At 45.6% G+C, this 141,490-nt stretch overlaps 2 protein-coding genes across 4 annotated transcripts in view; both read right to left on the reverse strand.

Moving 5' to 3' along the window:
* Window positions 1–7,838, reverse strand: part of LOC135989241 (serine/arginine-rich splicing factor 5-like) — a 15,848-nt gene extending 8,010 nt beyond the window's left edge. The window contains exons 1-4 of the mRNA XM_065635941.1: window positions 7,754–7,838; window positions 5,287–5,425; window positions 2,178–2,248; window positions 1,322–1,408 (exon numbers count right to left, since the gene is read on the reverse strand). Of these exons, the coding sequence (XP_065492013.1) occupies window positions 1,322–1,408; window positions 2,178–2,248; window positions 5,287–5,412 (284 nt within the window). The 5' untranslated portion in view covers window positions 5,413–5,425; window positions 7,754–7,838. The remainder of the gene's footprint in view (window positions 1–1,321; window positions 1,409–2,177; window positions 2,249–5,286; window positions 5,426–7,753) is intronic.
* A 9,631-nt stretch (window positions 7,839–17,469) lies between these two features.
* ACTN1 (actinin alpha 1) lies at window positions 17,470–109,003 on the reverse strand. 3 transcript variants are annotated; one of them, XM_065635070.1, is made up of 22 exons: window positions 108,754–109,003; window positions 64,864–64,978; window positions 59,521–59,640; window positions 52,085–52,171; window positions 51,466–51,553; window positions 50,456–50,534; window positions 44,282–44,363; window positions 42,562–42,647; window positions 35,890–35,982; window positions 34,545–34,775; window positions 33,863–34,010; window positions 33,115–33,265; window positions 30,591–30,699; window positions 29,972–30,112; window positions 27,930–28,112; window positions 27,044–27,178; window positions 26,014–26,193; window positions 24,952–25,098; window positions 23,008–23,088; window positions 22,400–22,465; window positions 20,760–20,918; window positions 17,470–18,327 (listed from the first exon to the last, which is right to left on the reverse strand). In XM_065635070.1, exons 1-22 carry the CDS (start codon window positions 108,853–108,855, stop codon window positions 18,169–18,171), a joined length of 2,742 nt encoding a protein of 913 aa, XP_065491142.1. In that variant the 5' UTR covers window positions 108,856–109,003; the 3' UTR covers window positions 17,470–18,168. The 3 variants fall into 3 exon arrangements, with proteins under 3 accessions (XP_065491142.1, XP_065491141.1, XP_065491140.1); XM_065635069.1 differs by lacking the exon at window positions 23,008–23,088; XM_065635068.1 differs by lacking the exon at window positions 22,400–22,465.
* Window positions 109,004–141,490: the final 32,487 nt, after the last annotated feature.

Genomic DNA, 141,490 nt, shown 5'->3' on the forward strand with positions numbered 1-141,490 from the left:
CTCAAAGTGTCCCAATTTTTTTCAGAACATCCAGATCTTCCGGGCATTTAAACAGAGGTCCCAGAGTCCCAAAACTGGCAGGCTGAGTCTCATTTTTCCATTATTGCAAACCGCAGTCTCTTCCTGTCTGGCATCGGCAGTCTGACGTCATGAACATGACTACAACGTCAGATGCCCACGACCTTCAATCACACTTCCTACTTTAAAAGTCCACTTTTAGCCTGGACCTCGGACCAATTATACCGCATCAAGGTTACTGCCACTAAAGAAAAAATAATCTAATTAGCATACTTGCATATGCAAATTAGATGTTCCAGACACTGGTTTGTAAATGGCAGCAGTTCTGACTTTGATACAAACACAGAGGTTTATGTCAGTTAAAGTCTTCATCTTTCTTCCAAACTCTACTCTGCATAGGCCACAGCTACAAATATTTCTAGAGAGTAATTTATTCCATGCATATTTACTTCACACAGGTAGATATAAAGTACAAAGGTGTGGCGTGTAGTTGTTTGGTGGAATATATGCAAGTCTGCAGAGCTTTCACAAACTCCACTGCGAGTTGGCACAGTGTTCACCACTGGCTTAAATTACTGAAAGTGAACAACTCCACAAACACTCAATGTCCACTACAGGTATTCTAGATATGAGCTATGTCGTGTTTTTCAAATTCCATCGTTGGACAGAGGCTCTCCTTCAGCAAGGCACCCACTCCATCAGCAGACTTAGTCAATTGGTATTTACAGACTTTTGTGTACGCTAGTAACTTCTGCCCTAGCACTGTTTCTCAAATACGGTTCCTTTTGTATGCTGTGCTGAAGTAAGCATTTTGACAACCATACAACCGGAAATGTGAAAACTTGGCTAGATGGTAAATACCCTGAAGTATTGTTCTACAGTAATTCTACTTAGCCTGTAAGCTCAGTTTAATGACAAAAGCCTCAGTAGAGCAGCTCTGGCATTTTTCTTGATTTAGTGTTAAAACCAGCCAATCCAACTGCAGCATTACTCCTTCACATCATTTACACAACAGTAGGAAGCAAGACCAATGTAGTGCGTACAACATGGAGAGGGAGCATTTCACAGCAGGTTTGTGAACCTCCGCGAGCCAGTTAAACTGCTTTAAAATCCATCTTCTCCTCAGCCAGAGAAGGTAAATAATAGTAATGGACCTGCAAGGTTTGAGAACATAAAACTTATTTTGTGAAACTATACAAGGAAACAGAGCTGGAGCCCTAACTCCGACCACTAGAAGAAAACAGTATTTCAGTACAGTTCTTCAGTTACTGTGTTTGTAGGAAACAGAGTCCAGACCACTCACCTAGATCCACTCTGCGATGGGTAATAACTGAACCGTTGTGAGAATCTGCCCCTTCCTCTTCGGGCTCGAGCATGCTCTATCGTAACCCTTAAGACAGGAACAAAACAAGCAAACAAAACATAAAACACAAACTTTAAGTATTTGACACTGACTTAGATCTTTCACAACTGTAAACACATGTGCATGAAAAAGAATTATCTTGCCCTTGCAAGGATTGATTTATAACAGAGTTGCTGGCATTTCTTAAAGAGCCAGAACCATGGCATTATCTTGTCTCACTTGTCTCCCTCAGACTTGGATGAAAATTGTCATAGGTCTGTAATTCAGACTGAAACAATTAAATTGGCTCAACCAGAGCCCAAGAATAATCACAGAGGGAAAGAGAGTACCAAAATAAGTAACAACCACCTAATGACCTAAACCCAGCTTCCACAATCAAAATAAAAATTACTGTAACAATTACTATAGTCCACATTGTTGCAAACTGAAGGGCAACACTCTAAACGATGAGAGGTTATCATCAACTTATTTTCTGAAGTTGACAGATAAATAACAAAAAAATAAGTTTAATTAATTTCTACTAATATTTCTAGTGACAAGACCTTGAATTAGCTTTGAAGGAGAAATAAGTGCAAGTGGAGAAAACAGTCAGCCCTGCTCCAAACCACCCCCAAACTATCTCTGCCTTTTATATAAGATCGTAGCTAGGTTCCCAATGAATCTCTTTAGATAAAGTTATGGAAAGGGTAAGCCACCAGAGCCACAAGAAACAAATGTCAGAGCACAAACTAATGCACTGTATTTGGATACAAAGAACTTTTGCTGTTCTTAAGGGAAATTATGGTATCACGCTTACCTTTCATCACACAACTCTTTACCATTTAGTTCATAAATTGCATCATCAGCATCCCTGTGGTCTTCAAATTCCTAGAAATAACATAGGAATAAAAAAAGTATTTTCCCTCATAGTATATTCAAATGCTAGAAAACATATTTTCTTTATAAATGTTAGATTTCTGCAGCAAGTATCAGCCAGAACTTTGAACAGGGAAGTGGATTCCTAGTACAGAGTGTTTCAAAAAGGTGGACCCAATTTGAAATGTATACTGTTTTGAAACTGGATCCATCTTTTTGAAACACTCTGTACATTTATGACTGAAAAGCCAAGATATTCCTATTCATGAGCATTTCTTCTCCCTCCATCCTGCAAACTCCCTTTGCCCCCCTCAGTCATTTCAGTATAATTATTAGCAGGACCTACATAAAACAAATTAATTAAATGACCTCAGTTTTTACAGAAATACCTAATATGCTTTTTAAAAAAGAGCTGGGGGGATTACTTCAAGGCATTTGGTTTAAAACACAGCCCTACATACAGGGAAAACCTATATAACAGCACGAGCTGATCAACTGCAACCAAAAGCAGAAGAACTGTGCACTCCCAAAACCCTTTTAAGAGGGATGCCAATTAAATTCTTACTGAATTGGGAAGGAAAGTGTAAACCAGAAAAAAAGCACTTCTGATTTGTTTCTGAGCAAATTAAATTCTGTGATTCTGTGACTACTCTGGCAAAAAAGGTGCCTGTATAAGAAGAGTAAGAAACATAAGCCCTTCTTCAGCACTGGCCACCTGTGGGCCTGGGTCAGCTATAATATGCAATTTAATATACTTTTGCAATGGAATCTGTCACTTCACTTTGGCAGCAATGCTGCTTTAGTCAGTCTGATTAGCCTCTGCCCGCTATCCAGCGCACTGGTTCTTGGCAAAGCTGTTTATACAGCTTTGCAGGAAACTAGGTCAAGAAACCCATCCAACTGAAAAACAGCACACTTTGTTCAGGAGTTGTCGTGAAAAAGACTGTTATTTTTCAACTAGATCAGCTTCCCAGGTAGGTTCATTATGTGGCTGAACAACTGTGGTAACACCAAGTGAGACAAGGGGAGAAAGGAAAGAAAAAAAGCAGTGAGAACAAGCACCTGGGTAGGGCCTGCTTGAACCAACACTGCGGACGGAGAAAAAAAAAATCGTGGAACCGCAGCTTGCGAGCAATGAACAGAGAAGAAACTTCTCAAATTGAAGAAAGTGTCTGCATAAACAGTTTTTCAGAAGCAATACTGGCTTAAGTAATCTTCCCCTTTTGTACTGAAATCTGTTTCGCTAGCAAGTAAAACATGACACATCCTTGCATGATGATGCAAAGACTGAGAAAATTCATTTATGCCCAGTATTTAAGAGTATCAATAGTTGACACCTACAAATGCCATGATTTCAGTTAGATTCTAACAAACTGAATGTTTGCAAGTCTACCTAGCTTTATAGTCGGAAGTTTGAAAACATTTTGCGCTGAAATCTACAAAATTTAAGCAAATATTATTAGTTTCAAAGATCAAGCAATGATTTCAATCAAGCGCAATGAAGCATGCTTTTAACATTACAACAATGATCAATCAAAATCACTTGGTTTTGTAGCAGGTTTACAAATACAGATTTTAAATAACAAAAACCAAAGATGAACTGACAGCCCACGACAAGTGAGGTACTGCAAAGGATAATTCTATTAAATGTATTGACAAATGATCTGGATGACAGGACTGAGTGCACCCTCACCAGTTTTGTGGCTTACACCAAAGTGAGAGGAGAAATAGATATACCAGAAGGAAAAACCACCACACAGATAGACCTTGACAGGCTGAAAGATTAGGCCAACAAGAATCACAGGCTTTAACAAAAGATAAATGTGAAGTCCTGCACCTGGGCTAGAATAATCCTAAGCAGCAGAACAGGCTGGGGTCTGACTGGCTGGAGTGTAGCTCTGCTGAGAAGAACACGGAAATCCTTGGGGAGAGTCAGCCAAGTATGAGTCAGCAGTGTGGCCTTGCTGCAACAAAAGCGAACTGCGTCCTGGGCTGTAAGAGTAGAGCCAGCAGACCAAGGGATGTGACTATTCCACTCTCCTTGTCATTTGTTAGGCCACATCTGGAACACCATGTTCAGCTCTGGCCCCTCCAGCTCAAGAAAACCATTGAAAAATTGGAGAGGGACCAGCAAAGGGCCACCAGAAGTTATCAGAAGGCTGGAGAACAAGGAAAGGTTGAGAGTGCCATGTTTGTTCTGCCTGAAGAAAAGGCAGCTCGAGGGGGATCCAGTCGGAGTCTTCCAAAACCTACAACACAGTTACAGAGATGCTGGAAGTGCTTTCCTCATGTGGGTGCACAGAAATGGGATGACGAGGTAAAAGAGGGCAAAGTTTTGTTCAGATGTGAGGAAAAAAATTTTCATCATGAGAACAATCAAATTTTTTAGACAGAGTTACGGGACAATTATTTAAGCATATTAGTGAGCTTTGAAAAGAAAATGCTTCTGCTTAGGAACTGGAGAAGAGAGAAAAGGAGGGTTGGCTGACTCATGTACAGGTGTTGAACAGAAGTTGTTACTGAATGAATCAACAGCCCTTCCCAAGAAGAGAAGAGGAACACTCAGGGAAAGGTGATTGAGAAACAGCAGCAATTAGAAAAGACATACTGAGTAAACTCAAGCTCACATCTAGATCGGCCATTTACCTCCAGACTTTAAGAGGCAGGTATTTAGCTGCTGGCGGTCAACAAGACATAGCTCACACTGCAGGGCAATCAGGAACCAACAGATATAGGAGCCTAGAAGTAATACTCATATGAAACTACAGTAAGCAAAGCCTGTTTTTTGTTCTTTTCTCATAACTTCATTTAAGGGATTGATCTTGGCAGAACGAATGGCATGTAAGCCTGCCATAGTGCGAGGGCAGCATCTTGACCTGTCCAGTTTGAACTCAGTGCTCCAGAACAGCTAATTCTTAGTTGAAATTAGATTAGATTGAAATTTTCCATTTCCCATTTGAACTATTATAGTCTTAAACATCTTCCCTTCCTTGACATCAGCATAGCAAGGCTAGTACCTACAAGAGAAAGGAAAACAAGGTATTACTTACCACAAATCCAAATCCATTTTTTAGATGGATTTCTCGTATGCGTCCATATCCTTTGAAGAATTTCTCTACATCCCGTTCCCGAGCGCGTGAGCTTAGGTGTCCAACAAAGACCCGGCAGCCACTCATCTTAAGGTTAATGCTGAGAAAGAAAACAGCACTGTTTATCAGATTAACAAACTTAAAATAGGGTGATTAAGATCACTTTTACCTCATAACTCTTGGTTAAATAGGATTTGATTTTATTGACCTTCAGGTGTATATGTTAAAAACCCAATTCTCTATAGCCAGAGAAGTGAGAAAATCCTGTCTTACTGACTTTTAGCAGACCCTACACAGAACTCCCAGTTTTGTCCTTTTTAGTCTTATCACTAAAAAGACTTCTTGTATCAGAAATAGTTTTTGTTTGCTGTTAGACTAATAAGGCTTTTGTATCACAGATAAAGAAAAAAACCCAATAAGCTCAAAGATCAATTTACTGGGCTAACAGCAGTCAAAAAAAGAACAAAACTGTTATGCTAATCATTGGAATAACAACATAATACATTGTAAAACTTTTACTTTCATCTAAAATAATTGCTGCAATAAAAGTTATATTAGCACCCCAAAGATAAACAGTAGTCATCAAATTATTTCAATTTGCACTAACCATAAATTACCGTCTTTTAACAGTCTATCAAGTTATAAAGAAGAAATATTCTGTTATTATGAGATTTCAACAATGGCAAAAATAAATGTTATTTTGGATACTCAGATTTTCAAAACTATCTACTGATGCAGGATACATAATATGGGATATTTTATGGAAACTCCATTGTTTACTTTGAGTATGCCACTTTTTCATTTTATGTTATTTAAAAATTTTTAAGTTCTTGTAACTGGAAAGTTTTAATTATTTGGCTCTCTCGGTGATCTTGTTGTCAATCAAAAAGCAAAGAATCCAAGCCCTATAAGAGTGGCAATACAATGTGATCTTATATTACAACACTGGGCTGTAAAGCAGACAGAGTAAACAGACAACATATCACGTTAGCTGTGAAAGTAGTTCAAGACCATTTGGATGCAGTATTTTGAATTAGTGTGATCTACCTTCTGTGTTAACACCCATTAGGTTTCTATTGATTAGCTCCATTACTTGGGCTCACCGTGCCACCAGAGGAGTGCCAGAACTTTGGAAGACAGAGTACAGGGCTTCTTATGGGGCAAGGGGTAGAAGTGTGACAGCACTTACCTAGATCAGCCTAAACTGTCTGTGAACCATGACCTGAGATGATACCTATTTAATCGCTTTCACGTGAAAAGTTTTGTGCTTCCCCTACAAGAGCCTAAGCTGCCCTTTGTAACCATTCCCTCCGTGGTGCTACACTTGCATTTTCATGTCCCCGTGGAAATTCAGTTCAGAGGACTGATTCAGGTCCATCGCAGAGTAGCGAGTCTTCTGACAGATTGTTTTCTCTGATGCATTCTTACCACACAAACACTGGCAAGGCCAGCAGCGGATATTAAGGGAAAGACAGGCCTTTGCAGAGGAAGGTCAGACTTACATAACTTTGTGCTTTAAAATATGGCTGAACAGTCGCTTTGGCAACAGCACTCATTTTGGGAACAACACAGATGGACAGGTCAAAACTACTGCATAATCGCCGTTCAATCCTTTTTAGTTCATAGTTCCAGAAAAACAAGGTGGGGAAGAGAGAAGAATCACAGAAGGAAATGAACACGAGATGGATGGCGTGGCCTGAGAAACTGTCACAGATACAGCATAAGACGTGCAAACTATCTGTCCGTGCGTTATTTACTCAAGCACCAGGGAGCACAATGGCTGCGACATCTGTTCCAACACCTGCAAGTCGCAGAGCTTCACACGTTGTCCCTAGCACAATGCAACCGCCTTTGCTCACAAGATACCACACGCCGGCGAAAACCACTCGGGAAACACGGGCCCGCAGCGAAACGCCATCTGCTCGTTCGTCTTTCTGAGAAGTGGGGCCGGAACGGGGCTGCTTCCCCAAGGCAAGGGGAGCCTCTCCTTGGGTTCACCGCCACCGAGGCGTCGGCCCAGCCCGAGGCGATCGCCCCTCCGGCTCTCCCGGCGGGCGCGAAAGCTTTACACTCACGTCCAAGCCCCGACGGCTCCCAGCCGTCCCCCTGAGCACACCAGCCGGGACCAGCCCTTCCCACGCAGAGCCGCGGGGCAGCGATGAAGCACGGCGGCCCCCGCGGCCTGCTGCCGGCGCGCCCCGCTTACCCAGCGGCCTCCGCCGAGCGCCCGGCCCAGCGGCCTGCGCGGCGCCAGCGAGGCCTCCGAGAGCAGCTTCCCTCCCCTCGGCGCGGGGCCGCCACAAGAAAGGCCGGGCCCGTCCCCGCGCCGCGGCAGGGCCCGGCTGCCAGAAACCTGCCCGCAACTCGACGCCCGACCCTCCCTCGGCCCTCCCGCCGCCGAGCGAGCCAAGGAGGCGCAGACACTCACCGTCGCCGAGCGCTGAGTCCTGCGGGCCGCGAGGAAACCGCTGCTCCCGGCCGCGGCGGCAATGGCTGCCGTGCTCCTGCGAGAGACCAGCACCGCCGCGCGCCCCCAACGGATGCTGCGCAACCGCCAACGCCCGACTCCAACTCCCAGCGTGCCCCGCGGCGGGCTCGGCCGCGCTCCGCCCCGGGGCGGCCCCGTTGCACGCTGGGAGATGTAGGCGCTGGGGCCCATCAGCCGCTGGGCCCGGGCGGCTCGTTTGAACAGGCGCTGTGGGGGAGTTTTGTGGGGATGAGGGTTCCCGAGGCGGGCGGCTTGTGGCCGGGAGGAGAGGGGTGCCGGGGGGGGTGGTGCAGCGGGCGGGGGCAGGCTGCAGCCTTGTCAGATTGAGCTGCGAGGTCGGGTCGTTGGGCCAGGGAGAGGCCGAGGGGCTTCTGGTGCGACCAGGCCCGGGCTGCGCTTGCCTGGAGCACCCTGAAATAAACCGCACTGCGTTCCCGATGGGGTGATGCTGTGCGTGTGCATCCCTGCCCACCTCCTGCCATCCCCTGGCCGCTCTGCTTCCAGCTGAACTGCCTGTGACTGTCGACCAAGACACGGAAAAAAAGATGGGTATGTGTACTGGTTAATGAGTGGAGCAGCAAAGGCACACATCCAGAGAGCTACACGTTAGCTCAGCAACCACAGTTCTGCCAACAACAGTTCACGGAATCACAGAATGTTAGGGATTGGAAGGGACCTCAAAAGATCATCTAGTCCAATCCCCCTGCCGGAGCAGGAACACCTAGGTGAGGTTACACAGGAAGGCGTCCAGGCGGGTTTTGAACGTCTCCAGAGAAGAAGAATCCACAACCTCCCTGGGCAGCCTGTTCCAGTGTTCCGTCACCCTCACTGAGAAGAAGTTTCTTCGCAAATTTAAGTGGAACCTCTTGTGTTCCAGCTTGAACCCATTACCCCTTGTCTTACTGTTGGATGTCACCAAGAAGAGCCTGGCTCCATCCTCGTGACACCCACCCTTTATATATTTATAAACATTGATGAGGTCACCCCTCAGTCTCCTCTTCTCCAAGCTAAAGAGACCCAGCTCCCTCAGCCTTTCCTCATAAGGGAGATGCTCCACTCCCTTAATCAACTTTGTGGCCCTGCGCTGGACTCTCTCCAGCAGTTCCCTGTCCTTCTGGAACTGAGGGGCCCAGAACTGGACACAATATTCCGGATGAGGTCTCACCAGGGCAGAGTAGAGGGGAAGGAGAACCTCTCTCGACCTGCTAACCACCCCCCTTCTAATACACCCCAGGATGCCATTGGTCTTCTTGGCCACAAGGGCACAGTGCTGGCTCATGGTCATCCTGCTGTCCACCAGGACCCCCAGGCCAGCCCCAAACTGCCACCGCCTTCTCTTCAGCACAGAGAATTACGCTGCTTTGGATAAAGCCGCGATACTGTTGCTGTGGCGGACACCAGGAGGAAACCTTGGGTGAGGAAAAGTGGCTGGTGAAGCTACAGGTTTGTGTGGAGGTGCTGGGCAGCAGCGGTTTTCACGTGCATATACATGGAGCACACTACTTTTCTGGTTTAGCTGTGTCTGAGATGTACTTATTTTATGGAATTCTTAGAGTGTAATTCATGACAGCTCACAGGATGATGAGAAAAATATAAATTGTTATCTGTTTCTTCAGTATAGCATAGCTTGTTTAACCTTCACTGTCCAAATGCTTAAAATATAGCTACAGTTTGTTTTGCCTGGTTTTTTTTTCCCTCATCTGATAGCATCGTGTCTGCATTTCCTCATTTAACTCGGAGTGAATCTCTAAGTTACATTTATGACACTACATGTTAGATTCTGGCATCGTTCCAATTTCTTGCCCTCTAATTATTATTTAGGTTGGAAAAACCTATACATTCAACATCCATAATAAACAGAATCATTTAGGTTGGAAGGGACCCCTTGAGACCATCTGGTCCAACCCCCCAAGTTTGCCCAGGACCATGTCCACTCAACTTTTTAATAGCTCCACAGATGGAGGCTCCACAACCTCTCTACACAACCAGATCCAGTGTTTGACCACTCTCACAGTAAAAAACTGTTTTCTTCTGTTCAGATGAAATTTCATGGTTTTTAATTGTCAGTGGATGCTACTGAGAAGAATCTGGCTCCCTCCTCTTTGTACCCTCCCATCAGGTAGTTACACACATTCAGCCTCTCCAGGCGGAGCAGTCCCGGCTCCCTCAGGCTCTCTTTATATGAGAGATGCTCCAGTCCTGCAGTCGTGTTTGTGGCCCTGTGCTGGGCTTGCTCGAGTAAGCCCATGTCTCTTTTGTACTGGGGAGCCCAGCAGAGGACACCACGCTCCAGGTGTGGACTCACCAGTGCTGAGTAGAGGGAAAGGATCATCGCCCTTGACCTTCCAGCCATGCTCTGCCTAGTGCAGCCCAGGATGCTGTTGGTGTTTGCCACAAAGCAATTACTGTGAACTCTTTTTGTTAAGAAAATGGAGTAACATGACAGCTTAACAAAGCTAACTGTGGTAAAAAAAAAAAAAAAAGTGGGTAGCTGTAGCTTACATATGTCTTAAAATTTTCAATACAATGTTCAGTTGTAAGGCTGTTTTACTTTATTTGATAAGACCGTCCAGGACACTCAAAATGGCAGCCCTGTGACGCCTCCTATGCAAATTCTGCATAGGTAGCAGAGCTGGGCTGTTACAGGAGTAGCAGCAGAGTCTCTGTGCCTGTGTGCTCAAATTGCTGTGTAAGAAGCTCAGAAGCAGAAAAAAGCTCCTTAGGTGGCAGTCTTGGAATGGTATGGGAATAATAGGGATTTGAGCTACTGGCAATAATGAAGACAGATCATACCAGAAGCCAAATTAAAGCTTTTTTGGTTTTATCCTGCATCTCTGCAGCCTCTAGGATCGTGTCAGTGGGGAAGAATGCTGCTGTGTGCCTGGAACGCAGCTCTGGCTGCTCTGGTGCTGCCTGAGCCAGGCTGGAGTCCCACTTTCCCTTTCTTGGTTGTGGACACTCTGCACGGGTTGTAAAAGGCGTGAAATATATCATTAGAAGAATCTGCAGCGTTACCCCTAGTGTGTGGGTAGCGTTTCTGGAAGCTATCATGAGCAAAATCAACTTTCGTAATAGAGCTGTATTTTAGTTTCCTTGTTATTTTGCTTGCACAAAAGGATTGGTCTCTCGGAAGACCATCTGAAAGCCCTCTGGGAACTATTAGCATCCTGACTGCACACCTACAAATGTAGACAAATACTCAGCTGGAATCAGGATACTTAAAAAACACGATCTGTTTATTGCTGGAGTAAATGAACTGCTTTCTTGTTTCCCTGAAGAAGACATTTTATTTTCTCTGTGGTAGAAAGCAGGATGCTGTGGTTCAGTACCACAGATTAGATATTATGACTTTATTCAATTAAGAAGTAGCAGGAGAGAAATTCTTCTTTAAAGTGTGGTGGTGTTTGAATGTGCTTAATAATAAAGAAGGTATAAAATGCTTTCTCAACTCTGCTGTTTAAATTAGTCCTTCATTTTAGGCAAATCTGTACAACGAAAGCCACAGGGTTCATACAGAAAGCAATGACAGCAATTAAGGAACGGGGGGAATGGTCTGGGAAAAGGTTTGAAATAGTTGTAGGAGGACTGCAGCGCTTAGACTGGAATGCGACAGAGTTGGGCTCAGTTTATGCTCTGCCACAGACCTCCCTGAGGACTACAGGCAAATCGCTTCTGGCTGGAGACAATAACCACTCAGCTGCCTTCACTGCAGCACCTAAAGCAGAGGTACCAGCTGCCAAGAGGGAATCCAACACCCAGAGCCAGGTCTTGCACAGAGACTTTACACCTGGGGACCAAAAATGTCCGCATGCTAGTGAGTGAGTGAGGGAGGAGCTGCTAGGAAGCAGTGGTGAGAGATGTAGGTCTTAATGTCCTGCCCCTGCGCAGCATGTACACACCTGCCTGCAGCTGGGAAACCAAAGCCTTGTTCCACTTGGGATACACAGCTCAGAGTTGTCTCAAGTGAAAGTGCCAACATCTGTTTCTAGTGAGGACTAACTAGGACTTGTTCTTTTCTTTACCTGCCAAAAGACATGCTGAGACCAACAGCTACCTTTTGTAAAATGGCCTATTGTTTGAAATATCCGTCACTCTGGAGGCTTGGGTCCGCTGTCTTCCTCCAACTGAAGATTCAGGCTCCCACAGAGTGCCCTGACCACAGGCTGAGCCCGCGGTGGTGGAGGAGGGAGGCTCCTCTCATTCAAGTGGCACCACTGTGGAGCAGGTATCTGAGGGAGAGCAAGTGTCAGAGCAGACGTAGTGGCTGGGATGCTGGGAGAGGTGTCCTAGGCTCTGTTTCCCACCATGAGGCTTTGTTCTGTATTTTATCCTTTGCCTGTTTAACTGAAAATACTTTAAAAATGTCTCTGTCAGGGAATGAAACACAGCATTCCTCCTGCAAACCGATCGCCCAAACCACGAGGATATGACACCATGCTTTCCCTCCTATTGCTTGAGTGCTTATTCTTTATTTCACAGATGAGTGAGGCTGGGGAGATGCTGGTTAGGGTGTAGTGCTGGGAGGTGGGGATTCCCTGAGGAGGGATGAAGCCTTGAACTTTTATTACTCTCCTTATGTGAAGATCTTTCAGGCAATTAGGCTCTTAGGGAGCAAATGAGTGGCAAACCCACCTTGTGGCTTTGAAAATAAGGCAGCCAGTCTGGCTGGTTTGTACTGCTCTTTGTACACGGGGTGAGGTTTGTGGCCCCAGGTGACGTAGGGTGTTTGTCAGGGGAACGCTCCAGCCCTGATGGGGACTGTCACAGGGGCCCACGTGTCCAGTTGTTTCAATGGCCCGTTCCAGGCCTACCCCAAAATGGAAATGTGAGCATGCAGAGATGGCTTAGGTGCAACAGGGAAAAGCCTAGTGAGCAACACCTCCAGATTCGGGCAGCAGCTGAGCAGAGACTGCTTGGATTGCAATTTTAAATACAGGCTTCATATTTCTACCTTCTAGTGAGACCTAGCTCCTTTTCCCCGTGTGCTTCTTCATCTGCACAGTGAGAATAAGACTAGATGTTGCCCACAGCAGTGGTGAGAGATCATGTTTTTCCAGACAGTATGAGGATCAGGGTCACTGAGGTATTGCAATAGCTAGAGGTCCTTCTTGGTATTTTGCCTGAATGGTTGCTAGGTCACTGGGATGTGAACTATTGACAAAGAGCAAGAAGGTGTAAACAAACTTGCAGAGAAAAGACACCAATGGGATGTAGTGTAGTTTCTACCAACGTATTTTCATGCATGTATGTCCCAGAAATCAAAGCAGAGAACAAAACTGAGAAACTATTTCCTGACTCTTGTGTGGTGTCCGGAGACAGGGGAGGAATCCGTTTTCATATTTTATTGGTGAGGTGTATAGTCTATAGCGGCTGCAAGTCCTCAGCATATAGAAAACATTAATTTTCTTCTTACATTTTCAGTGGGCTTAATTGCTGAGATTTAAATCTACCTAAAACAGCCTTATAGAGCATCTTTCCCTGTACAAGAGCTAATCCATCTTTATTCCTCGCAATGACTGACTTCTCTACTGACTGCAGAACGCATTTTCTCAGTGCATGCTGGGGAATGCTCTGGTTACCTGTTTGTCTCAGGATATGCCCTATACTTTCTTAATCTAGGTTATTTATTATGCTAAGACTTTCCCAGCAGCTTAGAGCTAATGCAATGGATTTTAAGGGTTTACACAGTGGCAACTCTTTCAGTAGCCAGAGTCACCTCGGCAGTTTGATTAACTCAACAGGATTAAGCTTTCTTAGTACTTGGCTACTACGGGGGTGGGGGGAATCTGTCCTGCCACAGCATCTGTAGTGCAAGTAATGTTGTAAAAATAATTTTCTTGTTACGATCTGAAAATCATAGCTACCTTCTCATTTCCTGACAAAGTAATTTTAGTTCAAGCTGTTCCTTTCCCAGGCATTACACTCACCTTCTTTATTCCTCTCCCTCTCAATTATTGGCCTGATAAACCCAGTCAGACTGATTCAGCTGGATGGATCCTCTGTAGATGTATGAATACTTCTTTGAAACCAAGTTCATTCAAGGTTGCAGACCAGTTTCCTTTTGTTGTCTTCTGAGACTCCTGGCTCTGCGCCTCTGCTCCCAAACCAGATGCTGGCAGCACTGAAGACATGCAACAGTCACAAGATGGACTTGAGAGGCTTTGGGAAATGTGATTGACATTCTGGCAGGCAACACAGAATCACAGAATGGCAGACCCATATTGTCTAAGACAGATCCATATTGTCTAAGCACTGATATGTTTTTTGCCCCTGTACTGTGAGACAGTCATACAGGGGCAGGTACTGGGATGTCAGCAGCCAAAGCAGCCATGAAAGGAAAATGGTTAATTTCTTGGGAAAGCATTATTTCAATTTCCATGCCTGAAAATAGTGAGTACGGCAGACTGATGAAAACAGCTTATCCCTGAATGTGTAGCGGATTGTCCGCTTCTGTTTTTGGCAGGGGAAGGGGCAGTCAGTGAGCTCCAAACAGCTGCTTCCAGAGACAAATTTCATCAGGGCTGATGTCAGGACTTGGCTAAAGAACGGCATGTTAGCTGCAAAACCATGAGCCTAAACCAAAAAACTGGTTTCAAATTTCAGCATACCAACTGCTGGAGACTGTTAGGCCACACGATTGCAAGATACGTCTTGTGCTGTGTACGAGCGAGGTGAACGTGTTGCAGTGTCTGAGTGCTCCTCCTCGGGTTGGGGGGAATGGGAAGGCTTTATCTATAGCCTAGAGGGAGAGAGCAGGTCACATAAGATCTAGCCATTCGTCAAAGGCTGTGCCACCTAAGCAGATGAAATACCAGTACGTGTGCCTAAAATTTCAAACACACAAACTGCCAATATTTTGAACTCTATTGAACTACTCAGAAGCACAGGCAAGGCCTTTCTGGTGCTGTTAACATCTCAACTTCAACAAAGGATGCAGCGCTGTGGTGCCAGTGGAGCAACCTTAGCATGGCTGGAGCCCACACACTGCCACCAATTTGTGGTGTGAGCAGGGAAAAGCCTCATAAACTCAGCAATACTCACACTCAGCTGGGGCTCTGTGTGAAACCTCGTCACAGAGTGCAACACTGCCACAGCTCAGTTGTCGTGGTTCAACCCGAGCTAGCAATACAACCACGATAGCTGCTCGGTCACCCCCTTTCCTACCCTCCCAACAGGGGAGAGAATCAAAAGGGAAGGGAGAAACTTGGATTGAGATAAACACAGTTTAATAAAATAACAAAATACTAATACGCTACTAGTAAATATATATATAAAATAGAAATAAAAGATACTCAGGGCAATTCCTCACGAACATGCTGAGCGGCCAGTCCCAGGAAAGCAGCACCTGGTCCCAAAGCTGATCCCAGAGAGAGAAAAGAGGGAAAAACGGCAGAAAAGCCCAGAGGCCTCTGCAAAATGGCAAAAGGCCGGGCTAAACATCCCAGTCGAAACTCCCCTGGCTGTGCCCCAGAGAGAGAGAGAAAGCAGAAGAGCAAACCAGAAGGTCCCAACTCTCCTTAAATAGGAAGCGTGATGCTAATGGGATGGAATACTTTTATCAATCCGTCTGGGTGTCAGTAAAGCTCTGCCCCCCTTCCTCAATTCCTCACACCTGTGAGCAGAACGCTCAGAGTGTCCTTGGCTCTCAGATCAGAGCAATTAAAAACATTAAGTCCAAATAATAAGAGTGCTAGCTATGGAAAAGAAAGGTTTCTAACTGCATGAAGAAAATTAACCCATTTTCAGTCAAACCAGCACATCAGTACAAAGTTTTTGTAAAGACTTAGGGAATCTCCAATGAGCTTTCAGAGCACTGTCACTGGGATCATTCCAAATAATTTGGCTCCATTCTCACAGCAGTAGCAGACCCAGGCCCCAGGTGCACCTATTCTCTTTTTCCAGCTCTATTTCAAAATAACACGGGTGTTTTTGCCAGACAGCAGTCATTCAATACCCCAACAGATACTTCCCCCCACCCCAGTATTACTGTTTCAATTTTAAAAAGTGCACAAAAAAAAGTGTATCATTACAACCCACAGAGAACCTCAATTGGTTTGACAGTGCAAATGTCCTTTTCCAGGTGCAGCAAATCAAGGACAGGGCAGCTACTGTGGAAGGGGAAACAGGGTTATCAAGGCAAGGGGAATGGATGCTCTGAGGCAAACTTCTTTATAGATTATCTGCTCAGGCCTGTAGTCATCCCCTCTGCTGTATTAGTTCTAAAACAAATAACCTATGTTACATACGTTAAAATGGTAATGGAATCAGCACGCCATATCTTTGAAGAGGCCAGTGCCATTTATAGCAACATAGTAGTGATCTAGCTGAAAATGGGCCTACAGAGGAGCTTACAAGTGGATTAAATCCTGCTGCAGCTGCAAGTCCTACACTACTCACAGTTCATATTGGCTCCTCCAGGGTTCTCTGTATCACGGGCTGCGACACAGAAAACTGCTTCAGCTCAACTCCAGCACTCGTTAACACAGCAATTACAGGTAAATTACTTGAACTGTCTCTGCTTCAACCTTCGAAAAAAAAACCTACAGCAAGTACAGTCTGGCCTTGTCTATGTATGAAGCTAAATGGTGCTCACTTGTGTATCGTCTGCAAACAGGTTACCCGCCTAACAGGGGAACACAGATCTTGGTGTCTCCTGGAAGAAGCGTGGTGGCAGACATTAGCATCCCTTCTCCCAGACACAGTATGCAGATACTGTCAGCTTGGGAGACATCACAACACACTGCTGTGATTTTTATTGTGTCCTACTCACAGTCAGGAATAAACCATGTACAATGCCTTCCTCAGGACTTAGCTCTGCCCTGGAGAACAGAGGACAACGCTATGAAGAGCTGTAGGACCCTCTTGTGAATCTGTGTGTGAATTGCCTGCTCCTGCACTTGTTAATTCAAAACAAAAACTGCCTTTGGGGCTGGAGGCAGCAGTATGTGGCTATACCTAAAAACCACTCACTCGAAACAGATCATGAAGCACTAATGAGTATTTTTGCTACTAACTCTGTTTCCCAAGAAAATTGTGGGATGGCAGGAAATACACCTGTGACAGGAGATGGCTGGGACAGGTTAGCTGGTTCCCTTTGAATTTCAGGCACATGCATGCATGTTTACTTTCTGATTCATTGAAGGTCCCAAAGGAGTTGTTCTGAAGACTGGTGTCTTTTCAGTGTCCAATATAAAGATGATCTTGATGTGTCTGGAATAATTTATAATGTCAGAAGATGTGATATCAAAAGCAGTGAGGCTGAGCATGGAACAGTGGAGGAATTTTTCATAGATGGTTCAAGACACGGTGGTTGGTTGTTTGCACAGATCTAGTAACTAATTCTGTGGGGTTTTTTAAGGAATAACAAGAATATTGTTTATAGAGATGTGGGTGTATCAGACATGGTTAAAAATTACATAAGTCGTTAATTTAAAGTGGTCATATAAAGCTGTGAAAATTCCAACATCACTTGAAAATAATTACAAGGTTAAGGGGGGAAGTTTACCTTTAAAGTATTGTAATTTCAATTAAAAACCCATTAATTTTTGATTCTCTTCATCATGTTTGTTGTTTTAACTAAATAGGATTAAACAATTTTACTATACAAATGAATAAAGTCTAGAGTTGTTATCACAAGAAATTTTTAATATGGTTTGTGACAAGCAATATCAAAGTTATCAGCTCTCAAGCTTCATGTTCTGAAACCAGACAACTCTCAGCAACAAAAAAAGTTGTGCACTGATAAACATAGGAGGCATATTGTATTTTTAATTAAATATGAAAACATGAGCTGTGTACATTATTTTTTCCCTAGAAAACACAGCAATTTCAAAAGTTTATCATAAAATATTTTCATGAAATGAGTGAACCAGCAAACACATGCACTTGTGTGCCTTCCCCCCTCCCAAGATAACTGTGATAAGAGACATACACAAATGTAAAAGTTAACAGAACAAGTGGCATTTCATTGTTGTTTGGTTCTTTTGGAAAGGATGGAATGTAACATTGTGCTTGACTTTTTATGTCACAACAAAAAATATTTGGTGCAATATTTTAACATTTTCCTTTTAAGTTTCAATCTGGTGGAGAAAAATACCTTTTTCTATAATAAAATATGTCTGTTCTTTTTAAAACGTAACTTTTTTGCACAAAATAATTTTGTAAACTGTCATTTCAAGGGCAAGGTAGGTGGTGCCATGTCAATGTCCTCCCCCCCACTTAAAAAATGTGATCTGTTATCTGAAGCAAAACAGGGAAACACAAAAAAGAGCGGAGCAGAGGCTGCTTTGCAAAGAGAAAGAAGGGTGTGTTGGACGGGGGAGAGGGGAGGGAGCGTGTGGTGGGACAGAAAAAAATTAAAGGTCACTTTCGCCGTAGAGCGCCGTGGAGAAGGACATGTAGTCCAGGGCACCGGGTACAGCGTCACGGCCATGGTAGGGTGCCATTCTAGCAATGCAATATTCAGCCTGGTCAGGAGGCAGTTCCCGCCGTAATTCATCCACAGTGATGTAGTTCTGCAATGAGAACAAGCGATAAGGTGATTGTTACTTTCAGAAAACTGACCTTCCATAGAGCGACAACAACCCCCTGCCCCTCCAGTGCAGCAGACAGTCAGGGACAGGACCCCAACAACTAGACTAGCACTGCACACCCACACGTGGAGGTCTCTGCACATACACCCTGGGAGGAAATGCAGTCACTCCCCACCATTTGTCCAAGAAAATGGTTTTTACAACAGAGAGAAAGATGGTTTTCGCAGGAGATATGCTGGCACGCCTGAAGAAAAGACCTGGAGGTAAGTAAGGTGTTGGTGTAAGACTGTGGAGCTCCTGCTGATAGCAAATGGGAGGAAGCAGAAATGTCATTTCAATCCTGTCCCTCACCGGCAAGAGGTAACAGCTGCTTGTGCTGCTTGGGAGTTAGAATCATAGAATGGTTTGGGTTGGAAGAGACCATCAAAAGCCATCTAGTTCAACTCCCTGCAATGAGCAGGGACATCTTCAATTAGATCAGGTTGCTCAGAGCCCCATCCAGCCTGGTCTTGAATGTCTCCAGGGATGGGGCATCTACCACCTCTCTGGGCAACCTGGGCCAGTGTTTCACCACCCTCATTGTAAAAAATTGCTTCCTCACATCTAGCCTGAATCTCCTCTCTTTTAGTTTAAAACCATTACCCCTTGTCCTGTCGCTACAGGCCCTGCTAAAAAGTCTGTCCCCATCCTTCTTATAGGCCCCTTTTAAGTACTGAAATGCTGCAGTAAGGTTTCCCCGGAGCCTTCTGTTCTCCAGGCTGAACAGCCCCAACTCTCTCAGCCTGTCCTCATAAGAAAAGTGTTCCAGCCCTCTGATCATTTTCCTGGCCCCCTCTGGCCCCTGTCCAACAGGTCCATGTCTTTCCTGTACTGAGGGCTCCAGAGCTGGACACAGGGCTCCAGGTGGGGTCTCACCAGAGCAGAGCAGAGGGGCACAATCACCTCGACCTGCTGGCCACGCTCCCTTTGATGCAGCCCAGGGCACGGTTGGCCTTGGGTTCCCTCTATTCAGAGCAAGGACAGCAGCCATCCCCACTAGCTCTGGATGGTGGCACCAATGCGGGCAGCAGATAAACAAACACTTTGTATTGCTTCCACAGTTCTCCCAACAATCCTTGCCTTTCACACAGACATTTTTAATAAGCAAACAAAACTTGTGTAAATTGGGCTTCTGAAGGCTCACTGAGCTGAGGTGGGGTAGCTTGGCTTCACTCCATGAAGTAGGTAACAGTAGCTGCCTGTTTGCTAACCAGCATGTTGTCTTTAGCTGACTGACTCATGGCCATTTGCAGTTGCCTGAATAATGGTTCAGGTTTCACACCATCTCTCTCTCTTTCCTGTGACTTTTTATTCCTTCCCCACTCCCTGCCTTTCAGTATAATGATTGGAGTGAGTAAGAGGCATTTTTCTTCATAATGAAATACTGTCTGATTCATGTGATAGTCACTAGAGTGCATTAAACACTGACAAGTATATTTAATGTACTGTACAGAGTAAACAAGTTAATAAATAATACTGTATCCAAAAGTACCTATTTATACAGCGATTAGCTTATCTGAATAACGTGGAATTTTCAGGCCTTGAAAGACAATAGGACTGGCTTCAGTCTGGCAGATGCTTAAAGGATGGATATCATGTATTTCTACATCACAGATTATGAAAAGTTTATTAGTGAAACATGGAAATCAGTACTGAATTTTAAGGGTAACTCATTACTACCTGAGAAATGATATCCCACATTTCAAGTGAGATCAATAAAATCATTAGCAAACAGAGATACATTAATATTACATGTACATATTATTTTTTCAATTACATAAAAATTAGTGGGGCTTGTTACATAAGAAAAATAAGATTACATAATTTTTTATCAGCTGGTTCCATTGATGATGCAAATTCAGAAAATGAATACTTTTAGTATCATCCTATGAGTTTTCCTACTTTCAACCAATTTCCATGATTAAAAGATGCTCTTCTTGGAGATACAGCATATCCTCAATGAAAATCTACTATTGATTGTATAACAACTGCTAGTGACACATGTATATCTGACAAAGATCATCTCCAGTTTACAGCTGTCAGCAATTAATAGTTTGTCAAGACTAATCAAGAACCATCTGTTGAATTTGTTAGTACATTTTAAAACAACAAATCGCAATGAAGCTCTTAATTAAATATTTAAAGCATGAGTGGGCAGCATAGTTCTGACTGACTGCTGAACAGGACTTTCAAGTGCCTTGGCAGGCTGCTCATTAACCCACACTTTAGCCTTGCACTCCCCAGCACTGCACAGTGTTCCTGTCAAAATCCCCTCCACACTAGAGTGCTTCCCTCAACACTTTCTCCTGGCAACAAGAGAGCAAAAGGAAAGCAGGAGCAATGCAGATGCAGGAAAGGAAGGTGTGGAGCCTCACCTTATCTCCAGCCAGGATCTTGAAGGAAGCCATAACCTGGTCAGCGGTATCTGTATCTGCTGTTTCCCGGGACATGAAGTCGAGGAAGGCCTGGAACGTCACTACACCCAAGCGGTTAGGGTCAACGATGCTCATGATGCGGGCAAACTCGGCCTCTCCCTGGAGGACAAGAGCATCATGTAAGCCTGGACATTTGGGCAGCAGTGCTATGAAAGTGGGGAGAAACTGTTCAGCAGCTTATCTCACAGCTAGAAAAACAAAGCCAAATAGAAACCACTTCTGTTGTTTTTATCAGGATATTCTTTTTCAGCTTGCTGTTGTGTGCAAACACTTCCCACTTATTTGTCCTTTGGAACAAAATATTCTCAGCTGTGCCCTAGGACAGCATCCAGCTCTATCTAGCTCTAGGACAATGCTCCTACCAGGGAACAATATCACACAGACTTCAAGGGAAGACACAAATTTCTCTGTAATACATGTTGTGCTAGATGTCCGTAGCAATATTTGAAGATCTGCATTCCTCAAATACTTTTACTTTCATTAACTAAAAGAGAACTTTTACAGTTCTCTTCAGCTGCCAGAACAGAAACCACCAGAAGAAATGCCTCTGGGTTCTTAAATAGTATCTGGTTCATCTTAACAAGACAGGCTTTGGGAAGAAGGACTTACATATCTAGAGTGAGCCAGGGAAGAAGCATTTACAGGGAAGATCCTGCAGCAAAGTTTGCTACAGAAGCCAAAACCCTGAAGTGTAGTTTTCTGCTTTTTTTTCCCCATATAAACAGAAGATCATCTATTCTCCTCTCTGGAACTCCTTCCTCCCCAGGTAAGGAGGACAGCAGAGCTGAGTCTTCTCCCAGGAACAGGCTCTTCTAACACACCTAGAACAGTCTACCTTCAAGAATAATTAAGGTATCAATTGTTACTGTGGCTTGGCACGCTACAATAACGAGTCTGTATTTATGCTGGGCTGATAAGCAAGATGAATAAACACTGCTTTGCCTGCCATCAGGAGCAAAGATACTGAGAGCACAGCTGAATGTTCTTGCACTATGCTCTTCTGCCCTTTGATGACCATCAGTCTTTGGTGAAGCTCTTCCTATTAGTTATCGTGCCTCTCAAGGTGCCACATGTTCCTGTTCTGAAAGTGCAGGCAGTCTGGTATGAGAAAAGCTACAGGGAGGATGACTGGAACTTGAACTTACATGTACAGGAAGAGAGATGTGAAATAAGTGGTAGGAATGAGAGAAACAGTGTTTGAGTGTATTCAGAAATCAGGTTGTGTCCCCTTCCAGATGAGCTCCACTGATAGGGCTGGGAGGTTGTGTGCTATGCCAAGTGCAGGTACCAACACAAGGAAGTTCATTGTTTCTTCCACTCGTAGCTACACAGTTTGATAAATGTAATTCTTATTTGAAATAAATAGGAATTAGACAATTATTTCCTTTTTTTTTACCTTCAGCTACTGCTGCGAGACATTAATTTTACATGTACAACTAATACTAGATTTAACATCCATTGATGATAAATTCTGGAAAATACGGCTGTATTTACCTTGATTCATGACACATTCTCTCTTTATTTTTGAAGGTGCCTACAAGAATCACTTTGAACAGGAGTGACAGAGCGCTCTACATTACCATAGTGTAACCCATGGAGATAAGGCAGGCTCGGAAATCTTCAGAATCCATCATACCAGTCTTCTTCTACAGGGAATGATGCAAAGATGGAAAAAGCCAAGAAAGAAAAGGAAGACCAGTCCAGGGAGAAATGAACCCACAGGAGACATTACAAAAAATGAGTTTCAGCAGGGAGGAGATGGAAGGAAGGATTTACAGGACAATGAAGAACAACAGAGGAAAGGTAGTTTGTGAAACCATGAAGAAGCAAAGGTGGTTTTGTACATGGAACAGTTTACACACAAGGAATATATTGATGATGAAAAAAAAGGAATGAAGATATCAAATGAGACAGATTGAGGAATGAACAAGAAAAGCAGCATTGACACAGAAGTAAATAGAATAGTTTGAAGACATAAAAGAAATTCTCCCAAGACAAACAATTAGGGAATTAAGAAGGGATACCAAAGCACATTTAGAGAGGAAGTAGTATAGGAAAGTGATGTATATATAGTCAAACACAAGAACAGCAATGACAGATGGATTAAGACAAACAAGAAAAGAAAGGAAAAAACTGTTATTTTTTCACAGTTTAACATCTGTCTGTGTTCACCATTAGCATTCAGTACCTGTGCATCGTTTCCAATATCGTAACCCAAGCTGATGAGACAGGCTTTGAATTCCTCAGGGCCAAGTGTGCCGGAGTGGTCCTGGTTATGCGGTGTGCGAGGCAGCAGGACATGCAGTGCCAGTGGGGTGACGGTGTGGGGCAGAGGGAAGGGAGACACAGAGGAGATCAAAGGGAGGTGGAAGGACAACAGGTGCACCATGCAGTGGGTGAGGAGAGAGGGAGAGGAAGAATGACATGCAGATAGAAAGACAGGGAAGAAAAATAAAAAGTGCACAACATTAGATATCACAATGACATTTCAGGATGTGCTAAAAATGCTCTTGGAACAGTTCCTTCTCAGAGCGCTCATCACATCTTGAGAGCATTTGAATGACAAAAACAGTCGATGCTCAGAAGCCTCAAGATTTCCATCTCCCAAGTGAATTACTTGCATCACTGCTTGTTATCCATAGTGCCAGAAGCCCTGTGCTTTACTAGTAACCTGGAGTGCAGGTAAGCAGGCAGAGGCAGTGGGAAGCATTGCCTTAATCTTCTAGTCAAACATCCCACTAAAGGAGTAGGTGAGGGCACATATGTTTGGCAACACACCCAAGGAAGCTTAGCTGTCAGGGCATCCCAGGAACAGACTAGGAAAACCAGCTGAAGCTCAGGGGAGCAGTGTTATAGCTGTATTTGAGACCTGCGCATGAGGTGGAGCTTTGACTGGTAAGCCTATTTCAAGTGCTCAGCTCTGCAAACAGCACTGCTGTAAAGCGCAGCTCAACACAGCTTGGCAGGTGCTCTTCCCTTTGCTCGCTCCCCCGGTGTTTGGATGTACCCATCAAGCTGTACACAAGCTACCACAGGAACTGAGAATCCCCATCCACGCTGCAGAATTTTACCTCAGGACAACCCCCAAGCACCAAAGAGCCCCTGCCTGCTGCCACCATCTCTGGCCAGATCAAGGAAGCTACAGACAGGATGGTGGGGCCAACTCCAAGTGACTTTCCTCAAAAACACAGCTTTTAAAGTCAGCATTAAGCCTTCGTAAATCAAATACACAGTTGAAGATGGGAAACTCACATTCTCTCTGCATTATCATTCAGAGTGCTAAGAAAAGAAGTAATGGGTTTTGTTTCTCTCAGGCAGATAGACAAGGGCTGAAATAGCCAGCGTTCAGCAACCTCAAAGTGTTGCCGATCTCTGAGGGCAGGCCGCAGCCCTTTTCTCTGCAGACCTTTCAAACAGTCTGGCTGCTGCAGCAAGCGGTGGAGAGCCACCAGCATTTGCATCACTGACTTAAGTGTCTCTGCAGGCTGCTCATGGGTTTCCAGACAACATTGAAGGGGTTGATAATGGAGCTGCTTTCAGGCTTGGGCTGCTGTCTCTGCTTCCCTGCATGACACCTTTGTGATATGGGTTGTAGAAGGAAGAGCTGCAGACAGGCTGGCAAATTGAGGGGAGGAGAATTTCCTTTAAGGAATTCCTTTCTTATTGCACCCATTAGTGCCTTGGCATGTATACCCACAGTAAGGCAAGGCAGGCTTTACGTCAGGGTTTGTCAGGGTTTAGTGCAATGCCGTGGTGTGTATAGATCCTTCTGTTTGCTCCATATAAGAGCAATACTGGTTTCTTCAATTCAAGTTTATGTGAGGGTATATCAGAGTGGAGGATGGCCACTCCAAAGAATTTTATAAATCAAGATAATTTGCTCTCCGGAGGAGATGGGGTAAAAGTCTGATTTCCTAAACAAGCCTTCAAATTTTTCCATACTTCAGCTTTATCAAGAAATTTAGCAGTTTCCTGTGAAGGCGTATTTCTCCTCCCAGTCTAATGATCACTTAGCAGTCTTCACAGGAATGACTGCTCCACAGGAGTGGTGTTTTTAAGAATGAAATGTCTTCTGTTGATCTAGTTTTATTGTAGTGACTGCTTGTTTTTGCTGCAGCCAGCACTGACTTACCCTGTCAAAATGGTTGAAAGAAGCCCGGAACTCATTCATCTGTTCCTGGCTGATTCCTTTGGCATCACGAGTCAGAATCTGATTTTCCACTTCGTTGATGGTTCTAGCAATTGTTGTTAGTAACTGCTCCCACCCTACTCGGATATGCTGAAAAAAGAGGACAGGACAATTTTTAAATTAAAAAGTAGCTCTTCTGCCTCTGAAGCCAGTGGGCTGAATGAGCTACTTGTTACAAATTAAATGATCCTGGTGGCCAAGGCATTAGAAGTCCATTTGTTCAGAAAAACTTCCTTCTCATCTACAGTATAGGCAAATCAGATATTTAAAATCTGAATTTTGACTGAAAAAAAATATTGAGGAGGCCAATTCCTGATTTAAGAAAATCTTGACCCTGTTGCAAAGTTCCTTTGTCTTGTCAGGGCAAAATATTGGGGGCCTTTAACACAAATGAGAATCAAATCCAGTGCTTCTAGGACTTAGTTGGGCAGAAAACTCTCCTTACCAAGAAAATAAACCACAGTCCTTGGAAGACACTGGTGCTCCACAGACTCTGCTATTGCTTAATGGAGAGCTGGCCAGAAACCAAAAGACAAGTTTCAAAGCCTGTCTGTGTTCTGCTGGACCCATGTCGAACTCAGATTGCTTCCAAGAAACCTCATGTCAACAGAAAGCCAGACTGATTTTAAAAAGCTTTTGTTGGACTCTTCTTCTACGAGGCTGTGGCAGCTCAAAATCACCAGCGCTCCTCTGGTCTTTCTAATCCCAGCTAATAGGCTGCCACAATCCAATGGCAGGAGAAATGAAACCAGCCAATTTTTCAAGCAATACTGTTGATCTCATTCAGGTTCTATCTACTGTCTATATTTGGAAGTACATTGGAATGGGTTGGCATGAGGTACAGCAAGGCAAAAAAGAATTTCAGTGACATGTTGTTGCATGCTTGGCCACATTGTCGAGCTCTGCATTTTCCTGAGAACCACAACATGTTGCCAGAGTTAGATGTGGTTGACGTTAACCAGCCACAGCAGATGAGGCTATCTGATCTGCTGCCAAAACTTTTACCTCCATGGTGTAGTTGGTGTGCTTGTTGTCAAAGATAAGTGCTTCCTGGATCTGTTGGTGGTCTCCTTCCAACTGGTCAATCTTTGGTTTGTAATTCACAATGCTCTTCTCATACTGCCGCAAGTGGTTGAGCTGGTCCTCCAGGGTCCCATGCATCTCTATTGAAATGCGGCCAATCTCCTGTATTAGCAAAACCAAAGGAGTTAGACCTCATTGGAAGGACAAGTCTCAACATGCTTGACATTTATTGCAGCTATTTCATGCTCATGCAGGATGATGATTCAAAAAAAAAAAAAACCACCTCATAGAGCAGTTACTTTAAACGAGCTGAGACAGCATCAGCAAAAATTTCAGCAGAGCCCTGAACATTTTCCAAGTGAGGTGAATCAGGAGATGTGTCTAATACAAGGATACAAAAAAAAAAAGGAAACTATAGTCCATAAGCTAGTAATGTACCAAGCTGGATCTTTTTCTGATGTACTGTCTACTACTGTCTTAGTCCCTTCATACAGACATATTTCTGTAATTGCTCACTTCTTTACAGCTCCTGCCATCAGCAATAGCTTCACACTTTTCCATTTCACCAACTCCAATTACTTTAACTCAAATATTACCTAAAGAAAGAAGGTTTTCCTTAAAAATATGTCTCCTCTGCTGATGTTTGATACACTAATTGTATTTATTTTGTCATGCATATCAAGACCATTGCTGTGAAAGCAGTTACATAAACTGTTTCTGATGCAGGGTCTTTAGCTTGCTGCATATAAATACAACTCTATGAAAATACCAGTACTGCCCATTTTAAGCTATGTTTTTTATCTCTGTACTAAAGCATTAGGGAAGAAAAGTACAAGCACTTTGGTAACCAATATCAGTCTTGGGATTCTCCAATATTCACCATATTTTCTATGAAAGTTTCTCTTGCTGAAGGAAGAATGACCATGACCAGTGGTCAAAAAAGACCAAGGATAACAAGATCAGTGAAGATCACAGAAGAAAACAGACTGTTTCAAAATGCGCAAAGCCCTACCTCCATCTTGGTCTGGATCCAGGGTCCAATGACATTGGCCTGTGCACCAAACTGTTTACGAAGCCGTTCATTTTGCTGCTGGCGAGCATGTTCTTCCATCAGGGCTTGATCCCTTCTGGGAACCAGTTGCCGCACCTGCAGCAAAGAGTGACAAAGTGTGCAGTTTATATGTGGAAAGACACATGTAGAGTGAATGTAGAAATCGCCGCAAAGAAGGAGGGAGTGGGTGTTTGCACTGAAAACAAGCAGTCATATGGTTTAGGACACAGTGGGAAGGCTCATGGAACGTGAATCCTATCTGCTATAGGATGCATGCTGCAAACTCATCTCAGGCCAGGGAAGACCAGAAGCAGCTTCCATTCACTACGTGGATTTTTGGTGGCTCCTGTTAACTGAATTGCAGGACCCTGTTCAGATCTCACTTTGGTGATCTCGTTTGGTAGTAAGAATCATCAGCACAGCTGGTATGAAGAGTAGCTGCTCTTTTAGGATTACAGCAAGGGAAGGCTACTTGGCTGTGGAGATAAAACATCTGAAGGGTTGATCAGTGAAAAAGGATACTGACTCCCATGCCATACTTACTTGCTTAACAGGTCAACTGAGGACTGAAAACCTCAAAGCTTTTAGTTTAGCATTCTTGCTTTATAAAAATAGCAAATAAAAGGGATTTGACACCCGTTAGGCATTTATGTGAAAGATCTCTTCACTTTCCAAGCACATGACAATTGAGCCAAAAAACAAATGACCAAAAAAAAAAAAACAACCCACCAATCTCAACAGTAAGCATGAGACAGTAACTGAAAAGTAAATAATCCACTTCCTGGGGCCCCAGTGATTGAGCAGCAGCATCTTCCTGCACTAACTGGCAAGGTCGTAAAGAACTCACATGTTCCCATTTGCCATTGATCTCGTGTGGGGTGATTGTAGTGTAAGGATTTGTTCCTGCCATGTTGACATGGTATGTCTGGACAATCTTTGAGACTTCATTGTGGATTCCTAGGATGGCCTGTCGCTCCTTGTCGGCATCTGGCAAAGTGGCTTTGAACTGTTCATGGGCTGTGGTCAATCCCTGCAGAAGAAGGCAGCAGCAAAGAGCGAGTAAGAGCATTAGTCACTGAACAGCCACTTCAGCAAATGTATCCCTGCAGAAATGACTGTAAATCTTACATATTCCTAGGATACAAAACAGGCTACTCTAATACAGGTTCTCTGAGCATCACTGAACAGGCTGTTTTAAGTAGTTAAATGATGTGAAGTCTTGTTTTCCCTCTGTTTTTGTTCCATGTTGACCAGTGACAGAGATCACATCCCAAAAAATGGTGGAATAATTCTGGTTCATAATTGAGGGGGAACTATTTCTCCAGCACTGCTCAGTGACTGCCTGCCAGCCCCTTTGCGAAGAAGATCTGACTACTAGCATTACCTTAAAGCAGTCACGTCTTACTAGTGTAAATGCACTATGTTTTTCCTCTCCCACTAGGTACATACTAGTTTGACACCCAAGATAACTCCAGATGAATATTAAGAATTAGATTCAGTCTGATCAGAGTCAGTGAGAAGTAGGTGAAGGTCTTCTAGCCAAGAGCAAACTGGCACAGGCAACATATGCTCCTGCTGCTCAAATACAGCTCCTTCTCCCTGAACACAACAGGCCCTTTCTGTTCCATGTCTTGCTGCGGTGCCCAGACTGAGCTCCAAGGACTGACGTTGGGGCACACTCACTGGTAGTTTGTGGACAGCTGACAAGCCAGTTGGTCCTGGCTCATCTCCCACTGCTTCTACAGGCCTTTAAGGTACTTCATCCCAGAAGCCTGGAAGATCAAGACTAGGGAAGCAAACGCAGGGAAAGATGCAGCAAAATGAATGGGGGACAGAGTGCTATGTGCAGGGACAATCGAGGGAACAGTGTAGACAGAAGAGGGAATGAAAGTAAACCACATGACTGACCACTCTCTTACAACACACACACTGTAATTACTTTTTGTAAAATTGCTTCCTTACGTGGTGACTCACTACTTTGCAGCTGCTGCAGTGGCCATAGAGATGTAATGCAAGTCTGAGGGGCTGGGAAAAATACTGCAAACAGTCACAAAGAGATGATGGAAGTGTTTAAATGCTGTTCAGATTTGTTCTGCTTTATAAAGACTTAATGAACCCCTTTGTTCAGGAAGGAACAGTGCAAAAAACAAGCAGCAGCTCAGTAACAGAGCTGATATCAAGCTAGGGCTATTTCACCCCCACTTCTGTCCCCCTGCCTGCATAGTGTCCCCTGCTGGTCTCCCATTCCCTGCCTCACTGATGGCCACGTTGCTGTCAGACATTCCTGAAAAGAGCTGACTTGGATTCTTTCAATAAGACCATCAAGCAGGAGGAATAGAAGTCCCCACTGCAATCCAGGGAAGGGTAATTCCTGCTCTCAAAGGTCTGAAAATTACTTGTAGATACCTCAAGTTGCTTTCATAATACCCTTTCGAAAGGGGGAAAATTGAGAAACTGTCTCTCTTGTCTTGCAGGAGGCAAGAAGACTTTAACTTCAAATTGTAATCCACCACCAAAGTGGAGAGTTCTCATTTTTATTGTGCTCAGCACTGAAAGCCATCTGGCATTCACCAACTGCCCTCACAGCACATCCTGTCACATAGGACCAAATGACCTGGACACGACATTACATGGGACAACAGACCTGCACACCCTGTGAGCAGCACTAAGCTTTGCTCATGTGGATTAAAAAAACCCCAAAAAACCAAAAAAAACACAAGCCCCTGAAATCAAGGGAAAACATACTCCTTTTTGTTTTTCTTGCTAAGGCTCACTCACTAGAGCAGAAGTGCCAAAACATGTCCTACAAATTCAGCACCACTAAAAATCCAGGAGACCCCTTGACTTCACTCTATCCCAGCCTGACTGGTGTAAATGACTGCTCTGTACCTGGATCTCCTCAATGGTGTGAACAATGAACGTGTCCTGCAGGTCCTCCATGGCCCCTTCCATCCAGTTATTGAAAGGGGCAGCTCGTTTGGCATATTCCAGGTACAGCTGGTCAATTGTTTCCAGTAGCTTCTCTGTCCTCTGGACATGCACAAAAAAATAAAGAAAATCAGGAAAGATGGTTAGAGAAGAATAATCACATAGGTAAGCGGGCTGTCTGAGCTACTCCCTCCTTTCAGACCTCCTTGGTGTTCCCAGGATGGCACTACAGTAAAAGTCTCTCTGTTGTTAAGAGATTGCACACAGGATGGATTTTTTGCTCTGAAGGAAAATCTGAGGTCCTTTGAGATACAAGGAGGACAGTTTTTTCAAGCAGAATGAGATTACAAAACAAAGAAAAGTAGTAATAAATCAGTAGCCCAAGCAAATGAATGGCACCATAATTGGGCTGGAAGGGGAAAAGCAGGCTAAATACACTGAAACGTAACCCTCATTTACAGTCCAGGACATTCAAGGAGTGCACAGAAGAGCTGCAATTGGTTGCTCGTGCCCACTACAGCTTGCTTCCCACAAATGACCGGCCCATGTAATCCCAAATGTCCAATTTGTAATGTCTCACCTCCAAGGCTTCTCTACGTTTCTGGGTTAGGGCACCCAGATTATCCCACTGATCACAGATCTTCTGGCACCTGGCATTGACACTGGGAGAGTCATAATAGTCCAGCTCACTATAAGGGGTGGGAAAAAAAAAAAAGAAAAAAAAAAGAGAACAAGAAGTCAAATAAAGAGCTTTTGGAGAAGAAAGAGAAGTCCATTCAAAATCTTCATTGGCCTTGAGGACAGATTCAGACAAAGAGCTCATGGTCTCTGCAAGTAAAGCGAGCCAGGAAGGCAGCATTATCTAGCTTTGGAGACACTGTATGTTATGGTACATCAAACAGCACAGAACAGGAGGAATAATAACCACCACCCCAGGCCTCAACAAACACTGGTGCTGGCAGCCTGATGGGAATGGCTTGGCACTGGGGGAAGGGAGTACAGACTTTTGCTCAAACTGGGAATAAGCAGATTATGAGCAGAGCAATATGCCCCTGTATTCTGCTTAAGAACATAATGCGGGCTAGCTACCTGCATCTTGTACATCAGGATGGGCAGCAAACATTTTATTATGAACGCAAATGAACTGCTTAAGATTGTTCTAAGAGTTGCATTGCAGGCAGCAAGCAATAGCTAAATGACACAATCCATTCATTTATTTAGGACAATCCTAGAATCACAGTGTAGGTTTATCTCCTATATGCCTGACAAGGAGCGCTCTGCTGAGATGTCTATAGGCTAGCACTCATGGAATATGGGCTAGTAAGAATATGGCTGGGGAAAGGAGACCACAGGGCCAAGCTGAAGCTTGTGGTCTCGGTTCTGCACATGGTCAAAGAGAGAGGAACCTGCAGGCAGAGGGAGACCAGACAAGCTGGGAAGTGTCAGCCTCAAAACAGAGAGAAGAATTACTCACTGGGCTACTGAGTGACCTTGGGCCATCTGATGAGCATTTATTTAAGGAGTAATGCAGGTGTCAACTGTTTTCTCTTGACTTCTAGCCTTTGTTTCTTCCCACCATTTTATTGCCCCTCTGAGGTGTGTGGGCACAACTCTTGGTGGAATCTTGTGGTAAACTAGTCGAGAAACTGATTTGGGCTAAAAATAACTTTTTCTTTGCTGGGTTTTTAATCCAGATCAGCTCCTTGATCTGCTTTGCTGCAGAGCCAACACTGCAGATGAAAGAACTGCTTCTGAAAGCCTGGCTTGTAACTATGGTGGAGTAGTGGAATGTGCCATGTCCCCAAACATGCCTGGCAGTGGCTTCCTCCAGACCCTCTCTAGCTCCCTGGCAGTGTATCTCTGGGGGAGAAAATAGCTCAGCCATGGTTTTTCAGGGCACGGCCTCTTTGCTGAGATGGATGATGGCTTTTGGAAGGATGGCAGAGCCTTCTGTTCTCACACTTTGGAAGAAATCACCTGTCCTCCAGTTTAGGGCCCAGCCTTCTCTGTTGCTCTTAGAGCTGCAGCTGCTTTGGTGGGCATGTAGAATGTGCTTTGGAAGTGGCAGGTCAGCTAATGCTTGCCAACTAGCCAGCCTTGGTTTTAATCTTACTGACATGGAGAATTGCCTTGAACTCTCCTCCTGTTCCAAGGTCAATCCTCCAACGGACAAGGGAGCAATTCTGTAAATCTGTATCATTAAAGGAAAGCTTGATCTTGATCTGATAATCCTGATTTTTTAGAGAAAAACAGTCCTTCAGCCCAAAAGTACTGGTCTTAGCCCAGACACTAACTTGATAGACCAATGTCATATATAAAAATAGGAAACAAAGTCAAAGACAAGTTGTTCAGACTGGTTTTGCCAAGAAACATGCAGGGTTTCAAAATCTCTCTCCCTGTGCTGCAGAAGCCAGCTCTTTACCTGCCAGCTAGCCCTAGCAATCAACCTCCCACTCTGAGGAGACCCCTGGTAACCTGTGCCACTCATCACTCCAGCAAAAGGAGTGGATGTAAAGGTTCCCAAAGGGAAAGCAGGGAGGGAGCAGAGCTACTGTGAGGATGCTCTGGAGCAAGTGCAGACCAGAGTGCACAAGGCACAGTACTCGTGGGGCAAAGGGCCCAGGGTGGCAGCAGAGGCCATGATGGGCTCAAGCACCAGCAGATTTTTTTCTTGCCAGAATAAGGAGGATTTTTTTGACCAAAAAAAAAAAAGCAAACCGAGAGCCTGCTATCTTCTGCTGCTTCTTTCTGTTCCTGGAAAAGTGTAACAGCATTATAACTCTGAAACCTAGCAGGCACCAGCGGCAGGTCAGACTCTGTGGGAAGGGGTTCACAGCAGCATAACGAGCTGGAAGAGGATGGAAACTTGGCTTGGGAATATAATTCTGCCGCCCCCTCATCAGCACCCACGACTCATCAGTTTTCTGGCCTACTCCTCTGGTGCATCCGGATACTGCAGAGTAGTATCCTAGATACTGTTTGGAAACACTGGGACTTCCCAACATTTTTGTGTGGAGATTGATTTATCGCTCTCCAGAGGGCAGAGGGCAAAGCTGATTTCTCTCTCTGGCCCCAAGGATGGGACTTGTGCTGGAATGCCATACTTCAGCTCTTGTGCAATAGCAGCAATCTGTTCCACACGGTCCTGGTGTGCAGCCAGGTCGCTCTCAAAGGCCTCGTGTTTCTTCAGCAGGGCCTTTATCTCCGAGAGGGTGGCAGTTTCGTAATCCTTCTGCTGCAGCATTGCTTCCTTACCTGGGGAGGGAGCCAAAGGACAGGAGAATGAAAGGCAGGATGCAATGCCCCCAAAGCCAGCTCCCTGACACCGAGGCAGCCCCAGGGGCTCTCAAAAGGGCATCTGCCCCACTTCAGACACTCTCCTCTAAGCTTGCCCTCATAAGTGCTGGCCCAGAGCTGCACAATCCTCACTTTCAAACTACAGAATACGAGTTTGCCATTAACAACAGAGAATGGCACATAGTGCAGCTCAAGCCAGTGCTGTCACAGTTTATACTGGACCCGTCTCAGTATGTGCAAACTGGGCTATGTTGGTCCTGTAAATGTCAGAAGTAGCATTTACTGTACAGTAACTTTTCCTCTGCTCTGTAACTCTTTTATATCCAAAGTTCTCACTTCGTAACAATTAGGGAATGAATGCCAATGTGGCCACGTGATGTAGCAGAACAGAGATCAAGCTGATTTTCATGCGTTATTTTCTAATAAAATAAGAAATGAGCCTAGCTTTCTCGAGAGGACAATCTCATGGAAGGATCTATGGATGATCCATCTCATCCTCCCTACATAAAGGACAGCACTATTTCAGGCAATAGGAAGCATGTAGGTCGGCATTACCATCTGTCCAGGACTCATGAATGGATGCCTTCTGCCGGAACTTCTCTGCCAGGTGATCCAGCCTCTCTAGCCTCCGGATCTCATTCAACAACCATTCCTCATAGCCCTTCTCAGCCTGCTCTAGGCCACCCCAGGCATTGTTTATATCCTAGAGACAGAAGCATGAGAAGAAAAGGCAGGTTAGAAGATGGGGGGGAAGATGTATGACAGCATCAGTCTCCATGAGCTACATGGCTCCAATGGGTTGGAGGGAGTGCATGTAGGCTTTCAATCTCACAGGGTTGGGCAGACAGATCAGGAAGATGAGGTGCCAGACTTAAGATAAACAGGACTAGCAGTGTCAGGATATACCTGTCTGCATGACAGTTCCCCTTGAAACATTTCCCTACATGAAACTTCAACAAAACCCAACCATCTTGCAATTGGAAAAAACAAGAGGCGCCCAGACATCTCCTCATAAAGGTGTGCAACTTGGGAATAGCCTCAGTCTGGTTCAGATAAAAGGAAGCAATTATCATTTGACCCTCTCTCATTATGGCCTCACTGAACTATATTCTGTAGGGTTTCCACCACAGAGCAGCTCACTCTGAATGTGGGGCATGCTCTGCCCACCCATGGGGAGAAAAGGGGTCCCATTTTTTAGGCATGGTTGGATTATACATGAGCAGTTACCCCCACTCACCAAGACCATTTTCCCTTCTGAAGGCATGAAGGCCGGCCTGTTGCTGAGCCGCAGCTTGGTCTGCAAGGTGTTGAAATTGATCTCGAGTTGGCACTTCTCTTGGACCTTGGGGGGCTTGTGCAGGCGGCGGTAGTCCCGGAAGTCCTCCAGTTTCTGCTGCATGGCTTGCATGGTGTTCTCTGGGGCCCGGTTCTCTAGCCAGGGGATGGTGCGACGGATCCACTCCAGCAACTGGAAAGAGCAATGACAAGAAGGCTTGAACTGAAAAACATGTTAAAACTACTAGTGTTGCTCTGATCTCATTAGAGACCATTTACTTTTATGCTTGTTGTCAGAAAGATTCTGCCACCAGCAGGGCTTGTAAATGCAAGTTTGCTAGCTTTTATGGAAGTACTTTTTTTTAACTGACCAGCCTAGTCCCTACCACACTAAGTAGAGCTGCCTGTTGCAGCACTGCCAATCCAACATGCTTAAGGAACAAACTATGTCCTCAGATTACACTAAAGCCTTAGGGTTTTGCTGGACTGTTGTATAAACAAAGGATGCTGTAAATCATATTATGTCCAGAAGGGTCTAACACGAGAAATTAACTTCTGGCCTCCAGGTACACTTTTTCCACTCTAGCTTCCTTGAAGTCAGTGTTGATCTTTGAATATCCCTCTTCAGCAAACCTATCTGGGGACCTGGCAAAATGCTAATGCAACGGGCAGTCTAGAGTGTAAGTGGAGTAGTGTCATTTGCTCTTCAGACCAGGCTGAAACCAGGCTCACAGACTACATTTGCCCTTCTGTTTTCCATCTTCCCCTCCCTATTTATCTTCCATAAACACACTCCAGTCCACATTTGGTCACTTCTGTAGTCTCACAGCTGTCAGTCTGTCAGCCTTCTCAGTTAACCAAAGCAGCCTCCAGCTTGTATCTTACACAGATTCTTTCCAACTATCAGCAAATGCATATTTCTTTCCTCAATTATCTCTTATTTCCATTCTTTCTGATCCAATTCCTAGCTTCTGCAGTATATCGGCATACAATTTGTATGAAAGATGTTATGAAGTTGTATAGTCCTGATGGAGGAAAGTTAAACCAGCTTGATTTCTCTTTTAATTTTAGCATTTCTGTCACTACTCTTAAGAAACCTGCTCTATAGAAGGTTTCTGTTTTAAAGTAGATTGCTTTTGGCTTTAAGGTAAGTTTGATCTTTAATTTTTCTCAAGCTAGAAGATGAAAAAATAGAATTTTCCAAGGCAACATGGGCCAATAGCATTCCCCAAAATTAGTTATCAGCATTAAATGCAATTCCTTTCCACATTCACCATCCAGAAACCAAGAGCACCACGGACACGTACATCACTGGCCAGTTTTTCATAGTCTTCCATTAGCTGTTCGTTTTCTTGGTTGACTGCCAGCACCTTGCAGATACGATTTGCTGCTGTCTCCGCCTGGTGAAGAGAAGAAAAACAGAAGAGAAAAGTGTGAAAAAAAAAAAAAACCAACACAACAAAAAACCAAAGCTTGCAGCTTATCTTCCTGCTATGTACCTGTGGGTAAAGTCTCCTATCCTTGGCTCTAGCAACCTGTTTGCACTTTGAAATGTCTGCCCTGACCTTTTTGCTTTCCATCTGACCTTCTATAATAATTTATTTTTCCCTTCTCATGTGAATACATTCCTTCAGAGATTCTCAGCTCTACTGATCCCACCCTATGTGTTGTGAGACAAACACATTTCTGTGCCTTTTCTGAAGCTGCTCCTACAAGAGGGCCCAGTTATTTCCTCCCTTCCAGAGGGAGCCTGGCTGTCTCTTCACAAAGACGGGGTTACTGCCACCACCTCCACTCCGCTCACCAGCATTCAGAGCTGCAACACCAGTAACTGAGTGGTATCAAGTTGATGAATACTTCTCCAGCATCCTGCTCCATGACACCTACCATATATTCAGGGTCTCATGATGCACCTGAGGATTTTTTTTTTTCCCCTTTCTGGGTAATCTTTATACTTACTCTCTCAAAACAAGTCTCACAAAAAAAGAGCCACTTATCACTATTTAGTTTGCTTGTTTTTCCATTGTAAGACCAAAACCTTGTTCTCTGCAGGGAGCTTAACATGCTAAAATGTGAATCAGGAACAAAATAAGGATCAGAAAAATCCCAGCTATGAACTCAGGAGCAGTCAGTCTGCCCTGAAGTGCCACGCATGTGTTTGGCACAGGGAACACATGAGTAGGCTGATCCTTGCGCAACACGTATTTGTGGCTATCAGCTCCCTTTGACATCATCATGGTAGGTGCATTGCCATGAAGCCTAGGAAAATGTGTACCTGTGCTGGGTGTTAGAAGATTGTTCTGCACCCTCTCACCACAGCGCAGCTATTGCCCTGGTGCCTGGGGAAGGTGCTGGAGCTGCCCACAGACCCCTGTGGATCAGTCCTCCTCCTCATAAAGGCAAGTGGAGATGGAGAGAGTACCTGCCAACACTACCACATACCAATTGCAAATGCTGTGTCCTGCCTTAAAACTATGTGTGGGACTGATGCCAAAAGAAGCTTTGCTGAGCTTATAGCTGGCAAGTTTCAGCCTTTTTCTATTTTTAAAAGGCCTTATATTATCTGTTTATTCAATCTCCAAGGCCATTTGAGAAAAACCCTCTAATATCTGCAGCTGATGCGGGGCAGCAAGAATAGCAGTAAAGTCATAGGCTATCCAGTGATGTATGAATTGCTAAAGTCCCAGAGGATCTGGCAATATTATTAATTTGTAAGAAGTTGTAAAAAACATATATTCAGTCATCTGTCCCTTCACTAAATTGGGCCGGCTTGCAGATACACAGATATTAACTAATTTAAAACATATCAGAGGGACCTGTACAGAAGAAAGAGCAATTTCCCTTAAAAAAAAAAAAATCTGTAAAAAGTGCAAACGATGGTTACATTTAAGAAAGCTTATACTTTGATCTATTTTTAATTGAAGTTTGTACTTTCATGGAGTGCTTTTTGATATCCAGAGAAAACTTTATATACATGGGACCAAATAGTATGTCAAAAAGACATTGCCAAAGCCCTACCATGATGTTGGCAGCAACTGCAGGGAACTGGTGGTACCAAATGTTTATCTCGATCATCCCAGGAAGGGAGCTCCCTGCACACTCTTAACTTTCTTCTTTTTACACCCCAGGAGCTCACTGCAGCAGCAACCAGCTGTGCAGGAGGGACCCCATTTCGCAGAGGCATATTTGTGTATCTGATGATAGATTTCCTCCAGCTGCCCAAGTTTTTAAACATGTGTGTATATACATGTTGAACATCTGTCCAAACACAAAGGCCCTCTGAATGTCAGCAATTACGAAATTATTTGTATTACTTTAACAGCTGAAGTGTAGAGGCTTCCTCTCCCCTACCAGTACTTGCTTCCCAATGGTTCTTCCCTGCTCCAGACTGGTCTATGCAACAGTGAGCTGCCGCTGCTGCTGCAGGAAAGGCTCTATGGCCACTGTCACCCCTGATGTCACGAGCAATGCATTACACTGACTTGCTCTGGGCAAGGTAGGACTAAAGGATCCCAGTGCTTTCAGGTAACCTCCATAAATACTTCCCACAGTGCTGCTAATGAGCTGATCTGTGGTGATGGCGACCTCAGTGAAACACCTTCAGGTAAAAGAAGAGTGGCACGCTAAGATATTTACATGAAGCCAAGGCAGCTCCCTCAACACCTTCATAAGTGGACTGAAGTGGAAAACGCCACTTCAGTTTCCCCACACTGCTAAAGGCAATGATGCAATTAGGGTGCTCACGCTGGCTTCAGGCAAGCCAGGATGTCCACAAGGCATGGAGCAGCACTGAGAAGATGTACCACCCTGGGGTCTGGAAGCTGTGTACTCGCATTCTCAGAGAGCCTGTGTGAGCTGACCAGCTTCAGGGCAGCATCATTGTTTGCACTCGGAGACTGTGGTGAGGGCAAGCCCAGGCCACTCTGCTGAATGCCACACTGCTGTGTGGTATGCATGTGCTGTTTGGTGGACTCAAAATGGAAATCTGAATAGCCAAAGTAGCAGTAATTTCTCTGCCTTTTGTCTTTTCTGCACTTCTCAACCCCGACTTGGGCTGCTTAGGATGGATGTGGAGTTAGCTGTCTCTCTAGCTCACAGATCCAGGTCTCATTGCTGAGTACAATAACAAAAGAAGGTATTCTCACAGTGTGCTACGTAGGGAAAATGCCTGTTGCTGTCCTCTGGCCTCAGAGGACCACTCCAGAATACTGTATGCCAAACACAATCTCTTAATAAAATGGTAAAACATGAGTTAGAAATTTTCACCCCAGAAATCAAGTTTACAAAATATTAAGCCAACCAGTAGCTGCATGCATTTAGTGTGAAAGTCAGAAGCGGTTAGAAAACAAGCAAACCAACCAAAGCAAGTAAACCTACAAATATATATATATAAAACGGCATAAAGAAAAAGCAGCCATCTACACACACATCAGGCGGGGGACCCTGTACCTTCAAAGGCTCAGTATAAGAGAGTGAAAGAAGCAGAAAGCGGCTCATGAGGCTTCCCCTTCAGGACTGGTGGCAGTAATGAAAAATCTGAATGAAAAATGGAGCGATATCACAGTAAGTCACCTAACCGTGCACGAGGCGGCAACACATTACAACCTGGGCTGGGGCTTGCACTCAGTATTCACTTTGCATTTGCCTGGGGATTTAAATCTGTCACTCAGCAGCTGGCTAACATACAGCTAGGGCAGCTTCAAAAAGGAGCTGTGCCCCTCCTGCCAGGGCACAGTTGAGTTGCTGGGCCATCAGGACGGCTGAAAAATAAATTACTATATCTTTAATCTTCCCTATAAGCCAGTTGGACTACATGGGATTGAAGCTCTAATAACTAAGAAGCTCCATCTCTAGCTCTTGCCCTAGCTACATGGTTCAGGTCCTGAGGCAGTAAAAGATTGTTTTCAGTTATCCCTGGAGACCTAGCATCCACCTGAATTGCTGATGAGAGCAACATGCTGAGCAGGTTTCCAAATTGTGGAATGGGCGCAGAGAGAAGTGGAAGGGATTGGCGAGGGGCATGGCTGCTCCTGCAGCAGGTCACAACCCTCTTCATATTGTGGTTTGCCGTTTCCTCAATCTGAAGTTCTTTGGGTTAAGCAGACAGCATGGAGCAGTCGCTCAGGGCACCTGGCAAACAAGCAGGCCTTATCACCAGGCTGGCACAAGTTCTGAGACTACCTTTTTCCCGGGCAAGTATCAGCTGGCCAGAGCTTCCAGCCTGGTTTTAAGGGTTTTGAACTATTCACAAAGCACGATGCTAGTGAAAAAGTCACGACTACACAAATTATGCCAAAGGGGCAAGCCTACCACACTGCTGTAGGACATATTCCCACTTTCTTGGAAACAAGACAACTATCATGTAATTTATATGAAACAAGGCAGAGAACAAAAAGTTTGAACTAAAGAGCTGCTCCCTGGAACCTACTGCCTGTGTGTGCCCTCTGAAAGACAGCATCAGCATGATAGCTGCATCAACGCTGTGACCACCAGCACTGCTTTGCACAAAACAGATGGACTCTTCTGGAGTCAAGTTGGGCAACACATGGACTGCACCTCAAATAGAAAAGGCCTACTGAGAGAAAGCAGTTGTGGCTATGGGAAACGGGGAGATTTTACATCTCTTCGTAACATGAAGAATGCAGTCTTGAACTTCAGATTTTATTGTTCCAAAGCCTACAATCTGAAATTAGCAGTGATCCTGCAGCCCAGTCAGGTTATAGCATGGGAGGAAAGGATGGACCTTTTCCTTCTGTTCACAGGATTGCAGGGAAATTACCATTTTGGAAGAAGTTTGCCCAAAGGCAAACTGTGACTCTTTAGTTCTTCTAAGGACAAACACCCAGATGCCAGGCAAAGAGACTTCGGAGTTAAGAAGCAGCAGAGGAAGAAGGACTGAAGTTATGGAAACGGGCAAAGCAGAAGAAAGATAAACAAAACATAGAGGTGGTTTGGGAAACAGAGAATGACCAGAGAGAAGCAAGGAATGAAGAACTGTGTGAGTTTGGGAAAGCTCAAGGCCTGGTAGGAAATGGACTTTGTGGCTGGAGTGCTACATAACCAGCTCACAGATGATTCAGCCTAGAAAGAGACCACTGACCTAGCTGGGGCTGAGTGTGGAAGGCAGGTCGGCAGGTCAAGAAGGACAGGCTGTGATTTCCTGGAGGAGGCTGATTTGATTGCGGTACTTCTGGAGGCGCATTGCCTGGCCAGGATGATGCCCACTAGTCACTGAAAGGACGCTGACTCTGTCAGAGCATCTATTCATTCATCTTTATATGCCAGCTTTACCAAATGCTTTCTCCACCACTGAGGTGTGAAACTGAAGGGAAGGAGCAGGTCTGTCTGAAAGGACATTGACATCACTTCTCCAGCAAGACTACAGATGGCACATCCAAGCACATTGCTGGATGCATTGGGCTTCCCTGCAAACGGCCTGGGGTGGACGGGGGTCTGGCACGTTCCTCGGTGGAGAGGAGCGGTGGGCAGGGCAGGGAGCAGGGAGTGGGTTGTTAGTGGTAAAGTCTCACCTTCTGCGCCCCTGAGAAGGCGTGGTAGTAACATGAGACATAGGTCATTATGGCCTTCGCATCCGGCCTTAGCGTGCCTAAAATATCTGTGCAGAGAAGGAAAAGAGGTTGAAAGGATAAAGTAAGAAGCAGCACATAGAATAAAACAAAACAGTCATGGGTGGCGTGAGAGAGGGGAGAAACTTCCCATCATGCATTGCAGGACAGGCCAAACAGATTTCCATGCGGAGAGCTGGGAATTCGGATCAGAAGGTGGCTAGCAGTGTTGGCTTGTGGCTCAAAGAGGCACCCCTCCCTCCCACCCCCCAACCCAGGGAGATCCCGAGCTGAGGATCTGGGCTCTGCACCTTCACAGCTGCGGTCCAGAAGCTTGGCCCAAGGATGCTAATAGTCTGTTTGGAGGTCTGAATGCCTGTGCTCAAGGCTCTTCTGTACATCGAGGAGCTAGCGATCAGAGCCCTCCTATGCAGTGCACTTCCTACACAGTATCTGCTCTGCTGCAACACGCACTGTCTGTTCCTGTGGCACTGAAGTACAGGCGGCTGCTTGGTTTTGGCAAGACATGTTTACAAGGTTTCACCCACAAAATATTTTCCTTAAGTGACTCCATTACCAACAGGAAAATGGCTAAAACAGACACAGCAAGGACTCAGCTGCCTGATTTCCAGCATGGTGGGTGAGAAAAGAGGAAAAAAAAAAAAGAACCAAATGAACAGAAACAGGCATCTCAGTCACGATAAACAATGCACTGTCTGAAAAATCACCATGGATGTGTTCATTAGACATGCTTTGTAAGCCCCAGGTGAACTGGGACTGAATTTGCGGCACAACTTGAGAAAGCAGCAGGTTCAGATCTTGAAGCAAGGGTGTAGGAACCTGCACCATTTCTAAGGTAAAAGATAAAGCTTTGGGTATTCATTGAACCCTTCATAAAACCACTAAGTCAGCTCTGTTCCTCCACCTTTGAAAAAAGAAAAAAGAAAAAAAAAGTGAATAGATGTCAGCATCGTTTTGAGTGCGGGCAGGCTGCAGTGTCCTGCTGAGCAGAGCGTCTATGCGGTGGTCTCCCCGCCTCTGTGAGACCAAGCATCCTAGCTCAGCCTTCCCAGGAACACAAGGTGCAGGTCCTCAGCTGTCAGGGCAGCAGTTTGGAAAACAAATGGAGAAGGCAGAGCTCCCCACTCCCTTGGATTTATGTGTGTGCCAAAGTGCTGGCAAGTGCCAAGTGCCACTGGAAGTACCACTGACTATAGGAAAATGGGACTCCTGCCTCCCTTGCCCCACATATTAATTCTGGGGCACCACTTTGAACCAACAGCCAACTCTACCAAGAACATAATAATAAAGATGCCCGTAGCTAGAGAGGAGAGAGAGAAAGAAAAAAAATGTTTGGACATTAGCAACGGCACCAGGTGTGCTCTGTGGAGGGAGCTTGGGATCCTGTGATACCTTCTGGGCTCCTGAGAAGGCGTGGTAGAAGCTAGAAACATAGGTCATGATGGCTTTCTCGTCAGGACGGGCAGTTCCAACAATGTCTGTCAAAAAAAACCTCACGTTAAGAGCATAATCAACTGACGGGAGGAAAGCAAAGGAAAGGGAGAACCACAACTGTCCAGGAGGCCTGCTGGGGTATATGCTTGTCATAGCAACTCTGCAGGGCTTCCCAGAATTCCCCAGATGATGTGTCTCTCTTAGAGGCCAGGGTCACCCTCCTGGTTCCCCTCCCTCATGATAAAATTGCTTCCAGGGTCTGCTCAGGCTAATGCAGTCATATATCAACGTGTCTTGTATCATAGCATTTCCCCATCCTGAGAACACTGTTGTGAATGGTGGGTTGAACCAATCCAAACTGGCAGCAGGTTGACATGGCTTTTATAGACGTATTATACTGCAATTCCTCCATGCAGTTCTTCAGGTAAAATGCTTTCTCCCTTCCTTTCCATGCCCTTGTCCTCCATTTCAACACAATGATAGCTTGAATTTCAAGAGTCCCTTTCACTAGTTTCAGGGTAAACTCAACACCTCCAGAGATCAGAATTAATGGTGTGGAGGAATGCACATTAGCTTCACTCCATGAGGGAGGAGAGTGATCAGGGAAGAGCAATGGGAGCTCATTCAAGGGCCCCTCTTCATCACTGCTAGCTTTGCTGAGATCTGACGCTAGATCCAGTTACTTCAGAGGAGGCTTTATTTCCTACAGAATGGCAGGAAGCACTTGAATCTGCTCCAGAAACCTCATGATTTTTTGTGACCTCAGCGTGATGAATGCGGGGAAAGCAAGACTCATCCCTGGGCATGGGAAATACTACCTAAGAATATGAGCATCCTCGTTACCCAAATACAGGTTCTCTGGGTTCAGATGCCCTATCTCCACCTTTCCCCTTTGTTCCTTACACTCCCTTATTTAACAAAAGCCTTTAGCTGCTTCTCCTGTCCAAACCAAGCCTGAAATGAAGCTTTAACACTGAAACGAGCTGTCTTCAGGCAAACAGCCAACAGCCAGTGAACTATTTCAGGTTGTTGTTCATACTTCAGGGTTACAGTTTTCAAAGTCTACTGCCGAGCTGGTCCTGACAAGGCTCTGAAAAGTAATCCTTGCTGGCCCAGTGGCCTCAGGGAAGCAGTCACAGTCAGTAGCAAAAGCACCTCTGAACAACATGGATCTCTGCCTTGGTCTCCAGATGCAGTCAGTGAGAGATCTTCATGCCCAACACTTCTGAGTAGTTGAGAAGCAGCAGTTTCTAATATCAATATCATGCCCCCAAAAGGAAGATCACCAGCAATGTGAGAAAGAGCCCAGAAAAGAAAAATTCTGGAGCAAAAGGAACGCAGTCGTACACCATATGTTAACTCAGTATTAAGCCTGGTTCTTGAAAGGGAACGCTTTAGTCAGGAGTGGATATAGCCAGGCGCTACTCATCTCCGCCTGGTGTGTCAGCCCCGGGTTAAGATCTCCACACCAGACTCGGAAGACTGAGTGGGCACAGGAGGAAGAGGGAAGCAGAACATATGATTCATTATTCCATTTTAACTTTTTCCCTATACATTTAAAACACAGTGAAGGAGGGAGCATTCAGAGGTTGCTGAATTCTTGTAAAATACCAGTCCACCTAGAAGTAGGAAATTTCTTGAGAAAAAGCAAGTTAAAAGCCACTGGGTTCTACTTTACCTTCTGCATCCAGCATCTTGGGAATATCCAGATATTTCTCAGCCACATCAAAAGCTGTGTTTAGATTTGTGAGAGGATCATCCTGGGAAAGAAACAGAGCCAGAGCATCAGCATCAACTTGTAACAAGGTCCGCAGCATTTCTCTCAAAACAGAGCTATTGTGCTTGGTTTCCTTCAGGTAACCATGCTGTCCAGACAAAATTTATGTGTGAATCTTCATGTAGCAAGATGAAATAATTAGCTTCTTTTTGAAAGCGGAGCCTGGAGACTCATGATATGATAATTAACACATAATCTATGCACTTGCAACAAGAAGGAATAATATATTTTTTCTTGAACCTAGCTTAAAGTAAAATTAGCTTCACATCATACTGATAGTAAACGGCCATATTTCACATTTACATCTCATGCTTATATTAAGTTTGCAACTTCCCTTTGAAAGAACTGCAGAACAGTGTATCTGTTAGAACATCTAAGCAATACTAAAATAGTAACAACATCTGCAACGGCTGCTGTCCTCAACTAGTGTACAGTTTGTTGAACACCAGTTGAGTGGGAGGAAGAGAAATGTTTTAAGAAATCTCTACAAAATAAATACATATAAAAGTACCCATTTTGTCTGAGTATTGTTTTTCCTTTTAGGCGCTGCACAGGACTTGTCATTTCTATTCATCTATATATTATATAAACCTTCTGCTGTGACAGGATGCACTTCAGATACAGACATCAATACACAGTAATCAAATCCTAAACAAAGCTAAATGTGACTTATCACATCATGAGTCATATCACAAAGGTAACTAGATTTTAAAGAGCCACACACGAGAATATGAAACACAGATGTCACTGGAAATGAAAGACCTCTGCAAACTGTTTCCAGCATTCAAACATAACGATCAGCAACAGGACACCTACCAACATGTATGAGACCCTCACATAAGCCTGATTTATATATTCCTGTATAGCTATGATACTTTGTTACTCTGAAGGATCAATCACTTCATGGATGACAAATCACATTTGGACTATCAGTTTCTAACATTGAGACAGGTGGCTTCTGCTGGAGGAAAGGTGGTGCATAAACTGTTAGTGTTTAGTCACCATGTTTGCTAAGTGTCTTTCAGGAAAGAGGAAGGATGGGGTGGTACTCTCCATATTGTCATTTGTGCCACTCACACTTGAGACGCACCTTAAAAATTAGGAAATAAGGCATACAATTATTTCATCTTCTTTGTAGAGTGGCATCCATGTCTCTGGTTCTCTTCTGTTTGAGATCATGTGCCTTTGCTTATTACATCAACTTGGAAGATTAAGCTGTGCCTGAACTCTAATCAACAGGCAATTTCCTTCGAACCCACCCAGCATGAAAGATGAAGCTAGGCAGGCAGGGTATGGGCATGCAGAAAAGTTCCTTTATGGCACTGGTCATTATGTAGCCCTCAGATTACTGCCTTCATGAAACCAGGAAAGTGAGCTATTCTGAAAAACAGTTTCCTACAGTATATCAGCATCATATTCCTTTGGGTGAATGTCTCCAGTAGACAGCAACGTTTGACCTACCAAAGTAAATCGCCACCAAAACAGACATGACCACTGATCCATATTTAGTCCACTGTGACAAGTCAATATTAAGTGAGGAAATGTTGCACAGGCATGCTGCAATGAAACCAGCAGCTGTCACATGTAGTAACAGGTCCCCACCTCAGTATCAAATAGTACTTTATCCTTATATTATACACATTTATTGGTGACTACATCAGATATATTATATCCACCTCTTCAGAACTTAGCAATGGTGCAGGCAGGGGATTTTTACTATCCTGCAGCCACAAGGAACCATCCTGTGCCATGGAATTAGAGGCTGGTACTATTTCAACCTCAGCCTACTTGTCTCCTGTTCCTGCTGTGGAGAAACCTCTATAAGCCCAAAGTGTAACCAAAAGCCTTATTTGAGGAGGTGAGACTAGCTGGTATATTACATACCTTGTTCACTATGTGTAGACAGAGCTTTAGCTCCATTTAGGAAGGAATAGTAACAGTCTTTCTTTCACTCAAGCACAGGAGCATCCAGAAATGCCACGTGGCAGCTCTCCTGCCAGTTTTCCCTTAGTCCATGAGCCATTTTCTACTTTTGTAGAAATGTCACCACCATTTTTCAGCCTATGCTGACCATAACCACCATGGCATTGCTAATGCCCTGACAGAGTGTTTAGTGTGTGAATACAGACCCTTCCTTAGCACAGACCCATTTAAATGAGCTGCCTGAAGATCTGTCAGCCCCTCCTGGAGGAAAGGGAGGAGGCAAAAATCACTGCAGATAGCTTTCCTATCAGTTTGCTATTAACAACACTAGCAGCAATGTTGCCAAAGGTTAAAAAGAAATTTTAAGCTGGAAGTTGGGAGAGGTTTCCTGATGGGAAAACTTACTGAGCTTGGGCACTCCCAAAGGAAGGGCTGGAAGTCTTAACATGTGGGAAACTGGAGACTCATCTAGATGAAGCTATCAGATTCCATATGTAAGAAAGATGTGTGATCACATAACCTCTTGGGGAATGAAGCTAAAGATAGTGCTACTGAAAGCAAGGTACCTAAATCCAAGACTAGGTCTGAGATAAGCAGGGAGCTAAACCTGAACAAGATCCTGTTCCCTGTGGGATAAACTTCATCCCTCATGGAGAGTAGAGCTGCTCATCACAAAGGTGTTGCTTCTTTGTGTAAGAGATAGGGTTTCCCTGAGGGCTTGTCCAAGACTACAACAGGGTCTCGAGCCCTATGAAATTCCTCCAAATTCTACCACTTTCAGTTCTATCCCATCGTACACAAGCTAATTATTATTTCAAAACCCCTGTTTCAGCTGACTCCCATGAAAAGGGATAAGATAGTAAAGACTGGCCTGGCAGCCCCAAGCCTCGCAGTGCAGCACTGCAGCACCACAGCTACAGGCATGCTTTAGGGACTCAAAGGCAGCAAACAAAAGCCAAGCCACCTGTCCCCTGATTTGTTCCACAGCTGAAACACACACCCCAGAGGAGCACTGACCTAGATAAGGTTCTGCAAAGGTGCCTCAGGTCCCACTCTGCTTATGTGAACACATAATAGAACAGCAGAGACATGAAGAGGAGCCGTAACTTCCTAGGCTCTAGCTGGGCCAAGCACAAGGAAAGCTATAGCTTTACCATGGAAGAACTACGTTGTTTTAACGGTGGCAGACAGCAAACCTGCCCTAAACAGATGCCCACCTGGCACATTCTCTGCTTTTGCTGACTAATGACTACCATGGCTCCTTCTCTTTCACCACAACCCTAACTCACATGGGGAGTTTTCTCCGCTTCTCCAGCTATTTCCAAGTCCTTGCAGCACACAAGGTTGCCACAGCAATTATTGCAGTGTGACATTAAAAACAAACAAACAAACAACTTCTATTAACTAGCAATCAGGAAAGGAGATGGAGGGGGAGGAAATTCAAGAGAGAGCAAGCACTTACTATATCTGCCAGAGCTGAAGACACTAGGAAAGAAATTCAATTGGTACAACTCACATTTTCAGGAATATCTGTAATAAATGCAACTAACACAGCAGTACACAGACTACATTTCTATGTGGACTACGGTATATGAAGGAGTGTCTGGGCCATCAGTCAACCATGGTACTTGATAAAAAGATGTGGCTCACAGTTGAGCTACGGTCAGGGGTAAAAGGAAGAAAGGAAACCCCATTTTCTGCACATGCTTCAGATGCAGACCAGGAGCTGAATCTCAAGATCTTATCTACAGTAAGCTGAGCAATAGCAGACATACATAGCTGAGGTGTCAGGGAATCACTGACACCAACCTGGGTGGACTTGCATCTTTTATTTTGGGGCCTGGACTATGCAAGCAACTTCAGCTAAGCAGTGCATGTAGGCAGAAAAGAATTGTGCTTGCTCCACTAATACAGCTAGACTGTGCTGATAAAAGAAGTTGCAAACTTTTGGGAAGAAGACATGCAGCCACACTGACTACTTTTTGCTAGCAAACACTGCCAATACAGGCTCTGTAGCATAGACACAGCCCCTGCAAAAGGAGCAGAAAACACTTAAACTGCACAATAACATTGCCCAAGTGGTAGGTATGATGCAGACCTCTTGGCAGCTTGGACTGATGTTCACTTCTTTATCTTACACATTTGTGTGTGTGTGCACACAGAAACACACGCAACATCAAAGGTGTAACTGAGATTGCATTAATCACTCCCTAGAGTTGGAAGAGACCTGCAGGTGGACCTCTAATCTACTATCCGCTGCTTCTCAGCAGCCTTTCTCATGTCCTTCTCTGCAAGATAAGTCCTCTGCAGGGCCAGAGATGATTCAAAATGTTGAGGTGGTTTTGTTTGTTTGCTTGGTTTTGAGAGGAAGGGGAGAGGGGAAGTGGGCTTTGAGGAGAAGGGCAAGAATTGGTTGAATTGAGCCAAACGGAGGAGAAAGAAGCAATAAAGGAAGAAACGAGTGACAGAAGCACTCCAGGCAAACACCATGTTTAGGAAGGTCAAAGACCTAGGCAAAAGGCAACTTCCCATCAGCACACATCAACTGCCAGAGCTAAAGGCTAGGTTATGAGCTAAGTTCTTCCAGCTATTTGCTCAAGATTTCAGCTGTGGTAGAGTTCTCAAACATGCATTTTATCTCATACCTTTAGAGTAATTGAGGCAAATCAACAATCAAAATGATACAGAAGGAGTCAGAAGACTGCAGGGGGGCAGAGGGAACTTGATGAAGGCAAGTGGAGAACAAAAGATGCTGGTTCCCTTTAACCTTACTCTAAGGAGGACAAATCCCTTCCCATCTAAATTGATTTTGGCTACTGCGACCACTCTCTCACCTTAAAAAGCCTGCAGGCAATATGACCAAATAACTTTCTTTTCCTCACTCTTTTTTCACTTGGGTTTGGCTTAGGGCTTTGTTGGTAACAGAGACTGCTGTAGCATTTACGCAGCTGGGTTTGTCAGACTCACATTACTTAGCTGCTTTTATTTTCTCAAGATCAGGCTCTGAAAATGTAGCTCTAATAATTCCTTTTTTATTGCTGCTGTTTAGGTAAACAGGTACAGTCTCTCCTCACTGTTTATTCATCACGTGCTGACTCCAGACACTAAGACTGATCAGATAATATAACTGACTGTTCTGCAAGACAGTAATGATCTAAAAGGTTACTTAAAGCAGATCAGGCATTGTACAATTCATTGCTTCAAGGATGCAGCTAATATGATTAACTCATTTACATATTGTCTGTTTGCACAGTGATCCAAGAGCCCAGGTCTATTAGTGACAGGCTCCTATGTTTATTTCCCTAGCTAACATCAAGCACGTATGCACTTCATAACACCCAGCCCGTGAGATGAGATGGTCAAACGTTTTGTGTATTAGCCTCAGTAATGACACGGAAATTATGCTCCACATGTGCCCAGATACAGTGAGACAGGATCTCAGCAGACTGCAGGAACGCCAGTAGGATGAGAACCCAGTTTGGTCTTCCATTGCCATGTTACGTCAGGATACTGCTGGCAGCACAAACAACTGAATACTCATTCTCATCATCGACTGAGAAATCTTGTCTCCAAGACACACAGGAAGCAAACTTTGGAGCGGCTAGATATCATGCTACCAATGGCAATTTTTAAAGTAAAATTGAGTGCTATGTCGAATGCTTTTCTGGCACCTGACACCTACATACTTGGAGAAGCCCGGTACTGCAGATAGCTCAGTGCTAAACTGGAAGCATGTGGCAAGTGTCCAGTGAGGGCACACAGACCCCCGCAATGAGCTTTTCATTTGAACACCAGGTAACTGGTTTCTATCCAGCTCTCCACAGAAATGCTAAGTCCGATTTGACTCACTAGTCTGTGACATTAGCACAAAACTAGTCTCACATTTGGTGTTAGTGAATTTGCCAGCTTTTGCTCATCAGCTGGGATTGAGACACGTGGGTCTCATATAAAGCAGTCTGAAAGCAGGAACTCATTAAGTTCATGCTTCACTAAGAAGCCTGAATGTACTGATTCATCCCTCCTTCCTTCCCCCTAATCCTGCAACTGCCAGCTTGTGCTGAAGTTCTTCAATTATGTTTATCAAGCTAATTCTTCTCCTTCTTTATTTCCAAGGAGCCAAGCATCTGGTCTGACAAAGAAGTTGAGTTGTACCTTTCGTAGTTTCCCGTAGTCGATGAGCTCTGGGCGGTGTCTATGAATTAAAGCGCAGAAACCAAGGCCATCCTTCCAACTACAAGAGAGACAGAAGAGAGCACAATGAACAATGCTCAGCCAGAGAGAGACACAGTGACAGGCATGAGCACGAGGGAAGGCACCAAGACAGCAGGATGACTAATTCTGGTTCAGTTTCTAGGTAACAGTGCTTCTCTAAGTGCTGGGAAGGAGGCATGTCTTGTACCTGCATGAGACTGCAATAAAGAGTCCTTTCAAACCCTGCAAAAATTCACTGTGATTAGGACTTGCCCTTTGCATTGCCACCTCCTTTTTGCCAGTTCTTTGTGCTGAACTCTGTGCATGTCCTGCAAGGACAGGTATAGAGCTCAAGCTTGAAAAAGGTGTAGATACAAGCCCTAAAGGAGGAACAAGTGTATTCCTTAGGGAAAAGGCCGATGTTCACAGCTAGCTCCACTACAGTACTGGCTAGCATGGATGGCACTTAAGCTCTAAAGATGTGCTTTAGATTTATATAGTTCATACAGCTCTCCAAGATGTGCTGGAAAAAGCACTATTATGCAGAATCTTCACTGGAACATCTGCCAATTTGGAAATGTTAAGAGCAGAGCAAGAAAACCTCTCATCCCTTCCCAACTCTGCCATACTACAAAGTTTCTGGTGCAGCTCTTATTTCATGTCCCCTAAAGTGTTTTGAGTTTTCACAGAGGAAAAGCTGCCTTGCTTAGCCCATGGCACATATAACTTAATGCTCCAAAGAACTTCATGAAAGCAGCAATTGTAACGAGAATGAGGAATTGGGATATAGGTACTTGGATCCTCTAATAACCTCTGCCTCTAATTTCCTAGGTGCCTGTCTGGACTGTGCTGTTACTGTGCAACATGCATCTGCATTGTCTTGGGAGGTCTGTCAGGAACATTGTTGAATATACCAAGAGACATATGAAAATAACACAGATTGTAAAGCTACGTGCTTGCTTGTAACTCACCTAATATGGAAGTTCTGGATGTTTACATTTTTGTAGGGGGCTGTCTTCCTCTGACACCATAACAAAAGTCCTTCTTTAGCAGATGTCTCTAGAGAAAGCAAGCACACCAACCAACTTATTTTCTTAGAAAGTAGGAGTCTCTGGGGCAAATGCTAGAAAAACATGATCAGTTAATCTTTGGTAGAGACTGCACTGAATTGTGCTTTATTTAATTTCATTTGTCAGAAAATTCCTTGTCTTGAAGACTCTACTGGGATAGTTTTGCTACTGTTATTTTCTTAATGAGGTTCAGTAATAAGGAGATAGCTTTTCAGGATTAGAGTTTTGTAGGACTTGTAAGAGATAGGTCCATTTTCAGTGCTAGTCCCTGAATCAACCTGCAAAAAAATGCAATAGATTCCAACATTGAGATGCTCTTAAAACCTCTTACAAGAAGAGGATGTGAAAAACTCTTCTCAGTACCCGGACAGAAATGTCAGTGAGATGACAGGGCAGCTTGGGAAGCTCCCTTGGATCTTCCAGTGACTCAAGAGCATGATCTGGGCCTCTTAAGTGGCACTGCTATTTAGTTACCCAGTTGTTCATTGTTGAATGGTGGCTGAAAAGAACTGAGATTTACCTTCAACTGAGATATCCTGAATGGCAAAACGAAGGATAATGGTCCAGATCATTCCAAGAGTCATTTTAACATTGCCATCCACAATTTCTATGGAAAAACAAGGCAGAGAGAGAATCAGTTGCAAGTGCAAATCCTAGTAAAACAGGAGCATTGAGCAGCATTTCCTTTTGCAGATGAGAGAACTGGAATTCCAGCTGAAAACTGTACATCCCCACCTCCCCACATGCTCTGCTGGTACAGCACAGTCTTGCCCAGTAATACCCAATAATCAGACTAGCTCTCTTGCAGTATAATACTGAGTATGAAACAGAAACTGATGATCCAGTAGACCAGAAATAAAGACCAATTTAGATCAGCGTAATTCCCCACAGGGGCCTAGAAGCACCTTGTTCAGGTTTAATTCTGATCACTTAGAAGCCATATAAGCCAAACTGGGAAAAACAAAAGCCTTCCTCTCTTACTCTGATATGCCTACTCCAAGTCACCTATATAACTGCCCCAGTGTAATTATACCAAAAGAACCAGTGAGACTTCCCATTGCAGATGAGGTCTGGCAGCTCATTTTGTCATGTGAAGAAGACACTACCAAGAAAATTTAAAAAATAAATAAGAAAAATAATAACAATTAAAAAAAAAAAATCATAATTTTAATTTCAAACAAGCCTAAATACAACAGACTGCCTGTATAGGACTTCTTCTGGTCATATAATTTCCAAAAGACACAACACAGCATTCCTCAAAGTACACACATCCTGCTTGAAGACGAAGCAAGGACTCATGCTGACCGGCCTGAGCAGACCACAATATAAACTAAGATGGTAAGCAGGCTGTGGACTCTGCAATATAAATCAGCAAGGGTCAACAATTTGTAGATTTTAGAAAGCGACTGCTTGCATGTGTGAGATATGATCTATTAGGATGGGGAATCAAGGTTCTGGGGCGAGGTACTGGGGGAATGCTGACCCAGAAATGCGCTTACCACCATGTATAGATTAGCACCAAACAGTCTAAACAGTGAGCAGCTGGGCCTCAAGTGCTGATCCTTAGCATCTACAAAAATTCCACACAGACTATATATAGACATTATAAAATTTACAGCCTTTGCTTTTTGGATAGTGAAACTAGCTGAGCTGCCTTCTCCTACTCATTCTCTGGCAGGATCCTGCACAGCAGAAGGATCTTTCACAAACTGACAAGTTACAAGAGTATCTTCAGTAAGAAAAGGGTTAGAATTAACCTACTGTTTGGAGGTAGAATAATTCAAGTCCTAACAAGGCTGCCAGAAACCATTTTTGTACTACTGTAGACACCTCTGTGCCACTGCTTCAATAAAGCTGCCTGGCAGGAACACATTGTGCTCTGGGGCAAGTAGAAATATGCAGTATAGGCAATTGCCACCTGTCTGGATCCTGTCACAAAAGTAACAATATTTGAAATTTTCCTTTTAAGCTGTTAAAAAAATGCTTTTCATCATATAACTTTCAAAACGTGAACCTCAGTGTATTCAAAACCAAGAGACAAGTAGCACACACCCCAAACATTTTGTTTCAGAAGCTGTGTCCATCTGGTCCAAATTCCTGAAAGCTTGTGACTCCTCAATACATGCAGTGCAACTTCCAGTGTAAATCAGATGGATAATCTCCAGCTGTGTTTTGACATACATCTGCATTATGGATTTACCAGTTTAAAAGACAGACAACAACACATGCCACCTTGTTCTACTGCAGTAAACTCCTGTCTGCTCCTTTCTGCACTTAAAAGTACACACAAATATCTTGGTGGGGCATCGTTTTGCCCAGAATTAAATAGTGAACAACTTCTCCCTGCAGTATAAAAGGACTACAGTTATTGTTGCTGGCATGGAAAAATGATGTTTGCCTGTTTACAGATTAATTTTTTTACAGGTATTTTGGAGTCAGGGGGTTGTCCACTAGGCTGATGTCATGTGATGACAAGTATATTCAGTTCTGTACTTTTTGCATTCTCTACCCCTCCAATAAAGCAATACAATCAACTGAAAGGAAAATCTTTACTGTTGTTACAAATACCTGACATACTACAGCTAAAACACAAAAGAAAGCTTCCATGTTTTCACCTTGTTTGTTTTGTTCATGTGATAGATCTTTGTGGGGATTTGCAAAAAGCAAAAAAACCCAACGCTTGTAAAACCACAGCAGTTGGCAGGAGGACCCTAGGGTATATTTAAGATCTGAAACTCTTTATTTTAATGGACTAGATTAAAATCTGATAGCAATACTTTAATGTTGAAAATGCTTTATGGACACTAATAAATCAATCAGTGAGCTGAAATAGGTAATTAATATTACTGTTCCATTGGTTTTAATTGGAAGTAAAGGTCAAGATACTTACATAAAACCAGATGGCGTTAAGTTGCTAATGTGGCATTAGAACTCAGCCCTATGCTCTGGCCACATTCTCAAATTCCAGTTTTATAAAGTTAGCTGGTGGAGCTAAGGTGGAAAGCATCTCTTCGTCCCCAGTCCTCTTCATTGCATTACTGATTTAAAAAGCAATATCTGTGTTCCCAGCTCCAAGGCAGATTTAACTAAACACACCATTCCCAGTCCTTTTCTTCTCCTCCTTTTTTTTTTGGTTGTTATTGTTGGTTTTATTTTGAAGCAGGCAAGCATTTCTCATTTCTAGAGCTAAAAATCTCCTGGCAACCTGGTTACGAAGTCAGCAAACCTGATAGGAAAGGCCATATCCTCTTTGGCCCTCGCTCACTTGGTTTTCCACCCGTGCATCTCCCAGTGCCAGCCTCCTTTTCCTCTAGAACCCCTTCAGTGCCTTTCAGCTGCTGCCAGCCTCTTTCTAATATAGCAGAATACAGCCAAGAAACAAAATTGAAAAACGTGGTTGCAAAACAGGTTTGCATGAAGCCTTCTGCTTCCTGGTGATGAAGAGAAAGAAACTCCAGGAATTGTTAAAAAGTTGAAGGTAACGCTACAAAACTAGGACAACCTAAGGCTTAATAAAGCTGCTGTGTTTGTTCCCTGCTGATACATGCAAGGCTCAGTAATGTGAGAGCAATTCAGATATTAAAAGGCAAATAATCAGACAGTATCTTCTGCCTCACTATGCTTTCCAAGTGCTCTTCCTAGGCAGGACCTCTGCAAGTGTTGTCTGCATGTCCTCCACCACCAACAGCTGCTGTCTGAACAGCAGCAGCAAGAACACATTATTGTGATTTACATTCAACTTGGGGGTGGATTAGTTGCTAGCTAAAGCTGATGAGGCATCTGCATCCACTGGAAGGAAATTTTTTGCACCAGTGAATATGCTTCCACTGAGCTCCCGTTATTGTACCAAATACCAGGAAAAAAATATGCAAAAAACGACAGTACTCTCATCCATTTGTTTGACAGTCAATTAAGTCTGACAAATATTCAGTCCTTAGGTGCAAGACTGGCTGGCTACATAGATGTGCTTTTTAAAATGCATGAACTTATTTTGAAAAACGCAAAAACAGTTAAGTGTACTTTTCTGCCCTAGCCTGGGTAGTTAGAAGCAGAGTCAATGCAACAGAAACTGTGATTTCCTCTGGCTACTTCTGAGTTGCCCACGAGAGCACAGCTGCTGCTTACTCCATGGAGACAAGGAGTCGCAGGGGATGAACAACTGGCAGGATAGCGTTATGACCTGGGAACTGGAGAGACAGAGCGACAATTGTAACATAAAGGCTGCTCTGCATTTTGTTTATCCTAACAAAAGCCAAATAAAGCAGGATGAGCATCCACACCCCTATCTTCAGGCAGCATGTTACTAACGATGGTCCAGCCAGATTTAGGACAGTTGGCTGGCATTGTTGATGGGGGTGTAGATCTCATCTCCCTAACTGTGAGCAGGCAGGAGACAGGGATAAGTATAATGCTATGTTTCGCCCACTAACATGGAGTTGCTGGCCTTCCTCTTTCCACTGTAAAATGTATGCTTGCGCTGCCTGGTGCTTCACTAGGTGTTTTGCTCAGATGGGACTTCTGCAATTGTTGAAATCTTTAAGCTTTATTTCTCCTTTCACTTGCACAAGTGAGACTAGGGATCAGTTCATCCAAAGCTATCCTTATGCTGAACTGAGCCACATCTGTTTAAGAAAGCAGCAAATTTCTATGCAGATTGGAGGTGCAAATAAAACAGTCTTAGGGTCACATACCTGACCTATTCAGTCTGTTAAATCCCAGGAGCATTTGACACCAGTATGGAATTTATTACAGCAAAAGAAGGCTCCTGAGGTGTCAAATGACAGTGAGGTTTAAAAGCAGATGAAAAACCATTTGGAAGCTGCACTAGGCTAGAGACTTCCTTGATCCAGATTTACACAGATCTGCTATATGCCACAACTGCTTTGATCCCATGGACTCTGGCTAACAAAGATGTTTAGAATCATCTTGAATTGTTAACAGGCAAAGATAGTTGTAAAAAGCAGCTCTTAACCCTCATTTCTTATTCTGTTTGCTTAGTTCATCCTCCATTTAATGTGGACATGGAATATATCCTGTACTTATGCAAGTGTAGGAAATCCTCTTCAACTCTGGTTCTTGTTCACTGGGACATGGCTGCAGAGTTTGGCTTGTAAACAGCAGAGAGGGATCTTTATTTGATGAAATCAGAGACAAATGCTACGAAAACATTTTTGCTGGCTTTAACACAGATTAAGCACGAAGTCTCAACAAGGCTTAAGCCAAACTGAAAGACCCCATGGGATTATTTCTGGAGCTTATTTTTAACCAGAAAAAAATAATAATAAATAAAGCCAGGACATTGATGGCCAATGCAATTTGTCTGATGTATACAGAGAACTACAGCTGCGTTGCAGATCCTTCACACAGGACCCTTCTGCTCAGCAGATACTCACAGATGGAACAAGCAACCTTGAGGTGAGGAGTGTGCTACCCCAGCCAGTACCACCATACTGCTGTGGGATCGTGTTTTTCTCCTCTGGGGGAAAAAACACCTGGAAAACTTCCTAGACCAGTCCAATCTGACTGAGGCATGTACAGCTCATTTTCTTGGTGCAGCGTTATGACTGCCTCATTGGCTTTTATCTTCTACTTTGCTGCTGCACAATGTCGTCTTAAAGTCTGAAAGCCCTTAAAATTCATGCTCCAGGAAGGCTTATAAGCCCTTCAATGGACTGAGTTGCTGTTGTGCCATTCAAAGGAAGGGTCAGTTTTTATAGCTGATACGTAATTTACTGTACACCAAGCACCTGGATGGAATGGGCAGAAGCCCCTGCAGCAGGTTATGTTTCCTGGTGACAACCAGAGTGGCCTGAGCTGGGTCTGTGTGCAGGGCAGGCGCTGGGGTGGGGCAGCCCACACTGTGTGATCACTTACATGGCCTGAGCTGGCATCACAGCACAGGCCCAAGCACTCTGTATAAAAATCGCATCTAACCTTGGTCTAAACTTTAATGCAGTGCTACCTTTGGTAGTATAAAGAAACCTATATGGGTTCACCACGCAGCTGCATGGGCAGGGGAGGTCAGGAGCGGTCAGGAGCACTGTTTACACTGACACAGACCATAGCTTCTGTCACAAAATGGCAACTTACAGCCTATTTCTGAACAAGGTAACTGCCATGAATCCATCCTGAATAACTGGGCCCTGGAGTTCTTTGGTCACAGACCATTTTACTTGCAAATGATTTCTAATTGCTATGAGGGTACAGTCACAGCTGATTCAGGAACAGAGATCAAAAAAGGAAAATTCCAGTGGAAGGAGAGGAAAAGGCAAACTAATGCCAAGGAGAGCAGAAACAGGAAAAAAATAAAAGGGAACATAGTAGGGAAAATAGGTTTTAAGCATGCTCTAGACTCCCAGAAAGATCCAAAAGTCTGTCCAAGATCCAAATGACAGCAGGAGCTGTCTTAAGGCAGAAGACCTCCAGCTCCAGGTCCAGCTTCCAGTTTGAAAAGGGTCCCATACAGATATGGACTACTACATCAGACACTGGATGCATCAGTCTTTTTTGTAAGGGCACAAAATGACCTTAGATATGCATTTGTAGTACATAAACAGTACTCAGGGCCAGCAACACACTCAGGTTGCTCCTGTGGAAAAAGCTGAGAAAACTGAAGAAAAGTTTTACACCCAAAGTATCGCATAATTGAGCCATCCACCTCTTGTATTTTGCTCTTAAATACCAATCACAGTAAAGGAGTGTCTGCAATGTGCCTGGACACTAGTTTCAAATTGTTCCAAGGTCTTCATAAAGTTAAAGCAGTACATTGAGGTAAAGGTGTCAGCAAGGCAAACATAAGCCCCCATAGCAGCTGAGGTATTCTGCCTGATCTGATACAAAACAAGTGGACCAGAGGAGATGTCCCTAAAAGCATGCCTGAAAGGCCAAAACTGGGGATGGCATGCCAATGTGCTCTGACCTCCTGGGCTAAGAACAGGCAGGGCTCAGCTCTGCAGCCCCACAACTGTCCTGGAGGAAGAATGCTCATCCAGAACGGTATCATGGGCTCATTTCCTGGCTCTGTCATGAGTTTCCTTGGAGAAACCACGTATTTCCATCTGTAAGATGGAGATAACAAACCTCTCTCATTTTCTGTGGTCACTGTAAAGACAAACCTAGAAATACCACAAAAGCAGAGTGTCTCCACAGCAACACTGACAACATGAGTCCATAGGCAGGACTTACACACAGGTCCAGAGCAGAGGAAAACAAGTGTCATGAAAACACGATCCAGATGACAAGTTGTTATGGTTTATAAAAGAGCAAACTACCTTAATAACCTGCAAGCCCTTCTGGGTTTTAGGTGACATATCTGCAAAACACCCTCCATTTTCGCTAAAAAGACAAAAATGCTACACAAACCCCTGCTGTCTGCATGATCCGCAAGTTTGTCTTGAGGGTGCTGCCCACAATGGTCTCTACATGATGATACACTGGTTCCAGCCAGAGCACCCAGCTTTCTGGGGTGCACAACAAGAAGCCTGGAAGCTCTGAAAATTGAAGGCTCTGGGATCCTTGACCTGTGCTGAGGCCTACACTTGGCTTTGGCCCATGAGATGTCCTACAGCAACAGAGGATCTTTCCCAGAGCTCTGCAACAGGCTAAATACAAGCATCTGCTGTGCTTCAATTTAGACTTTTCTTCATTTGAGAAAGAAACATCCCAATTAATCTGTTCCTGCCGCTGCTCAATGTTTTTCTTAACTCACAAGAACCAGGAGAAAAGCAGGAGAATCTGACCAACAAGCCCAAGTGGGAATCAGATTTGGCATCTTGGTGTGAAGGTGGGATTTAAATCCAGAGTAAAGGTCTAATACCTCCCCCCTTTTCCTCCATGGCTTGTTCTACAAGGACATGGCAGGGCTAGGGAGGCACAAAGGGAAATGACATCTAGCCATGAGAGAAAGGCAATGGCTAAGCAAAGGTTGGGCCCAGACAAATCAGCTGGTTTCTTTACCTTCTGCTCCAATAGATACTAGTTTGACTCCTTTGCTAGCAATGAAATCCAAGGCCTTGTTCACGTTGGATATTTTGTGCACTCGCATTTTGCCTCTTTCAGGCTTAGCCAAACGTTCACCTAAGAAGAAAAGAAAAAATGAAAGTATTAGAAAACAGTTTTGAACCCTTTCTTTCCTGGTGGGTGTTTCCCCATGCTGGTAGCTCCTGCTGCTCAGCCAGATGGAGATGGATCTTCCTGCCTCCTTTCTTGACAGTGAAGGCAGGACGGCCACACTCAGTGTTAAGTACCCGCAGAAAGAATCAGACAGAGAAGTATATTTTTGTTGCACCTCAGATAATTTAAAAACGGGGGAACTGTTGGCACAGAGTCCCTTCCACAAGAGGTTTATATCAGAGGTGAAAAAGTCCTTCAAAACTACACTGACCAAGGCAGTACCATTAACCACAGATAACGGTGGAAATGGCACAAATTTCCCACCCCCACGAAGACAGGTGAGGAGGTCCCTTCCAGCATTTACAACATCCAGTTTACAAAGCAAATCTTTCCTCCTTGGAACTCCCTACAGTCAAATAATATGAGGGTATCTTGTCTTTTCCCCAGTCAGGATACAGACCTCCTGCCTCTCTATTCTCTGCACTGAATGGACACAAGTGCCTGTATCAGGAAATTAAACTGCTTCTTTGGCAAGTGGCTTTATAACTGTAAGGACTGTCATCTCGATTCCTTTCCATTTCATGTCTGATGTATTTCTAACTCTATACAATGACCTCTTACACGGTGGTATGCATTTAAAATGTTTATAATGAGGGAGAGAGAGGGAAGCAGCCTAGCTCCCAGGTAAGACCAGGTAAATCTCTGATCGAAATGAGTCCTGACTGGAACAAAGCTGGAAGATTTGGAAAAGCACTTTCTTTACCCCATTTATTTGAAAGAGTTGCATTAAGTGCAGTCATGCCCCTCTTGATAGGCTGCCTGTAAATATGTTCACAGCCTACATTTACTAACACTAACCTGACACAAAGAGTAAGCAAATTAAAGCTTGGACAGACAAGTGGGCTTTTCAAACGAACACTTGATAGGAATATAATTAGACAGGACAGCAGGAACCACCTGTGACACACACCACCAAAGAGTGAGCAAAGCCGCCACTTTCAGGCCACAAGCTCCAGAATACGAAAAAGATCTAAACAAAATGCAAGCAAGTTTTGCACTTTGGAAAAAAAAGTTAAGGAATAATTTAAAAGAGATCAAATGGGCAAGTCTATGCAAGTAATTACTCACTTGACCTATTCAGTTCCAAAAGTCTCCAGCTATATCTTGAACCTGAATATTTAATTCAATGAGAGCTGACTCAAAACCTTTATTTGAGGCTTAAGGCTGAGAAAGAAAAGTACTTTTTTAAATAACTCTTTCTTCATACTAAAACTGGATGGCTTGTTTCCCAACAAAGGTGTGAGGAAAAGCTAAAAGGGAGAAAACCAGATTATTGCCATAGACATAACCTATAAAGAAAAGAAGTCTGGAAACGAAAAATCCTCTAAAAGTGTTTCACTGATTACTGTAGGCTGGTGTCATTAGCTCTCAAGCTTAAGGATAAAAACAGATTCACTTTCAAAATGAAACACTGATGTCTGACAATTTAAGTAAAAAGATGTATTTATGGTACTACCTCCATCCTAGGATTAAAAAGAATATTTTGCTTTAATGGAGCCTCAAGTACATGTCATGGTACGTTGCTTTCTTTTTCCATTTGGATAATGCTAGTCATTCTAAATAAAAGTGGAAGCATTTTTTGTGACAGTTTCACAATGACTTTTTTACTTATAGTTTCACAATAGACTTAAGCAGACTTATGCTGCCAAATGTCAACAAATGGGTTGAGCCAGCTAAAAAAATAACCATTTTCTTCAGCTGATGTGACTGTAAACTAGCCTTACAAGAAGAAAAATAAAAACAAGAGGTTAGGTTTCACTGCGAACAGCAAACTGATCCAATTCACCTTGTGGCCGCATTATGTGTATCACCATGTGCATCTGAACTGCTCTCCCTGGGGCTGGGGAGAGCAGGAGTGTTCCCTCTGACAGCAACGCAATACTGGAGCAGTTGATGGTGATTGAAAAACTGCAGTCTCCCTCTCTCAAACACCACCATAGGATATTTGCTTTAGAATCTTTTTTAACTTCAAAAGTCCCAAAACCCAATGGCTATTTCCTCCAGACTTGGACTTCATTACAAATTCAAATTTCCAGAGAAAAGCTTCATCTGGTTCCATGCCATACATTATTAATGATGTAGACTGTTAAAAGGGAAGCCTGGTAGAAATATGTTCTACTTTCAGCTATTTGCATCATTGCTTTATTTCTCAGTTCTGCTCCCAGCTGAGACAATGAAAATGGTCTACTCGCTTCCATTCTCTGGTTCTCATGTACTAGCCCAAGGCTGTACTTTAAAAGCCAAACAATGCAAGGAAGTGTTGGCACAGAAGTTGTTTACAGCAAATTTGTTTAGGAAAAAGTTCAATTAGTCATTCCTTCTGTATGGGGGGGGAGAAAAAAGCACCTTATGACTTTATTTTAAAAGTACTAAACGTGAGCTCAGTCTTTTTCAGTCTTGTAGCATTATTTTTGAAATGGCTTTGGCAGGGAAGGAATGCACGTGGTGAAAAAGGAAAGTATATCTTCTGGGGCAATATTTAGGGAGGGCCCCCAACTGTTACTTCCCACCACAGAGGCCAACAGGAGAGGACTCACAATGAGGAAGTCCCCAAACTGTCCCTGGAGCTTTCCAGCTGCACAGTGGCTGGGGGACCAGGGCGGCTCTGGCTGAGCTGGGAGGGGACCTGTCAGCAGCACAGCTCTCCAACAAAAGGTACCGGGCTGCATAAAACTGAGGTGCTCTCCTCTAGCAGAACATCACTGCTTCTCATACTTTGGGAAGTGGCGTCAGATGGGAAAACTGCTTCCTAACTGCCCTAGCTGCCTGGCAGCGGTGTGTCCCTAAGGACACATGGGAGGGTTTGCCCTGAAACAGGTGTCCCACAGCCACAGCAGCACAGTCCCTCTCCCATCCTAGGGTCCCCAGCAGCTCCCCTGATGGAGGGTCCTCCTTCCTCCCACAGCAGCACAGCGCTGCAGCAGGGGCAGAGGGAAATGGCGATGGAGATTGCGCCCCCTCCATTCCCACACACCCCAGCCAGGCAAAGGAGGCGCTTGGCTCCATACAGCTCTCGGCGAGCCCGGCCCAGTGCTCTAACAGCTGAAGGCTCTTATGGCCATCATCCTCTGGGCTAGATGAAAAGATCAGCCTGCCACAGAGCAACCCTGCCCACACCAAATTCCCATCAGCAGGCTCTGCAGTCCCCCAAAATATAGGAAGAGGAAGGTGTGGAGTGAGCCAAGAGCTGAAAGAAAAGGCTAGACACTGGAACTGGAGGGCTAAGAGCCATCCAGAGACTCACCCTTTTGGCAGGTGATCAGTGGGAACCATGGCAGGAACATACAGGTGAGCCCTTGCCAACCAGCAGGAGACTCCTTTACCCCCAATGCTGCTCTCGGGCTGGGCTGCTGCTTCCCCAGCTATGGGCCAAAGGGGCTACTAGGTGGGCCAGCAGCTGGAAGGAGGCTCTGTGAGAGCAGCATGACTCACAACTGGAAACGGAGCCATCAACGATGGAAGTAAAATGGTTAAAAAACCAACTGTGCTTAATTTCTCCTCTTTTGCCACTCTACCTAGGAGAACTGCGCTTCAAGCTTCTGCTGGCTCTAAGGAAAGGATGTTCAGTCGTTTGTGTGTGAAGGACTATGGCCTCTGGTGGGATGCAACCCACAGCAGCTCCCCATGCCTTTGCCCGCTGGACACCCCTCAACAGGCTGCAGGCACAGAGCCGCTCTGCGGTGCGTGGGGAAATGCTGTGCCTGCACCACCAGTGCACTTGGAAGCCATTAGCTTCTTCCCAAACAGGTGGGTCTGACAGGCCCTGCTGGTAGGCTCCCAAAGGGACAACAGGAAAGGAAGAATGGGAGTTGAGGCAAGGAAATTAAGGAGAGATAGAAGACACACTGCTTTAGCACCGAGCCTCATCTACCCTCCGCTGATCATGCTTCTCTCCCCTTCGGTGATTAGAAACTAAGCAATCAAGGCCCAACTGCCCGAGCTTCCCCACTGCAGTCCCTCCTCTGCAAGGGAACATAAGTACAGAAAATAAACTAATAGGACTCTGCCACCTCGTTTCCTACAGGCACTGCAGAAGCAATGTGTGTGCTGCAAAGCTCTGATATTTTGAACTCTGATCCCTCCAAACCACCAGCATGGGCAAAAGCCCTGAGATTTTATCCTCTATTCATAAATTCTGAAAAACACATACACTGACAGCATCTTTGCAGGAGCTGGCAAAGGCAAAGAAAGGAAGGGAGGGGCAGAGGAAAGGCAGTCTGACTGCTTCTATCATGGCAATTTTATTGGAAAATGTACCAAGAAGGTCAGGAGTGCAAGTCACTGAGTTACTATTACTGGCTCAAAAGCCACCAAAATAAAATCTGTGAGCATTCAACCCCAGTTTCATACAGACAGCCTTATCCCCCCTTGATGCCTCACACAATACTTTACACTAAAGTATTTATTTCATCAGCACATCAATAGGGATTACTGCATATACAAAATAATCCCTGGGAAATATCTGTCAAGTAGTGGGACATTTGTGATAGGAGCGAAAACAAATCTGACCTAACTTGTTCCTGTCACTGTTTTTATTTCAGACTCTGTTTTCTGGAATTTTGCTTATCCTTGGGATTTTTTTTTTTCACTGAAGGCTTGAGCGCTGAACTTGGATTGAAACTAGAATGGAAAAACTTCAGTCACAGCTGAAACTGAATGACACAAAAGATTTACTGGTTTGACTTCTCTCTTCCAATAACTTTTATCCTAATCCCACTGTCATGTGGCTTTGGTATGATTTGCCAGTGCAGCATTCCCACACTCTTCCCCGAGCCGCTTCGTCAGCCCTGCCAAGCAGTAAGAGCTGTTGCCTGAGCCTTCACAGGAGGCTGTGCATTCCTGACGGGCAGAGGAAAGCAGAGAGGCAGGAGCAGGAATGCAATGGGCAGCCTGCACAGGCCATGAGGCTTGGAGTACATTCCAAAAGCAAATTAATGGTCACTGCTGGAGACAAGATATTCATTAGGGAGAAATTTGTTCTGAATCAGAAAGCAGCTGTTCTTATATTCCAGAAAAAACTGCAGCATTACAGCCCTTGCTGTCCCTATTCTGTGGGAAAGGAGGAGGACAGATTTCAGAACGGAGATGCTCAGGACACTTGAGAGCACCACACAGAACCTCTCTCACCTGAAATGACTTCCAGAAGTAACATGAGTTTAAGACCATCCCTGAAATCTTCCTCTATGTTCTCAATCTGTGTCCCAGCCTTGCGGAGGTGAGAATTACACCATGCTGTAAATGTCTAAAACACAGAAAGGAAGAAAAAAAAAAAAAAAAAGAGTCAGTCATCATCTCAGAAGCCAAACAACAGTTCAGAACCAAAGCAGTGCTGCTAGGTATCCGTGACAGAGATTCAAATCCTGCTTAGGTTATCATCTTTCCACCCGCTGTCCTTGTAGAGCACAAGCATTAGTATCTAAATATGTACCTAAATATCCAAAGAAGTTGCAGGGTGTTCCCATGACAGAGGGAGTCTGAGAAAGAAAGTCACTTCATGGTTCCAGCATGTCTGATCTTCTGGAGAGGCTGCTATGATTTGTGTTTGGTTTAGAATACCCTGAAACTGATTTTAAGGCATGCTAAGTGCTCAGATTGCTAGGGACTCCAGTATTAGACGACACACCTTAACATAGTATGAAGGAGAACAGAAAACAGCATTCCAGATTTTTACACAGATTCTTGAGGAAAAAAACAAAACACACCAACATTTTTTACGGCCAACTGCCTCTTGGCAACTCAATCCCCAGCAAACACTGCAGCCCTTAGACAGCAGGAGTGTGCCGAGCTCCTCAGCCACACAAACCACGGCCCAGTAGTGTCTGTCTTGCTGCCTCCATTCTCACTGACTCACGACTAAGCAGAGCTCCCTCCCCTCGGTGACTGTCGCACCTTCCCTATCCCCTAATGTGGAGGAGTAAACACTGTCTGAATAATGACGCTATCACCTGTCTCAGCAGAAGTGCAGGTCCTAGAAAGGATAAGAGTTAAGCATTACTTAGCGACACCACTGTCCAGTACAGTCCTAAATTCCCAATATTTGAGAGCCTTGGGCAGAAGGATCATTGCAGCCACCTCAATGATAGACATCACAGCCACTCTGTAATTAGTGATACTATACATCACCACTAGAGTAATAACGTGAGTTTGAAGTGCAGGAAGGACTGAGGTCCAAAGTACAACATAGCCAGTGGCACTCAGGCTAAACAAAACTCTTTTTGGAAACATCTTCTGACCTCAAGTGGTCAAGATAAGAGGATCTCTTATATGAGAGAAATGAATTTCACCACAGCTGATGACAAAACACATTTTCTGCGGTTGCGATCTGTCAGCCCATGTTCTGAACAATGGGCCTGTGAGGCACTGACAGGGAAGAGACCATGTCATCCAACAGATGTGCTAGTAGGGATTATCTCAAAACAGCACCATGTAAACAGATCTAAAAAGAGTGCTACCATTAAATGGTGAGAACACAAGAGGAAACATAGAACACCTCGGTATAGCATGGTCTTAAACAGGTGAATCAAAGAGCCCAACCTGGAGGTGCAGAAGCTGTTTGATAGAAAAGTATTGTTTGAAGAGTAGATCATAGCAACTAGTTCTTTTAAGGTGTACAAGTTTGTCCAAGTGCTAACGAATGCATTTCAAAGTGTTTGAATATGACACCAAGTAAACCCTTTCCTTTGCACAAACTGATAACCCCTCAATCACTCTTTAAATAGAAGGGTGAAGCAACTCAGAAAATGAGTGGCTCCAAAAGCTCAGCACTTCCACAAGGGAAGGAGGACTTTCTTCCCTCCCTTTCCCAGATGTGCTCCCAGAGCCAATTCAACTCACTGACCCAGCAAAGTACTGTTTACTTTCTTTGGTAAGGCTGGTCTTCTGCACAGTTAGTGCTTAGAGGCAGTTCAGCAGAGTCTAACAAGCCTCTGCAAGAGAAAATTGGGCATATGAGGGCCGAGCAGGAGGGTGGAGTGGACCACAGCAGTCATGCCACCAGAGGCTGTCAGGGAACCACAGCAGAGAGGACTCAGCTGATACTGAAGCTCAGCATGCCAAAAATTTAGAAACGCTTCACCACTGCTTACACCACGCGCAAGACTTCAAAAGAAAGATTACTCCAAATCGCGAAGAGCATCAGGGCTTGGTTTTATTTATCTGGAAGCTGGGCTTCCTCTACTAACCTGCTCGCATTTGTGCTTACACGACTGCAAATGGCACAGCAGAACCTTTCCTTGGAAAAAGCATTGCTCAACAGCTGCCGAGCTTCCCACTGCTGTGCTCTGGCCTTGCTCTCTGCCAGGGCTGTGGGATGGAGCAGGATAACAGTGCAGCTGCAAATACTTTCATGGCAATAGCCCTTGGACGGATGCATGTATTGTGAAAGTCTGGGATCTCTTTTTTCAAGATGGCCTGGTTTCCTTCCAGATTTGGAAGCTTTAAAAAAAGAGTAAGTCATTAAGCACCTTTTATTGCTTTTTATTGTTATTCCCCTGAGAAATAAAAGTGAGGTTTTCTTCAAATAAGAGCGGTTTTATTTGAAAATGGGCCTTGTATCCTGAAGTACATCCTTTTGCACTACTTACTTCATTCCACTGCCTGCAGTGTATTATGTGAGAAGAGGTTCATTTATTTGGTTCCCTTTTGCAGCCAGGCTCCTTCACTCCTTCAGAGGGGCAAATGAGAGCCAAGATGCTTTCAAAAGCTACATCATCGTCATCACATATTTAAGTATGAGAGCAAGTCATGTCAGGAAGGTTGTGGATGCCCATAAATCTCCTTGTATTTGGAAAGCAGACAAGATACCTAGAGCTAGTGACTGGTCCTGGGTCACATTACAGAACCCATGTTAACTGAGTAGGAAGCCTGGGATCTAACTCATAGGCCACACTTTTATTTCTTGTATGACTTCTCTGAAATGATTTCAGTTTTTTCCATCAGCCCGAAGCAGATCAGAAAGTTCTGCTTTAAATCATGAATAATCCTGGTATAGCTCCACTGGGCATCTCTTTGCACATTTTGAGGACAGAAGAGGGTTACTGGGTCTACGTTTCTAAGAAACACAGATTAAATTAAAAGCAAACCACAAATCTTCTAAACTTTGCATTATTATAAAGCCTGGCAGGGTAACCAGATCGGTGAGAATGTTTTTATTACTACAAAAGTCACCTAGGGCTTGGTGGAAAAGTAAATCCTAGAGCCAGCACTCCAACTTCTCTGCTGGAGCCATCTTCATCACATCATGGCCTCAGACACACTGAAGAGAGACACCTCTGCAAAATGCTGCCACCAGTCACCAGTGGCAGAGCACCTCAGCTCCTCGAGGACACATACCATGAAGGGCAGACAGACTGAGCACATGCAGTTCCCACGAGACAACCCCCAGACGTGCAGACATTTTGTCAAGGCATCCTTCAGGTCTTACATGAACTCCAGTAAGCACAATGCCATATGCAGCACAACAGTGCATGGGAACAGCAACAGCCAGCAGCCCAGTGTGGATGCATCAGGCCATTTTACGAGAGCAGGATTATGAATGCTTTTAATAATTGCAGTGAGATTCATAAACTATATTCTTCACAGACGAACCCAGAGCAACATCCATCAAAGCAGAATAATCAGAAAACAGCTTTGTGTTGCATCTGCTATATATACTGCACAGGAATAAAATATCTTCTTACTTAAAAGTAGTAAATTGGAAGGAGATTTGACAGATATGAGAAGGCTGGAGAAATGTGGTAGAAAAGATGGGGGGACCGAGAGAAGAAGGGAGAGCTGAAATTTTTGCTGTCCGCTGGCTCTTATAATCCTGGCAGTCTTATTTGGAGCCATTTTTACTGACTTGGCTTCATGCATCTGCACAGGATCTTTTTTGTTATTCTAGGAAACCTACTGAAACCACCCACACACCCCATCCACCTTCTGGGCGACGCAGCCGCTCCTCCCCACACCCTGAGTCACCGCTAGGGGTGACAATCATGTCAGGGCGGCCACTGAACCCTGCTGTGCTGCCTGTCGCAGCAAACAAGCTTCCGAAAGTGGAAGGGGCTGCCGAGAGCAGCCGACCATCTTTCTGGCACAGATCTGGGCCTGGGAGCTGCCAGAAAACAGACAAACTAACAAAAAAAACCCACCAAAAAACCAAAAAAGCAACAAAACACAAAAACCGTCTGTGTTTGCTGGAGTGAGGTGAGGCACGTCCCATTTCAGAGGGCAGAAATGCACTGCCAGGCAGGAAGCACCATCTTCTCAGTCGTGAGCTCAAACCACTGCTCTGTGGCAGCAGATGTGCCTCCTCGCTCCCTACAGATGCAGAAGCCTGGAGATTATTCTCCTGCTTACCTCTAACACCCTGTCCCAAAGATGAGGAAATAAATACTCTGTTAGTCTTGAGGCTTACAGAAATTTTACAGAGCTGGAAAACCACTTACCGTTAAATAATAGCACAAAGACATACCATCAACTGCATTTTCTTCATACAAATCTCACTTCATAAATTTTCTACAGTAACTGCACAAGAGGTGCAAATAGAGTTGTGTTTCTTGGCCCTTGGATCCTTCCACATATTGTACTTTTAATTCCATTTTTGGACACAACAGATAGATCGCCAGGACACCCCTGCAGGCCTGACTCTTGCTCAGTGTTCACAATGGAGGTTGCCTGATCAAGGGGCATGTGAGCATTTGCGTGTACATGCATGCATTTCTCATCATTGCTCTCTGGCCCCCTGCTTTCATTTAGCTATGATTTGCAGCTTCCTTTTTATACACTTCAGCTTCATCTGCAAGATCCCTGACACTGAGATCAACTCTTGCTATTTGTGTGCTGGATGCTGTATGAACAATAAGACCTTCACATTCTACCACAATATAACCCGTCAGATAATAAAGAGAATAACGAGTGTTACTGAAAGCAAGCAAATATTACTAACTGTTCCCCTGCCTCAATATACAAGGCAGGTTTACTGCTGGGTAACATCTACAAGCCTACCTGCATACATATTTTAACAGGCACACACACCATTTTTCTGACACAACATGAAAAGTCTCTGCTTCTTCAGAGTTCACTGTATTAACCCTTGCTCAGGCATGAGTTAACTAAAAACAACAGCCAGGTGATTGCTGGAGGTCCTGCAGCCAAAGCTCTAATTAGATACCATGGTCAGCTGGCTCCTTCCAGGTACCTCCCAGTCCTGCCAACTGCAAACCCACCTTTGGTTTTCCCTGTATCACACATGCATCCACACACACACTCTCTGGTACTCTTTGTACTTCCCGAACTTTTGCTTTTGTTCCTGAAAGCCATTAACCTCTTCACACTGTCCTTTCCAAATTCAGTACCTTTCTGGTACCAAAGTGGCTCAGGCAACATTACTGAAACCCAAGGAAGAAGGACAGTAAGTCAACATTTTTAAGTTTAAAGAATGTTTCTGCTTGGAAAGCAGCAGTGCCGTGACACTTCTGAGAGCAGATCTAGAGAGCTCTTTGCTGCAAGAAAATAGTCATAAAGCACTTCAGTCGCTGAGCAATTTTAGCAATGTAAATGTCGACATTGCCACAACCACATAAATGACAGATATTAAATAAAATAAATGGGCAGTTTTATCTCTTTGTGGCTGCGACAGTGACATTCCAGCTTTATCTGACCTTTCCAGATGCTCTTTACTTCTCTCCTTGCTAAATCACTCTTCCATGCAGCCCTGCTTTCCAAGGGTGAGTGTAAACTTTCCGACACAGCCAAGAGACTGCCATATTTGTGTAACAGCCCTGGCAAGGCTGTCACTGAGCCAGAGCAGTGCTGTTTGCCTTCTTTCTGACATGAGAAAGGTCTGGCTTAAGCAACCTTAAAAAGAATTCACTAGACCACTGCCTTGCCAGGACACCATCACTGCACTGAAAGGGAAACAGTGTTCATGGCCACCAAGGCACCCTCCTTCCTTGCGTTTATGCTGGGGGATGAATTTTAAGAAAGTATTTCAACACAGCTTTGCTGTTCAGATGTGTCCACAAAGGTCTGGCTCCTGTTAAGAAGGGGATGGAGCTGCTAAGCACACCAATCTCAGGCTAGCAGCACAGTTTTATGCTGTCTGCACATGTGCTCTGCCAAGTGAGGTCTTGAACAGGCCAAAAGCTTCGGGTGCTAGTCCAGGCTTTCTTCTAGTGTTGTAGGGGAAAGGACAGGAGGAGTCCCCTTTCCATTCACCAGAAAAGCAAGCAGGATATTCAAACAATACATCACGCACAGCTGGAAAACAAAATCAATTTACCCAGCTGCAAGTGCTGCTCTTCTGCTAGTTGTGTGTTCAGGAGTGCACCTGGGCTGCTGACTGCGCAGCCAGGCTGCATTCCCTGCCTGGCCGGAGAGCAAACTCTCTGTGGTGCCTGCTTCCTTTACCACCATACGTTACAGACTGCTGAGACAGATCTGCTAATTCTTGCAACAAATTCTACAGCAGATTCCATGCTGCAAGGGATTTTATTTAAATGAAATTATCTGGAACAACAACTGAGGCACTCAGCTAATAACAACTAATAGTTTATTAAGAATAGACAGAAAGCTGCTGCACATATGGATTTTTAAAAGCAACAGAATTACTAATAAAGCAGTTACAGCTGTCCCTAAATGGGATCCCTTCTACCTTGGTAGTCTGGGAGCTGAATATATTGCATCTAGTAATGAGGATGCTAACCTACAGTCACTACCAGTCTCTCTCACTTGCACTTTTAACAGACTAGGCCATCATTAGCTTATTAATCAAAAGTTTTTGGACTGAAAGGCTGAGCAGGCCATGAAACAAATCTCAACAACCCAGTCCAAGTTTTCCTGCACTCAGCACTAATTCATTACCAGCATTAACCCTCAGGTTCTCATGCAATTTTCTCCTAACTAGTGTTAGTGTTCTCTGACAGTTTCTGTGGCATCCCCTTCTCTGAATCCTCCTTTCACACCTTAAAGCACTTGGAAGAATTGCTGGGGTCTTGTGGGTGGCTGCTTGTCACCTTCCTCACACTCACCACAGACTCAAAAGATGCTTGGTTGCAATTTTTTTGCCTGCCCAAGGCTGTGGTATAAGCTGACGAGAAGGCGCTCAGTTAAGTAGGGAGTAATTATGAAGTAATCCTGGATCCTGTCAACACCATGGCACAAGAAAGGCCATGGCTGTACAAGACAGATCACACCAACACTAGTGAAGAAAGCTGGGCATTGAAAGGGTCCTTCATGAACTACAGCTGTGACCAGATAAGCCAAAACACGGTCTCCTGGCCCACTGAATAATTTCTGTGGCCACAGGCTGCAAGTGACAGAACCTTTTTTATACATATGGATTTGTGGTTTTCAGCTGCAATGGAGGAAGTGCAGCCCTACAGCCCTCACCTCTGCATACTACCCCTCTTGGTTTACTCATTGGTGTACCTGGATGTCCCAAAATACTCACAAATGGCTGTCCTCTCCCCACATAGGAGCTCTAGGGCTTGGAGATTCTCTACACAAAGCTCATTGCAAGTCCAGGGAGTCACCCAAAGAGCCTTTTGCTTGAACTCGGATTAAGAGATCAGCCACCATTTGCCATACCCTCCAATTTCATTTTCTAACCTGAAATACCTCCACTGCACATCACTTTGCATTTGAAGCCATCTAACAATTTTCAAAAGAAAAAGGGCATTTGATAAACCCTTTCAGCATTTACTCTCCAAGCCCATTCTTCAGGACATGGGAATGGTTCAAAGAGCTTGGTTTGTACTGAAGAATTACACTATCAGCAGCTGATCTCTGAAGAATTACAGGTATGATGGTCAAAGAGACCAACACTGCACAACGAAGAGCTTTGCTTTCCAATGGAGCTGGCCAATTATCTTAGAAAGGCTGAAGGAATTAAATGGCTATTCGGAAGGAATCATTACAGATGCTGTCAGCACTGTTTCACCACCTCCACAAAAGGAGTTTAGTATCAGTAGTAATGCCCTGTTCTGGTTTAATTGCAGCCACTGAGTTCCAAGCATGGCTGAAAGAAAAAAAATATAGCCCACACTATTTCTGAGGTACTATGTCCTGAAAATGGGAGGTATCATTACATTGTACTTTGTGTTACGAGCATCCACCTAAAGAACCATTTGGTGGTTATGTAAGGAATTACTGAGGGTGAAAAGGAGAATCACAAGTTTACTCACAACTCCAGGGCACAGCCCCTGTAACTTGGAAACACAGAGCTCAGTCACGGCTTCTTAGCCGCTTCCTGAAACCCATCCCTGCAGCTCAGGATGAAAACACCACCACAGCAGAAATAGCCCCAGCCCTGACTGTAACTGCATAAGCCAGGCTGGACCCCACTGCGAACGTGAAGTTCACCAAAGCCTCTCCTTGTCCAGCGGAGCTAGGAACCATTGCACATGGAAAAGAAACCCTCCTGACAACCAGTTAATCCTTTTGGATGATGGCAATTAATCAGCATATCACTTGCAAGTAGTGCAAGTAAATTCAGTGTAGGAGTTTTTATTTTTGCTCGGTGGAATACAGTTCTCTGTGTCTTGTACAATTTTTAATTCTCCTCTCCTGGAAGACAGTACAAAAAAAGAAAAAGCCAGAGTCCCTTCCAAACTGTTTTTCCACTGGCGTGATATTAACTGCTTTGGAGTCAGAACAATCCCTTTTATTAGCTAACAACAAGCTAAAGTGGCAAGGGCACAAATCTCTTCCCGTCCAACACAGGGTAAATATTTGTTCTCCTCTACATTTGTGCCTCTGGAGCCTTTATCTCCATTTCTGCTACTGAGCTGCACCATTTTAGGAAGAATCTGCTCCTGGCATTTGAAAGCTACTGACCATTAAATCAATCAGTCGGCTGGCATTTCCGATCAGTAAAGTACAAGCTCTCCTTATCCCAGTTACCAGGGAGCACTAATGGCTAGGAACTTTGAAGAGGTCTTCAGACATGCCAAAAAGATTGTACAAGGAGATCAACCGGCCAGAAGTGTGGTCTTTTATAGTTTATTGTGAAGCTCAGACTAGCAAGACTCTTCATTATGTTTTTCTCTTTCTTACGAAATCAGCTCGTAAATGTCAACTCGCTTCAAGCTCTCTCATAACAAAAACTAAACAGAACTTCTCTCTGCACTTTATATGCTGAGCTTCCTAAATGCCGCATAGCATTTGAAGATAGCTGAAAGAAATCATTTTACTGAGCATGAGGATGCCACTATTTATGGACTGACAAGTGGCAACAAACCACTGAAAGCAAGACTGATTCATGGAGGCTGAACTCCAACTCTCCAGCTCAGGACTGGGTCAGGACACCAGGATGAAAACCTTCACGAACCTTCATGTCTCTGATGGCAGCCCTGCACCTCACATCTCACTGCCCAGTCAAACTCTCTCAGAGGGTTTATGCAGACCCAGTACTGATGTCAAGGTGAGATGTGACCACTCAGCCCCAGGAAAAGGCTGGAGGGGAAAGACAGCGCACACCTGGCACTGTAACATGAATCATGACATGCAGATCCATGGTTTGTCTGGGACTTCTTTCAACTGGAAACAGGCCAGGGAAGTGCCCTCACTCCTGTGGACTCACATTGCTCAACAGACATGTAAATGTAACTGCTGTGCTAAAGATTTATCTTGTGCTTCAGCTCTCATGGGGCTACCAGGTCATACCAAGTCCACAAAGCTGGCAGTGCAGGAGCTGATCTGGCTGAAGGCCTTTCTGCAGTGGAGGTTCAGAAACATTTGGGACTACCCAGAGCCTTTGTGTCAATCTTACATGCTGCTGCCCAGAGGGGCTGCTTCCTCTGGCTTCCTGGGAGGATCCACAGGTGTTGCTTTTTCTGTGGCTACTCCTCAGCTGTTTACTTTGCTGATGAAGGGGAAGGGAGGAAGAGGAAGTTACAGCTTCATTTATACAGGCTTTCTAAATACAGGTTGAATAACTGAAACAACTTAATGTATTTGCCCACTGCTCTGTATGGATGCTGCAAAATTAGCACAAAGCATTGCTCTGGGCTTTTCAGGCTGCAGAACTTTGGTGATTCTGGAGCTCTGGAAGGCAGAAAAAAATTGAAATAATTTGGTGTTCTAAGGGATGATGGCAGTTGTCCTGGCTAAAACAACCTATAGCTGCATTTCTAGTGAGAAAGACTCCAAAGCAGTGTTTGGCATGAACCCTGAGAGCTCCCTAAGAGCACGGAATCAGAAAGGACACCTGTATCCAACAGAGCTTCTGAGGGCTACATGGCATGGATGTACTATGTATTGGGGCTTCACTCCCATCACTGGTGACACAAACTCTTAGCTAAAATGTACAGGAAGAAAGTAAGACTTTTATGATGTCCCCTCAGCCATCATCACTGTCCCTGACTTAATGTGCTGTCAATGCTCAGTTCTCATGCTCCTTTGCAGCTGTGAAATGTATCACCCTCAGCTCAAGAGGATTCTCCTTTTGAACAAGGTCTTCAATTGTTAAGACCATTCACTTGATGTGGGATTTTCCAAAATTAAGAAAATAGCTCCTGGGACAAGATGACTGTGATGCATCCATACTACCAAAGACGTAAGGGCCACGAAGAGCAGAAGGGACCTTACTGTGCTAGAGACTACACAGACACAGGGTGAAAAGCTGCTCTGTGCTCCAAAGCACTTTCAATGTGAGACTAGGGTGGAGACAGTACACTTCAGATCAACTAGGCAGCATTAGTCAGGGTGCCTTGCAGTGGTCTTAACACACCTACAACCTACCTTGTCACATTCTTTACCAAGATCATAGTAAACTAAAGAGAGATTTAATTAAAAAAAAAAGAAAAGATTGACCCTATTTGAAAAAAGCTACAAACAGTTCACCGTTCCTAAAAGCTACATAACCACATCTGAACGGCAGCCTCCTTTGTGATGCCACAGGACTCATCTCACACTCTCTAATGTTTGGTGCAATCACCTTGTTCTCAAAAGCTACATCCCACTGCCATGGTGCAATTTGCTCTAGCTTGGTACATACACTTGGTGCTGGCAGCCTAATTAGAGGGGAAACAACAAAACTGTGGTTGTCTATAGATTACTCCTAAGTAAGAGAGGCAGCACAAACAAGAACAAGAAAACATTTGTTTGAAAATGTAATAAGCAGATATTTGGCATCAGGGCCTGACAGAGGCAAGAGATGCCATCTCACGGCAGAAAGACAAGAAGAATGGAAGAGGCAACACTGGGCCTTGAAAACAAATACAGGTACCTCATGTTTAACAAGGTGAAGAAAGGAATGCTATTGGAGAGACATGAACAGAAGGGCATATTTATAAGTGATGGTGACAAAAATTATCACTGCAGGTGTTTGGGTGAGTGTGATTGGATTGCTTCATGGTGGTCAGGAAAAAAAAAAAAAAAGGATGTTGCCATTACTCAGACACAAGAAAATTGAGAGGCAATGTGGGAGACGTATGGGAGATCCATCAGCCATTCTGGAGTGAAATGAAATGTCAGAGTAGGAAATGTCACATCTATTGTTGGATGAAAGGATTTAACTCATCTGGGTGTTGGCAAGATATTCAATGTTTACATAAAGGCACTGCAAAAAAAGTCCCACCACTAACCCATGTGACTAGTAGATGTCTTCTAAATGGCAAAATACAGAACTGAGCCTCAGGTACTCTAAGAGGGACCACACTGGCATCCCTTCTCCCTCCCACCTCTACCCCTGTGACACAGACAGACTGTGAAAATGTGGAGCTGCTCCTCCACCTGCCACAAGTAGTTGTGTTCCTTTTATTCACAGACGAGCAGGAGTTGTCACCTGTTACTGCTGTTACCTCTGTGAAGCCAGCACAGATAATCAGGATGGTGCAGAGACCTGCAGCTTCTCATGCACAAAGAGAAGTAGGCCCTTACTGTGGCACAAGCTTGCCAGTACGTCCACTACATGTCTCACTGAACTTGCTGGCCTCCAACAGTGCAGACAAGCAGTGTCTGGATGTTCAGATCCTCAGTGAATCACTAGGAATTGACCACAAGCATCTCTCCTCCCAGGCTGTAACTCTTAGGTGGGCACACACATTTGCACAGCTGTAGGGACGACTGTGTTTTCACTTATAGTTTAAAGACCCAGCACATGAAACAGCTAAGAACAACACAAATTCATATATATCAGTGTCTGTGTGTCCTGTGGTTGTGGGGAAGGGTATTAAGGTAACAGTCATATTTAAAATAGAATTGCATTCTAACTTGTTTTTAATTGGATATGGAAGCTAAAGCTATTGTGGATGGTGAGATTATGAAGATGTTATTTTCTGGGATCTTAAGACATATTCCTTGCTGAGACATGAATGTGTCCTCTAAGAACTAGGATAAAACATTATTTAAACTGTCTACGCTAGCACTGAGTAGCAAGCTATTTCTCAGTATGCATCACAGCCCAGGGAGTGGTCTAATTAGTAAGCATCCTCACGGGTCCCAAGGCAGCCACATGCCACTGCAAGGTTCTAACACCACCTGACCACCACATGCACTGCAAGTGATGGGATCTCATATCTTCACCCAGCATATATAGCCCTGACTGATTCTGAGGTGTGCTTTGAGGGATCCATGCCAAGTCTGTAGGTACACCTGGACAGCGCAATGAAAACCAGTGTAGAGGTGTCTGGGTGTCTTGAGTATCCGAGCCAAGGCACTAGAAACAGCGGTAGTAGGAAAACACAGCTTGGCAAGGGCTCTCTGATGTAGGAGCCACACCAGGGGTCCAGGGCACAGCTGCCCTGCAGAGATTGCACATGGCAAGCACAGGAACTAAGGCTCAGTACTACAGTGGAGCAAAGAAGCAGGGGAGGTCAGGCTAGGTCTTCCCAGACTATGTGTTCAGAGCAGCATGGAGATCTTAAAGCAAAGAAAGAAAAAAAGGCAGTGGACGATTAAAAATTATGATGGGGATAATTACAGCAGGAGCTTTGTCCCAGACTGGTGTGGTTCAATGTTTCAGACACCTCAAGAGAGCAGCAACTGCATTAGGAGAGATGAAGGCAATGCTGGCTCACCCAACACAACACCTGGCTGAGGACAGCACAGACCTTCTTCCTCTGCTTCCCCCAGCTTGCTGTCTTTGCTCCAACTTCACACTCCCTTGCCCTGCCCATGGCCACCAAGACTCCAGACTGGGAATCTCAGCAGAATATGACCTAACTTTAAGGGGATGTAGTCTTTAAAGACTTTGTTGATCTCAAGACCAAAACCTCATATTTTTATCTATTTGGATCTTAATTATTTTGTCTTAGAACTGTTTATGCAGTTTATCAAAGCAAGAAACTCATTCTAAAAGAAATCAGATGTGGGACTGATATCAAGGATTAAAAGAGAAAGAGAAACATTAGAGGTTTTTTTTCCTCTTTGATCTTTTATTCAACCTGAACAATTAGCAAAGGCAGTTTCAGTTCTAGGTAGCAGAGTAGCTCTGAGCTAGTATTTATTGATATTGGTTATTCTTTAAAAAGCTTGTACTATGGTCTAATTTTCCAAACTTTTATGAAAAGGAAAAAAGGAAGTGAGGCTTAAAGACACATGCGCCAGCGATCTGCAATACTTTGGGAGAGTGTTGAGCCTGTAAGAATAGCTGCCCTAGGTAAAGCCTGGGAAATGCAGTCAGTAGACTTTCTGGACTTGACCCAGAGGCTACCAAGAGGAATGTTCCCACTGACTGCAGGGGGTTGGAATCAGGCCTCGTGCTGTGGAGGACAGTGGCAGAACGACAGAAAAAGTCTGGTGATTCCAACCAAGTCCAAAGGAGCCATAAGAAGCTGCTGTGTTATTTAAAAGCAGACATGCAGAACACTTTGCCAGACACTAAGGGGAAAAATTTAATCTCTTTTTAAACCTAAGAGCAAGATTTCCACCATCCTGATGACAGGAAAACCTATGGGAACATAGGGAGAAACACACTGCAGAAAGAACTGGGAGGAAAATCCTGCTACCAGCCAGTTCAGCCCATCAGGAAATGTTTGCTGTTTCTACTTATCCACCTCAAAGAGCTGGAGGCTTCAAACAACATTCTCCAAGAGACAGAGCATGAGGGAACAGCAAGGAGGCAAGTCCTAGCACCTATACCCTGAGCAAACCGATATCTCCATTGACTGGCGAGATCTTGGGAACCAGCCCAGGACCACCTTCTGTAAAAGCCAGGGTCTGTTCCTCAGTCACACTCTGTAAAGATGCAACAAGCCCAAATGTAACCTAGATTAGTAACACCACACTACTGTATCTGGCTGAGGAAGCTATCTTGGCACATGGGGCAGTCAGGAAAGCATATGAATAATCCAAAGGCAGAAGCTTGAGCTGGAGCAACTCTAATGGCTGAGGACAGAGCGTGATTTAAGTCCTAGCCACAGACACATTCACATTCTTGCATTTGCTCATTTCTAGGAGATGAGGTCAAAGAGCTCACCACAAGAGCGGACGGATGATGTCAACTGGATGCTGAGTGCCAGCACTAACTTTTTTTTCACTGTGCTCTGCGTATACCCAGAGACTTTCCATTTATAGGAAAGGCCATTGGTATAAAAGGTGCATTCTTCAGTGGGCCAGAGGAGGAAGCATCATACTGGGTATAAAAATGTTAGCACTGTTTCCAAAGCTTAGCACTCCCAGTTAAGGATGAGAGGAAAAAACACAAAACAAAAAACACACACAAACAACACACAACACAACATTAAAAAACCCCCCAATAATGTTTTCCCTCTCTAAGGAAGAGCTTTCAGGTGGGCAGAGAACCGGGAGAGGAAAAAAAAAAAGTATGTGTGTATATATATTTTTTTTTTTGAGGAGAAAAATCAGGTATTTTCATAACAGAAAACTAATAAGCCTCGGAGTTAATGGTGTCTTAGCTATTCTGAATAAAAAGAGCTAGATAACTTTTTTTTGACCAGCTTCAGGCAGGAAGAAAGAGGATTGGGACAATTTTTATTTGCCATAGCAAACGTTCCAAGATGCTTTGCAGCAATGCAAATACTTGGGAAAGAGAGAGGATCAGAGAAGAGTAAAATCCTACCAGAAACAAAGTTAAAATTAAATTTTTTTAAAGACGTTTCTACATTACTTGACAATTTAAGTTGTTAGGGTTTTACCTTCCTTTCTATAGCTCCATTTCCACCTTCCTTAATCATACTCCCAGCTATATTCTTACTAAACAGTGAGTGTTTCCAATCAATAGGTGCAATTTCATCCTTTTTAGAAAAGTGAGTTTCAGCATAGCTCTGACAATTTGAGATAGTGGCTAGAGTGAATCAGAGACATCTTTTCCCTGCTCGACAGAGAAGGGCCTGTTTTCAGCAAGGGCACATATAAGATAAATACTTTGTCACGAGTTGCAGAATTTTGCTTTGGCAGTGGAGTTCTGATGTCTTTCAGGAGCTGCACTTCAGATGCCTCATGCTCACATTTTCTTCTACTGTGCAGGAACCCATTTAAAGGCATCTTCCACAATAAGCTACCAAGTAGGATGGTACTTTACAGGAGTCTGACAGGTTCAAATCATGGAAGATGCAATTCCGTTTAGAAATCACCTCACAGATACAATTGAACTATTAGCTGCATACCCAAATTTTGCAGTAGGGAAAGGAAACTGGCCAAAATATTGGGATTTGAGGATTTCCAGTATCTGGCTTTTTTTGTTGAACAAAACCCAAACAAACCTAAATCACCCCAAAATCACTTTTCCTCCATGGAGAAAACACACTTTTCACTAAAAACAAACAAACAAACAAACAAACTTTAAAACTACAGTTAAGAGAGTATGCATTTTTGGTCAAAGACCATTTCTAACAGTTTGAGAAGGACTGATCCTTTGCAGTAATTGCCAAACACCCCCTAGGTACTAGTGTTTCCCACAGCATCATCAAGAGAACAGGACATGTGCACATTGCTGCCAGTTTTGCTATCAACCATGCAGTTCCAAACTGCAGAAAAGGCATTTTCTGCCCCTCGCTAGCAGGCTGCCCCTAGGAGGACAGTCACTAGGAAATGAACACGGCAGTTCAAATGACAGTGGTTGGTTGGAAGAAGATGGCAGAGAGGTAAGGGTAGCATTTAACTTTTGATTCATCTGTAGGGAGACACATTCAGTTATAAAGGATGACTGGTAGTTGAGGGGAACCGATTTGAATGAGGTCAGGCAAAGATTAATTATTGTTTGCCTTTGCTGCTGTTTAACAAGAAGGGATGATGAAAATTGCAAGACAAGAACTGCTCCTGACTCGTTTTGGGACAGGAGGAGGAAAAAGGGGAGGTGGGGACCAGTTCTGTGTTTTCTTGGACGAGGGAAATTGCAAAAATAGCTGGGGGAACAGTTTATTTGTGTTACGAGCTTTAATCTCAGTCTGGTGGTAGCAGCAACAGGCTCTCGTCCAGCAGCAGCTGGAGAAAGTGACCATATGAAAAATCTGTATTATACACGAACATAAATCCAGAATTTTCCATTCCTCTTCCTTCTGCCTGGAAGCATATGGCATCTATTCCCAAAAGCTTCAAACAGCAGACACTGAAATGATCACTAGCCCTGTGGGGCTAGGAATTATTTTTTCACAGCTGTAGGTCAAAAAAAAAAATTATCCTTGAATACGATGAAGTCTTCCAATTCAGTTACATTATTACTGAACTCAGGAGAATTTTTAACCTCCCTGCGCACCAAACAGAGTACAGGAGCTCGCTGCCAAGTGTGACAACTACCCTTTTACAGCAGACGTGTCCCGAGGTGCAGTCAGTCCTCAAGGAGATACAGTACAGGACACACAAGCTACAGGTGGAAGGGAGAACTTGCAGGGGACAGAGACCTGGGCAAAGCACTGCTTGCACAAAACTCTACTGCTTCCTGACGAGTAGCTTGCTCCACTAATGCTACTATGTTCAGGTTTCCTTTTGGTGCTCGGCTCTGCTGAAACTGCTCAGAGACCACAAATCACGCTTTAATAAAAACAACGCGCACACACAAAGAAGAGAAATTTCACCACAACTAAAACCCAGCTATCCTTCTGCTCTTTCCACCTCCCACGCTGAGCTTCAGTCTTGCATTTAGAACAAGTCAGAAGTGACCTGCTCTATTTAAAGCATTAAAGCAGCCAGGACACAGACGCATCAGCAGTTTTGTAATCCTTGTAGGTAGCCACTGGTCATGTGTCCGCATAAACTCATAATCAGGGGACTATTTGCCTCTATTTCTAGGCTGAGCAAAATGAGAAGCAGCCAGGACAGTGAGTGTTGTTGGAGAGCCCTGGAAGATAGAGTGCTGTGCTCAAACACCTCGGACCCACCAGAACAACCCTCTGCTCAACAACCTGGATGGGGTTAGTTAAGGAGGCCAAAGGGAAGACATGGGGGTAGCTACAAGGCATACCCTGGGCTCACAGTCCCCCAGAAACTAACAGCTTGAGCACCCCCCTCGCTATGCACCAGGGAGCTTCACTGTAAACACACCCTCTACTGAAGCAGAGAGCCGTAATATAAACCAGATGCTGTAGGGAATTTTTTCCCTCTTCGTCTGCACTAAATTTAAATACTGAGCTCTTCTTTTGCCAATTCATTCTTAAAGGGCCTGTGTGCCGCTCTTCATCTCTATCCCACTTGCCTGAACTTAACAGAGACCTCAGCAGCCTTCCATGCGCTGTGACCACCCTGGGAAGCATGTGTTCTTCTTGAAGGCTGAGACCTGGCTTTTCAACTACTGTGCCAGGAGCCCTTAACTGCTCCTCTGCTCATTCACCTGGGCAAGAAGAGAATCCTGCAGGGGAAATCATTACACAAAAGCACCCCCCTCATTGCTCTGGACACATAAATGCTAATGGAATAATGCAGTGCCATCCATCCACTGGAGTTCTTCCAAGCTGACGGAGGAAGGAAAGATGAGGTGTCATGCAAGACACACTATGAAAGTTGGGTGTCACATTGTAGCACACACTGCCTACTTAATCACCAGGACAGGTGGTCACATTTCAGCATTGTGCCATGGCTACATCTAAACTTAGGCAAGGATTCCTGGCCTCAAGACTTGCAAAGCCGTAAGAGCAAAAGAGTTAAAGGCAGTTGGACATGCGAGGGGCTAATTGCACACCATCCAGTACAGCAGAAGCACACAGGCAGTAATGTAATTGCACACTGGGTAACAATGTTGCCGAAAAGCTGTTTTTCCAGCTCTAAGAATAGGGTAAGCTCAAAAAAACCCCACAGCCATAGTTTAAAACAACTCCGCCCCTCTGCTGAACCTTGCTACTCTAGTAAGAGGCACAGCAAGGACAAGTGTGAGCCTGAACTGCAGCTGCTCTACCACCAAGTCCAAAGTCTTCTTTCAAACCAGGTGTGAGCCCTAGAAAAGTTTCCCCATCCTTGAGGTGTTAGCCTACTCCAGATCTTTATCTTCTGAAGAGAGATGTGGTAGAGTCAACACAGGAGCTGAATTTGTACCTCATATATGACAAAGAATTACACTTGGCTTTCAAAAATTCTACCGGACCTGATCAACACAAAGTCCAACCAAGAACCTAGTTTAATTGTGGTGCCAATAGCAATCCACTAGCCTTCTATGCCAGGTGACTATAATGAGTATCCCAACACAGGCTTCACCTCCCAGGCAGGGTAATGGAAATCCATTACTTAAGGACATACAGGTCTTATCACGAAGCGCAGCAGAGGACAACATCCAAGAATTACGGTCCCTCCCGACAACAGGCTCCCCTGCATTACCACCACCACACTCCTATGGGTTGGTTACCATGGTACAGCTGAACTGACTGCACCTGCCACAGGTTAACTCAACACCATCTTCCTAGTGGAGGCTTTAACTGATCCTAGCTAACCATTAAAACGGCATCAAATTTAAACATCATTGAGGCTGTGCCCCTGTTCACCCTCCCCTTTGTTGGGCTACCAAAGCCCACAGCTGCACTGGTTATCATTAGGGCTTTTTTTCCAGGAAAGTGCATTAGCTGCCTAGCACCCCTAAGCATCGGCTGTCCTTGGCAACTCAAACAAATCACTAGTAACGCAACAGGCAACGTGCCATTCTTGAAAGATGCAAAATAATGCTAGTGCACCCTTTCCTATGTACTGTTGTATTAAATTTCTATTTGGTTTTGGCTCTTCTGGAAAATTAATGCCTTACCCCCAAAGTCAAATACTAACCTATTTATTCTTTGATAACAAGCTACTCAGCAAGCAGCGGAACTAACAAAGTCTGGCTTCCTATGCTGCTCTGGTGCGCGTTTGCTGGTGCCTAATAAGGAAGAAACCTCTTTGCCTTGTCCCATCCTGCCACACCTCCAGAAAAAAGCATGCAGTGTGCACCTTTTTTCTTTGTTGCCCAGCTTCTGACTTATTTTCCCTAACTTTGTTGTTGTCACAAGATCATTGACCCTTTGTAGGCAAACAGTCATAGGGCAAGAGGGATGTCCTCTTCTGGAATATAAACTAGCTAGAAGATAGAAAGTGGAAGCATAAAGTGGGCAGTCTCCATCATGGAGAGAACTAAGAGGGCAGAGGGTTTACATAACATTTCATACAAGCACAAATATCACCTGATGTAATTATTAGTGACAAAAAATGGGATGATTAGTAAGGTAAAAACATATTTTGGTTTATAAAGCCTAGCTGTGAAGAAATAGATTTATTCAGAGGCAGGTGAGTAACACAATGACAAATAAAAGTCACTGGTGATAAATGCTCAAGGATTCACTTGTATTGGAATTACTCAAACATCTTACTGGGTCCTAAAGTAACTCAAAACAAACCATGACAAAACAGGGAAGAGCCCTGAGCAACTCACCAACTCATGGGCTTAATGCACAGCAATACCCAAGAAGTGAGACCACAAGTACATGTGCGGAAGGAATGGGATGAACAATAGTTATGGACATTACAGCTCCATGCTGTGCCTGCAGGCAGAACACAGTGGGGTCCTGAACCTGCACAACGAGAGAGCAGGAACAAAATATTTTTGTAAGCAAACTCCTTAAATCATCTGAGATGTCCAATTTACTTCTGCTTTACAGTTCAGTAGGAAAGAGAATATAATTACGCAGCAATTGTTCCATACATGTACAGCAGATTTTATGTAGAGTTTGACTTAGGTGAAGGTCAGATCAATATTAGGTGGCTTACAGTTGGTTTGTTTAGCTTTTTTTAAGGCAACACAAAGTAAATCTCCCCTTTCCTGCCCCTCCCTTGCCACTCTTGAAAAAGACATTATCAAGGTACAGAAATAATTGTTGAAATCTAGACTTTTTGTGGACATTGTGGTTACATATTAACTACCGGTGAGAAATGCCACCAACAATAGCAGCTCTGAGGGTGGCATGGGGAGGTGCCCTTCTCTCATATGCAGAAGTGAAACCATTCAAAGGATGAAGTACTTTTTACCTTGTGTACTGCAAGTTTTGAAATAGCCTTACAAAAACAGTAATTTTGGGTGGATAACAGAAGTGGGTTGCTTCAAAGAGCAGTGCTTCAGCACTTCCTATAAAATAGGGCATCAAAACCAGTGAACCATCACATTATTTGCCTAAACTGAGTATGCATGCAATCATATCTCTAACCGATATCGTTCCTTACCTTTTTTTCTTTCTAGTAAACTCTGATCTCATCTGAAATGTATGTTATTTTAGTCACAAGGTCCCCAACTTGCATACATTGCTCTCAGAACTCTCAAATATGGCTCCTGACCACAGGAAATGATCTGTGGTCTAATGTGTCAGGCAGAACAAAGTACAAGGAGGATCACTGCTTTATACTTGCACATGGGTAGATAGAAAGTTTCTATGTAAAATTAGTGGTTCTAAGGCAAGGGTGTCAAACTCATTTTCACCAGGGGCCACATCAGCCTCGCGGTTGCCTTCAAAGGACTGAATGTCATTTTAGGACTGTATAAATGTACAAATGACATTCAGCCCTTTGAAGGCAACCGCGAGGCTGATGTGGCCCCTGGTGAAAATGAGTTTGACACTCCTGCTCTAGGACATGGGCTCATCTCTTTTTCTGCAGTGCATGAAACACTCTGCTGCACAAATTGACGGCCAATAAACCTGTGCACTTATGGTTTTCAAAATGGGGGGTACCCATTAAAAAAAATGCAGAGGTGCTCTACAGCAGTGGTCCCAAGCTACCACAGAAGTCTGTCACCCTGGGGCTCTGTCACAGCAGAATGGGTTTTTTTGTTTTGGTTGTGGACAAGAGAAACCTCTAATCCCATATGACTGTTGAAAAAGGTAATCTTCATTTCTTTGTAAGTGGCATGGGATTTATTCAACTCGAGAGCATGATAAAATTCCGGACAGTTTTGTGCTTTCTATGGCAACTTTGGAAAACCCTGTGGACCTAAGCAATGTACTGGCAGTAGACTGGAACTGAATATATTGAGATGCTCCTCCTGACCAGCAATAGCAAAGGAGTTCCTATAGGACCAGAGCACCATGCTGGGTTTCTATCATCCCACAACCTTTTAAGTCCTTTACAAGTACCTCAACTTAGGCTACATGAGATTTTCAAACCTGGAAAAATCCCTCTGAGGACCCTCAGAGTGTAATTTGCTGGTGTAGTACGACGTGCAAGCACCACAAAGTTGTGCTTTCCATATCTGTATTATCAACTGTTGCCTCTGTTTCTGAGCAGGCTCTTCCAGCTGTGCCCCATCTTTACACTTCTGAAGCACATATAGATACATGTCTGCTCAGCATCCTCAATTATGAGAGTTGGTCTCTCAACACTTACTCCTGCTTCATGATAAGTCAGCTGATTTCTTGTACTAGCGGATACACCTGCCAAGTTCCCTGCTGGGTGAACAGAGACAAAGCTACCCTGAGCAAGCCTATAAATTTACGGGGTGCAGGTATGGCCAGCTTGCTTGCAGGGCAGAGCATGCTCTCACTGACAGGGAAGGCAGCAGGGTGGCAATCCCCTCACGTTCCTGACAGACCAGCACCTGGAGCTGCCCCACCAGAGTGGTGGGATGGAGATGGGCACAGAGCACAGGCCACCCTGAGGCAGCTGGAATAATGAGTCACAACTGCAGACAGATGTGGGAGGCAGCAGAGCCACCAGCACAGGGGTGCACCCTCATTTAGGGATGGGGTACCAAGCCATACACAGGGAGAGGGGCACCCTGTGCTGGGCTGATGGGCTGCTCTGCCAAGCACACAGGCCAGAGCTGGAAGAAAGAGGAGACTGCTGCTGAAGAGGCACAACCCAGAGGCAGAAGCCAACACAGCACTGCTGGTCAGGGGATGGAGATAGCCTGGGTGTCACACACACCACAAAGGCAGACATGCAGCACCGGGGACAGGCCTGGCAGCAGCCTGAGTACATCCTCCCATCTTGTAAGACATCATTTGTTTGCCACCAATTGTGCAGCCTTTGGAAAAGCAGGTGCATAAAAGCAGCACTTTTTTTTTTTAAAAAAAAACCACAGGTTTTTTTTTTTTTTAATTAATTGCGAAGACAAGAGAGTCAGTAACAACAGCACAGGCTTCCCCAGTAACTGTCAACAGCACCTGCACCCTCCTGCAGCCGTGGAGGATCCCCAGAGCCTGTTTCACACTGTGCTTGACAACATGGCAATGAAGGAGACACAGGAAGGATCCAGTACAACAGCTACAGCACTACATCTGTAACAGAGCAACATGCATCCCCTACTACCAAGTCTGAAACCCCAGGGGTTCAGTAGGGCAATGAGGTTGGAGCAACTCCCCCTCCTGACGTGAAGGATAAAATGAGGTCTCTGCCCAGGGAAAGGCAAATGATTTACACAAGACATTTCACTTGAGGGTAGGTTGAGGCAGCAGGGACTCTAGCTTTACTTGGGAGCTACCACAGCTTGCAACAAAGAGGATTCCTGCTAAAGAAGGACACAAAACCCATACAAGGCAGCTGGAATGACAGAACTGCAAGTCCAAAGCACAGCAAGTGGCACCAACACTCATATCAGAGCTGCTGCAACCCATCACAGTGAGGGACGCCCTCTCTGGACAGGACTCACAGAAATATCTTGGACTCAGGAAGAAAATTTCAGGAAAAGATAATGCCTTGCTGAAAGTGTTTTTCCTGACAGACCCTTCTGGTTCAAATGTGGAAGCTCTCATCCTGGAAAACTTCCATTTGAGCTACATTGTCACCCTGGCAAAATACTGGTTCCCCCCTCTCACATCCTATATGTTTGAGACAGGCAAGGAAGAAAGGGCAGGTACTTAGGAGACAATGCTCTGGTTCCAGCTGAGCCCTGGCCTGGAAGGGCAACAAAAACTTCACTGCAATGCTGAGACACTATGAAAAACAAACCGTTCACTCCAAGACTGGACAAGTAACCTGGGCAGATCACTACTAAGCTGTACCCTGAGTCTTCCTTACATAACTTTTTAACCTATATTTCGCATAGAATTTAATAACCAACTAAAAAGGAGCCTGTAAGATGTGTCAAGCACCATCTCACAGATAACCCAGTAGAAATGTTCCTGTACACTCTGAGGTACATCACATGTGCCAGCTCAAGGTGGGCTTCTTTTGCCTTTACTCATTTCTCCAATGAATAAGTAACGCCTAATAAAAGTGCTCTTACCCTTACAGTATTTGTATCCTGACATCCAACTGCTCCTTATTTGCCTCTCTTAAGACAGCCCCTTTTTATGATTACAGCAGCAAGGGCAGGAGACATGTGGAAGCAGGCATTGCCTAACCTCAGTGCTCAACAGTTGTTTAGCTTAGTATTAATTTCTTATTTCAGACTTAAGGCCTAAAGACCACTAGATTCACCCCCTTCATGGAGTTTTTTTAAACATAGCGTTCTCTAGAACATGTGCATAGCTACACATGACAAAAAGCCTTCTTCACTGTACACTAATCTTCCATTCAGGTGGGTCCACAGCCAATACTGCTTGAGCAAGCAGTTCTGCAGGCAGCATATGGGTAATTTTTGCCCTGTCCTGCTATGTACATAGGAGTGGACGCACCAGTACCTCATTCATACTCTGGCTCACACCACCAACAATATTGTTGCAGTTCCACAGGAGGGAAATCTCAAACACTGTGTCGGTCACAGACCTCTCAAGCACATCATTTATTTTAGGGGAAAGGGAATGGTTTCATGATGAAAAATGACTAAGCCAACCATCATTCTTCAGTCACCATGGTTGAATGGCAAATTCATCACTGTTGCCCAAGGATTGGCTGTAAAAGTTACTACCACATCAAGCCCTTTGACCCTGCTGCCTTTTGTTGGGAAGCTGCCTAGAAATATCTACTACACACAGAAAACCAGCAAGAGCTTTTATGATGCTAGGGGATTATATCGAACTTGCTTTGATGCATATTCATAAATGCTTTTATTCTAACATGTTTGTGTAAGAAAATGCCAAATCATTTAGTCACAGATAATACGTCAGAGTACAGCTCATCTCTTAAGCGTGCCTTCTGTACTCACCATTCCTAATTTTGCTGTTGCCTGACAACTTTCCTTTGCAACAGTTGCTAAGCAAAACATTTGCAATTCAGCTTACTATCACAACGGATACATGGTGATTGTTCCGAATGGTTACACAGTAAAACGCATGGCTGTAGAGTCTTGCTCATTTTTTGACCCACCCTGTTTTGTTTTTTTTTTTCAGATCTGTGACACTCAGGATATTTTATTCTTTACCTAGGGAACACCTACTGCAATGTATGCATGCCTGGTACAGCAGGAGTAATAAAACTAGCAGATCCTGGATCCTTCATCATATTACATTAGGGAAAATAAGAAAAAAGCTGACAAGAAATTGATAACCCAAACAGCAAGACATGCAGTTTGTGTGCAATCGACAAATCCTCACTGCCATGGCAGAAGTCATCTGTTTTCTCAACTAAGGAATCATCTGAGTGAGGCAAGGTGCACACAGATGACAGACAGTAGTGTTAGTTACCACACGGAAGTCAAATTACCCCTGGTACAAACAGCCAAGGAGCACTTATTGCCACTTGTTTAAGACGACATAAAAACCTCATTCTAGCAATATCCATACAAAGTCTGTCAACATCTACTAAAAAAAAAAAAAGATATCTTGCTAGTACCCTAAGACATCCACAATGAGCCTTCTAATTAGAGGAATTTGGGATTATTTCTGGAAGTTCAAGTAGCTTCCTGGTTCTCCTACTATAATCCAGGTCAGTGTCAGACCAATACAGAAAAACTAATTCGAGATGGACTCAAACTGCTACATTTTTAATACTTGTGGCTAAGAAACTGTACCATAGGTTTAGCAGTCACAGCTAGCACTCAACAGAATAGGAAGCAGGAACTCATCCCCTTTCCTGCTGAAGTACAAAAGAGTAAACAAAAGTCAACTTTGTTGAGAAAAAAAGTGGGGTCCTTGTGACATTACTAGCAGACACACGGACAGGTTTATTTCAAGCTTGCGCTTAGATGAGGAAACCTCTCCTATTCCCTTTCAGCTCAAGAGCTTCCTAAGCATGTAAACCCCAATAACAAGCAGGATGGTCAAGATAAGTTGTTCTTCCATTAGCTTTGGCTTCATCACAGGGAGTGGGGGGAAACATACACCTCTCCATCAAGTTATATAAACTTCACTCATGGATGATGATCAGACTTTTCAGATAAGACAGAAAGAGGGTGATGGAAAAAGACCTTTGGAAGCATGGGGGAAACCAGACTTCTGCAATTCCTAAGAGATGATAGGACCCTTCAGAAAGGGCTTTGGAAATCAGCAGCAATGCAGGTTGCTGCCGTGTATTGAAGGTCTAAGGAAGGCAAGGCAGGTCTTCACAAGTGAACTGGTACTAGACAGGAAAAGCCCCATGCTGTGGATGTGTATGGGCAGAGAGAAGTTTGTTAGGAGAGAGAAAGAAACAGAAGGATCTATCTGCCTTGTGCAGGAAGAATAATAAGAAGGTAAATCACAACCCTGCCTTGGGCCCCATGGAAGTTTCCTACAGTTATGCCCAATGCTGATAGCAAGAGTAAGCTATAGACTGTGCGGCAAAACTGCACCTTCCCTCTTGTCCAAAACCACACCTCAGAAACTAATTTGAATTTTATACTTGCTTCTCCACCACCACTACTGCTTGTAGTTGGTACTGGCCAAATTACTCAGTGACACCCAACCAAATCTTTATGCCAAGGGGCACAATCCCATTTCCCAGACTGATCGCTGTCAAGCCTGGATGGCTTCATGCACTGACCTCAGACCAGGGTCCAGCCAGAACCTCCTTTGATAGAGATCAAGTTATTATGGAATAAGTTAATTCCTGGCAAAACTCCCCTGGATTCAGGCTTACACCAATGATAAATGCAGTTCAGTCCAATCCAGTCTTTGTTCCTAAAATTGTCCATTTTCCGCTCCCCTCACAGCTCCCTCTGAAGGCTGCAGAGATGAGCAGGTCTCTGCAAGAGGGCTGATGGCAGACTGCATAGCTTCACAGGAATACCAACATGGAACACATTGTTTCAGGGTCTCTGGTTAAGTGCTAATCTTCTTCCGGATTTGGATGTCAGCACCCATTACGAGAAGTATACAGTAAACAGTACTGTGCATGTGATATGTGTGCTTAACCCTCTTCCTGCTGGCAACTGCACGTCAACACAAAGTGGCAGTGGGAACAGCAAAACTGTGTCTCCACAGACTGACTGGCCTTTTGTCCTCAGTTTGGTCCTTGCTGCTGTCTCCCTTGGAAAACCACATCCACACAGTGGAAGGTTGCAGAAGGATGAATGTGATTTCCACCATAACCAGTCTCCTGGAAGTCTGCTTTATTCGGTGATCGACCCTGCTCTGACCCAAGCATATGGTTGGGCACCAGCCACAGCCTTGTCCGACAACAAAGCCAGTCTACGTGCAGCTTCGCAGGAAAAACGGTATGGGTAATTAAGATCCTACAGTGGGAACCTCAAGTTGATCTTGTCTGTGGGCCAGGAAGAAATAATCCCACTCCCAACATGCTAAATAACCAGCAGGTGGGCTTGAAGAGCAAGGGCACAGTTGTCCCAACCCTTTCCTCAGCAAGCAATCACGCAATTGTTACACACCGCAGTAGGTATTGGCCATTGCCCAGGGGCACTACAGCTGCTGCACAAGCATCCGGAGGAGCACATCACATGCCACGCTCCCACTGCTCCCGCTCCAACTGCTGCCATGTGTGTTGGGCGGTTCTGACCACACAACCCTACACCAGCACCCAGCACAGCTTGGAAAGAGAATGTGACCTGCACCAGCAGGCTGGAAGCCAGGTAAGTAGTAAATTTCAGCCCCTCTCTCTCATGGGATCCACTTTCCTTCCCCGGGATCACATATCCTATAATCGAGGCACGAAGGATCTAACCTTTGCAGGACTCTTGCTTCCTTTTATGCAGCCAGATAGCCACAGAGCATTGTGTTTGTAAGTGAAACATTTTCTTCCTGCACTAATCAGGCAATCCAACTCATGAAGTGGAGTTTTCACAGCATTAAGTTTGACTTGGTACATCACAAGCCTAAGCTACACCTACTAGTGGCCCAGGACCCCCTCACATCCTACCTCCTACATCCAGAGGAAGTTAGTCATTTCCACATCAGACTGTCTCCCATGCCATGAGCCAGCCAGCTCATTTCTGCACGCAGGTAAGGTATTGTTAAGTGAATTAGAATTTATTTCTTCCCTTCTCAGCTGCCAAAACAGCTAAGCCTCTTGCACTGCCTAGTAGGCTACTCTCTAGCACTTTTTTTCTGACTTCCTGGTGCTTAAGAACCCAACCCTGATAATTCAGAGCCTGTCTCCAACTCTCCATGTGGTTTCTCTGTATTTAGGACTGCTATAGGCTGAGCACTACCCAGAAAGACTCAGCACAGAGCCCTGACACGCTCATGCTGCAGACTTTGAACTACGCTTGAAGTTAACAGTTGGCAGAGCAATACAGGTTCATATGAACAGCGACCAGGCAGCAAAAGCAGATCAGATCCAAGCACTATGCATTTGCTAGGGAATAAAGTACTAGCCACCCATCAGTGGGGCGGCTGCAGCAGAGCATTTCCTCAATGACAGAGGATTCCTGCTCAGCTCACTGTAGCAGCAGCCAGCCTTGTTGCATTATCCCAACAGGGGTGCACCAGCTCCCAGGCATGAGGAGCCAACCCACACCACAGCCCTTTACTCCCCAAACTCCCTACAGCAGCCTTGCTGCTCTTTAAAGATGGGGATCAGACTACTGGTACCTGTTCATGGAAGAAGTCTGGTATTCTGCAAAGCAGCATGGCAAAGTCTTCAGATTTTGAGCTTTCGGACTTGGAAGGCTAAAGACTGCACTTGCTGAGCAGCTTTGTTGCCTGAAAGCCTCAGCAACTGTGTTTGTGTGAACTGCTCTGAGCTCTGGCAAGCTCTGCAGGGCCTAAGAGGAGGCAGCCAATGTTCCTGCATAGGCAACAGAAGCAGCTTCTTTCCCAGCTCCACAGCTGCTCTGCAGCAGTTCTTTGACCAGCTATTAAGCACTCACTTCCAGAAGGCGGGAGACTACACTGGACTTGAAAATGAGACAGATGCCAAATCCCAGTTCAGAGTCAGTACTTGAGGAACCAGGCAATGCGATGTTCAAAACACAGATCCAGTGACATTTATTTCCACAGCAAAAACAGTTAAGAGAGCTTTTTTCTTAGACTCTCTCCAACTCTTTCCCATTCTTTTGGTGCTTCCTCACTGTGCAGAGCTTCTAGGTTTAACTCTTCTCCCTCTTATTGTTTTGGTTTTTTAAACATCAATTAAGTTTTTTCATCTGGCTCATAGTTCATGTCCACAAGCAGTTATGTTGGAGCAACGCAGAGGCTGTGCCTTCAATGGAGGGCAGGAGCAGCTGGGGACACGTATTTTTCAGACAGCTATTGCTCGTGCAGCCCCCTTACTCTATCAAGCTATAAGCAGTCTCACTGCTTCCAACATTACTTACTTGTGTCAGGCAGATTTCCATTCCCCCACTCCAAAACCCTTCCCCCATAATCCCAGATATCTTGCATGGCTAGAGGTCATTTGAAGCTGCATTCCTACCTATGGAGAATTGGCAGACAGTTTATTCTTTTCACATGCAGACTAGAACTATCACCTGGTCCAAGCTGCAAAAATTCAAGGAATTTGGGCAGGGCTTAAAGAAAGTGAGAAAGCATTGCTTCTGTTTCCAACCTAGCAAAAGGTATTCAGAAGCCTGGAACAAAGCACAAACCTCAAGCCCCTTCGGCTGCTGGAGCCAGGTTCCCTCTGTATTTGCTGCAGCTCCAAATACCATATTGCTGAGGGACTGATTTAATGGCTGGCATTGACCACTTTATTGAGAAGCTGTCATTAAAGTGGGCAGCCCCACTCTGCACTCACTCTTCACTTCCCTCTCCCACTCATCTCCTTCTCTTACCCTTAGGCTCAACACGACTCGACTCTGTCATCTGGTTGAAAACTCACTTTTCCACAGCATGTGCAAGTACTGATCATGAGTGTATCCAACCGAGAACGAGTGACTGATAAGCACAGTCAGACTGGTCCAAAGATTGTGAAACTACATCTGGAGAGAGTCTTGCCCAAAGTAAATGCATGAAGAGAGAACACTTAGCACTAGCATATGCAAAAGTTAAATAAATTAGGTGAAAACGGTAAGATTTTGGCAGGTCTTTGGAATAACCAAGAACCGACAATTTGAATATACCTTATGTCACCCTCTGGCAAACTACCTAGAATACACTTTACAGACTGCAATTACAATGCCTTTATTCACCCCTTTTGTAAGGCTGCAGAAGTACCAAAGTTCACTAGCCAAAAAGCAGATGAGCCTACATAAAATACATTAAGATCTCTGGAGTATATTATCCCCAATATACATTAAAAAATATTTTGCCCACTCATATCTTTTTGGGAAGACAAAAAAGTAGCAAATGGGGGGTAAATTAAGCCCCAGTTAGTTTGATAGAAACAGGCGTGTCTAGCTAATATTTCTATTCTCTGCTATTAAGATTGGAAGGGTGGTTGCTGTTCTGGTGCACTGCGATTTCATGACAAATAAGCACCCTTACAAAGCCTTGTTAAGGGTTCACATGAGAAGAAGTCATAGGAGAATGTGACTTACCAATCCACCACACCAAGAAGGTCAGAGGGGAACAGAAACGCAAGCAAGTTTTGCCAGTGCCTCACTGTTACAGCATCAGGACAGCCACTCAGACCCAGAGGCATGCTTATCCAAAGGACATCTCTCACTGCTTACTGCACCCCTTTCACTCATGAAAGTCTTCGCACTTTGCCTCAAGAGCTTTTCTTTTGGATGGGCCGTGCAGACCAAATCCACACCCTTGATTCCTGTAGCCTGAGTGTGCCCAGTGCAAGCACTCCCCTGCCTCAGGCCTGCCTGCTGCTGCCCAGCTCAGCAGAGCCAGGCTTACTCAGTTAGGGACTGCCAGAGCCCACCACTAGCAGGGACTTCCAAATAAGCTCTGAAGGAAAGTGACACCACCAAAATAGTCTCCACATGAAAGAGATCAACATAATTATTAAAAACTTATTAACAAAGTTCCAAAAGCTCTTTCTAGCATCACATCATTTTGTTAATGTATCAGAGCATGAAAGCCAGCAACCCACCTAGGCAGAACAGCAATCTTCAATCCAAAGCATCACTGAACACAACGCCAGAGTAAGATGGGAACACAGATTTCCCTTCCCAGACCCTGTTAATGAAGATGGGGCAAGGAATGCAAGGGAGAAGAAGAAGGAGAACTTGGGATAGGGAAATATAGGTAGAAAAAGAGACATCAAGGAATACCATCAGAGGCTTTAAACTCAAAGCAAAACCTAACAAAAAATAGTATGCTGGTGATCTTATTCTCTGTGGCTATGCCAACAGCAGAAACTTGCAACAAAAAACTGCTGTACTACACCAGCAGAGTTGGAAGGGTGTGGAGAAAGGGATCTCTGCACTTGCAATTTTCTAGCAGTATGCTGAAAGCAGACTTCTAAAGCTAAAGATAACAGAAATACCCAAGCACCATTCTGAAATGGTCTATTACTAGACTTCATCCTGCAGAGAAATTGAGAAGCACTCAAGCAGGGTGTGCTGAGAGTGGCTGCACCAGCACCTAAAACCAACAGCAAGTCAAACACATGGCTCTAGTGCAGAATAATACAGAACTGAAAATAATTTCTTTGAGTCAAGTGGATTGTAAGCCAGTACCGCAAACAGGGAAGCAACTTTTATATGCTGTAATCAGCACAAGGGGTCTTAAGATAACACTTAAAAGTGGAAAAAAAAAAGGAGTCTCTTTAAAATTAGTTATCATCTCTTTAGTGCTCGTGTCCTTGCAGCATCTGGGAACCACACTCACAGATCAGAGCTCTGCTGTGGGTGGTGCTGTACAAACACAGGGCAGAAACATTGCCCCTTTCCCCAAGTACCCTGCAGGCTTTGAGCATGGCAACAGCCTGCAGGAAGATGCAGACAGATGCAAAGGCAATGTGCAAGGCAACAGGCAGACATTGCTCAGGCCAACAAGAAGAGATCTTGGCACATCATGGGGCCCACAACATATTAATAGATCTCTGGCCACTGGCACTTCAGGACTTGCTTCTCACCTTACTGACCACTCTGACCTACATGGCAACAAGTACATTTTCAATCTGTCATGTAACTAAGTGACAACAGCAGATTTCTGGAGCAATAAAGTATATAGACAGTAGTAGCAGATGCTGACAGCATGCACAAGATCCAGAGGGGCGAGAACATCTCTCCTCTCCTAAGCTAAATCCAGAGCACATAAAAAACTCATTCCCATCAGTTTCTTTCTCTATTCATTTCACCTGCCAGGGGCCACGATGCAGACCGCACATCTTATGGCGTCTCTGTTGGCCAGCACCACACAGGAACGAAGCCTGGAAAAGCAGCATGATGATTGCTCAACAACAAAATGAAAACCCTTTGATAGGAGTGGGTTTTGAGGTGGGAGTGTGCTTTGGGTGGTTTTGTTTTGTTTTTTTGGGGGAGTGGTGGTGATGGTGGTGTTCAGTTGTTAGTTTTACTGTTTTGTTTGCTTTGAAACCACATTGCTAGGCCAAAAAGACTTCATTTTTCTGACCCCATCACAGGCCAAGTACTGCAAATACCCTACTCAGCTGCTGAGTACAGCAAGTCTGTCAACTAATGGCTGGCAGCTGGGTATTTTACCACTGCAAGGGTCTTTGCTTGTGGCAGTTGCATGTGCTCACTCACCCTTGCCCCTTCTCATCCAGCGAGGCTCTCCACTCTAAAAGCTGTCCACACTCATTCCTCACCACAGTCCTCCTCCTCCCCAGAAGGAAGAGCCTAAATTACAAGAAGCTTCATCTCTAGAGGTAAAACGGAGGAAGCAGAACAAAGGCTGGCAACAAGTGGGCTGCTACTGCCCTCCTGTCAGGGTATGAAGAGGAGGACAGGAGAAGCCTACAGGAAAGCCAGTTCATTTCTCCCAAAAGGAGAAGTGGCTGAAGAGCACTGCAGAAACCCCAAGTCCTACAGAATGAATCTGCAGGGCCAAGAGCTGAGGTCTCTTGGCCTTGCTTACATAGTTCATCATTTGGGGGGTGGGGTAGGACATAGACACTGTGCAGAGGGACAGTAGGGTATTCTGACAGCAAGAGGAGACATTGAGCCTGCTGCAACACAGGCATTTTCTACCATGTAATAAACCAAATGTTAAGTACTACCATATCACATCTTCAATGCGACCAGCTGCCCTGCAAGTTCCACCCAACACCAGCGTCTTCTGACACAGTTTGCAAAGAGAAAGCTCCTCTCTGACAAAAGGGCAACAGGAGATCACCATGAGCTGGGCACACCAGCTCATCTCCATGGGGCTCCTGAGCTTCTCCCTGCTGTGAGAAGACCACATGGTACCATCCAGGGCTTAGCATGAGAGGTGCATGACCTGTGGCCTGCGCCAGGCTCGCCCTGTGTCCCCCACACTCACCTCCGGACCACCAGCAGTAATTGACTCTCACAGGACCGCAGGCAAAAGTTGTTCGAGCTTTGCAAACATAGAGGATATTACACTTCAAGTGTTTTAGTTACTGTAAGCAGTTCACTAATTACAGTAGTAATGATTGGATTATGGCCAGTTAACAGCTTTAAAGAAACAAGCCATTATAGGAGGGGGAGGTTAACATTTCTTTAGGTCTAGGATGGAAACAACTTTCAGCCATCCACCCTGTGGAAGGCTGTCAGTAGCTGGCTGGGTCACACACCATTTGCAACAGGCTGCAACAGCAAGGATCAGAGTGATGTGTCACTGAACGATACACTGGCACATGAAAATTAACAGTGTTGGAGGAGGTGCACTTGCAGGAACAGAGGGTCTTCTGTTCATACGCTGCCCTCATCAGCTCCAACACCTCTGCATGACTGGACCCAGAAGACAAGCTGCAGACAGGCATGCATATGCTAAGTTACTGACACAGTATCGTGCTTGTGATGGCTTTGCTTCAGCACGCAAGGAGTTGTGACTGCAGGCATTATAGAAACTCTTTAGCAGAGACCTGCCAGCTCCAACCAATCAGCTGAATACAAACATCCACAGTATCAAGAGCCAAAGGCACTCACCAGAAAGAACAGCTAGAAATTTCCTTTCACTAGCAAATGTTGCCAGCAACAGAAGGACCACAGTATCAGGCATTAGTTCCTTAGTCCCTCTAGTTGCTAAAAATCCATACAGGGAACATGCACGGAGGCTCCCTGCACACCTCTCACACATCTCCTTGTTCTTCCACAGCATCTGACTGCAGAGCGGTCTTCGCAGAAAAGCAGTTGGACTAATGGATCCCTGCGGAGAGTTATATCCTAAGGTACAGAGGCAGCAACAAGGAAGACTGCCAGCTCTGGAAGATGAAGTTTTGTGTGACCATGCCTTTTCTGAGGAGGGCGATGGGTCCCAGATACACAGCCTCCCCCTTAAAGGGCACCTTCTGCCCTGCAGCACCTTCCACAAAAGAAGAAATATCCTATTTTACAGAAGTCCCCAAGGCGTTGAAACCACAATGAAGGGAACGATACTCATTCCCAGATGACTACCCTGATGGTACTGTCAGCAATATGTCCCTGCAGGTTGGGCAGCTCTGCCTAACCAAGGAAAGCCAACCTCTTGCACCCCTGCCACCCGCTTCTTCCTCTCCACTTGCCCTAGGAAAAGCAGATCCTTACACCCCTTGCCAGCCCTGACCCACAACAGCCACCCCTCAGTGGTGACACCCCACCATCATGCTGCCTGCGCAAGCTCTTCAGTGCCTCCCCTCACCCTCTCCTCGGCAGTATCTTGCTCTGCTTGGTCTCCTTGTTCTCCTCTCACTTCAGAGGCCTTCAGCTGAGGACTGGCAGAAACTGAGTTTGGTATCATTGGCTGGAGGGTGAGGATTTCTGGCAGGAGAAAACCAGTAGAGCTGGGCATCTTGCCCAGAGTGAGTTCACACTTGGCTCACCACAGCTGGAAATAGTCTCATCCCTGGCCAGAGTTCCCCAACGGCCCAACAAAACCCTCAGGAAACAGCAAGTTTCCACACGTTAGCCATTTTGAAACAGACTGGTTCATGTTCCTGAACGTACTCCCCTGCCCCCTGCTGCCCCCACCAAGCCTTCTCCGGGCAGCACAGCCATCTGCAAGAGCCGCTGCCAAAAGTTGCTTGATGGCCAAGCACTGAGAGTGTGCAAGGTCTTGCTTCGTGCGTGGAGACAGGTGTGGCCAAGACCAACGCTTCCTCTGGAGACAGTCCTCCTGCACAGCAACACTGTGAGCAGAGCTAGAGGGAAGGCAGAGGCTACAAATGTAGCCCCATGCTTCTCTTCCCATCACGCCCTTGCAGCTGAGCTACTGCTCTCCCCTCACTCATTGCTGAGAGATCTCCACATCTCCCAAACCAGGTAAGACATGTAAGAAACTCACCTGGAAGCAAAACTACGCTTAAAAAGCTAAAACTGCTTTTGGCTGCAATCAAAAGATTTCCTTAGGAAACTATTTTCCATTATGATAAACTCTGGCATAGACATGGTCTAAACAGCTTTAAACAAAGCATCCTTTCTTTGGCACTGTTTAACAGCTAAGAAAGTAACCTGCCTTTTTTTTTTTCTTCCACCTGGGGAACAGAATTTTAAAGTTTTCTTGGGGATAATACACTTAAGTAGCAGAACTACCTAATCTAAACAAAGTGAGGGGGATCAACAGGTAAGTACACTGGATAGCAAGAGAAACTCAGCTGCTATAGAGCCAAGAAATCTGGCCAGGAAACAGGGCTCTGGGATGTACACATTACTTTCCATGATGAAGAAAAGAACACTCAGCTGGGATGCAGAGACCATACATGGTTCTCTCGCTCTCCCTCATCTCACAGAGGCCTTTACGGGCTAGTTCCTGGAGCAAAGACGTAACATCACAACTTCCATTTACAGCAGTGACAAAGTTCAAGTGCTTAGCACTGTATGCTGCAGTGAGGAGTAGCAAGTGCCCTGGCTGCTTGATCCAAAAGCCATGGAAAGCTGAAGTCCTTCCTCTGTTGCCAACTAGCCTTGGTTCAGCACCTCCATAAGATGGGAGAGTTGTCCTCAGTGTTGTAAAAGGAAGCATGAGTATTCTGCACAAAACTTCTGCAACCATACAGCACTCTGGTTATGGAAGGTGCAGAGCCAATGGGCTGCCCATCCACACTGTGCTGTGCAACACAGATATACAAGATTCCACAAGGGTCCCTCTGAAAATGAGAGCTATGCATAGGATGCATGAGCATAGCCCATCTGTGCTATCCAGAAGAGCAGGCCCTACACCGCAGTAATGCGCGGTCACTGCAAAGACAAGCAGACCGGCAAAGAAGCAACCAGCTGATACATCAAGTCATCCCTGCCTTCCCATTGACCACAAAAGCCATCTAAGTGGATGTGGAACAAGTTGCTGCTTAAGAAGTCTACCCTGCAGCCTCATCTGCTTATCAACTATCCACACAGGAGTGTTTCTGTAAGACTGCCCAGAAGCCCTGGATTCCTGGCATTCAGAGACCTACTTGAAGCCACTGCAGTCTGAGCAACAGACAGGTGATATATGGAGGCTCACAACACTGGTGTCCACTGTAGTGAGTGTTAATAGGCAAGACATGGCCTTTTCACCTGCCAGCACTTACCACTCTGGTTCTAATAGAATGGAAAGGCCAGTTTTGCTGTCATTTCCCACACCATGGGGATGAACACATTTCCAAGAGACTTTCAGTCTACATAGAATGACAAATCAAAGATCCATCTGGATGAGAGATCAAAATTCCCTGTTTATTCTTGCATACTCCAGCCCTGTCAGTGGGAGCTGTTTCAGTGCACTGAGGGTGGAGAAGGTCTCTGCAGAGCCTTGTTCACGTTGTAGTGCTTCAAAGCAGCAACAGATTTGGAAGAAGGAGAAGATGAGACAACTGCAGGTAAAAGCCTGAGGTCAGCCAGCTGCAGTACTGGTACAAGGGTTTACTTGCAAAGGCCTGGCCAGCCCTTGCCAATGGGATACACACATTGCCAGCTGGGCAGGAAAGGCACAACGACAGGAAACCAAAATGGGGAAAAAACGGTTCTGCTTTACTGCCTAATAGGGAGCCAAGAGGTTAAACTGGCGCCAGGCCACGCCACAAACATCCTATGACCAAGTTCTGCTCTCATGCAGTGAGGGAATGAGAGCATGGAAGGCAAAGGCAGGAGGGGAACAGGAAGCAAGCTTTTTTTGCTAATCATATTAATGCCAGGGGTTTTGTTCACTGAAGCATCTTTTGGGTTGGCCCAAGAAGTCCCCAGTTCTGCCTCAGGGATCTGGGTGACTCTGCTGAGAATCTGTATGTCAGTCTCATGCATCGGAGTCAAAATAAAGCAGCGGGTGGCTCCACACACATCGATAAAACACTTTTCCGTCATGACTAGCATCAGACAGAAGGTCCTGCTACTGACAAGCCTATCTCACCACTCTACATCAACTCATACCAACTGATCCAAGCTCTGTGTAACATGCTTCAGCCCCAAAATCCCAGAGTTAAGAGCAAATCATGCCTCTATGAAGAAAAGACTCTGCCTTTCTTGCTAAGGTACTGTTTTTCCCACCTAGCAGTTGCCACATTCCCCCTCGACATGCACAGTTCACCTACGGCTTTGAGGGGATGATAGGGTTTTACGTTGCTATACAAGATTTGTAGAAGTCATGCTAAGCATGTTCTTTATGGTAAACATCATCTTTCTAATAGCCACCCACAGCAAGAAACCAGTTTCATGTTCTTATCTAAAAGAAGAGTAGACTATGTTGTACTCTATCACCCATCCTCCTCAAACACCATTGCTTAGCGTGTACAAAATACCTTTAAAAAACACAGCAATACATCCAGCAAGTCCCTGGGGCAGACACAACACATGAAAGTGAGACCAGTCCACTTTATGTGTTGTATTTTAGCAGATTCCAAACATTTCCCCACACAGGTCTCTAGTCTCTTTTCTACAGTGACTGCTTTCTGCACCTCATTGTCAGAAAGAGCACAGCCATCCTCTGCTAGCGTAAGCTCACCCCAGAGAACAGCCTAAGTGTCAGGCACAACAGTGATAATCCACAGGCAGCTGGAAAATGCTCTCAGTCCTTCCCCAGCAAAGCCGTGCATGTTTTTACCATCTCTGTCACTGCTGCTTGTGCCAACCTTAAGAACTCCAGGCCAAAGTATTAAGTAGATCCCAAAAAGCACACAGGCTCATTACCTACCCAGAGAGGCCAGCTGAACCCTGCTATTCCTCCAGTTAAAAGTGCATGAGACATGTTAGGCTACAGAACTGCACCCCTCACACAGCACACATGAGAAGAGCAAGGTGCCCACAGCAGAAGCAGCTGGGAGTGGATTATTGCCATTCATGGTGGTCACCTCAGTGCTGGGAAGAGCAGGTACCATTCAGTGGGTCTCCACTACAACACACATGGTTTCTAAAAATACAACCCCACTGTTCAAGAACACTTTTACTAAACAGGTTTACCAGCCCACACTCGCACAGCTACCATCCAATTACACTTGAATTTCATAGCCAGACAACATAACCTCATACAAAACCACCTGCTTCCTTCTAAGGGGACAAGTTCTCACTAGACAGCCAAGAAAATGGAAGTTTCCAAACAGCTTCTTAAAGATGCCCTACGTGGCACACCAGACTCCCCAAGCTATGCCACTGAGCACTGAAAGAAATCAGGGAGGAAAACAGCGTTATCTTCTCCAGCTTTTGCACTTATGTATGGCAAAAACGTCATTACCAAATCACACACACAAGAATTTAAACTGGTTGCCTGAAGCAGTCAGCAAGAAATTCCCCAGACAGACACACTTTACATCACTGGGCTGGTAGCTGGATGCCTTTGAGGTGTTTCACCCTTCCCTAGAGGATAAGGAGAAGAAACAGTTCAATCCAGTTTGGTGAGTGTCATGTTCTCATGAGTTGATCCCTGGGATCTGTTATAGAGTCCCCCCAAAGAACATGCAGTCTCCTTTTTAACCCATGCCTGCTTTCTCCCTTAAATAGGATGCTGAATAGGCAGGCAAGTCACTGCAAAGCGCATATGCCTCATTCATCATGCACCAAGAGGTTACAATGAATAATAATGTTCTTGTTAAAAAACCCACAAGTGCACATCCTGACGAAACCTGATCACAGAAAGTATGAGGCAGCTCCAACACTCAAGGACAAATAACTGATCTACAAAGCCAGGTATTTCCAGAGTCCCCTGCAGCAACTTTTGAGTTTAATGTTTTGAAGAGCAAGTATCTGGCAATAAGCTACCTATGTTAAACAACAAAAGTTTGATCTGAAAGAGGTAACTGGTGACCTATATTGCCTGCCTAACTGTAAAAGAGCAGCTGAGCAAGCAGCCTTACAAATTTCACCATTCTGCTTCTGTACTGATACTGATCAGTACAAAAAAAGGCACAGAGGATCCTCAGGTGCATCACGGCCACCTTTGGTACAGTACACCCACACTGTGAAGACCACAAAAGGACCATCCCTTGCTATGGCCTATCAAGTACCACGCAGCATCACTCACAGCGGGAGCAAAGGGACCCAGTGCTATACATTGACCACCAACACACATTTATTTACCCCACTGCTGAATTTATGATGGCACAGAAAGAAATCTTAGCAAACTACAGATTGCATGTGGTGTCACCTCTGTGCGGGTTCACAGCAGCTACCACAACTGTAGCTTTCTGGAAATCTAGATAACCTTCTCAAAACAGACCCTGTCTGGACGAAAGGACACTCAATCCAAGGGAAAGTGAAGCTGTGATTGTGACTTTTAGTCATGCTCAGACCACCTGATCTGAGTGTGCTACCAGCAGGCTTGGAGGTGGAGTGTTTGCAAGAGGGACCTGGGCTCCGTTTAATGAATACTTTCTATCATTAACAACCCCACCTCAAACGGAGAGGTGGTTAGCACAGCAAATTTCATATCGTAACAAAAGCAGTAAGACCTTTTGGATGCAAACACAGGCAGGGCCACGAGACCCACAGATTTTTAGGTTATGGGATCACCCTTGTATTTATGTGTGTCTTTACATGCAGTGCACAGCACGGAGTAGAGAGAGGCGTTCTGGGAGACTGTAATTTCTAACAGGGAATTTCTGTAAGTTCATCAATAACTGTACTTAGTGAGTACTTCTTTAGGGCAGAAACGCTGCTCCCAAAGCCTGTGCTATCATGGCTTAAGCAGCACCATAAATCTGAACAGGGCAGTTCTCTCAGCCAGAGATATCACTTACTGCCACATTGCCACAGAAATACTAACCTGGTGAAGCAAAGCAGCGCTAGATAAAGACAAGGCACATTTATTTCATTGATTTTTTTTTAAATAAAGCATTATTATTGTTCCTTATAGCATTTAAGTTGTATATGGCTGTCTTCTACATGCTGCAACTGAACACTGCTCCCTACTCATATTGTCAAGGTGGCAGCTGTTACGTCAGAAAGCAATTTGGCATTTAAAGTTTTCTCCCCCAACTCTACAGTTTGGACAAGTTGCTTCAGGCCAGATTTTAAAACAAACCTTGGATGAGATCCACCTTGAGCATGAAATGAGAGTGGCCAACAGCAGTGCCTGCTGCACACAGAGCCTATGGGCTGGCCCCTACCAGCAACCCAAAGCAGTGCTAGCTTCACCTCAGTGTCATTCCTGACCTCCCTGGGACAATTGCCTGGATGGCAATTGCAGGAGGTTGTCCTTCTTACCACTACCCTTCGCCTCAACTTTAACAGCGAGCCAGGCGTGCTGAGCACCAAGTGTCTCAGTCCCTCAAGGCCAAATCCAGGACCTTCACGAAAAGCCCCCAGGTGACTCAGGAAAAGTTTGAACACTACAGCTAGCCATTTGCCATCAAGAGGGAGAAATGTCCTTGTGGGCACAAGTGACAGTCTCTCGGCCAGTAAACACCCAAATATGTACTTTTTACATGGCATCTCCACAGCTAGGTGAGACCACTGCAACATCTTTCAGCAAGTTTTGCTTTGGAACACTGGGAAACAGCAGGATCAACCTTGTTATGCCTTGGCTAAGGCATATGCTATGCCTTGAGGCCTGACTCCAGACAGAAAAGAAGAGAGAAGGGAGAAGAAAGAAAAGGCTGTTAGAAGAAACTACTGAGAGGAGTTCAACGGTGCAAAAGGGAAAGTATTTTAATCCCCAGAAGAGACCCCCTGCTCCAGCACAAAAGGCTGAGCAGAGGCTTATACCAAGTGAGAAGCAGCTGAATTTGTTCTGCACATTGTATTTGTTGTCACTTACAAATAGCAATGCTGTGACGAGCTCTTTAAAACCTCTTAGAATCTGTTCTGATAGACATGAAAAACAAGCTTTGTGTGGAAAGCTGCCTCCTCCCAGGAGCTGCTACTTTATCCCTACATTGTAAAACAGTAACTTCCTAGGAAGGGGCAGGTGGGAAGAGGTGTGAGACCAGTGTCCTTTCTCTGTATCATGTTCAAGAGGCCAAACTCCACCCTCCAAATATGAAATTCACCCTGCAGCTCATCTCTTTACCCATCTCAAAGCAGCTCATAAGATCGTATCTCAAGCACCAAACTGGGCAGTAAAAGCTGCTGTATCTGTCTCTCAGTGTAGGTAGGAAACCTGCAAACCAGCTCCTGAAAACTCAGCAAACTTGTTCCCCTTACAGCTCACCTGTCGAGGCCATTACTAAAAAAAAATCAGATCTTCCCACTTCTGATACCTGCCATGAGCTCTGCTGAGCCCATGCAGACAGAAGATGGGGAGCTGTATTCAATTCAGCTGTGAGCAACATCTCTAGACTGTTTGCTTCCCAAGTCTCAATTAGTCCCAGCTGTGCAATGCCACACAGGACAGCACTGTGACACAGCTATCCCCAGCCCACAGGGCCTTGCTGAGCCAGGACATGAGGGGCTGGGTTGGAAACAGCCAGCAAGACATGGCCATTTCTCGCACAGGCATTTGCTCACTGGATTACTGGCCATGCCACCACTTCAGACATGCTGCCTTCCCTCCCAGGGAGGGCTCAAGCAAAGAAGTTTCAAGTCTGCCTCACTGGCTAGCCTCAGTGCTATAAATAATAACAACAACAACAACGATTTGGTAGTATTTAAAACAGATTTAATACTGTGTGATTAAAGATTCTGACAGAATTCTGTCAGAAATTGTCTACCTATTCCTTAGGTGAAGAGAAACCTAAAACATGCAAGTCAACCAGGAAACACTGAGCCCAAAGAGAGCCTACTGGAATATTTGGGAGGCACAAATCTCTCCTGTTCACCTCAGTAAGCTATTAACTACAGTTACATGTTCATTACTGTACACGTTAATTACTGCACATTTCACAGGTAAGAAGGGTGACATTTTTAGTACACCATACATCCCAGCCTTACGGTTGGTGGATACAGTTGTCTGCCTATCTCCAAAAGAAGCAAGCCCCAAGACTCCAACATGGCTTTTGGTCACATTTGGACTTTGGGGAGCGGAACAAGACTGTCCTTCCATATCTACACATCCTGCTCAGGCTGAAGTCCAGTCAGCAACCCCTCTGAGGGGCAGTTAGCCTCATGGGCTGCAACTGAGAAGAGCCATCACTTCCAGACCTGATCTTCCCACCTACAGACACCAAGGGGGTGGGTGACAATAAAATTATGAGCTTGCCCCCACTGCAGAAGGGAACAGCTTCAGCTGTGCATTGGCAAGTAGACGAAAAAGTGACTCCACCACCAGAGAAGGACACCAGAGAATGCCCTCCCATTCAGCAAGCTGGAGAGTGAAACCCAGCACATCAAATTCAACTGGTAGTAGTTGACCACGGAAAGAAATTGGCTTAGATTATTCTGAAGCAGATGTGTTAATTCCTTAAAACTCCCTCTTGGCTTCTCCCCTCCTCTGCACAAGTAGCCCAAGTTCACAGAGTAGCTCTCTGTCCCCCTCTTGTGATAGGACCAAGAGGACTTAAAATCTCCTGGAAGGAGGTAATATTAAAAGAGCATGGCCTTTAGGGCACATACCACAGCTTGGGTTTTGGGACTTCTTTTTAAGCCAAAGGTTCAACTTCTGCTTCTGACAATCAAGTCAGTGTCCCACTACACATAAAATATTTCCTCTCACTCCACACCATGAAAGGCAAAAAAACCCCACGGTATGACAATTATTTCCCCTCATAGCCTGTGAGCAATACTGCCCATCTCACTCTGCGCCCCACTGACTGTTTCTAGATGTATTAGCCAGATATTGGAATACGACTGGAGATACGGATCACAGACAGGCATATCTTTTGAAAAGGAAGAATCTTCTCTCCTCAAAGGAGTAGAGCCTGGTCTTCAGATAAGCCATCCAACACTCACACCCCAAACCAAGATTACATTCCGCTCTTTCTTCTTTGTTGAAATGTTCACACGCCATCAACTCTTTCTCCATTAAATGCCCTTGTTTGTGTGCTTTAATTCCCGTGCTGTCTATGCTCACCACCCAAGTCCCTCCAAGCAAGGAAACCGAGGAAACTGCTGACAGCAGCTCTATAGCTATCACCTTCAATTAACTCATCAGACTCCAGGGAAAAGACTTCTCATTGGCACCATTTCAGACAGAACCTGAAAATCCTTCATCTGAAAGCAAAGCAGCTAAAGAGGAAGAGTCTTCTCACTGGTGTGCCCTCCTTCCCAGTTGCTTCCAGCTCCCTACAGGAAGCCCCGCACCTCGGGCTACTTTATGTACATTAATATATCACCTATGCATAAAGCAGCAATATCCACTCCTCTAACACGGAAGGTTTGGTGATTTTCCTGCCTGCTCGCAGCTCAGGCAGAGCAAGGCACGATTCAAAACGCGAGCCCAGAGAGCACAAGCGACTGGCTGGGAAAAGCGGTGGGAGCCTGCTGCCCTCCGAGGTGCCCCTGCCATGTTAGCAAGAGGGGTAGTTCAAATTCTGCTTTATTGTTGCCCGATGAAGTGACTAAAACGGAAATGTTTCGGGGATTAAGATTCCAGAGTGATCTAATACAGGACGCTTTTAGTTTAAAGGAGGAGGAGGGAAAAAAAATATATAACTACAGAGCGGCGAGGCAGCAGCTCCTCCTGAGCTCCCCTCCCCACCGCCACTCTTTCGGTTTAAAAAAAGGGCTGAATGTTACCATTTTTGGACATGAGCTCCGCGCAAGCCCTGCCCTAAACCACACCATTCAAACGAGAAGCCAGTTACCGTCCCGCCGCCGGGCCGGCGGGGGCTGCGGGGGGGGGCCCGCCACAGCCCCCCGGGCTCCCCGCTCCGCCCGGGCGCACCTGCGGGCCGGGTGCCGGGGACAGGGGGGACATCTGTTGCTGTGGGGGGACCCGCCGCGGCACCTCGCTCCCCGCCCCGCCGTCACCTGCGCGCTCCACCCGCCCCCGCGGCCCCCGTCGGGTCGCTTCGCCTCGCCACGCCGCGCCAGCCCGCGGCCAGGCGCGCACCGGCCCCGCTGCGGACGATGAGGGCGGCGGGGCCGAGTCTCGGCGGCCCCGCCGTGCGTGTGTGTGCGAGGGGAGAGCAAGGGGGTGCGCTCACCTTCCTCTGCTGCTTCTCCCAGGCCGGGTCGAGGAGCAGGTCCCGGTCCCAGTCCTCCTCCGGCTGCATGTAGTCGTTGGTCTGCTGGTCGTAGTGATCCATGGCTGCTGCGGTGGCCCGTGCCCGACCCCGTCCCGCGCGTCCCGAAGGGCTGCCCGCTGTCCCCGGCCCCGCGGCCGCTCAGCGCGAGCAGGCGGCGGCGCCCGCTTCAACGTCTCCACCCGCTCCAACGTCTCCGCCTCGGCCGCGCGCAGCACCGCGGGGGCGGGACGCACCGCCCCGCCCCCGCCCGCGGCCCGCTCCCGCGCCTCTCATTGGCCGGGACCCGCGGCCGAGCTTGCAGCACCCGGAGACAGCGTCTCGCTCATTGCACCCCCTGCGCGTCCGTCACCGCACCTGGCCGCCGCCATAGGCGGGACGCGGCCGATTAGCCCCGCCCCCAGCGCCCCAGCCCCGCCCGGCACCTCTCCCGCGGCGGCGGCTGAGGGCGGGCGAGCCGGGGCGGTGCGGGGGAGCTCAGTGCCGCGTTCAGCTCGTTTTCCTCTCAGCGGCTTGGCGGGAGCGGGCCCCTCACAGATGCGCCCTCACGGGCTGAGCGGTGCGGGTCAGGGCAGCGGTTCGTGCCGGGAGGGTGTTTTCGTGTGACGCGGCTGGTGGCTCGTCCTCCCGGCCCCGCGGTCGGGGTGCTCGGCCACAGCTCTGCAGTCCTGCCGCCACCCCCCTCCAGATACGCCTTCCCCGTCGGTTCGCACAAGTGTGCCCGCACCTAGGGTGCCAAAAAATAGCACCCACCACACCAGCTCTCCTGACACACCTGCTGCTTGCGGCCCACAAAGGTCCTGTTTAACAAGTCAGAGTGCATTTGGTTCACCTAGCAGCTTCCTAGGAGAGAAACACAAATCGTGGAGGAGTGTATTGGTACGCAAATGTTTGACGTGAGTTTCTGACAGTTAAACCAGCAGAGGGGGGAAAAAAATGGCGATAGCGTTATTAGTGTCACCGAGAAGCAGGATGATATCTCCCACAAAAGTGAGAGAGACTCCAAAGAAATGCCGCTCCACGATACCATACAGGGCAGAGCGAACCTGTGTCCCAGTTCATCCAGATTCAGAGGAAACGGGGTTTGGGGTCCATGAATGTGAAGGAAAGGGATCCAGAGAACGGACGGGAGTGATACGGTGAAGCACCAGGACGAAGTGAGCAGAAATGGTCAACACTGTGCAGGATTTAGCCTCAAGTTACACTAGTGAGCTTCTCTTCCAAAAGGGAGGCATTTGTTTTCTGCTTCTTGCAAACGTTGGAGGTGAAGTTGGATATATTATTTTACTTCTTGACATAAATGACAGCACAGAAGACAACTGACAGATGTTCTGTATGGCATTCTGTCTTCATGTGTCATGTGATGCTCCTTGTGTACGCTTTCAGACATCATAAACAGAAATACAATGACCAAAGCTGCTCTGCACTGTTCAGAGACTGTTGTATTTATACTGCCATTAGTTGCTCAGGGTAAAAAGATTCTTTAAATATATAGGAGCAGTAATATCCCTGACCTTCAAAAGCAATGCAAGAGGTTTCCCTTTCAAGAACATTTGGGGAACTGGACCACTCGGAGAATCCCAGCTCAGGGAAGCCAGATCTAAGGAATCCAGGTCTACCAGGCACTTCGGAAATCCTCCTGGATGTGCTTCATGATGAAAAGTGTTGAGGAATGCAAAACAGTCTTATCACTCTGGAGACATGGCAATGGACTTGAAAGAAACTTGACTGTTCAACACTGCAGAGAGGTACAGACAATGATGGCTGGGTTTTTGAGAAGCAGAGTGGAGTAATTTACTTTGGGGAAATATGTAAATCACTAGCATTTGAAGAGAAAAACCAATTTTTATTTCTTATAACAACTTGATGAACGCCCAGCAACAGAAGTTATGAACCAACAGCCTGATCACACTATAGAGACAACGCGCCTGAAAGTTTTCATACCTTCTAGTTTTTCTTATCAGGACACTTCCAACCTGGGGAACCTGGAATAACATGGGAACTGAGAAGATCTGGGTAAAGCAAGGGAAGCAAGGACATTCCTTGTGAGAGGTCCTGAGCTTTGTATTTCAAGGCAGGAGGTCCTATTGTATTACTTCTTCAGCCTTGTAGTTTAAGAGCCCATTACTGAAACCTACATTTCACACCTCCCCAAATGTGGTGAGAGCTCTCAGCTGCCATTCAGTGAGTGAGGATTTTCAGCATTTTCCAGAAGATGCTCAACACCATGGAGATCCAAGCCCTAAAATATGCCCATGGGTTTCTGTGAGGCTGAATCTTCTGGATGCTGCCTATTTGGTTCCCATTTCCATTGTGGTCAATGGGGCAGAGTCTAGTTGGAGGCCTGTATCTAGTGGAGTCCCTCAAGGGTCGGTACCGGGACCAGTATTGTTCAATATATTCATCAATGACTTGGATGTGGGAATAGAGTGCACTGTCAGCAAGTTTGCTGATGACACCAAACTGGGAGGAGTGGCTGACACACCAGAAGGCTGTGCTGCCATCCAGTGAGACCTGGACAGGCTGGAGACTTGGGTGGGGAAATTTAATGAAATATAACAAGGCCAAGTGTAGAGTCTTGCATCTGGGCAGGAACAGCCCCAGGTTCCAGTATAAATTGGGGAATGACCTGTTAGAGAGCAGCATTGGGGAAAGGGACCTGAGGGTCCTCCTGGACAGCAGGATGACCATGAGCCAGCACTGTGCCCTTGTGGCCAAGAAGGCCAATGGCATCCTGGGGTGTATTAGAAGGGGGGTGGTTAGTAGGTCGAGAGAGGTTCTCTTCCCCCTCTACTCTGCCCTGGTGAGACCTCATCTGGAATATTTTGTCCAGTTCTGGGCCCCTCAGTTCAAGAAGGATAGGAAACTGCTGGAGAGAGTTCAGCGCAGGGCAACAAAGATGATGAAGGGAGTGGAGCATCTCCCTTATGAGGAAAGGCTGAGGGAGCTGGGTCTCTTTAGCCTGGAGGAGACTGAGGGGTGACCTCATTAATGTTTATAAATATGTAAAGGGTGAGTGTCACGAGGATGGAGCCAGACTCTTCTCTGTGACAACCAATGGTAAGACAAGGGGCAATGGGTACAAACTGGAACACAGGAGGTTCCACTTAAATGTGAGAAGAAACTTCTTCACAGTGAGGGTGACAGAACACTGGAACAGGCTGCCTAGGGAGGTTGTGGAGTCTTCTTCTCTGGAGACATTCAAAACCAGCCTGGATGCCTTCCTGTGTAACCTCATCTGGGTGTTCCTGCTCTGGCAGGGGGATTGGGCTAGATGATCTTTTGAGGTCCCTTCCAATCCCTAACATTCTGTGATTCCCTGGAGTTGAGCTACAAAGCAACTATCCCCATAGTCATAATGTTATTCTTAGCTGTGTAAAATACACCCAGTGATCCCACTTACAGAGGTTTGTGGTACTATAAATAGAAAATGTTATTAACTGCCAATATCAGCAATCTCATACATTTACCTATCTCTTCAGGGATATCTCTGCATGGTACAGAGGATGGATTAGGTGACTTAATATACATTATCAGTGCAGTAAAATGCAATAAAATCAACTGTGAGGTTTCTAGTGTATTAGAGCCTCTCTCCTAATTGTCCCTCCCTTTTGTATTTCTAGCTTCATGATCCTCACTTCTCAAAATTCTTGCCTGTATTTCTGGGAAATATCTTAATTTTTCACTCCTAACTCCACACCAGTTTTTAGCTTTTCATGGACTCCTTAAAAAAAGCAAGAGAGTGTTCTTGGCCAGAGTTTTGTGAATTACAGGCAATAGCAAGGGGGGAAAAAAAGATTGTTTCTAAACTTGGGATAGTTCCTGGATCCATTTGACCCCTGACCTTGCGAAGAATTGTACCAGCACCACGAAGGGGAAGAGATGAGCTCGCAATGGGAGAGGGAAGCACAGCAGCAACAGCAGCTACAGAAGCCCGTGCTGCTGATGAGAGATGCCTGTAACCACAGCAGTACTCTGGTTTTCCTTATTTAGCCTTCCAGCGTTCTCTTCTCCCCTGTACGAGATTGCTGCTGATTTCCTTGTGTACTATTCAAACCTCGCTGGACCAAGTGGATCTCCAACAAGATCTTTCCGATGCAAGGAAGTGGGTTTTTTTAGGGTAGCGGGCAGAGCCGCTGTGGGAAGGGTTGGATCTACATCTCACTTCTTCAGCCTGCAAAAGATAAAAAGGGGAAGGAGCCCAAGGGCATTGGAGTATTTCTGGTTACTGCTTGCTGCTCTTTCTCTTTGTGCTTAGCATATTAGCTACAGGTCACGAGCTTCCCTGGGGAGATCTCTGTTTTCTTGCCAAGAACACCCACAAGCTTCTGTAATGAGGCCCAGCAGGTGAGCTTGGTCACTGTACAGCGCTGAACAGGGCTGTGTTGAAGTGGCCCTTGACTTTTGTTTTGGGAAGTCTCACAGCTGAGTTTCAGTGCCTATATTCTGCAGATACACGAGAACTTTGTAGCTCTGGGATTTAGCACTTAAATTTGAACTGCACGTTGGACTTTTATGGTAAAGAATTCAACAAGTTAAACTCTTTTTTCACAATTTCCACTTCCCCAGTCCAAGACACATTACCAGTAAAAACTCAGCACCTCTGAAATGCAGACATTAATTTGGTGGAGTTCAGTGGGGTATACCATGCTCCATGGGAGACCAAAGAGGGGAGTGTCTCATGCCCAGAGACTAGGTAAAATCTGTGCTTTTAAGAAGTTCCACAGAATAAGTGCATGGTCATTCAGGCTGGAAACAAGGTGAAAAAAGGAACAACCAAGGCAGCGATGCTATGTTTGGAGGAAAGGGAAAAAGGGGCCTGAATAAAGCCTCCAAGTAGAAAACATCTTCTGTCTCCTTCAAGGCCTTTTCACCTGAGTTGTGTTTCTCTTTTACCCCACCTCACCATCTTAAGTCCTCTTTCCCTTTACTCCCCTTCCCATTTACCTGAACTTCCAAAATTTTCTCCCCAGCCCGGCACCCTGGAACTAATGTGAATTCTAGGACTTCACAAGTACCTCAGGAAGGTGTTATCTTCTCCTTATGCTGACAAAGGGTCAGCTGTGCTTGTTCAGAGTACAAGTTTTAAGGCCAAAGTGACTTACAGAGCTGTCTTCACACAGTAAGCATTTGCTAATATTGTTTGACATGTGCTATTTTGAGAAAATTATTATTTCTTTTTCCTCCTGTAAAAACAGTGATTTTACTTCCCTATCAGAGTATACCCTAGGTTTCTCCCTGTGCTTTCACAGTGTTAACTTCAACAACAAATAGAACCAAGAATTACACATCTAGTCCCATATCCCTGTTATCATGTACCCACTGTATCTACTTTCATCCTGCAAGGCAAATTGAGTACTTGACCAACACTGCCCATATACTTCCCTTTGCTTCTTCCCTTCGCCTCTGAAGAGAAAGGTGTTTGCTGCTGGGCAGTGCACAGGAGCAGCACACACGAGTGAGGCAGGCTCAGCTCGGGCAGCTGCTGAGCTCATTCTGCAGAGGGACACAGAGAGTAATATCGTCTGATGATACCTGGCCTACACAGTCATGTTAGATGCCCAGGGAACACCCTGTACAGCAGACTGGCCACCTCAGTGGGGTTAGCATCCTCAGTCTACGGTATGAGCACAGAGCCCTTCAGTCACTCATGGTTAGAGCTTCTTGTTTTCATGTTTTACCTGCTGGTTGCCCTGTACTGAGGGGCAGGGTTTTGTGGGCTTGTTTACTCAGCCTTTTTGCTTTTCTGTGTCAGTCTTTAAGGGACATCACATTTCACAGCCCTCCACAGTACGTCTGTCTGGCCCAAACAATAAGGAGGCTCGGGGACCAGAGATGCTAAAGACAGCAGTATTTATCATGTTCCTACAAGAGACAGGAAAGAGATTGAAATGTAAAAGAGACCACGCTTCAAATTGGAGACAATAAGCACACAAATCCCTGACAACTGGTACATCTAGGTACCAAAAGCTTGATCCAGCACAGTCACTTCTGGCGGAGGCAGCTGAAGGGGCAGAGGCTGCCCCGAGGCGCAGGGGATGCCATGGTGCAGCAGGAGCTGCTGCAGGTACCCACCTCCACAAGCAGAGCTCTGAAAGGCAGATCCATCCTTCCACATGGCCAAGGTAGCAAGAAAGCAGGAGAACCTGCTTTTACTTCTGGAGACGGTGGACTAAGTCCAGGCTGGCTTGTTCCTTGTGCTGCCAAGGAGGAGACTCAAATTTGAGTCTCTTGTTCTCACTTTCTGGCTGAGCAGAACTAGCCAGATGATGTGCCCGTAGCTTGCAGATGCAAGAGGCAGAATTTATTGCTTCTCTTGCTTCCCAGGCACCAAAACTGGCCTTGGAGCAAGTGTGACAAGCTTTGGAGGCAAGTGTTGTGAAGTCTTTCTGGAAAGGGAACAGCAACAAGATGGTAGTGGGAAGGCAAACACAGGATTAATCTCTTTCCAGCTCCACCCTTGCCCTCACAGAAAATCTTTTCTTATGAGACAGTCACTGAACTCTCACACCTATCATTATTTAGCCCCAGCTTAAAAACTTCTCTTAAAACCCCTTTCCTTCACTTTGATGTTCTCCATAATTGCAGGTCTGTGATTTTCTAACACAAACTTTGGGAAAAATAGCCTTCTCCCATCTCCAAGTATCACTTGCACAGTGGGTATCCTCAGGCTGTTTTCAAGCAGAACCCCTTTCTGCCTATGGCTTGGAATGACTTTCCCAAGACCAAGCCAACAAACTGGTTTCTTCCGAGGAGGGTTGCTCCCTCATCGTACTTCAGCAGCAGCACACTGCACCAGCTTCCTTCCCACGTGGCTCTGACACTGACCAGAGCAGCCGTAGTCATTGCTGTGCCATCTATCCCTGCTCTGGGACACACTGGGTCCGTCGCAGTTACAGCTAGCACAGTTAGGGCATGCGACAGTAGGTTATAGTCCTTGCGACAGTGCATCAGTAATCCGTGCCTGACCAAAACCACCAGTACGCTCCGGTAGGTGTAGAGCAAACCACTTTGGGGGTGTTTGCTCAAGCTTTTGCATGCTGTCTCAGTGGTCTGTAGCTGGCTGGAGACCCCAGGTTCCATCCATCCATCCATGGTGCAGCTTTGCACAAGAAGAAGAATCCCAAGGGGGGGATCTACAGGGTATGTGAAGCAGTCATGGGTCTGCTCCAGCATACACTGGGCAAGCCACGGATAATGCCTTGGAAACAGATTACCAGGGAGCTCAGTGCTCTGGTCACGTGGCCTCTCCGTCCCTGACAGGCTGCTTCTGCAGCAGCTGCAGAGAGCTGGTGTGAAGCCTGATCATGCATGAAGTTCATTTGCTCACAATTTTTGCTCCCTGCATGATGCAGGCCTGGCATGATCCCACAGGGGGAACCACGAAGGGTGATGGATGGTAGAAATCTGATACAAGGCAAAATCTGATACAAGCAGGCCAGGCAGCTACTGCAGTCTTTGATTCTGGGTGGAGGAGTTCACGGTGTGAGATGGCGTAACTTTGCATTGCATTGCTTTTGAGGCTATGTTAGTTATATGTGCAGAGCAAACACAGAAGAACAGATACCAACAGATCTGGAGCAAGCTGTACTGTGAGCGGCCAGGGAACGCTGCACAGTTCCAGCAGCACAGCAAGGTATGTGCGCTACGCAGGCAAATGCAACGCCAGAGCTGCAGCTCTCTCAGGCCTTCCCCAGGAAATCCATGGCCAGAAGAGCACATACACAGCAGTGTCATTTCTAGGACACAAGAACAAAACCTTCTGTTCCCCTCAGCATGATGGAGTGCTCTGTCTGGCTCTGGGTGCCAGTTTTTAAGAAAGATACACATCAGTTGGAGAGAATCCAAAGGAGAAGTAACAAGAAGGCTCAGAGGTCTAGAAAACCTGACCTTTGAGGGGAGACTGAAAGAAGCAGGCTTGTTTAGTCTAGGGAAGAAAAAACTGAAGTGAGCAGACCTCAAATATGTAAAAGTTTACTGCAAAGCGGAAGACAGTAAAGCATTTACCGAAGCTGCTGGAGAATCTGTGAATGGTCAGGATAGCAAAGCGCTTGTGTAGGCCAAAAGAAGCTGCTGAATTTCCCCCGCTGGAGGCTTCAAAGAACAGGTAGGACAGCTATAAGAAACACTGACCTTCAAGGACAACTGATCCCACCATGGGTCTGGAGGATCATCTTTTGGAATCCCCTCCAGCACTGTTTCATAGCCCTGCAACACAGCTTGAGAGGGGAAGACAGTACCGTGAAACAATGTCACATGGTTGTAAAGAGACTAATGATGGAAGAAAAGTATTTACAGCTGCAGGGAAAATGTAAGATGTAAGATCAGACATATGGAAGCTGATGTAGACTGTCCCATCAGATGCCCATGTGTAAAGCACATTGCAGCAGAACTGCAGCAGGAACTTGACTCAGCTGAGAGAGGTGACTAAGGTGAAAGGAGCTGTGGGAAAAAATACAACCACATATTTATGTACACTTATGTGGAAGAAAACTTCTTTAAGTCCACTTGCAGCTCTCTCATAAAGGAAGTGGCACTTCTCTTTTGTGTTGCAGCCACCAGCAAAATTTACCATCGCTGCTCCAGATGCTGAGAGGAGCTGCTTCATTCCTAGTTTTGACTTTCACATGTATCCCTCATGGCCTCTCCATCTCCTCTTGCTTTTAGCATCAATTGAGTATTTCAGCAGCAAGACAGGTCGCAGGCATCAGACTGCAAGCTACACTCACAGTCAGTGCTTGGGTATGAGGCCATGACAACAGATAATTCATAAAAGGCTGAGAAAAGGCAGATCCCTATTAATGAAGGGAGGCAGACCCTCATCATCAATGTGACAGGACATGAGTGCTCTTAAAATTGGAGGAGGTGGTTGATGAGTGTGAGTTAATTCTTACCTGTTAGCCATGGTCTTCAGGATGCTAATCGAGGCTCCTGTAATATCACCTAATTCTCCAAAGGCTGCCCTGGGATGTCAGGGAGAAATAGCTGAGCTCTGGGTTTTCTGGTGTTTTCTGTATCATGCCAAGCCACCCACCTTCACCAGCAGCAGAGGTAGCAGAGATTAGCACAGCACAGTGCGGAGGAAGAGCTCACTCCTCTCACAAAAATAATGGATACAGCTGGAAAACACACCACCACCTTTCCAGCATGCCAGCTTTTTCTCGGCACATAGTGGCCTGGCAGTGAGTGGGGAACACGATGTTGAGTTAGTGAGGCTGGACCCAGATTCAGACTTGTCTCAGAAGTGGAGCAGGACACATACACTGAGCCTAAAGCCACCACTCCAGTAACTTGCCTTCCCAAAGTACACTTGCTGGAGCCCAAAGTTGTCCATTGTACAAGGAGGGACAACTAAGGGCTTTGCTTGAAGCAGCTCATCATTTCACTTCTCTGGCTGGTGCAGGGAGCACCTGAGTGGTCACCAGCCTGCCCGCCTCCCCAGAGCAGGTTAAGCGTTCATACTCCATGAGCAAAAACTGCTGCAGCAGCTATGGGTTATGCATGCTTTTGCACAGAAGATAATTTTGTGTTCATTACACTTTTCTCCTAAGTGGCTCGTTTCCCTTGTTGTTTCTTCTCTATGCAGTGGGAGCAACTGTGCACAGCCTCAAATCAAACTCTGCAAGTTGTCTCCTACATCAGAAAGCTTCTTATTTGGGGAGCAGCAGTAAACCTTATATTTGCAGAAGCTCCACCGTCACAAAGGTGATGCCCGTGAAGCAATACATTCAGTGCTGCAAAATGGAGCTTGGAGAAGACACACAATTGAGGAAGTGCTGGTAAGCAGCTCTAACAGCACACGGCAAGAGTAGTCACTCAGCAAGCAAACTAGATAAGCTGATCTCCCCACCTTCCTTTAATCTCTTCTCTAGTAGGATTTCCCCCTCCCTGCTGTCTTCTCACATAACATACACCTGTGGTTTTGCTAGCAAGAGGAGGCTCCAAAGCAGCAGTGTTAGCCTCGGGCTTTGTCTCTGTTGTTTTTTTCTGAGCAATGACTACCTGCTCATGCCTTCCTCCAAGCTTGCCATAAAACACAGCATGTAAAGAGGGATATGAGAAGCACTAGCAGTGGCACATTCAGGCTGAGGGAAGGAGGCTCTTGGGGCAGCCTGTCCTCTGCCACATTCAGGCTGGGCTGCTGACTATATGCATGTCAGAGCCAGGGCTCAGAAGTCATCTTCACTGTTTAGGGAGAGTTTGTCTCCCAGGCATGTCCTCCTCCTTCCCCAAGAACTCCCCCCAGGGCATCCTGCACATCATTTACATATTCTGTTTGGTGTGTTGTTTGTTTGTTTGTTTCCCCTGAGAAAGCCTCAGCTATTTCCTCAATAGCCAAGAGGGAGATGAAAAGTCTGAGGAATAATAAATAATATGAAGTGGTAGAGCAGACCTGACGTTCACCTGTCAAGACGTCATTCTCTCATGTCTTTAGTTGGACCAACCAGTTAACCCCTGTGGTTACGTGTTCATTTCCTGAGCTTTAGAAGACCAGCAAGAAATCTAGAAAATGCTGCTTTTTCTTCTTTTTGGCATGGCAGGCATCCAGCAGAGATCTTCCCTACAGCATTCCTCCTGTCACAGGACAGACAGATGTGCTTCCATTAGGGATGCCTGGGAATAAAACCATAGGCTTTTACATGACATCATCTGAAGATTCAAATAGGGGTTTGGTACAATTGCAGTCCAGCCCAGTGCAGTCGGTGACCCGGCCAGGTACCCTGGGACAAGTGATCCACACAGGCCAGATCACTGCAGCGCTTGTGGGCTGTGCTCGCCGTCACCTGTTCCCTCTCTCCCTGGCTCCAGCGGTGCCCGGGCCCTGGGATGGGGACAAGAACCGAGCACCCCGCTTCATCCCGGTGGGCCGCGCTGCCCCCTGCCCCGGGCTTCCCCCGCCCGGGCTGTGCCTGTCCCCCGGGCGCTGGCCGGCAGCCGGCAGGTTTTCGCAGCCATCTATGGTAAGGCTGGCTCCCGGGCCGGCTCCCCCCGCAGCGCGGCGGCGGGCAAGGGCAGGCGGAAACCTTCCAGCCGCGGACGGAGCGCGGCGGCGGCCGAGCGGCAGCGGGGGCCGTGCGGGTTCCCGGGGCTGCGCCGCCCGCTCGGCGCTGGCTCCCAGCGGCGGCTCCAAACCCCTCTCGCCCCCAGACTCCTTCCCGCAGAACCTACCTCCTCCGCGGCCCCCGCCGGGCTCTCTCCCCAGCCGGAGCGGGAGGCTGTTAGAACACAAGCTGAGAATTGGAGAGTCGGACTTAAGCCGGAGGCAAGAAGAAGAAATATTGAGTGGGGAGCTTGGGTGTGGGCTGGCTGCTCCAGACATCTGTGCTGTTTAAATAACTGTCTGTGTAGAGGTGCGCTACTTTATATTGCCCTCCGGCATACAGGCAGAGAGCAGTGGTGCTTTCCTCTTGGGAAAGCTAAAGCTGCCGTTCCAGCTCCCCTGGGTCTTCCCCTGCTGAAAAAGGAGAGCCACTTGTCAATATAAAGGAAGATGCCATTTCCCTTTGTGTTATGGACAACAGCAATCTCACCATCACTATTCCTGGCCAAAAATATCATGAACATCCCTACCCCATCCTCTTCACAGGGCAGAAGTGGACGGGGTTTCAGCACTTGCACTTCCAGCTGCCTGGGAGGCAGTGTGGGGGGGCTACAGGGTCTGGAAAGCACAGAGTACTTGGGCATTCAAAAGGGAGAACAACCCTGCCATGGCCACCAGCAAACTCATAGCCATTCATGCTACTAGAGATGCGAAATGGAGGTTTTTAAGCAGAAGAACTGCTGCACCTTGGGTTTCTATCACCTGTGCGCTGAAGGCCCAGGGCAGCAGGTCTCTGACCCCATGTATTCAGTGAGAGCAGTGCTGTAGGAGAGCTTGGCAGCTTTGGGGGTGTGGTGAGAGCCCCATCACAGGTAGAAGGGTTCTGGCCTTGGGGCTGACCCAGTGGAACCCACTCTCCCCTTACCCTGGGCGAGGGAGAGACTTGGGAAGAGGTTGTTGCAGCCTTGGTGCATGCCTAGCACAGCTCCTCTATCACTGGATCACTAGCCTCATCTCATTTGTCCTACACAAGCCTCAGCCCAAAACACACTGGATAGCAAACATCTGCTTTTCTTCCATTTGCAGGGATGAGTTGGAATCCATCTCTACAAAAAGCATCTGGGAAAGGCTATAGGTATGAAGCCCAGGCTCTCCAAAGCATATCCCCAGTGTCATCTCCCCATTCCCAAACAGCAATGTGCTACCTCACGGGAGTCATATCTTTCAGATGAAGGAACCTTACAAAGACAGAGAGGCAGAGCAAAAAGCCTTGTTTTCCCTCAGTCCCATGGTGGCCCTGTGGCTGTTGTGTATCCTGATGTCTGACCACAGCATTTTTCCAGTCAGTCAAGGTCAGTTCTCCAGACAAGATGCTTGTTACCTTGGTCTCCTCCTCCATCTTAGCATTTTGGTAACATGCAGCCTGGTATGTCTTGCTTTTGACCCACAGCTCTAAGAAGATGTCCCCAACCAGGCAACACTGCCTCAAAGTTGTTGGACAAGAAGTGAGGACATCTGCATCTCAGAAGGGAAGAGATGATGAGAATGAGCCACAGGATCAGTGTGCTGGCCTCTTTCTCATAATCACTCATGTCTCTCTCTCTATATATATATTTTTTTTTATGACCTCATCTTATAGGATATTTTTACTGCAGTAATTCCTGTGATAACAGAGCTTGCAGGTATTTAGAAACAGAGTTATAGATGGGGCCAGCAGAAGGTCTCCCATGTTCGATGGCAGTGCACAGACCTCAGGGCAGAAAAAGGCATCAAGGATTTTTCTCTCGTAGTAATCATTACGTAGGTTATGTATGTTGTACCTGAAGTGTTATGGCTGGAGAAGCTGAGCTAATGAAGCACAAGCCTTGGAAAGGTTCCTTGTACTGTTGTGGTAAAGAGCCACAGCCACTCTCTAGCCTTCCTCATAAGGGTGAGCTAAAAAGAACCTCTTTCAGGTACTGCATCAGCCAGGATTTTGAAAAGTAGTAATGAAAATAGAAGCCTGGGAAGAAAAAGAAAGTGGCCTGGTCTTATTGTAAGACTCAGCAGCCCTGGGGCTGAGGTGGGTCTGTGGCACTATCCTGTTCTTCTGAATACCCCTCTGACACCCGAGGTCTCTGGGACACACTGTTCACAGAGCTGCAGTCTGGCAGAGAGGAATGGAAATGCCAAGATACTGAGACTTCGTGAAATATCCTGATTATTTCTTATGAGGCCCTGTTCCAGGTTCTCTGCTATCATAGCTGAACTTAGATGGTTCTCCAGATATGCCACGGGCTGTAGTCCTAGATTATAATCTGTCTTTCTCTATAGCAACACCCACATAAAAGAAAACCCCTTGTGGCATTGTCTGCCTGTCTGTTTATAAAGGCAGTTCATTCCTTTTTGAACAGTAAATAGTTTCTGAAGGGGAAAATGTGAAAAAATTAAGAGGGCTGCCACTTTTGTAAAACGAATTGAGAATATTTGTTTGTGAAATATATTCTTTTCTACTGCAAATCATTGCAACTACTAATAGGCACGGTTCTGTGTTTCCTAACGTTTACGGCCATCTCAGGTCCAGAGCCAGAAATACAGTCTCAGAGAAACAATTCTAGTTCTGCACTGACAGACCTCCATCTACAGCCGATTAAGCATATTTTAATCCCTCTTTCTTTCTTTCAGATCCAAGTGTACCTAAGTGCACCTAAAGTACCTCCAGTACCTGGTATTCTGAAGAATAATGGAAATTGAAAACAAAAAAGCATGAATATTTGCCTATGAACCTAAGGGAACTTACATGCAAATTACCCATTTGCAAACTGCTGCCAAGGCAGTGCCAAATTCAGCCCTAGCTCCTCACAAATACAAACTTGGTTGACGAAGGGTTTTTGCTGGGAAGTTCTGGTTAAGTTCTGACCTGACGGCACCTCGTTGGGGTGCCCAGGGATTCTTAGCAGACAAAATTGTGAAACAATTTCCATTGTAGGTCTGTGCATAGACTTTGTTCCACATACTCATAATTTCTGAAACATTCAGTTTTGGGATTAATCATGTTTCCAGGCTCTTTATTCAAGGGTGATTTTCTGCTAAGGCAAAAAAAGTAACCAAACATCCTCCTCCATCTCTCTGGATTCCTAAATCGCCATTCTTTGAATGACAGGCAATGCAAAAAGTACACAACTGACATGGTAGAAAATAAATGTAAATACTTCTCTATCATTTGACTCAAGGAAAGCTCCATTTTGGATTTTGAAAGGTACCCAGGTCTCCCTTGTGCTGAGTTCAGTTTAGCACCATTGCTTGGCTTGAGTGAAAGTGGACAATATATGAGTTTAAGGTTATTAGAATATCACTTTATAACATGCTCAAATAGCATCTGCTAATAGTAGGGCTGAGCGCAGCTCCCTGCGTAGTGGCATCTGCGGGCACATCCCCTCCAGCCAAGGGCTTAGGCTGGGGCTGTAGAGCTGCTGGAACAGGCTGTGTGGGTCTCCCTGAAACCCATAAAAAATCTCGCTCCTCTCTGATCCTGTTTTCTTAAACCAGCAAACTAGCCACAAGTTATATTGTTTTACCTAAAAATAAAATGTAAATATCATGGGGTTGTCTGCAGACATCTGGTCTTTTTGTGCTTGACACCTGAAATCCCTACAAGTGAAAAACAAAGCGGAAGGCACAAGGCTCCCTGTATATTCCATGCTTTCAAGGTTTGTTGTCTCTGGACATTTGTCAGCACCGTGCAATTGCTGAGTTTCCTCTCCAGGGCCAGTTTCCTTGTTTGCCCAGACCTTTCAAATAGCTCCAGGGAGAGAAAGCCCAACCCCTTCTGCACAGCCACCACAGAGGAGAGGCGAGTCCCAGCCCAACTATGCAGGTTCTGCTGGGGCATGACCAAGGCTGATGGTGCTTGCACTTTTTTGCGGTGCAGCTGTGGCACAACATCTTTGCCGATGCCAGCTGGCCCAGAGTGAGTCCACTGACCCTTCTTATTTTGCAGCACAACCCATCTCAGCTCAGTTGCACCCCAGCCCTTGGGCTCTCTCTGGGAGTGACTCCCATCTGCATCATTGCTTTTGCACTCAAGTAATGAAAGCTTTCACAAGGGAAAAAAAAAACCCTACACACAACAATAGTGGTAATTATGGAAAGAACAATTTAAAAAAAAGAGAGAGGGAGAAAGAGGGCCTGGGCCCAGTCCAAACTGTGTGTGCCCAATAGCAAAACCACCATTACCCTGAATAGGACTGAGTGCTGGCGTCTTCCCAATTCCCAAATAAAGCTATAGAAGAGGCGCACCTTGGATCTACAGCAGCATTTTCCCTTGTACCTGCTTATCTGCTTTTTTCATTTATCTATGACTTAGCATTTATATTTACAAAATTCAGCTCATCCAACAGGTTTCTGGGAGCATAGCCACAGCGTACTGCATACATCTAGAACACCCTGAGAGAAGAAACCAGATCCAAGAGCTTCTTAAACATCAATAGACTTCAGCTCTGCCAGAGCGTTGGTGGGAGAAATTAGAGACGGGTGCGAACGGCTGAAAAATTCCTGCCACCATTCTCCAGCCTTGTTCAGCAGAAGTACCAGCCTCCTTGCAACAAACTTATCCTTCCTGACACCAGGTCCGTTTCCCCTGGTCTCTGCCCACACAATCAGCCCAGAGACCCCCAACCCACCACGGCCACTGTTGATGTGGATGAGTCAAAGCATGGACTGTGGCATCCCCTGAGCACAGCCCCACACTGCATGTGGTGGCACGCTCTCACATTTGCACCATCCCTTTCATTAAGCACAAGATGACATTCAGACCAGCCGAATCTCAGTGTAGATCTCTATTTTCAAATAAGCCTGGGATGGATGCCCTGAAGATGGAAGGTGCCTTCCACCACCTCCCCTGGAAGAGCAGAGGCAGCATTCACTCTACACTTGGTCCTGCTGAGAAAAATTCAGGTCTTTCATTTTAATCTCTAGCTACAGACATGTCTCTCGCTCCTTCCAGCTCCAATGGGGAGGCTTGGAAAGAGCTGCCACTGCAGGCTGTTGCCCTCAGGGAGGATGGGCACATGCGTGGGCCACCAGCCGGGCGGGAGGAACTGGCTGAGCTGCAGGGCTGGAGGGTTGGCTGGTGGGCAGCTCTGCACCAGGGGAGGCCCTGGGTGCTTCCACATGCTTTGCTTAAAAACAAAACCAGAAAACCACATCAAGTCCTGGGCTTATAATGTAAAAAGGCATTAGGAGCTTGAATCTCAATCTGGTTTAATGTCTGTGAAAGTTCAGGACAATTTTTTCAGTAGGACTCTGTCATTCTTGAGTACCATCCGATAATCCAGGTTGGAAAGGACATCCATAGGACATCTGGTCTAACTGCCGGCTCAGAGCAGGGCCAGTTTTGTTCAGGTTAGTCCAAAAAAGCATGATTCCACTAACACTTTCTTATTCATCCTATCTGCTGGCTTGAGAGACTGGATTGTGTTTTTACCACATTTTAGTCACACTAGCAATTTGGAAAGCACCACAGCTCTGCCCAGCTAAAGAGTCAGGTTCTGGTTTTTTCCCTTCTGGTTTACATAAAAATGGCAACTGGTAAGAGCCCAAACTGTCCTCAGCTTCACAAGAACAATGGCCATTGTTCTGGAAAAAAGCAAGTCAGGCTGAGCCCCATAATGCTATTTCTAGTGGCCATATTGTCTTTGATAAAAATAATCCAAGGCTATTCTTTAAAAAACATGCTCTGAGGTCCTCATGAAGGACAAGGTCTTTTGATAAAAAAACATGTCTGAAAGACAGTATCTGCCATAGCACGGCCTCATAGCACCACAACTAAAATAGCACTGGTGACCTCTTCTTGTGATACCTGGGTTTTGCCTTGGAGATTTCCTAGCCAGAGTGTGCTGGGTTTGTGCTGCCCAGAGACCAGGTGAGCTTGTGCTCCTTCCCTCACAGCCCTCTGGTTTCAACAGGAGTCCTGTGCCTTGTAACTGCATTTGCTGGAGTCCATGGACCGAGTGAGGGAAGATGTAATGTCTGGCTTTCCATCGTGCAGTTCTGGGTAGGTAATGTGCTTGGCATTTTGGCCAAGCACTGAGACCAGGCAAGAGGAAATGTGGAGAAGGAGAGGCTGTAAAGAACCAGAGAAAGGGAAGGAGGAAGGATGTACCAGAGCCATCAGGTCATGTGCTCCTAATGGGAAACTTAGTGGTGTTTGGGTCTGTCTGGTTTTAGGAATCAAGCCCTGCCTCCTCCATGGAAACTTATGACTATGTGGAAAACATCTGCTCTCTTTGAAAGGAAGTTTCTTGCCCTCAGTGTCATAAGTAAGATCTGAGTCTCTCCCCCGAACACACAAATAGTGAACATCATCTCCCGCCGGTGTGTGACTGATGGCAGATCAGGCGGGGAAAGGGGCTGGTGGGAGGTGGGGCTGCCCAATGCCCCTGTCCCACACCATGGGAGGGGTGACCCAGGAGATACACAGAAAGAGTGGCGAGGGGAAGATCAACCAGGGAGCACACGGAGAGACAGTGTCTAAAGTGATGTGTTGAGAGAAGCTGAGGACCACACAGGCTTCTCGCAACTGTGCAAGATGTTTCTAGCCAGGCTTTGAAAAGGGTATGGAGGAAATAGCTGGAATTTAACACTTGGCGTGCCTATGTTTGATACCAAGAAGTAGCATTTTCTTATTTGCTTGTAAAGGAAACAAGCCATCTTAAAACAAATGTTTAAATGATTGAAAAATCTCTTCCGGACAAAGTTTGTGGGTGTCTAGTAAGAGGGAAATGAGGCATTTTGATATCGCAATGTCTTTCCCACTGTATTTTAAGAGGCATAGAGGCTGCTACTTCCAGGAAAAATTGCCTGAGGGAAGCGACAAATAACTGATAGATTGGAAGGCTTATGTCAAAATCCTCCTTCGCTTTCTCTCAATTCAGTCTCAAAGAGAGGTCAAAAATAGGGCTGGCAGACTCTGAGGGTCCCTAAAGACTTTGGATTTTGTCACTTTGCCCTACAGTCAGCAGATTCAAGATTCCAGTCAAGTGTTTCTAAAATAGATGTTGTATTGATGTCAATACAATCCTCCAAAGCACAAAGTAGGACACACTCGATCAAGCAGGCAGGTTTCCAAACTGTCTGGCCTCTTTACATCATTTCCTCCTCATAACTCATCCTGCGTGTTGTACCTCTGACTTGCACATCTCCAGCTTCCTTTAGATAACAGAGAAATTCTTCTCGTGTCACGTGAACTTCTTCAATTTTATCACCAATCTCTCAGATAAGGGGCTCACATGAAGCCATCCTTGCCATGCTTGCATTCCAGTCTTCTGACAGCAGGACATGGAGCTTTCCCACCTTATAAGGATGACTTTCACTGCTCATGCAAAAGGTGCTGCAACTGCTTTAAAAGATTTCCCAACCTGAGTATTGCAGAGGGAAATGCACCGGGTACCTGCTCTTCTGGATTAGCCAGCCCCTGGCACTCCTGGGATGCTGGGTTTTGTGCCTGAGCAAAAAGCATTTGGGAGGCTATATTGTATACTTTTATTTTTTTATTGACAGACTTTTGTCCCTCTCCTAGCCTATGCCAGTGCTGGCTGCAGTTAATGCAGCAAGTCAGAAAATTTCTGCAGGGAATTAGAAATCAGTTTCATAGATGGGAATTCGCTTTCCCCAAAGTCCGCCCTCCCAGCTGATGGTTGAATTCCAGGCTCTGAGTGTGTGTCTGCTGCTACTGCTGCCTGAAAAACAACCAAGCTGATGTGCTTTGATCTAGAAGAACCCCAAAGCATTCCTTTTTTTACTACGTATGAGGAAAATTGGAATGTAAATGTATTAACAAAATAAGCATTGGCATTTAAAATGAAGAAGAGAAACCAGATGCTCTGTCTCCCTCTTTACGCAAAGCAAGAAGCAAGTGTCCCAAGAAACACCAAACGATCCCTGTTGTCTGGAGACCAAGCTGCCTGTTCAAACTTTTATGCAATAAAATGGACACTTTAAAATAAACTGAACATGCAGTTCAGCTGTGCAGCCTTTTAATTTATTTCGGTTTTGCTCTGTTTCCGGTTTTCAGGTTAGAAGTCCTTGCTCCACTCATAGAAAAAATATCTGTTTTGGAAACCAAGGACTGGGAAGGATGGGAAAGGCTCCCTTTTGGCAGCTTTTTTGAACATCCGGGCTGCAACGATGAGTGATGCACGATAGACCATTTCGTCACGGGCCATGCTGTTCTCACGAGGCTTTCTATTTCTCACAAGCTTCCCTGCTCACGGCAAGGAGAGTTCAAGGGCTGAGCCCTGGAGGGCGTCAGGCTCCTCTTCCACTGCTGGATGGACATCGGGCTGTGCAGTGTGATCCTGTGAGAGCTCAGCCGGTCCCTCCTTTCCTCCTCCTCTCTGTGTCTTCCTTCCAGACTCACCTGTGTGAGATTTCTCAGGAGGGCAGGTCAGGAAGGGACAAGGACAGAGTTCGGGGGTTACACCGAGCTGCGGGGAGGCAGGAGGGTCACCTCCAGGTTGGAGCAAGGGAGGATTGGACACACTGGAGGCTAGTGTCCGACTCCAACAGCTTCAGCCAAGACCAATGCCAGGAGACAAGTAGGTTATTTTTAATTGAATCAACAACAGAGAAGGACTCGTGGTATTGTTCTTGAATGGGAACTATTTAAAGAAATAGAGCATTTCCATGGAAACAGAGAGCTTTGCCAGAGTAAGACAGGAAATGAAGTTCAGTGAGAGATATCAAGGAATTTTCAGCCATGATAATAGCAGTAACTGCTTATTTTGTGGTTGCACCTTTGGGCCAGAGGACCTCAAGTCACCTTCCTGAGCCCACGGAACATGAGGGAGTTGATTTACCCAGGTGCTTGTGGTGGGATGCAGCACCTCTACAAGGTTACACACCAGCACCATGTATGCCTGAGGTAGGACGTGAGGAAGAACAGAGCCTGTGACAGAGCCTGCAAAGGGTTTTGGGAAGTAAAATTTAACTACAGAAGGATTAGACCAAAATGAATCCAGAGGGCTTGAAAGCCTTGAAACATTATCAGCCTGGCTGCTTCTTTAAGTCCTGATTAGATCTGAAGGCCTGTTCTTTATCTTGAAGTCCTAAGAGGCAAGGACAAGAGCTTAGCTGAAAGGCAACAATCCCTTCACCCCATTCAGGAGTACCTTATATCCCCCCCACTCATCCTACTGCTATAGGAAAGATATGGACACCCCATTCTTGGCTGTTGCAATTACTCATCAAAAAGAAGTCTTCTACTTGCATAGGTTGGCTTATCCAGCCATCGCAAACCTATCAGCACTGAGCCTTCCTCCCTGCTTTGTCGAAGAGGCTGGCTCCTAAGTAGATCTTTTCACTCAACACAATTTTGTTCTTTTCTGGGCCATTTCTATGATGGGGAGTCCAACCTGAGCAGCTTTCATCTCCTCTACTGCACTTGAAGCCAAGCAGGATATATGGGCAGCTGCTCTGTGTTGTTCTTTGTTGGGTGCTTCTTCAATGCAATTCTAACCATGATCAAGTGTGCAGGCAGAACCAAAGTGGAAAGCATAGAAAACCCAGAAAAAAAATCCAATTGCATAAAACAAGCTGGAGAAGTGATAGCAGCCGTACTCTAGGCAACAATATGGTGGCAAGAAGGCTTAGGGAAGGCTGAAGGAACAGCACCACCATCACGAGAGGAACCATTAGCCCCCATCCTCACCTTAGAGCAAGTGCATTACTTATCTGGCTTCCTTGACATTTATCTCAATATTTAGTTTTGTGACAAGAAACTCCATCATTCCTGCATGAAAGCCAGTCTGCAGCGAGGGTGCTGGTGACCTTGGAAGCGATCTCTTGTGAAGCAGCAGTCATCTGTCTGCGACTCAGCCTCGGGGCTTGTTTTCATTAATGTGTGTCTGTAGGCACTTTGAAATCCACCCTGAGTAGCAGCTCTATGGTGTGATGGAAAAACGTTCTCTGTGGTCAACATTTTCATAGGAGCCAATACCAGCTGCAGACCCCAGGATTAGTCCTCAGTAGATTAGTCCTCCAGATGGACTGAAGCGGAACTGGGGAATCTGCTGCATCTGAGGAGCAGCTGGTGTGTTAGGTGCCTACATGCAAAGGGGGTCGTTGACTTCAGTGATCTCGTAATGAATCTCCCCTCCTTTCCTGGGAGCAGGAGCTCCACCAACACCCTGGAGACACACTGGTCCTGGAGGCAGCTGGGCTGCAGTCACCAGACCCAAGCCAAGAAGGCAGCAGACCAGACGGAGGCTAATATTACTCTTCCCAGAGGTTCAGTAGGTCACTGCTTCATCCTGTGAGCAACTCCAAATTTCAGGGCAGTGAGAGAATTGTTTATATTGGCTACTTGTATGAATGCTGGAAAAAAAAAAAGGGTATTATGGGACTTCTGTTCTTTAATTCCAAAAAGAAATCAAACATGTCTAGACTGTTGCATGCATGTGGCTTTCTTCCAGGCTTCTCCCACCTGGAGCAATAAGCAGGCTGGAAACTCTCCACAAAAGAGTTTTCAACACCCATTTAAAAATGCTCTCACTCTGTGCACACTAGCCAGTACCGACCAGCCAAATCCTATTCGGAGGCAACGTCAGATAGGGAAGGTGCCTTCGGGTGCAGGTTGCAGAAAGCCTTGGTGGTTTCCTTGCTCCCTTTCCACAGAGGGAGACTGAGGAAGTGGCTGGCGGCTCGCCCAGGGCCGGGGCACAGGCACCGTGCAGGGACGTGGCCGCCTGCTCTCCTGCAGGGAGGCTGCGAGAGCAGCACCCACAAACCCACCCCACGGCAGCACGCGCTGCCCCGCCAGCCACAGGTCCCCCAGGGACTCACCCCTGCCTCAGACCACGGGAAACAGGGCTGCAGTTCAGGCATGGGGGGTTTTTGTTGTTGTTGTTATCTGGTGAACTTGAAATTGCTGCTGACAAGAGATGTCAGGGCTAGTTGTGAAGAAGACATTTTCCCCGTATCCAGGAAACCGCCCCAGTTCAGGCTTCATTCACATCAGCTCACCGAGGAGCCGCGATGGCAGAGGTGGGGGAGGACCAGCAGCCAGGGAGCTGGTGTCCTGTCTTGGCAGCCTCTCCAGCCCATCCTCCTTGGAAAGAGTTTCAGACTTTAGTAAGTCTGAAAGCTGGGGAGATAGGAGGGTTGTGGGAAACAAGCAGCAGAAGGGACAAGGGAATTGCCATGCTGATTGGAGCCTGAGGACCACCTCATCTGGCAGCAGCCCCAGCAAGGCAGTTCAGAGGGAAGAGGAGAACCACGTGGTCAGGCAGACATGAGACTGTCATGTAACTTAAGTCAGTCCTGACCTTCTCTGAGGTTTCCTGCATCTCATAACAGTGTAGCTCAATCTACCATGACCTATGTTGTGTTCAGTCTTCTTGTCAAGGTTACCAATCCCAGACTTTTCACTGTTGCCTCCCATATTGAAGGCAAGACCCTTTTTAACCCAGCACTGTAGACATTTGTCCAGCAGAGGCTGAGGTGAGACACCAAAGTACCTGTATAACCAGTCGGAGATGGGAACAGCCATAGGAGCTGGCTCTGGAAAGCCCCAGGGCCCCTTTCCCTCCCTTTTCTTAGCAGATCTACAGAGCTACCTTTAACTGGTTTCCCTGCATGTCCTCACTCACAAAGCTTTGATGCTCTGCCATCATCACCATCATCCAGCCTTGTCAGAGCTATCAGGGACATGGTTAGAGTGTTTAGCCCGATGTGGAGAAGAGGGCTAGGGAAACAGGCAGTGGCCTTCACACTTCTCTAGTCCAAAAACGTCCAGATCATGTAACTTTCTGGACATGATGCCAAAGACAAATATTTGAGAGAGGTTTTGAGAGACCTGCTCCCACAATGGTGAAGAGCTTCTGAACTCAGACAGCAAGTTTGGTCCCTGTTTGAAATATTGCTTAGCGCTGATGGAATTTTACTACACAGCAGTGGGGTGTAAGTAAGGCTAGATCATCAGGTGGGAATCCTTCTAAAGCTATGAAACTTGAAATAAGCAGAGAGCTGGGTTAGATTAGGTCAGTTCCCCAGGGCTGGGGACTACAAAATAAGAGCCTCCTGCTCGGGAAGGGGGTGCTGAGCCCATCCGCTGGCAGCGTGCCCTGCCTGACCCCGCGGGGAGCTGCACAGCAGAGGGCCCTGGCCCTGCAGGGATGTCAGGCAGCCCTGGTCCTGCACATACACTTTATAGAATCACAGAATCATAGAACATCTTGGTTGGAAGAGACCCTCAAGATTATCAAGTCCAAACATTAACCTAACGCTGTCACTAAAACATGTCTCTAAGAACCTCATCTACATGTATTTTAAACACCTCCAGGAATGAATTATGGACCTGCTAGCAGCTTTTCACAAGGAATGAAGGTAGACAAGATCTCTATTTGCTGGGTTTTGGATCTGTGTTCTTGACTGCATCCACTTCAGATGGGTGAGGAGGGGGACTTGGACCATGCCCATGTTCTGTGCCCAGGGTCCACCTGCATGAGACAAGGACCACCCCTGCCTGCTTCGCCACAAACCCTGTTTTAATGTCCCCAGGCTCAACCCTTGGCCAGCAATGTTCTATTTCCCAAGAGAGCCTGTGTGCTCCAGCCTGCGTGCAGAGCCCTCCACCCCTCGGCTGGCTGTGGTGGGCGCTGTGGGATGTGGGCTGCAAAGTGCCCGGGATGAGAGGGGCTGCCCGCACACGGGTCAGCACCTGCCCAAACGCTGACATAGTGGTCAGGAAACAAGAGCTGCTGCTGCCGGCCTGCCAAGGGAAGGAAAGGACCATCACCGCTCACCCAGCGTCGTGCAGGGGCTGGTGTGGCACATGCTGGCTCTGCTCCTCCTGCCACCGATCCGCCACGCTGCTGGTCTGCATCCTCCCACCCTTTAACTACTGGAGCTGCTTAAAAGCACAAGCAGCTGCCTCTCTGCAGGCCCCAGCCAGGCCCCTATGGTGAGGGAGCCAGGAGCCATCCTCCCCAGCTACGTGTGACCGCAGTGGTCCAAGAGCTGCCCTGCCACAGGTCCCTGCTGCTCTGGGGTGCCGCCTGCCCCCAGGGCCGGTGTCTTCCTAAACACCAGGCGAGGCTGGCCAGGGCAGGAGGGAGGGGAGCCCTTTCTTCCCCATGGGCTGCTCGTACCTGAGCTTTTCCTTCTACAGCAGGGCCAGCTCTCTGCTGGGACAGAGACCAACCCAGTTTAGCAGCAACGGGGATCTCTGACACAGGAGGAAGACACAGGCTGCAGATGGGCTGTGCGGGAGCAGACGTTTTCCATCTGGTGGAGCCGACAGCTCTTAGGCGGATGGATAACACTGTGGTTACATAGACACGCTATGTCCAATCAGCTAGTCATATATAATTCAAGATGTATGTGGTGACATGCTTCGAGCCCTACAGAAGAATCCAAGATGTGTATGAGATTACCAAGTACTTACTTTGACGAGTTATCCCAGCCCATTGCCTTGGGGGATCCTCGTGCTCAGCACCAGCCACATCCCTCCATCCAGCATCGCCCCTCCACTGTGATTTTCCACAGCTAGGAACAACCTGGACAGAACAAGGCAAGGAGCAGGTAATTATCATCATCATCATCTCAAAATTATTTCTTTGGGGAGCTGAGTAATTTGATCAGATACTTCTGTCTTCATCTACCAACTACCCAGGGCCAAGCACACTGCTTTCTTCACCAGCAGGACATTGTCTTGTTAACATTACATGAGTTATAAAAGGATGATGAGTGATACCTATAATTTTATTCCATTTCCTGCATGGAAAAAAAATAATTAGATTTAGTTAAGAAACAAAGAACAACTGAGATAGATATTATTCATCACTGAGTGCTCCACGGGGAAATGTTATAGAGCTAAGGAGAGAAAGCTGGGCCCCAGAGTCAGCCCTTTGAGTTTAAAGTAATAAAATTTCTCCAGGAACATTCATAGATCTCTCACTAATGCTAATTCAGCCTCTTCCTCTGTTTATGCAATGAAGAATTATCTGACATTAAATCAGCTCCCCCCATCATACTTTTCATGAGAAGGGAACTAAAATCAGTTCGATTTGCTGAAGGTAGAGAAGTACTACCTTAAATGCAATCCAAGTTTTTAGAGAAAAATCCTCACTTTTCACAGATGAACTGATAACAAAGGACTGTTCAGTGAATTAGGTTACTATATCTCAAAGAGCTTGGATACTACTGTGCAAGTATAACACAGAACAGATTCTGCAGTCAAAATTTCTATATATCACATCCTTCCTCAGTCTGTCACCATATAGAACTGGATGCCTCCATGGGTTATTCTCCAAAGAGCGGAGCTGACAGATTTGAAAACATCAGTTAAATATTGGACTAACAAGGAATGGCATGGTCTCAGTGCAGTGCTCCAAGGGGGCCCCCAGAGACAGGATTCGATGATAAGATCCAATTTGCAATATTATCCCTCTCTTTCCCATCTCCTCGCCCGGTCATCATTTAGCACCGGTGAAACTCCCGTTGCCCTCTAGCAGGGTGCTGCCAGCGTGGCTGGCTCCAGCTGCCCGCTCTGCAGAGCACGGGCTGAGCAGCACAAGGGGTGGGGGAACAGCGGGAAAAAAACTGCAAAAGAGAAGAGGCATAACCTGCCTTAGTAAGGAAATGGGCTGAGAGGGGCTGTTGTCTTTGTAATGCAAGGCAAACACAGCTTTCTTATTCACCTGAGAAGCATCCAATAGGGCCAGCCAGCTGCAGTGCCTTAGGAATGGCTCATGTAGATTTAACGTGGCTTCTGCTGGATGCATGCAGCCTTTTTACCTGAAATGACACGTGAAATGCTTTTTCAGAAGTTTCTCTCTCTGCTTGACTCACCAGTACCTCAGACATGTGCAGATTCACCTCTGCAGAGTGTTATGCATTGCACCATTGACTTCCAGCAGGAAATCGGGCTGTTTAATACAAGATTTACAGGGACGAATGTCTGTACTGCTAACGCCTCTGTGGTACAGCCACGGAAGAGTCAGCATCGCACAGCCACCCAGCCACAGAGCTGCAAGGAAACTCTTCCCTTTGTGAGAAACCCCCAGGTTTGACTTGTGCCACAGCAGACAAGGTGATCAACAGCATGCCAATTAGACATACAAATCGCTGAAGCTGCTCAGAGTCCGGTTTCATCTGATTATCCCAAAAGATGTTAGGAAAAGGTAACATCGAGTTGCTTGTTTTGTACCCCCAAGTCATAAAAATACCTGTTTTTCTGGCTCTGTCCTTCCCACACCCAAGTCCCCAAGGTCTGTGTTTCCCCTTCCGTGCTTATTCCAGCCGTGACGTGGGATCTGTATTTTATGTCTCCCACTTCCCATACCAGCTTGTTCCCAGCCCCACACCACTTTGCTAAGGGGAGGAGATCCCTGTGGGCTGTCTGCACAGTGAGGCAGGTGCACTTGTCTCCCCGAAGCCAGAAGATGGGGTGAAGTGAGGCGCAGTGTTCCCATATCCAGCTCCCAGCAGCTGGGGCCGTCTCAGGACTCGCACGTTTCCTCTCATAGACACCTGTTAAGAAGCCAGCACAAGCGGCAGGTGAGCGCACAGAGAAAAAGCCTCGTGATTTATCTTTTGTCTAACGGCTATTCTTTTGTTGAGAAATAGGCCCAGGTTTGGCCTAAATGAGCACTTATCTGGTCCCTGATTAACAAGTAACATTCAGGTTCTTCAGCATCAGAGATGTTTCTTTGCCTGCATCAGCCCTATTTTCCCTTCATTGGTCCTGCCCACCCTACCGGGAGGCTGCTCCCATTTGTGCTGCCTCGAGAGTCACCATCACATCGTACAAATCAGCTATTTAATCTTCGACAGGCCAAGCCTTCCAAATATAGGATCCTTTTATTAGGTCCAGGATGTAAAGGATCAGGGCTCCTGCACCCTGTGAGCGCAGTAGTAAAGCTTTTCCATATGCTTCGGTTTAGCGTGTGAGGATGGCTCTGTTCTCATTGCTGCAAACAGGCAGCAGCTTCGGGGTTTCACCAATGCTGCCAGAGCAAGCAAGTTTAAACAGTGTGTGTGCGTAAATGTATAGCTATACATCTTCATAAAATATAAACATATGCAGGCAAATGAAAACGAATTAAGTCACTTGAATACGTAAAACTTTTTTTCCCTTTTTCGTTCGCTGAGGAGGGCTGAGGGCTTGTGCTGTGTTCAAGTCTCTCACGTTAGGCACTGTCCTGGGGGTCAGCAAGGACACAACCCCCAGTGCAGAGCTTCACGCATGGTCAGTCTCTCCGCCCTGCTCTCAGCATCCAGCCCCACGCCCCGGCAGCGACCTGAAACCTGGCCTGGCTGGGAGGGCGAGGGCCCCACCTGGGCAGCCTTGTGAGATTTAATGGGATCTACGCGCGGTGGTGGCCGTCATCTGAGGGGCAGAACTAGCAAGACCAAACTTTTGCAAGGCTGAGCCTGGCTTCTGATGGCACCTCTGGGTTTTCAGCGCTGGTTCACCACCCCAGTGCCGTTTTCTCAGGTGATGCTCTCGGGTCGTTAAGCATCTGTGTCTAAGTGCTATGTAGAAATACCCAAGTCTTTTGCTCAGTTCTCGTATGGACCCATGGGTGCCAGGATGGTCTGGGGTGCTCCAGGCGATAGAGCCTGATCCAGGGTGGGCTGCTGGGCACGACAGGCTGAAGAGCCCCATCCTTCTCACTGTGTACCTTTTCTGCGGCAATACAGGCTGCAAAGGACATAGTTACGCTTGTATGCGTTGCTAAATTATTAATAAAGATATTAATAAAGATATCAGAAATAAAGATATCAGAAGCCATTTCAGGCCCTGCTGTCAACTAAAAGTGTCTCTAGTGATTCCATGCTTGGGGTTAATGTTGGAAACCTATCTCTAAGCCAACACTGAACACACTGAATGTATGTTGTTCTGGTTTGGTAGACAATGCTTGGACCTTTCAGCACTAAAAACACCTCTCCAGAGGCTCAAGCATTATGGCAACTTCTATATTTATCAACTGAACTTGAAGTCTCATAGAATATGCTTAGCTCAACACAGGTCATTTTCTATGCCATTCTCTATCAGTTTACACTATTAATTAGCCACGATGATATTTTCTTGCTTCTTTTTTAGCTCTTGTCCCATATCAAGCCTTCCATCGTTCCGACAGTGCTGAAAGCAAGCCGACAGGACTGGAATGAGGCCATCCTGCTTCCACGGCTGCTTCCCAGTCCCCTAGATATCCCCTAAACTCCAAGCCTTATTAACAAAACCCCTACTGCATTAGCAGTTCAGAGACATCTCTGTGTGCTTAGTTGAAAAATCCTGATTACAAATTATCTGCTGCTCACCCAGGGATGCTGCCCACCTCTTGGCACTGCTGCTCACCCTGCATTACTGCAAACAAACCGCACTTTCAGCTAATCCCGGGCAAACAACAGATTCCTTCTGATCTAGATTTAATGGAACACTCCTTTTGGCCCTTTATTACTTTTTTTTTTTTCCTTAGGACCTTTGTTTTTCTCAGAACTTGGCCACATTTCCTCATTTCTAATTCGTATTTACTGCAGTGAACTTCCCCTTCTCACTGTTCACCAATTATAAACATGTACTTTATTACTGCATTTACTGTCCCTGAACCTAAGCTCATTTGCAAACCACCAACAACCAGCTCTCTTGGTGTGGCTTTTGGACTTTCGAGGAAAACGTCCTACAACTGTTTTAAGTCAGGGCTGGAGGGAAAGAAGCCACAGCTACGTTATATCCTGCTACTGGCAGCAGCGAAGTGGGGTTTTCACATCCTGAAATGAAAAGCAAGAGTGTCATATCGAGTGGCATCAGTGAGGGAGGGAAATGGAGTCCTAGTGACTCCCTTCCCCTCTCTCCCCAGTAAATCACCCCTCAACAGGGCAACACCCCACTTCCCACTGATGGTGGGAGGCAGAGCACCCCCCTTGCAGCCCGGCTCCCACTAAAAGCTCCTGCTGCTCCTCCTGGGGTTTTCACAGAATCGCAGAAAGGTTTGGGTTGGAAGGGACCTCTGGAGATGATCCAGCTCCTTGTGAGTGAACAAACACGCTAACCCAGGAGAAAGCTCTTGGCTTTCCACAAGCTTTGGGAGGTGAACCAGTTCCCAGGGGAAGCCCAAGAGTGCAGGACAGTGTGCCCCCACCCCAGAGAAGATGATTCCCTTCTGCAGCAGTTTCATGCTAACAGATCTCAGCTGCTCATGAAACCATTTTTTATTTCCAGCTGTCCACAGATGAAATCTTTTCTTTTAGGCAGCACAAATGTTGTATAGTAAGACTACCTGAGGATTTCATTTGTTTAAACTTCACAAATGTAATCAGCTCAGCCATACACTCACTTTAAGTTCTGTAATAATTTTAATCTGGCAAGAGTAAGACTAAAGTAGATTTGCCCTTGGGCTGGAAACAAACGCTGACTTTGGAAACTACAGGATAAAATTATAGAAACATGAAAGGTATTTTAGGTCCAGCAGCAGGAGATCTCAAGGTGTGTCACTCAGACTGAAACCTTCCAATGTTTGTGCAGATTTTCAGCTTAGGAGCATAGTGAAGTGATTAATGAGCCATTACTCCTGCTGTCTGCTGCAATTTGTGTATCTCTAGCAAGGCGTTCTACTGTCCCAACATGTTCATTAACTGCTGGGAAGCTGGGCCACAGAAGATCCGTATCTTTTACATCTATATCATTAGTGGAAAGAATGAGAAAATATGCCCTTCCTGGCCAAATACACTGGAGATGAAAGGTGAAGAGCCCTCGTGTTGGGTGACAAACTGCAAACGTTTTGACTTTAAAAGTATGCGAAAGTAGATAAAAATCTCCATCTAAGGCTTCAAGTTGCTCCCACTGCTGCTCAGACAGATTACTCTAGTTGGTCAGCCATTTAGGAATTCAAAACATTGCTACAGACTTTCCCAGCTTAAAAATAAGTCTTCCACATCATCAGAAACATGTATGAGCTAAAAAAAGCTTCTTTATGGAAAGACTAGAGATCTGCCCCATAGGACATAATGAATCAATTCCCAGCTCCCGTGTTGTGTTACAAGGACGCACAGGACGGCTGCTGCTGTCGTCCCTGCGGGCAGGTAAGTGCATCGCATGGCTCAGCCAGCGTGTGGGGAAGGCAAACCTGGGGAATACAGAGAGTTTAGACAGGGCTTATAAACAGCTCGAAGCACGTACTTCCTTACTTTCCAAGCCTGTTAAAGCCCAGATCATCTTTCCTTTCTCTCCCTCCAAAGCTTAGATAGGTGGGAAGCAGGCTTTCCTCGTGCTTTGGAGGAAAATGTGTTTGAGAATATAATCCAAGCCAGGAATCGGCCGTAATATACTGGAAATGTCACTGAAGCAAAGAGCGTGGCGACAGCCTGAACTGGAGGCAGTTTCATTTTTACTTTCTGGGCACCAAACACAGCAAGTGTGTCTAGATCCCAGAGGGAAGAACAAGGTACGGGGCTCCTTGAGGAGATGTAGAAACCTCAGGAAGGGAAGAGTGAGTTAGAAGAGACTCTTTCCTTGGAGTTCTCTGTTCCTCCTGCAAGGATGCATTAGTTTTCTTTAATCATTTCAACAGGCTGCATAAAGATCACCCTGAAATGAAGCCCCAAAACTTCCTTCCAGGCTCCAAAGGCAAACATCAACTAAAAAAATGAAAGGCTTTCCTCCAGGGATCTTTCTTCAGCAAGTCCCCAGTGATCTGAAGCGAAACCAGGCAGCTGTACAGCAAAAGAGACGGAATCGGCTGGTCAAAAATCAGGGACAACCTTGCTGCCAACAACCACTTGTCTCGTGCTGTGCCAGCCGCAGCCCGAAGCAGCGACCCCTGCGGGGTGCCAGGCCCCGTGCCCGTCTGCAGCGGCAGCGAGGCACGGCTGGGGCTGCTCGGCGACCTCCGCTTGTCCAGGCCCAGGTGCGAGAAGTCACTTCTGTTAACACGCTGCTTGGGCTTGCAGGAGCCAGGCTTAGAAGCGGGTGACGGACTTTTATTTGGAACCTAATTGGTATTTAGGGTGTAGAGGTTTTTCTGTTTGCTTGTTTTAAATACATTTCAACTCCTTTGCCCTTCCCTGACGGAATTCAGTTCTGAAGCTCGTGCTGTTTCTCCTTCTGCCATATATCCACATTTTAAAGAGTTCAAAAATGTATCTCATGAGTATTTAACACTAAATGCTGCGCTAAAGCCAAAGCTCTTTGAAAACATGGATCAGGCTTTCCCTGAAGCAAGTTTTGTTTCGAGAAGCAGAACTTCACCCTTTTAGTCTTTGTTCTGGAAGCAGGACACTTACACACAAGACTTTCCCAAAGAACATATGGTGTGAACATTTTGAAGTGACCAGAATGCAAACCCTGTAAGTATGTAGCAGCTGGTGGTTTCAGATGTTAATACTGCTATAAGTAACCATGGTTTGTGAAGTAAAATGCTGCAGACCACTGCTCATAGTAGTGTGGTCCCAGGGGTAGATTCTACCCAGAAACGAGCAACTCCCATAGCACCTGATCATTAAAGTACTAGGTGTATGTCCAGAGGCATTATCTGGCTGTGAAGGATCTGGTCCCCATCAAAAGTTCAAATTCAGGCATTTTTTTTCCTATTTGCAGGAACATACAAAATGTTTTTACTCATTCACACTACCTATTTCCAAAAAGCCAGTGTGCAAATGGCAGCTTCAGCAAAGGGGCAACTCTCATCAGCTCTAAAAGCAACAACAAAGCCTAGCTACATCTGTGCAGCATAGGTGTTGGCCAATACTCGAGACTAGAACTGAACAGAAAAATATTAATGAGATAGAAAAGCTGAGCCTGCCAGCCATAGCCCACAACAAACAGCTCACTGTCTTGGGCACCCATTTAGGAAGGTGGTATTAAATGCCTACAGGGAAATAATATGAAAAAAATAATACACAGTCTGCCCAATTTGGAAAGGACAATTCTCCCATGTTCAAGAAAAACAGGATGCATACAAGGCTGGGACAGCATCTCCCTCTTGCTTTCCGGACCAAAGAAGATCACATGAGGTGGAGAAGGGAGAAAGAATCCTCTGGCCTTTTCTTAGTGAACTATAAACCAACAGAGAGGGGCTCACGGTCTAGCTCCATTTCCTTTCCCCTTTTTTGCATTTCAGGCAAAAGAACAAAGCCCACTCCTGAATAATGCAACAGGCTGATGCTCAGGTTGCTCAGGATGCTCCAGTGAAAGGCAGGAGACCCAAGTCCTTGATCTGAGTCAGGCAGAGTACAAACATCAAATTCAGATTATTTCCTATGACAACACAACACACTGACATATCTTTTGAGATTTCACTGCTTTTGACCTGCACAACCACTGAAGAAAACTTTGACAAACGCAGCACCTGCCACAACCTCTGGAGTGTCTTTGGTGGGTCGTAACCCCCCTAAAGAATTGCCATTTTCTCAGTGGATGTTTGAAACAGTTCTTGTTCATGCTGGTACAGCATTAGCTGGGCTAATTAGGGCACCCCGACACAGCTGCAGGAGCACGCTGTGTTTTATAAATTATGTGCTAAAATAAGCTTATTTAAAGAATTCCTGGAGACCTACGTGCATATGCACACAGTAATTCAGTTGTTGCAGTTATTTGCATTGCTCCTTGCTACTTCAAAGAGCCTGCAGCAGAGCACTGAGCTTCCCAGGTTCAGCAAAGACATTTGGAGAATCTGA

Source organism: Caloenas nicobarica, chromosome 5 (assembly GCF_036013445.1).
Source record: "Caloenas nicobarica isolate bCalNic1 chromosome 5, bCalNic1.hap1, whole genome shotgun sequence".
In the NCBI taxonomy this organism is placed as follows: Eukaryota; Metazoa; Chordata; class Aves; order Columbiformes; family Columbidae; genus Caloenas; species Caloenas nicobarica.

What these genes read in the sequence shown, in the direction of transcription:
- ACTN1 (XM_065635070.1), bottom strand. Translation starts at nt 108,855, where the DNA reads ATGGATCACTACGACCAGCAGACCAACGACTACATGCAGCCGGAGGAG. An exon ending in CAAGATGCTGGATGCAGAAG is followed by an intron (nt 42,648 to 44,281) that starts GTAAAGTAGAAC and finishes TTTTTTTGACAG; the next exon opens with ACATTGTTGGAACTGCCCGT. An exon ending in CAGAAGGGAAAATGGTCTTG is followed by an intron (nt 34,011 to 34,544) that starts GTGAGTGGGGGT and finishes TTCTGTCTCTAG; the next exon opens with GATATAAACAATGCCTGGGG.